Raw genomic sequence first — 123,203 nt, 5'->3', positions numbered from 1 at the left:
AGCAAGGCTTGAGTTGCCAATAAACAGTACACAGGACACGCTGGGCAGTGTCAGTTTCTAAAAATGGGTGCAGAAGCAAATGACAGCTGTTGGAGGGCAGGCAGGAACAGAGGAACACACCGATACAGGGGCTTGGCCCCAGTGATCTCTCAATAAGAGCTGTGGGCCTTGAAGTGAAGTGAGAATTAATCATGTAATTAATGCAAGGATTTCCTTTACTGCAATCAATATTGGAGCTGGTAGTTTAAAGGACAAGTACCTAGAGACTGCTATGTTGTCTGTAAAACAGATTTTATAATATAAGGAAATGAAATGAAAAGTCTACAACACCTACAAGATTGATAAAAGTATATTACATTAGTACTCTATAATTTCTAGATATGTTCTATCCAGAATTTAATCTAAAGTGTATAGAAAAGGCTTGTCTCAGCTCAGCTCATAGGGGTTATAGAATATTTTAAACCAGAAAAGACCCACAAGGATCACTGAGTCCAACTCAAGTGAATGGCTCATACTCCCTCTCTCTACTAAAGATTATTTCACCAAAAGCAAAGAAGATGAGCAGTGCACAAGTTAGAGACTGTGTTGACATAGGAAAGGAAAATGAAGAGACAGAAGCAAACAGGGAGATCTGTTTCTACTGAATAGGCTATCACACTCTTAGTCTTTTACATTCATATAAAGCTATAATCATTTGCCTTTTGATTTATGGTTTATATACACAGAGATTAAAGTCCAACTCATGTAATGAAGGCATTTTACAAACATTTACGGTGATCTTATTGTATTTATGCCCTACCACAGCTACCGAAACTTGAGTGTGTGCTTAAAATACTACAAATGCTTATTTGCTATATCGGTATCCAAACCTATGTAGCAAAAAGAAATGCGCTGACGTGCTCAAAACTTAGCGGTACGTGAATGGCCACAAGACACGGCATCCCGCGTGTCCAGCTCCGCACGGGGGCGGGGGAGCCGGGTACGGGAACGGGCCAGCGCAGGTCAGATCCTGATGCAGCCCGCGGCGCACACGCAGCCGTGGCTGTCACCGGCCCGGCTGCAGCCCGAGCCCCGCAGGCGGATCGCGCCCAGCAGCGGGACGGGCTCCCGGCTGCGCATCCAGCCCGGGAAGCTCGGGCAGCGCCGCCTCCAGCCGCTGCCGCGCTGCCAGCCAGGGAAAACACCGCGGCCGCGCCGACCGTCACACACCCGAGCCCAGCGGAGACCAAAGGAGACCTTAAAGCGCTGAGGCGTCGGGAGGGTGGGCGAAGGAACCAAAAATTCGGGAGCAGTGGGGACACGGCACGGAGATACGCTTGGGAGCGCAGCGCGCGCTGCCGCGGCTCCCGGCGCTCCCGGCGCTCCCGGCTCCCGGTCAAACACCCTCTCGGCGGTGTCCCCGTGAGCGGCACCGCCGGGCGCGGGACGCTCGCTGCGCCGCTCCCCCGCCCGCCGCGGGATTGGCCGGAGCGCGCCCCGCCCGCCATCCCGCCCCTTCCCCTTCCCCTTCCCCTTCCCTTTCCCCTTCCCTTTCCCTTTCCCTTTCCCTTCCCCCCGCCGGGAAGCCCCGCCCACCCCGCCTCCCCCGCTCCCGGCTGGAGGAGCCGGCTGTCAATCATCCGGTCCCCGGCGCGCGGCCCAACTCCCGCGTTCTCCCCAGGCCTCCGCGGGCGGAGCGGGGGGCGTTCCGCATTCCTCTCCTTCCATTGGTCGCTCCGGGCCGTCAATCACCCGTCGCCGCCAACCGCTGCCTCTGCCCCCGCCCTCGCCCCGCCCCTCCCTCCTCCCTCCGCTCAACTCCGCTCGCTCCGCCAAGTTGTGCGGCCGCTGCCCGGCGGCTCCGGGGTTGTGGCGGCGCCACGCGCGGCGGCCCCCGGCGGAGCGCGACGAGGCGGGATGACGGCGGAGGCGCGGGGAGCGCCCGGCGGCGGCTGAAGGCGGACAAGGGGCGTGTGGAAGCGAGCGGCTGAAGCCCGGGGGCGAGTTCGGCTGATGACAGCGGGCTCGACTGAAGGGGACGCAGAGCGAGCGAAGCGGGAGCGGGGCAGCGGCGCCGCCGAGCCCGTCCCGCAGCGGGTCGCGCCGCGCCTGCCCTGAGGACAGCGGGACCCCGGGAGGGAAAGTTTGGCGCTCGCCCGCCCCCGCCCCGCCGGGCAAAGTTGTCTTTGGGTTTGTTTGTTTGTTTTCCCTTTCCTCCTCCTCCTCCCCCCTTCCGCTCCCCCGCCGGCTCCGCGCGGGGAGGAAACGGCGAGGGAAGCAGGAACTGAGGAGCGACCCGGGAGCCTCCCCAGCGCCCGGCAGAGCCCGCTCCGCTCCTCTCCTCGTCGGTGCGGTGTGTGAGGGCAGCCAGGACTTCGTTTTTGGTGGTGTTTTTCGTTGTTGGTTTTTTTTTTTTTTTTTTAAGTCCCTTTGTTTTTTGCCCGCCCGCTTCTCCCTCCGGTACAATATATGCTCGTGGAGAGCCGCCCCGCCGCCCAGCCATGTCGGCGGCCATCTCTGCCGCGGAGAAGGTGGATGGCTTCACTCGGAAATCGGTGCGCAAGGCGCAGAGGCAGAAGCGCTCGCAGGGCTCCTCGCAGTTCCGCAGCCAGGGCAGCCCGGTGGAGCTCTCGCCGCTGCCCCAGCTCAAAGGTACGAGCCTGCCCTCCCCTCCGGCTGCAGGTGCCGCTGCCCACACCGCCTGCCCCGCGCCCTCTGCCCTTTAGCCGTGTCCTCCCCTGCCCCCGCTGCTTTCCAGGTAGGGACCCGCGGCAGGAATTGCTCCTCTGCTCGCACCACCCAGCGCCGCTGTCCCGGGCGCCGACTCCGCTAACTCGCCACCCCCCTATTCTGGCTGTTCGCGTGCGTTTTAAGGTCTTACTGAGGAAAATGTAGACGGTAAGTTGAGCTGGGGAGTGCAAGCAATTGAGCGCTAAAACCTGGGAGCGAGCGGTGGCTCCTCCCACGGGGGTTTTGCGGAGAGGAGCTGTGCCCGAGGCGTGACATCCCGAGTTAGCGGAGAGCTCGCCTTGGGCTGCCCCGGCTTTCGCACCGCTCTCGGACGGTGCTGGGACGGCGTTTTGCTGCTCTCCAGGAGTTGCCTCGGAGACTTCCTCCAGCACAGTCTGTGTGGCGACACTCTCACGCGAATGAAAACTCTGGATGAAGCGGAAAATAGACAGTGATGGTTTTATCCGCTGTGCTGGTTCTAAAATTTGAGAAGGCTCAGTTCATTAGGTCATAAAAATGAAGCGAAGTTCATTGCAAACTTCTACATCTTTGACCATCCGAATACGTTTCTGTATATTTTTAAAATTACGAAAGGATATGTTGAGAGAGTATAAAGCTTGTTATTAAAGCATTTATCAGGGACTTGAAAAATAAGGTAGAGCGACTACTTTAACGTGACTTAGCATGTTAATTTTACTTCCACTGGCTTTAAGGTCTTAAGGCTTTTGAAGCTGCATCATGTGATGGTGGAAAAAAAAAAATCTGATTTGCAGTGAATATCCAAAATCTGAATGAGATATAGTAAACATAAAAATATTCATAGGTACTAAGTTTGGATTTTTTTTTCAGTTTGATTTTTATGGCACTTACAGTCATGTCTAATATTTCAGGGCTGTCACGTTTTTTCTGCTCTTTGAGTGACAGATGTACATGAATCATAAATCTGGCTCTTAGCAGAAATGTTATTGACTAGAAATAAGCTTAGGCAAGGGAGTAACAAGGGCAGGGTTGTTTGGTTTTAAAATGTTTGTTGCAGTCGGTTTGGGTGTTAGTTTTAACAGCAACAGCAGGATTGTTCTTGCTCCTTGTTATGGGCTTTCCTTCCTCTATGAAGTTGTGTCCTGTCTTGGTCCGCTACTTTGATTTGAGGGATATATAACCTGGATATTTTGTTTGAAACTAAGATTCAGTTTCTGCTGTTTCCATGCAGTTTAGACAATACATTTTCCTCAGAGCTGAATTTGAGAAACCACACTTGGGACTTTGTAAAGGCCCTTGGTAAATACTGCATATAGGTGGCAGACTTCAGAAAGTTTGAGTCCTGGTCCAGCAAACAGTTAAACATACGTGTGTTATGCAGGGAGCAATTCCAGCTTCAATCAGCAAAATGTCCAAGTTTACATTCTTTGCTGAGCTGGGACTTTAATATTAAATTTTTAACTCTGCATTATTAAGTCTTGTAGTTTTTTGAGTGTGGTTTTATAACTTTTTATTTGTAATACAGAAAAATTTTGCATGCCATCAGCAGCTCACATGTTTGGAAATTTGAAGCCATAAACCAGCAAAGGAATTTCTTCAGTTATGCAGGGTTTTATAGTAGTTTGAATCGCCTTATTGCCTTAAGTTCTTAAAGGAAAATCCCTTCAGTCTTTATGCTTATGATTCAGATGTGAAGTCTTGCCTTGGAGACCTGCTTCAGAACAGAAATTGTGGGCAAAATATACTTTTATGAGCTGTAGTGTCCCAAGTAGGCAGTTTGCAGAAAGTCAAACAGCACTCCTTTTGCTTGCATTTTTCCCTTAGGTTTGTGATGTTAGATTTGTCCCGTAGCTGTGGACATGGGATAGTTTCTTTTCATAATGCTCCCTCTCTCCTTTTTCCTTTTAAACCTTCCTTGCCTCTGAAGCCAGAAAAGGTTCTAAAAAGAGTTTGCTCTCTCTGCAAATGGATCGTTTTATAAAACTATTTGTTCTAATCGCTTGTGTCTTGGGAAGATAAATCTTTGCTTTATTTGTTAAAGTTAGTATGGAATTTAGCAATAGTCTTGATGCTGCTAGTGTAATATCATCTACAGACTCATGAGCCAGAATTTACAGGGATGGGCTGGAAAAGGAAAGTACAGTCATTATAATGATGCCTGCGGGTGCTCAGCATACACTTAGTAATTAGAATAAGTTTTTACTTTTACAGACCTCTGCAAATAAATGTTAAACCTGAGGTATTTCAAACCTGTATTGGGAGAAAATGCAATATTTTTAGATGAAAAAGCTGTTTGGTATTGTGCTGCTGTAAAATATTTCATCTTGTTTATAGGAATTGTCTTGTTTTATCACTTTTAAGAGACAATATTCTAAAATAAGTATAAACAGTATTTTAAAACTCCCTAGTAGGTTTGTCAGACTGCCCTAAAGGACTTGCATCTATTTTACTGGAGGGAGAGATGTTCCAGAAGAAAACCAGAAATTACCCATCAGTTTAGAAAGTACCTTCTTGGGTAGTAAATGTTGTGGGATTTTTCCTTTTCTGTAGGGGTTGCTTTGTTTGCCACTGGAATGGCCAGCTCAGATGGTGAGACACGCTTTCAGAGTTGTACTGTTTTAAAGCCTTTAGACAGATAATCTTAAAAAGACATGTTTCTGCAGTTAATTGTACTGCTGCTCTGAATTGCCAAAATTCTGTGCTTTGGCTGTGCATTTCTTCTATCAGTGATACATCACATCTCTTACTAGTGAGTAACAGTCCCCAGTAGCAGGAGCTCTTCCCTTCAGAGGTGTTTTTTTTGGGGGGGGAGTGAGATGGAGAGGAGGGATGGTAAGGTTCTGTGTTGTGATTAACATTCAGCTTGGCTTTGTGTGTGATGATATCTATCCTGTGTAGGTGAAAGCTCAGCAAAACCTGACTGATGGCAGGATACTCAAAATAATTTAGTAATGTGTTCTTCAGTTAATTTAGGAGATTTCCTAAAGCACTGTTATTCAGGACAGTGTCCATCTTGCTATATTATTTAACAACTGAATAAGAAATACTGAAGACAGAGTGATGATATTTAAAAGAAAAAAAAAGATTGTTTAATCACCTCCCAATCTTCTTTTCATTTTGTTACCTAAAGTTTGCGTAATAACAGAATTTTGAAGAATCTTCAGCCAAAGTAATGTGCTGGAACACAGCATGATTTTGTCATTTCATGGGCAATTCTGAGAGTGTTGCTTTTAAAGAAATCTGGCAAAGGTAGTGTTATTTTTGTTATCTTTAGAAGTGGTAATTTTGTCCCAATAGGAGATTGTTTTAAGAGACTGCAATAGAACATGGCAGTTACCTTCATTTTTGACAAAGAGATGCAGCTTGACCTTGGAACCTGATCTGACTCTCTCCAGTATGCATGCTTGTCTCAGTCACTTTTGGTTGAAGCAGCATGTAGAAATACAGGTGGAAAGTGGTGAATAGAAAACCCAACTTGCTGCTTTTATTTAGTGCAGTTAATATGGTCTGTCAGGTTGTAAAGCAAATAGATTTTTTTTTTGTCTTCTGTGTACCAAACTTGTCAAGTGCAGCTGGAAAGAATAAACATTTCCTGATGCCTCTTACCCTCACAAGAGAAGAACTGGAAGGTGGTCTAGAAATCTTTCAGCCATGAACTAGCAATAGTTAGAGGGATCTCTGTGGGGCTGAGAGTTACAGAGGTGGAGTGTACTGGAATGAGAAGACATTTTTAAGAAGTGTGTAGTGTCAGCATTCAAATACAGGTGTAAAATAAGTGTTAACTCTGGTTATTTTCTTTACTTAAACCACTGAGAGAGAGCTTGGCTTTGGATCTAAACTGGTTACTGTGTTCAAGCTAAGCTTTTGTGGGAATGTTGCAGAGGGGCCTGGTAACCTTGCTGATAGTTAAAATTTTAATGTTATTAAATCTGAGGATCAGTTCAAGCTTCACACTTTGAATGGTTTTGAGTCGCACTGTGTGCTTCAGAGTAACATAAATTAAGTGGAATTAAAAACAGCTGAGAGGAATTTTCTTGTCATATTAAGTTGCCTTTGCTCCCCAAGGGAAAATGTGCTTCAAAGTTTTAGAATGGTTTACTTTTACTACAGCCTTAATAAATATTTATAAGTGAAAGGACAGTTTTCTCGCTCAGATTTGCACTTGGTTTTTTGTGTCCCTCATGATTAATTATTTCCTCTTCTGTAGTCTCCCATCCTCCACCTTTTGTATTCAACATCCCTTGCAACTGTGATATTCTTGGATGAGTTTTTCCTTAAAAGTGAAAACCTTTAACTCAGATGAAGAATGAGGATGTTCTGTGAGAAATTTATGTTTACCTTTTACTATAATCTCAGCAGGACAGACTATGAAGTAGTCAAAACTTCCTTTTTAGTGAAGTTACAGTCTTGAGAAATAAACAGCCTATAACAGATGAAAAAACTGTAGTAGTTCCATGAAAAACGAGCTGTTTGAATTTTTTTCTATATTAAGGAACTGTTCCTAGTTTATGGAGTGGAACATTTTGGTTCTTATTCTTAACAAATTGACCTTTTTATCCGTAGACTTGAATTTTTAGTCTTAGAATATACTTCCATCAAAAGCAACTCCTAAATATAGAGCCTATTGACTATCTTCACATGAACTTTTCTATTTCAATCTTTCACATCTTCCATGTGCCAGCTTAGTATCAGATTTCTTTTTCCATATTCATTGCTTTCTGGTTTAGTCAGATAGTACCTTTGCTGGTGCTGAATTTAATGTTAGTTGCTGTGGGAAATACAAATGGAATTAGTTATTTCTGCAGGCTATCTGATCAAAAGATTATTACTTCAGTCTATAGATTTGAGGTTTTTTTAAACATCTGTCTATCTTAAAATCATTCAGTGCTTTTCAAAAATGTCATACCAACAGTTCTGGACAGATGAATATTCTTCTAAAGCACAGAGGGGATATGTGTTGTATTCTGATGAAAAAAAAAAACCACTTCCATTGAGAAGGCTGTAAAATTTAGCTTCTATACCCTTGTTGTCCTGATTCCTGTTTTAATCTAGCAGGTTAAAATTATGGCTTTTAGCAGCATGTGGATTTGGAGGGTTGGAGTTGCAGCCTAATTGGATTAATAGGTAGTAAATAACACCTGTTTTAGAAGACTCCCTTGGCAAAATGCTCTGCTAGAAACTAGATAGTGACAGCTTCTTTTTAAAGTGTGAATCAGAGAATTACTGAACTAGTTTTTCTCAAGTTTTGCTGGATTTGTGACCAGTGAATAATGTTGTCTGCAAGATGCCTATTTCATGGTATGTTTCTGACTTGAGAGAAGAGTTCATCATAGTTAATTAAGGTTGCCTTTGGTTTGCCTCCATAAGACCTTATTCTCAGCTGCTCTTAACATTGCTGCATTGTTTGGACAGAAGTTTTCCATGCCAAGTATGGACAGTTTTATTTGCAATTCTTTCTCAAACTAATTTTCTTATTTTCAGCAAAACCAATTCAAACTACTTTGAACATTAGAGGAAAGCTAAATTATATAGTGTCAATATAAAAACAAAACAAAACAAACCATTAATTGTGTTGAGGTTTAATGCATGCAGATCTTTGGAGCTTAGCACAATGGTTTTAATGCAAATGAACCTCATGTGGTCCAAATTCTTGTTTGGTCCAATTGTAGCTTAGCAGTAGGACTGGTGAGTTGATATTTACCAAACTGGTTTGTAGAGCTCCTTCAGGATCTGCCGTGCAGCTCGTGTTTGGCATGGGAGCATTTTTTGGGCTTCTTGTTGCAGTACTGCTAGGACAGCACCCAAGTGTAGGCAAAACCTGTCATTTTCTACAAGCAAGAGTACATTACAGGTGGAGGCATTGTATGGAGGTATGGAACTGCTGAGATGATGGAAAAGCCAAAGTGCAAAGAGAGAGCAGAAGTCATCTCCTCTCCAGTGGCTGCAGGGAGCTCAGTGTTTGGAGTCTCAACACTCCTGTTGGCTGTGCAACTTTCTGGAAATATTTCTTACTGTATTCTCTTCTAATTTCTTTGTAACTTTCCATTGCAGCCGTGGATTTTGAACTTCCCGTGATCTTCCTGAAACTTCACAGGCTTAAGGTTTTTGTTCTGTACATCAGGAATTCTTTGCAGATTAGCTGATTCATCAAATGAGAGATTTTTTTTTCTTGAGAATTTAAAATTCAGGAGTGCACAACTGTACATTTGGGGGTGGGAAGTGAAGCTGGGAAAGGCTGCTGAAATATAAATGCAGGATACAAGGCCTCAGTATTTTAAGGGCATGGAGGGTATGGGAACAGTCTGATCAGAAGTCTGCAGGCCTCTATCCTGCCAAAAGTGTAGTATGTACTGCTGCAATGGGTACGGTGAAAAAAAGACTATAGATCAAAAAATAAAAATGGTGCTCTTGCACTGCCTTAACTATTGGGAAAAGATTTCTATCTCATTCTCATCCTAACTTTCTTCTCTTTGCCATTGTTTATCTTGATCTTACCAAGCAAAGCTTTGGTGAAATTGATGGGTTTTGTCAGTTTTGTTGATATGTTGGTATTCAGAAGAGAAATACAAGTTTTGCTGAGGAGTTGGAAGGTGGAGGTGAGAGTAACAGCAAAAATTATATTAGTGTATGTCTATTCAAGAGCAATGCTGCAAAAGGAAGATGTTCTATTTCTAGTAAATAATTTTTTAAAAAACTGAGAATTTAAAAGATGATAAAGTTATTCCCTACAATAGGAGAAAAGCTTTCCACTTTCCATATTTTATACAAGTTTCAAATGACTGATTAGAAATTTGTATCTGAGACCATCACATGCTTGGAGAGTTGGCAAGCTGTGGATGACAGACAGTGCAGTAGATCTCAGAACTGAAAGAAGAGGTGGGTTGAACAAGTTTAGAGGACGGCAGTATAGTGTGGGGCAGGAAGGCTGATCTGAAAACAATCAGGAATAAAAAGTCACAGCAATGTCTCTATATATGAAGGGGGAAACAGCTTCATTTCTGCTATAGTTGTATTAAAGGATTAGCAGAGTACACAACTGCATAAACAAGTGAGCTTTTAGAAGTTATTTAATAGGTTTATTTCTGTAGATGCTTGGTCCTTCAAAATACAGAGGCACGGTTTTTATTTTATTAATTTCATCTCAAGTAACATTGTACAGGAGAGTATAGGGCGGAAAAAAGTGGGCTTTCTAAAAAAAGTTCTAATTTAGTGTAATTGTGTAAAACTTTTGAAAAGCATGCCATATTTTCCATTTCAAATTCTATGCTTGAAATATGGCATACATGTAAGATTGAAGTCTTAAACAGCAAAATTTTCATTCCCTGTCCATATAAAAGCAAAAAATAGTGAGACTTGATCTTAGGTCTTGAATTATGTATGGGAAACAAGCTTGTGTATTTCAGCATAGTTGGATTCTGTAGGAAAGCAGTTCTTGTTTTGAGAAGAAAAATTAAAATACGAGTCTCAGCACCCTCTTGAGAGACATGGACTTGGTCCCACAGTAAAGTCAGGAAGGGCAAGGTTTAGTAATACTTAATTGTTCATTTTCCCTTAAGAGTAAGAAGCAGGATCAAAATAAACTAAATACCTCAAAATTATGTAAATTGAGTTTAAAAATATCCAAGATATTTCACCAAATGGGAGAGGACTTAAAGTGCAGGTTCCCTCATTACTGAACACTTCATATTTAGAGTTCTTGGTAGAAAGAGTGTAACTGTTTGAGTATGCTTAAAATTGATGAAAAAATATCTCAGCCTTTTATTTATGAGGCTAAATGTCTACTTCACTTAAATTAAGCAAAGAGATCCCACGAATGTTTGCTACTGCTCAGGATGATCTGTTCTTGTTGAGGTTGGTGGGAGTTGGGTCACTGAATGCAGTACAACCAGGATTTCACTTGTATTCCCTGTCTAACTTAATCATAGTTCTTTCCACTGCAACATAAGCATAAGATGTCTCCTTATTGATCTGTGAAGACTTTGAAAATTAAGAAACACCTGTTTAGCCAATTTGTGAACTTGGTATTTATTCAAGGAGTTAATCCAGTACTTGTAATTTGCATGCACATTTACACTGGAATCCAAAGGAAGAGGTGGGTTTTCCTTGTGTTTTGAAAAGTTAGATTGGCTGTTTCCTCTGGCACACATTTCCTATTAAATTACTCCTCTATGAGATGCCTCTTTAATGTTAAAAAGCTAAGTGCTAAATTAACTACAAGATAAGTTTCTCTACTTTTGTTAAATTGTGTTTAACAGCCACCCTTGGTTTCAATAAAGGGTGTTTTTATATTTCACTTATTACTAATATTGCCATGTGAAAATTACATGAGCGTTTCTTCAAGTTTCTGGAAAATAAACAAACAAACTTGATTTGTGTTGACTTGCATGTTCTTGTGTGATGTCAAACTGGAGCAACTTCATCATCTTACTCAAAATTAATTTTATACTTGGATATGGTGAGGAAATGATGGGAAAGTTAATGGATTTTTAATCTGTTAATAATATGCAACACAGATCCACTTATGGCATACTGCATAATTACCGCTCATTAATTATAAACTACCATAATGTCAGTCAGACAGGAGTTTTGCAGTTGACTTAAAGGGAACTTAAATTGCAAATACAGTTGCTGCCCCTTCAGACTTACAAGGTGAAAAATGATTGGTTTTGTTCAAGAAAAGTGATTAGGTCCCTGTGAATTGAAAATGTTATTAATGCAGTCCTAGATAATGGGTATTAAGCTGAAATTTCTGCTGAGGCTGTGTGGCACACAGCTTTGTCACCTGCTTTATGGCTGTCTGCATGCCCTGGTAAAATCTGTGCAGAGCACTACGGGTGTTGAGGGGTAAAATAAGGAGCAGAGTTGCTCAGATTATTATTTTAATTCTTAGCAGGGTACATGTGAAATGCTTCCTTGAGTCCACCTTGTCATACCCTCAAGGGCTTTATTGCATATTCAAATGCAAATGTGAATTTGAAGTGTAAAAGTGTAAATAACGTCATATTTTGGGAACATGGAGCATCATACCAATTGTCCCTTCTGATCTTTGTGATTTGACACTCTCAGAAGCTTGGTCTGTACCGTCCTTCCATTTCTGTAGTCCCTTGGGTTTTGTTGGTGGTTAACTTCCTTGGCACAAGAGTGAATTACCTGGAGTGACAAGTTGCTTGTGCAGCTTCTCTGAGTACTTTCACCTTGTGGCTCATTCAGTAACCTGACTTAGATTTTTTAAAGAAATTACCTGTTTACATACACAGGGCTTTACCTTTTTTTGCCCTCTTGTTAGGAGTACTTCTTGAAAGCATCTCTGTTTTACCATAACAAAAACCTCTGTTGCATTTCAGTATTTAGAAAGCTATTTAGGAGCTGTCTTTTCTGTTTGGGAAAGTAGTTTCAATTCTTGGGCCTGTGTATTAATTTCTGTAATTTTGAGTTAAAGTGCTATATATCCCATATTCATATCTTTTGAGAAAGAATTTCCCATTCAAAAAATCAATTGCTCTCTTTTCTTGCATGAGTGACCTGGCTATGCAGATGAATTCCATAATAGGATTTATCACCCTGAAATTTAGAGGTCTCTTCCTTAAAGAGGCAGGTTCCTGTTTTAAATTAATTTTTTAGAGGCTCTGGATATATTCAAAAAAGGCTTACCCTGCCATATGATCAGTCACTAAAACTGCTTTATGGATTTTAAATATGACAGCAAATACAGTAGCAGAGTGTGTCAAAACCATAAACTAATGCATTGGAGAGCATTATAGTTGGCTTATGGGTGGGATCAAGCTTGTTTCAAGTACAAGAGCAGTGAGGGAGTAATTGTGTTTTGAAAATATAACATTTCAGCTGTGTAAGAAGTGAAACTTCTTTAACTTTTCTAATAAATACAGTTTCACTCTGAACAAAACTTCATATGGTTAGCCATGTGCAAATTCCTTAAAACTCAGTACTTTCAAAAGCAGCACTGATTCAACTGTGTCAGTCTGTTGGACAATTTTTTTTTTTCCTTGCTTTTCCTTGTTGTTGCATGGAAGTGAATTTCAGCTTGATTCTGAACTGCTAGTGTGCTCTTGAGGTAACCTTTGTATTGTTAAACTTGTACATTTTGTAAAGGGTGACTTTAGGGTGTTTTTTGTTCCTGTTCCAGTGATTAGTATGCTTGGTGAGTTTTTATTTGTTTAAAGACCCAATGGTGCTTTAATTCTTCAATTTTTAGAAAGTGTGGTAGAAATAAGGTGAATTGTGGCTACAATTACTAGAGTCTAACTTTAAGGACCAAAAGGATAATGTGTATTACTTTTTGCATCTTAACTGCTTGTTGTCTTCTGTAACTAAACAGTAAGAAATAGGGCTATTAATACAAAAGCATTTCAGTACTTTCTTAATCTCTAAAGTGTCTTGGTTGACTCAAATCTTAATTAAAATCAAGGGATTTAACATGGTAGTAGCTGGAGACTCTTAACTGTGTGAGGTTATAAGAAAGCCTGGAAGATGGTAAAAACCATTAGGACTCTAGATAAGACACTTGCAATTCATTATCATTGCAAGAAGCCGTGTCACAGAATTTGTGACAGATGTTGTTAGATCAGCATAGGCTTTTCAGATTTTCTGGACTGATTTGTTGAGGTCAACTGCTGGCCACATGGAGCAGCAGCTGAGGCTCTGAACAATCACTATCTTACTGGGTGGGAGGCAGCTTTCCAGGAGTACTTCTTACTAAATGACTTAAAAATTACCTGTAGCCTACACTTGTAACTAACTCTCTAAATCACAGTGCTGTATGTGAATAAATGGAATTGTTGATTGTTATTCGCATCTAGTTTTACTTCTAATACATGATTTCCTTTTTTTCCCCCTTCCCTGTCATGTATCACAGAATTAATCTTAAATTCAGAATATTCCAATGAGCAAAATTTCTGATTTTCTTACTATTTCAAAAGAGACTGGAGATGTACCACGTGGAGGGTGCCACAGTGTGCAGATCTTGCTTGATGACCACCTACAGGATAGTTTACTTAAAAATGGAAATACAGGAGAAGCTCAGCTTGTCTTGATTGCCCCTTTGCAGTCCCGATTTCTGAAATGAAGAGGTTAAATATTAGTAGGAGCACCTGAGTCCTAGACAGGATTTACCAACTTGGCAGTTCTGTGTCAAGTCTTTTTTGTGGTTGTTTTGTTTTGGTTTTTGTGTATCTCCTACAGGTAGTATAAATTTATTTTCAGTAATGTTTGAAAATGCATTCTTATTTCATTGTCTTCCAAATCTCTTTCTAGTGAACAAACTTACTATTCAATAAGGAGCTGATTAACTTTTAGGATACATCAAGTTGTTCTGACTCTATCTGTCCTGGAAAGTCAGAGTTCTGTTTACTGACAACATGGAGAAAAATTCACTCAGCCCCTTCTGGAGTCTTAGCAACAGCTGTAGATTTTGGGGTAACAGGTAATTTGAAAACACATTCTTTGAACTCTTGATTGTAGGAGGCAGAGGGAAAACCTACAACCCTGGTCTACTAAAAAATACTGCTTATTCTTTAGGGTGGTGAAGATTTTTTAATGTGGAAAACCTGAAAATATTAATGAAAAGTACCTTGGATGCCTACAGTGCTGCACAGAGCTCATCTGAGTAGCCCTATCACTTTCAGTGGGGCTGTTGAGCTGCCAAAAGCTGGAATTGTGGGACCTTCTCCTATGGCTGTATGGAGTTACTGGGGAATGTTATATACTACCAGCCAAGTATACTGGGGCTGCATTTTTTCTTTAAAAAGAAGCTTAAAGTGATTTAAAGCAAAACAAAATCCCCAAAATAACGAAACCCCACAAGAAACACAAAATCCAAAATGTGTTATTCTCAAGTCTCTGACTTAAGTGAAAAATCTTACCTGCACATTATCTCATGCCTCAGTACTTGGGTGATACGGTTCCAGAGGACATGGTGAACGAATTTAGCAGCTCACAGGAGCTTCTGCTCCTGTCTCCAATCCTATGCCAGAGCTGATGCACATCAGGCCCCTCCAGAAGCCATTTAACCTCACTAATAGGACCATGTTATTGAGTTAAAGCAGCTTAGGAAGAGCCTGAGAAGTTCCAGAGCCAGTGCTGATGGATGGATGTGAGTGGAACAGAGAAGGGGAAGGGAGGAGTAAGTGGGAAAGGGAGAGAGACCTCTCTCAATCTCTGTCAGCAATGCCTTTGCTGCCTGTCAGGCTGCAGATGGAGACCTCTGAGAACCTGGAAACACTCCGTGCCCTGTTGTAAAATCAACTGCACCAAAACTGCACTTGATGCAAAACCAAATCTAACAATATTTTGCCATGCCTATAACATCAGCACCAACACTCAGAGGCTAGGAGAGGTCACAGTGATCATGTACACAAGAGCTCTCTGGGACAAAACCAAATAATAAATTTAGGTCAAATGGGGCTCCCCATGCTTGGTGTAAGTGGGGCAGAGTTTAGCACACTACCTCCTTTTCAAACTAATGGTGTCTCTGAAAGGAGCAAGGCTGTACAAAATTAAATGAAAAGCCCTAATTTTAAAATTAAATTAAAAGCCCCAAACCCAGAGATTTGATGTCGCAGTCCACATGCTCCTCTCTCCATGTCAGTGTTAAGGCTTTGTCCTGCTCCAGCAGATTCTTCCACCAAGTGCAGCTGAATACAGCACAGTAGGTGTAACCAGGCAGGAGAGACTAAATCCAAAACTTTGCACTGTGGAATGCTGCATAATTATGATATGATCATTTTTCATGTATTCAATTTGTCAGGGAATTATGTAGAAGTGTAGAATTGTCACCAGGTTCTAAGGAGATGGGTGTTTTTTCTGTAATATCATTGTCCTCTAGGTGCTTGAAAGGGCTGGGTATGAACTGCTTTAAGAGGCTGTCAGAAGCTTCTTGGTTGTTTCTCTGGCTTCTGCATCTTCTTGGGATAGCTCTTTCAGGAAAAAGTAGAAATATTTAATTAGTGAGACTTAAAAAAAAAAAAAAAGGAAAATGTTTGCAAATATATGAGGGCTTTTATTTTGTATTGGCAAGGAAACTATGAATTTTATTCTTGCTGTTGTGTAGTTGTGAGAGTTTTTGTGGATTTAGGGTCTGGTTTCTGCTGAGGAATTAAGGATTATGTTAGGTTCTCTGGCTTTGTACTGGAGGTCTTGGGTAAACAATTGTGTTGAGAAAGGAAAATTGTCTTTCTTTTCCTTCCAGGAGGAAGGCCTGTAAATGAAAGAGGTAAATATATTGTAGGAAGACATCATTGTAGTTTGTTTTTTTCTCCAGTTATGTACCAGTGAAGTAGCTCTTGTGAATTTTTTTTCTTCCCATGTTTTGCTTGGGCCTTCTCTAGAAAGATTAGTCTCTTAACTCAATATTCCATGCTTAGGTTTGCATTGATGACCTTATAAATCTGCAAGCATTTGATTTAGAGACAAATCTGTACAGTCATGTAGTTTCCACATTTTAAAATTTCTGCTCAGGAAGAACTTTCAAGTCAAATTGCTTGCTACTTTTTGTCCTTTATTATTGTGCCTACTGTCTGTAATGAGGGGGAGTTTGTAAACAGTAGAAATAGTCTGTGGATAACTTAAGTATTATGAAGTGCAGCAATCAAATTAAGTATTTTAATCAGGTACAAGCTGTCTACTATCTTTCATGGAAATGACCAGAGGCAAGTCATGATTAAAGTGGGTCATAATTTGCAATAATTCTTTTGGTGCTGGATGTTAAGTTTTTGTCTTCAGGATTTCCCATTATTATGCTTGATTCAGGGTTGTTTCATTGAGGCATCCACTGTCTACTTTGAACCCAATTTATCTTCTGTGGTCTTTATGGTATTTAGGGTATTTGAAGAATAACAGTTATCTTGAACTCCACATGTACGATTGAAATCTTTGTAGAATATTAGATTGAAGCTGGTTTAAAAACCATGCCGTGGGTTGTTCAACTACTAAAGCTAAAAGCTCCAGTATTTATGCGGTTATGGTGGCACAGTTTATTTTATTCCTAGAACTAGAATAATCTATTATGATATGATTTTATTGTGGCATAAAGTTGTCTAGCTTTCACCGTGCTGGGATAAAGGCAAGGCTTTGAAAAGTTAAGAGCCCTATGTGACAAACAACTTTTCCTCAATCACTTGGTGGTTCCCATGGTACCTTTCATAACATTCATGGGACAAATGTGCAATGTGTCAAGCAGGGATTGAGCACTTGAAAGCAAATCGTGCTGATAGAACAGAACTGGCTTTCTTCTTACCTTATTTTTGCCATAGCTGCACATAATTTTCATCTCTTGCAGATGACTAGAGATGGTAAGTTGATAAAATAATTGTGTTTCCCTTGCAAGTCCAAAAAAAGGATGTATGCTTAGGAAGGTACTTCCTTTTGTTTTACTTTAAATGTTTTAATAGTAACAAAATAGGTTAATGGGTGGGTTTTTAATTGAGAGAGATCAGGTTGCTAATGAAATAGACTGCTCATGCATGGCAGGGGAGAGAGACTCCTCTACTCTGGTGTCTAACCAGAAGTGACCAACGCAGAAATTTATTTGGTGTCCTAGGGAAGGTAATAAGTGATTTAATTATTTTGTATGAATTCCAGTTACTGGCTTTTAACCTGAGGTCTTTAGTCTCTTTGAACCGTGGTTAGAAGTATTCAGGTACTGCTGGTTTTTGAAACTTCTAAGTAAATTTTGCTTAGTGATACTTCATTTTTAATTTTTTGATTTTTTTTTATCATCAGCTACCTGTATTGTATTAGCTGTACCTCACTTGTGGACCTTTGTAAGTCAGACTGTAGTTGAGTTTGTAGTGAGGAAAAATAAGAGTAGGCTTGGTTCCTGTGTTAGTCTGGCTGTCAGCTTGGGGCTAGCAACCAAAAAAGCTGCCCTCTCTATGTCGGTTCCTTAAATTAGGCTTTTTTGGATTTTATCCTCAGCATGTCACTGTTACTGCTTTGTTGCTATGATACAATACTTACTCATGCAATCCGCTGTAGAATATTAGAAGATCTGAGCTGAAATGTTATGTAACTTACAAATGTTTTTACAGCTGATGTTCATTATTTTGCAGAGCGTAACAATTTGTGTCTTTGTAGTTACCTGAGTGAAATAAGCATCTTGCAAGGTTTTTTTCTTCAAAAGAAAAGTGGTTCAAATCTGAGGGAGTAGTAATTGGTGGCTCGTTCCAAAGCTCCCTGAAGTTGTTATGCTCTGCTGATGGGATCACAGCTGGGAAAGGGAGCACAATCCAGGATTCTGGTGCTGAGTTTCCAGGGCACAGTGAGCAGCGTGGGTTACGCCGGAGGCGTGTCAGTCCATTTCAGCAATTACTTCTTGCTTAGGGAAACGAAGCAATTCTATCAGATACCTACTGAATATTAAACCTGCTGTCGACTGTTGTTGTTCCAGCCTCCAAATGAAAGGTGCTTTGGTAGGAAACTTGAGAAACAGGCATTATCAGAGTGAACTGTTAAAGGTATAACAGGCTAATGATGATTGTTGAATTAGAATAATTCTAAAACATTAAAGAGAAGCATGAGATTTTTTGTGATTTGATCAGGTTTTAAAGTGAGAATTAAGATTTTCAATACTCAATTGCATTTTCTTGTCTTGATAATTTTTTTTGTGATGAAACAGCAGTGCTTATAGCAATAGTGCAGCGAATGAATGGTGCTAAGGGATGTAGTCAGGCTGTAAGCAGTCTTGAAAATCCTTCACGGGAGAGCATTCTCTATTTGGAGATAAAATTGGAGTACTATTTTTTCACCCAAGTGAGTGAAATGCCAACTGGCTGATAGATGAGGTGACACTGTATTGGTCCAGTGTCTTTGAACCCCTATAAACAGTTGAAAACAAGAAAACAAGATACATTAAACCAAATTTTCAGTTAAAACCATGATTGTTATGATCATGCAGCTTTCAAACAGTTACAACATATTAAGGATGTATTAAATTTTTGAAGTGTTGTGCTTGATAATCCGTCTCTTTTAGAGTAGATGTGAAATGCTAATGGAGGAATTCTGCTTATCAGATTACAGAGGTACTGAATGCCAAAATGAAAATGCTAAGTCACAGCCAAACATGTTGTCTTAATAGGCCAGAAAATCTGGAAAACCCTTATATGACCAAGATTGTCGTAAATTATTTAGACCAAGGCATTAAAATTCAGGATTAATCCTTTTGAAATACTGGATTTTTTTCTTCAGAGAAACATAGATCACATGATGTCGAAAGTATGTGAAGCATTTTGCATTGGGGTAAAAAGACAAGGTTCCTTCAAAGCAGATTTTACAGCTTTTAAGCAGGTTACATAATGAGGGATTAGAGAACAGAATGAGACAAATCGGATGAATGAAAGGTTAGTTTGATGTACTGCTTCTGGATATGACTTCTGGTTGTGGAGAGCTGAGACTTGTTAATGTTTATGTATTTAAAATAAAGTTATTTCAGTAACTCATTGCTGGTAGACAAATTTACTGCTATGTCTTTGTCTGTTATTTCTTTCATGTACCAAAAGTTGGAGATGGTAGATGTTTCATTCTGACATACAGATATTTTCAGTTTTGGCAAAATTGCTTAATAATTTGCTGTTAGTTTTCTGACTACAAAGGACAATTTTTCCCCATTAAAAAAACAAGTCATAGCTATGCAAATTCTTGTCAACAAAATAGATAGAAAAATCCTGTGTTTGCTTCTACAGATTTAAGTGTTTGGGGTTTTATTTTCTTTTATAGATGCCACCTTCAATGAACAGCAAGATCTTTTTTGTCAGAAGTTGCAACAGTGTTGTGTGCTCTTTGACTTCATGGACTCTGTTTCAGACCTGAAAAGCAAAGAAATCAAGAGAGCAACACTGAATGAACTGGTTGAATATGTTTCAACAAATCGTGGAGTGATTGTTGAATCAGCTTATGCTGACATAGTGAAAATGGTAAGTAGAGTGCTCTTATTATAGTTTGTATTTTAATAAAATATCTTAATCAGTTTATGACTCTAATGGTATTTGACTAAGAATTGTGGTTGGTTATTCTGCTTACACAATATAATATAATTTGTTAATGATAACTTGGCTCAGAAAGGCTTGTAAAAGCAAACAACTTTCAGGTTTTAATTATTAGCTGAAACATGATGCATTCAGGTTAATTAAAGTGAGAGAACTGGTACACTGCAGCTACTTGCAGTCTGGGTAAGCTTTAAAGTTGTTCTCTTTCAGAAAATGGCAATATTTCGGTGCTGCCTATCTTTATTTTTTAGTGGCAGTGGAGACAGGCTAAAGTTTTCTGGTAGTGATTGCTGCAGGTGCTGGTGACAGCAGAAAGGTTTATCAGTATAAGAAAGCAACTCTACTTTGTAAACACTTTTCATGGCTGTTTGTTATTATTTTGGCTTTTAGAGCTGTACTAGAGTAGCCTAAGTGGTTTGCTGAAGTTATAAACCATAGGATGACTTATCCCATGCAATTGCTGCTAATGGCTTGTTGAATAATGAACAAAATATTTGTGGTTATCTGCTGACTTTCCCAGGTATTTATGTACATTTTCAAATGCTACTTAAGTAATGTTTTTGATCTGCCTGTACCCCATGTACAGGGAATGCAATTGAAATACACATGAGAATAATCTGAATTTTTTTTTCCTAGAAGTGTGAAATGTAAAAACAATGGCTTTAGTGCCCATGCATTTACATCAATGGTTCTCTAAACTTTGGTGAAGTTTACATAGATAAAATACTGACTTTAAAAGAGCTCTCAGGAACATAAGCAGAACAGTTCAAATATACAACCTGAAACTTGTGTAGTTCTCTATACAGTACAAGTTTAGGGCTTTTTTAGGTTCATTTTGTTTGTTGTTTGGTTGGGGTTTTTTTCTGGGCAGCTGATAGGGAAGATCAGATCTTTAATGTAAATAAGTGTGGAAGTTTTGCTATTATACTGAAGGGCTAGGATTATTGAAACCCTTCTAATCGTTTTGGCTGTTTCATCAGATGCTTATTAAGTGTTACAAAAAAATCTAGGACACTGGGGGGTTTTGCATAGTTTCGTTTTTTAAAGGACCTGGTTTTCTGTCCTAAATGTTTTTTACATAAGAAAATAAGGGACAAAGTATGTTCATCTCTTTTTAGGCTTTTTTTTTTTCTTGCTGCTGATGGCAGCAAGCCTGAATCCTTGCAGTATTTTCTTATTCTGTGTGCCCTCTGCAGCCCCTTGTTAGAAGAAAGAATATCCTAACTAACCCATAGTACTTGTTGAAGGGAGGTTTTCTTTTATATTGGAGTTGTTTTCTTTTTTGGAGATAAGGTGGTGTTGAGCTGTTCTTTTGAGGTTTTTTTTGTTGTGCAAATGATTGGATTCTGTGGATGCTTGTTTTTCCTTCCATAACAAATTTCCATCTCCTTTACTCCCCTAAAATTACAGAAACTGAAGAAGCTCAGTGAGAGCTTTTTGAGAGCTTGAGACAAAAGATCCCTCCAAGCTTGAATGGTATTTCTGATCTCCCTGGCAACTGGCAGTAGAAAAGACCTTTGCTGTAAATTAGGACGAAGTACCAGCTTTCAGAAAAAAATCTGTATGGGTCTGTCTCTCCCTCCACATAACACCTGTGTCAGGCTCGAGGCCTCTTGGTAGCAAAACTTGTCTGAGATTGAAGAGTTACTGTTTCACTTCTGTTTTGTTTGGGTTTTAAATTTTTAGGCTGTTCAATGTTCCTGTGCTAGAAGAAAAAGAAAAAAATTTGAGTTTTACTGCAAAGTTTGAAGTGTGTTTTTGGGATGAAAAAATAGAAATGGTCTTAATGAAATCCAGCTATAATCTGGCTCGTAGTAAAGGACAGGCAGACTAAAAAATTCCCTGAAAAAAGCCAGAGTGGCAGCAGTGGTAGAAGCAGAAACAATTTCTTTCCAAAGCCCCTTGTCATTCCCTAGGCCTGGGACAACTTCTCTCGAGCTCACAGAGGAAACAGCCTCAGGTTTCAAACAGGTTTCTTGGAGTCACCTGGGCTGTGAGGAGGAGAAGTCAACAATGCCTTAAAGATAGCAGGAAGGGAAATAAAATGTTTTTTCTGGCTGGGGCATGGGCACGGTCTGTGCAGGTGAGGAGGTGTCTGGCATCCTTTGCTTCCCTGCTGAGCCAGGTATCCCACAGGCTCCTGTGGTTGTCTCTGCTCTGCTTGGATCCTGAGGCAGGGAGCTTGAAATGGTACCAGTGTCATTTCAAGCCACTGACAATGGAACAACATCATTCAAAAAGTCTTTGTTTAAACAGATGTGCACGACACACTGTAGATTATCTTCTTGGTGCCCTAGGCAAGCAGATTTTCCTTCAGCTGAGGGAGAATTTTGCTTACAAATAGTTTTGAAGGTGTAGCACAGCAGTCAGTGCACCTCTGTTCTGGGTCATCCAAATCAAGTGTCTTCTCTGTTTGGAAATTCTCAGTGAAAAGCATTCTGAGGCTAAAAGGAAATTAGGCTTTGGCATTGTGAATGTTTTAATTTTTAAAACTTCCTGGGTAATTAGAAAGTTCTACCTTGTATCAGTTTTGGGAACATGACAGAAGTGTCTCTTCAGTACACGTAACTCTTCATTTCCTTGTGCCTATCAACCTTGCCTTGTTCCCCAGTAGCATATAAAAATCTAATAAAATCTTCACATATATATATTGTCCTAACAGGCTGTATGAGTTGTGAATTCAGGATTTAAAAGAAATCAGCTATCCTCAATCTGTACTGAAAAAACCATTCAGAAATTGGAATTGAACCGAGTATCTTTCAAATGTTTAGATCAAATGTACAGACAATAAGAGGCTTTTCTTCTTTTTTGTTTTAATATAATTGCTGTATCTCAGTACACTAACTGGCACATTTTCTGATGCCATTTTTTGAAAACTTGGGGGTTTAATTTAGAAAGATGATGCTGGATTTATCTGGAAATTGTTCTAACCTTTTATGATTTATATTTCTGAAATCACAGTTTTGGGATAAGACATAACTTAGGAAAGAAAAAGAATGCTTTAAATAATATGAGATGTTATAGAGGAGGATTTACAAAAGTATTGCAAACATAATAAGGTAAATTAACTGGTTTTTTTTTTGGAAGACAGGCTAATATGTAAAAAGGGTGCAAGGTTTATTTGAAGTTTCATATATTCTTGAGAGATTAATAATGCTAGTGGAAGTATTGAATACTCCGAAAATCATACAATTGGTTTTCCAATTTCCAGTAAAGGCCTGGCTGAGAGGCTTGCTAATTGTTTCTGCTACAGAAGTGTATTTAGGAGGTTTGTTTTGGACATGAAACTTACTCACTACTCTGAGGTTCCGTGCTGAAGGCTGACCAGCTCAGTTCAGCAAGATGCATCTAGAAAGAAAAAGAAGTGTTCTCAGGAGATGTTACCAGAACACTTGAAAGCAGTGGTAGAACATTCTCTGTAGGAGACTGATTCATATGCTGGAGGGTTTTATTGAATACCTGGTAAGAGTGAACAAAGCAGATAAGAGAACCAGGATTGTAATGCTGGTTTTTGACCTTGATTAAAATGAATGTTCTCTGACTCCTATTTCTACCTCCTCTCCCCCCTAGTCTTTTGTTCTTGAGCTTTGGAATCCCAAGTCCCTTGTGTTTATAACATTAAAGGACACCTGTACTGCTTTTTATGGGGTTGTTTGTTTGGGTGGTTTTATTTGGTTTGGGTTTTTGTTTTGTTTTTTCATTGTTTTTCCTGTGCATTAAGCTTGGAGACAGCTGAGCCCATCCCCACAGAACTTCACTGCCCTTCCAACCTGGTGCTGTGGCTTTGCCATGTCCCAACAGGAGACAGTGGCACGACACAGAACAAAGGGCATAGGAGGAAATGAAAAGTCAGTTTATGCAATAACTGTGTATCTTGTTTAATGAAGCAGCTGATTCTTTAGTGCAGAGCCAGCTGGGTGACTTCAGGATCTTTCTGAAGTCCTTTTGCTAGATTCTTCAAACACCGTGGAGACTCCTTGGAATATGTGCAGGAGGATTTTCTGCAACCTGTCAAACAGCTTCTTTTGTGCTTAGTAGGCTTGGGTGATAAGCAGCTACTTAAAACAGATTTGATTAAAAAGTCGAAAAGAGTTAAAAAGGTGATTGGAAAAGTTGGGTTAAACTTGTTCCTGAAGGAATGGTAGAAAATGCAGAAATTAAATGAATTGCATATTCTTTTGTTTGTGTTAGAGATTTAAATCGAGTATGTGCTATCTGATGCAAGAGATGACATTTTCCCTTTGACATTTGAATGGTCTTCTATCCATACTTCAGCATACTTCAAAAATCCTTGAAGAAACATTTTTAAACTTGTCCTTTTGAAATTGATTTGATGTGACTGTGTCATACTAAAAGTAACCTAGAGTAACTTTAAGAAAAATAGCTACTATGTGAAATGGAAAAGCTAGAATAGTTAGGTGTTTCTAACTTTCCAAACCTTGAAACATCTTGAAATATTCAAAGGTGAAAAATATAAACAGAAATATCTTGAAATCTACGTAAAGAACTGTAGAAATAGATCCATTTTTGGGATTGTTTGCCTTACATGACAGACATGCTCTTTCTTACGTGGACAGAACTCTCCTTAAGTCATAATTGATTAGTTATGTTTTATTTGTGGTCTTATATAAAAACAGCTCTTGGTGTCATGTAGTTAAAAATTGTTCTGATAGGGAAGCTGATTTTTTCTTAAACTTCCATAGTTTCAGGGAAAATTTTGGAATGTGACCATGTTTAGATTCAAGCTTGTCAAGCAGTTGAGACAAAAGTTACTTTCTTATTTACTGATATCTTACTGACATCATACAGACTTCTGGCTGCTTGTATTTTGCAGTTTGGAAAAAATGAGATAGTGATTTCTTATGTTACTTTTTTAAGATGTGTTTGTTTAATTTTATTTCAGGATAAGTGCAGTACCTTAATGAGTGTGACCTGTGAAAGCATAAACAGTGATACAAGTAATTTTTTTTGCTTGCAGATTAGTTCTAATATTTTCAGAACACTTCCACCTAGTGATAACCCAGATTTTGATCCAGAAGAAGATGAACCAACACTTGAAGCCTCGTGGCCCCACATACAGGTGTGTAATTCCTTTACTTCCAAGCCTTCTTGTAAGACAAGAATCATGGATGCTTCAGTCATTTTGTGCCTTTGTTAATTACAAGAAAATTGCTTTTATAATACAATTGAGTTTTTATACTTGAGAGGGGAAAAAAAGTTTTTTAGCATGTATAAATATGGCTGAATGTAACTCTTCCAAGTGGTTTAAATACTATTTTTTTAAACAGAGGGATTGCACTGTTACATTGTGTTGTATGTATGTCTCAAAACTGTGGATATTTTAGGTAATTATGTTCTTCACCCAAGAGGTTTGTTTTCTGCAGCTGGGCAACCTTTTAGTGTTGCTTCAATAAAATATAAGTTAATATTAACAGTTCTGTTTCTCGTGGCAATAACAAAAAATGGAGTAATAGCCTTTGTCCTTTGAGGAAATAGAAATCCCCTCCTTCTTCCCCACCCTCTTCCCTCCCTCCAAAACTCGACAATATCAGCGTTGTTTGGTAACAGTTGCATGGTTATTCTATTGTTGCACTTCTCTGCTGTATCAGTCATGTGATTGACTTGAAACACTGCTGAATTTTATTTTCAATTAACTCTTAGAAGCTGTAAATGTCCAAGCACGTATCTTTGGTAGTTCATTGCTGAATTTATGTAAGTAGTGAAGTGACATGGCAACTCCTAGCAGTGGGTAGATAAGGCTGCTGCACATCTTTATACCATTTGTTCTCTCCTCTCAAGGGCTAAGATGCTACTCTGCCCCCATAATATTACAGTTCTAATGCATCCACAAATGCTTTTAATTTAAAACTGGCCTTTTAATATTGACTCTAAAAGGTACGTATTCAGCATAGTATTTCAGACTTAAAGAAGAATTAAGTTATCACAAAAAATAACTCTGCAGGTTAAAGGGTGTGATAATTGTTTTCTTATATATGGGCAATTCTAATTCATAGGAGAAATGGCTATAATTGAACTAGATAAGAGGCTTGTCTTTGTTGGGTGGGGGGGTGCAAGAGCTAAGCAAATGTCTCTTGTCAGCAGCAGCACCATCTGACTTCTAAATACCTGTGTCTCAGAGGTGAAATTTGTAAATACTAGCTCAGTTCACTTTAAGTCATAATTAAACTCTAGTCCTGTTCATAGAAAAAGGCCTGTGGATTTGTGATCAGTTCACACGTGCCTTAGGCTTGCCTGAGAGAAATTGAAAGAGGTATTATTTAAAATTCTATTTTCGGGTTTCTTCCTTGCTGTGTTCTAAGGGAATTTTTGTCAGGCTGTCTGGTCACTGGTTGTGGATTTCCCTCTCCTGTGTTTGTTGTTCATCCTGTCCTTGGAATCGATCACTTCTTGCAGCACAGTGGAAACAGTTTGTTTCCCACTCTGTCCTCTTACAGTTCATGTGCTGCTGGACCATAGAAGACTGAGTTGGATAAAGTGCTCATTGCCCTTCAGGAACACAAAGCTGCTGGAAATGTCAGATTTTGTGTGTGGAAGAAAGGCTGTACACAACCATTCTCCTCCCCACCAAAATACACCATTATTTTTGGCATAGTCTGAAGGACTGCTTAAGGAGGGAAGGTGTGGATGTTTTGCTGGCTGTGATTTGTGTTAGATAAATTACAAAGTCCAAATTCTATCCTGATCTATAGTTAGGTAACCAGTTTTCTGGGAGAATAAAAAAAAAATCCAACTGAACCTCTACTCTTCTCTGCTTGAATCTGTTGACATAATTGCTTAGTAAGTTACCAGTGTGTGTAGCCACAACAAAAGACTCCAGACCTTCAGTAAAATGAGTGGCACTTGAAAGATGTTGCTTTAAAGCAGTGCTCAAGATGGTTTGTAACAGCCAAAGTAGGTTGAATGTGTTGGCATTTAAAACCAACCATTTAAAGCATTTTGAAGCTTATGGAGTTGCAGAGTTGGTGGAATTGGTAGTTTAAAGCGATAATATTCTAGTGGTCCTTGCAAGACTGAATCACTAAAGCGTTAAGAGTTGTATTTCATAGCTCTTTGACCCAAGCAGACCAGTTTTGAGAACAAAAAATACTAAATCAAATATCTTTCCCCTGATTTAGTATTACCAAAAGTAATGTTTCTGTTAAGAAAGCTGAGTGTGCCTGTCTCTTTAGGTAGGATCTGTTGTGGTCAGAATCTGTTCTGGTACCCCTAGTTTGGTTGTTGTTGTGCTTTTAAGTTTGCAAACATTAGCATACATGAGAAGTGAGAGTTTGACTAATCCAGAAATGGCCACTGCAACTTGATTCCTGAAATGCCCTGGAAAAAGATGCTTTCATGTATCTCCCAAGGCTCACAAGGATTTCCAAGGTTATTTGATATCATACCCAGTTGATATCTTGAATTTAATCTTGGGCAGCTTGTGACAAGATGTTGCAGCATTGTTCTTTTCACTTAGTTCATCTGCTTGGTGTCTCTTGCAGTCATTATACCCTTTTATGGAAAGAAGCCATAATTGTCCTTCCTCCCCTGTCCTTTAGGGAAAACAAAATATGTCAATTTAGTGTTCACTCTTAGAAAGTGTTCTATACCATGACAGTTCTAGTGGCTCTTTCTCTGTATCCTTTCAGGTTTTAATAATTTTCCTCAAGCACATGTAGGTCTGTGCATCTCTGTCTGTGCTGTCAGTATCTTCCTGGAATATTCTGGATTTCATCTGTCACTTCCATAGCTTCATTGTGAGGATGGATCTGAGTCATCCTATGGCTAACCCTTTCTCAGCTTAAGGGCTTGCAAATGCTTAGCAAAGCTTTTCCTTGAAACTCCAGCTTTGCCTTTGAGTTTGCAAACTCCGAGTTTGCAAACTTGGAACTCCAGTTTTGTCTTTGAGTGACTTTGCAATCTTTGAGTTTCATCCTGTAATTTAGTTTTCTAGAGCTTCAGAGTCAACTTGTCCTTTCTTGTGGGTAACATACTTTTATTTTCTATTTTCCCCCCTGCTGGTAGCTACTTATATTAAGGCAATTATCACACATGGATGTTCTTTGTTGTTGTCACTGACAGAAATATTTCATACAGCAATTTGTTACTGAAATCTTGAATTAAATTAAGTTCCAAAATTAATCCCTATGAAGCTGTGCTATATAACCTCCCTTTGGCCATATGTTCCCCATTTCTATATGAGTTTATCCAGTTGCTAATTTGAAAAGATCAGTAGAATGTAGAACCACTAGAATGTTTTGGGTTGGAAGGGACCTGTGAAAATCACCTTAGTCTGAACCCCTGCCATGAGGAGGGACACCTTGCACAAGACCAGGTCGCTCAAGGCACCTGCTGAGTTTGGTGTCATCTGCAAACGTGCTGAGGGTGCTCTCAGTTCCACTGTGTGTGTCACTGATGGAGGTATTAAGCAGCCATGGTTGAGCTCTTTCTAAGGCAGAGGCTGGAATATAACATTTAAAATTCTACTATTGGATTGTCTATGATGGGGCCAAGAGGATGGGGACAGGGACAGGACAAGGAGAAATGGCCATCATTGGAGCAGATGAGGAACTTGACACTGAGGGTGGCAGAGCACTGGTTCAGGCTGCCCTGGAAGGTCATGGTCTCTTTCTCTGGAGACATTCAAACCCCACCTGTTCCTCTGTCACCTGCTCTAGGTAACCTTGCCTGGCCAGGGGGTTGGACTAGATGATTTCCAGAGATTCCCAATCCTAACAATCCTGTTATTCTATGTCAACTGCTGATATGAAAAGCTCTTCTTGCAGTCTGTCAGAGGGGGACAAACTGAAGGGTAGCTTGGGTTTCTGAGACTCTACAGATACAGCACACCCTCCTTGAGGCTATGCATAAGTAACTGTCAGCTCAAATGGTCTACATAAAAGTACTTACTGTCATGCATTTTTCTGAAGTGAGGTTCCTAATTATAATTATGAATTACTCAGGTTGGCTCTCAGTTTAGTTAAGTACTCAGAGTGGTAATAGTTGAAATTCATGCCTTTGAGTATGAGCAGAGCTCTGCATGGGTTTTATTTAGAAGCCCAGTCAGTGATGGCATTATGTACCTAAATTGCATTGTAGTGTTATTACTAATCAGTTGTTTAATTATATGGAGTTATGAAATAGGCATTGAGAACATGAACAGTTCTGAATGTAATCTAAACATAAGGCATCTTTCCTCCCAGTTCTGTCTTAGTGAAGAGATGCCTTCTGTGTACTTTATTAACCTGCCATTTTTATGCAAGTGCAGAGTTTTGTCTTGGACTTCTGATGAACCCCAAAATATGGGACTTGTGCTCTGGCCTCTTCATGCCACTCTCTGCTAGCCCAGGCTTTTGGTAGCTCTATCTCTTATCAGGAATTTTATCTCTGGACATTGTGGGATTGTAGCAAATAGGAGCTTGAACTAAATAGAAATAATATGCTACAAAGGAGTTTCCAGGCTATAGAAGCCTAATTTTAATCCAAATTCTTTCAGTTTCTTGAATTCATTCAGCTGTTTTAATACAACTTTTCATTTTTAGAGTTTGTGGTCAAAACTTCATTTCAGGAGCACTCAGTAGATTTTTCTTCATCTCTATAAGGACTTATGTAATGTTAGAGCACTTAATTTAACTCTCAGTGCTGCTCAGTGTTTGGTAACCTATTTCTGCATAGTAAATTCTTAACATGGAAGGAACTTAACATTTAGAACTCATTTTTTGTACACTATTGGTATTTTCAGTAGATTATTTATTAAGCTTTGACTTTTCTGGGAATTGAAGGGTTCTGTGTACTTAATGTTACTCTTTCAGTAAATTCCAGTAGGAGCCGTGGTTAAGCAGTGATGTGTTAGGCTTTGATTCCTCTTGTGATTTTTGTGTGTGTGAATAGTCCCACTGACTTTGGTGGTGGTGACAAGGCTGAGATCCGTGTTATGGTGTGCTTCCTAACTTCAGAATTTTCATTTCTATGTTTGTAGTTGGTGTATGAGTTTTTCCTGAGGTTTTTGGAGAGCCCAGATTTTCAGCCCAGCATTGCAAAGCGATACATTGACCAGAGATTTGTACAGCAGGTAAGAGGAGAGTGTTAAAATTGAAAGTGGGATTTAAGGATCACCTCTTGAGCTCATCTTATCAGATGGACTTAAAGCTTTCCTGTTGACACAGGGTAAATTTCTGTTGTTGCAGCAGTGGTTTCTGCCAAACACTAAATAAACAGCACATCATACCACAGAGGCTATATGTAATTAGTAACTTCAGGAACACTTTGTTTTCAGATATTAACCTCAGTGCTTTGCAATGAAAGATATTTGGAATTTATAAAGTTCTGTTTTTCATGATTTGTAACCTAATTCCAGCCGAATCAACAATGTGGTAATTATATTTTTGTAGTCCTTCTATGTTTGTTTTTTAATGGTTTTACCATGGGAAAACTTACAGCAAACTTATTTTCTTGTAAAACTTAATGTACTTATTGTACATGAAATGTGTTTCAACACCTTCTTACTTGTGCCTAGATAGTGTAATACTCTTTACTACTGTGTATTAACCACTGAAGGAAAGTCTAGTAAGAAATTACTTAGGAAAGTCATGCTTTACCATGCAAAGCAACTATGAGCAAGAAAATGAAGTGAGATTTCATATTAAACATAACTTCTCAGGGAATTACGGTGTAGAATGCAATAGCAATTTTTGGTTCAAGGTGAATTCAGTGGGGATTTTTTCACTGTGTTGAAATATTTGTTTGCCAGATTTTGTTTGTCAAAATACTTGTTTGCTCAGTATCTGAAGAGTGAGGAATGTCAGGCCATCACAATACAGCAGTGAAAAGTAAAACCACAGGATGGGTGCTTTCCCTCCCTAACTTCAGTGACTGCATTAATTTCCACTTAATTGGTTCTACTGTTCTTGTTTATAAGTGTTTCCTTCTTCTCAGTTTAATTCAACTTACACACAAAATTTAAGCCTGAGGCTGCTGGTGAGCCATTGGCTGTGGGTATCCACTTTACAAATTGACCTATGGTCCTTGAGAGCAGCATTGCAGAGTTTGTTCCTGACATTTCACTTGATCTTTCTCTAGAGTACAAGATAGAGACAATGCAACCAACAGCTAGCTATATATGGGAAAAAACGTGGAGTAGTGACCCTGAGAAATTCCTGCTAAATATAAAATTGAAATGAGCCTGAACCAAGTTCCTGAACAGCTGTTTCCAGTCCCTTGTGGTGCTTGGTAGACATACCTAAGCTCAGACCTGAGCAGGAGACTCTGCTGACTGCCCGAGCTGTTACTGACTTGCTCAAGGCAAGCTCACATTTCTGAATATGCTGTTGCTTGGCCATGCAGGGTTAAAAGAAAAAAAAACACCAAAAATTATGGTCTGTAATGTGATTGGACTATTTTTTATGTCTTTGAGTGAGCATGGTGTTTTCTGTATCTTTGGGAGACTTTCTACAAGAAAAAAGTACGTGGAAAATTTTCTTGCAGCATTAGTAGGGAATTGGTTAGTAATTACATATCTTGTTCTTATTCTGACTCCCTGCTTAATTGTAGAAATTCTTGTATAGGAATGCTTTTGCTTGGCCATCAAGACACAACTTTTGAGATAAGCAGTAAAGGATTTTAATTACAAAATTGTAAATATAGGATATGGATTTGATTCATTCTGATTTCTTAAATAGCAAATGTAAACCACTTATCTACAGTCTGATAATTTCATGTTTGCAATTGCATTTTTATTTTGATAGTATAATAGTTACTGGAATGACTTCGGTGTCTGTTGTATACAGGAAAGGAATGAAGTTGATAAGTTTATTAGAAAAAATCAACTTTATTAAAAATGTAATTTTGAAAACCTACTATTGACATCAAAACAAAATGTACAGTTAAACTGATCCTATTTTATTCCTAATGTAAACTTGTAAATTCAAGATAAAATTCAAATCAGGTAGTAGCAATACAAAACCTTAAGTCTTTAAAAAATAATACATTTCAATTTAATTTTTAAAGTTGTTGGAGCTCTTTGACAGTGAAGACCCACGAGAACGTGATTTCCTAAAGACAGTTCTTCATAGAATTTATGGAAAATTCCTCGGTTTAAGAGCATTCATCAGGAAACAGATAAACAACATTTTCCTCAGGTATGCTCTGTGTGTGTGACTAGGTTGAGGAAGATTTTATCTTGCCTTCACATTCTGGGTCTGCAGTGATTTATTCTTGAAATAAAAGACCTGTGTTTGGTCTTTGATCTTGCTTTCAAATATTTGAAGCTTAGTAAAGGTTGTTTATTTGGAATCTCTGGTTCTCTGTGGCAATTTTTGACGGTTGTCTTTTTTGGTAACAGGTTTATATATGAAACAGAGCACTTCAATGGTGTTGCTGAACTTCTTGAGATATTAGGAAGGTAAGTTTGATCTCACACAGAAAAAATATTAAACATTATTGTGAATGTTTGCTTCAGCTTTTCTGCTTTGGGAATGGAGGAGGGAAGAGAATTATTATAGTAACGAGTGATGAAGTGCAGTCACTGATAATCTAATACTGTCTGGGTTGCCACATGAATATCAGATTAGGACACAGAATAAATTATTCTTTTTTCAGTGCAACTTTTAAAGATGACAGGCAAAAAATGTTTCTCAAGGGTCCTTGTTTGTCAGACCTATCTACTCTTGGTTATCTTCTGCCTGATAGATGACTTGTTCTTTGATTCAGAAAATGAGTGTTGACTTTTGCCCTTGTGTTGGATGAAATTAATCTTCAGCAGGCTTGTTTTTTGTTTTCCTTCAGTTCTATTCAGGAAAGCCTTGTAAGTGCTAGGGTATTTTAGTTACTTTTTTTTTTTCTTTTTGGATGTTATTTCACTAACTTCAGTTTAACTTTGAAGTTTTTCTCTGGTTCTTTTACTGCCTTTCCAAAACTGTCACACATTTCACAGCAGAAAATTGTATTACTGGTCTGACTAAAAAGACAAATATGGTGAAGCTATTGTGGAGCAAATTTTTATGGAAAATCAAGTGATAGGGATCCCATTATTTTCTCAGATTTTGCCTAAAATGTAAGGGGCAAAAGAAACTAACCTTTTCCTGAAGGACTTTTTTCTTTTCTATAGCTCATCCACTCTTAAATATAAGAGGACTGAATCAATGAGACAACTTTAAAACTTTGTTTTTGAAGGGAAAAGTTGTTCAGCTATCTCAAAACAAATGTTTAAACTGCACTGTTAAAATTGTATAATCTTGTTTCTCTGCAAGTTGCTAGTGATGGTGAGTGAAATGGATCAGCTTCCTGATACATCTGTCTAAGCTTTACAATTAGACAGCAGGACTTCCTGTAGGTAATTTTATTTAATGGAGGTCATGATAAAAATACTTCAGCTCATCTCACAGGTATTATTTAGCTTCTAGTGTGGTTCTCTGGTATTCCTTACCAAGAATCTAAACTCTCATTATAATCAGCATTTTAAAGGTTGTGCACATGCACATGCATTTTATGGCTTCAAAATAATCAGGTTTAAAAACTGAATCAGAAATTGAATTTCAGTTGAACTTAGAGAAATTCTTGACTTGCTAGGAAACAAAATATTTTTTTAATAAAAATAAATCCTGCTTATTCATGTTTTCAGTATTATCAATGGTTTTGCACTGCCACTGAAAGCAGAACACAAACAGTTCCTTATGAAAGTTCTGATTCCCATGCATACTGCAAAGGGATTAGCTTTGTTTCATGCACAGGTAAGCTTTTGCCTATTTTTAAGAATGGTGGGGTTTTTGTATTTACATTTGAAACTAATGAAATTTAAAGCACTATGTGTTAGAATATCAATATTCCAAAATATTTGAAAATTCAGTCACTTTAAATAAAATCTTCCAGATTTTATATCTGTTAATTTTGAGATAATACTTGGCATATATTACAAGTGAAAGAATGTACCAATGAGTCAAAGACTTTACCAACTGAAGTTGGAAGCTTTTTTTGCTTGTAGTCTTGTCACACTTTAAGCTTCATTTAATCCCAGGGCCTTGTGCTATTGTCATTTCCTTTATCTAACTGAAATGCTGCGTGTAAAGGAACCTCGGGTATGGCCAGGTATTTATTTCAGAAGTGGTTTTTTCTTTCTAAAGCTACACCAGTGATGGGGTGGGAGGGAGAATGTTGTTGCCATTTATAAATGGCAGAAATGCACAGTAGCTCTCTGGATCAGACAGGAATTATGTAGATCCATGACACGCTGTCAGAATGCTGCAGTTCTTCAGCTGACTTTCATTCTTATACTTGCCACAGACATTCAGCATTTTATTTGAGGAATAATCTCTATGTTTTCCAGACATATGGCACTACAAGTATTGAATATGGTTGATGAAAACTTGGAAGTAATGCTGCTGTGGCTAATTAAAACATACTAATACAGCTCCATACAGACTGAAGATACAAGAAAATGAGTTTCTAATTAAAGTGAAATCATTGTGACTGTATAGCCTACAAACAGGATCAAGTGAAGAGCTCACTTTATTCCTAATTCTCATATAAAGTTTTAAATTAAGCACATCACTTGCCATTGTGGTTTATTGTCCTTCTGCTCCCTGAAATGAAAGGGCTCAGTCACCTCCCAGAGGTGTTCTCCCTGACAGATCAGTACAGCAACCTGCCCCTTTTTTCCTGGGATACATTTAATCCAGTTCATGGCTACTGAAAGGGCCCTGTTAATTCAGCTGTACCTGAAAGTCACATTTGTCCTGCTGACCAGGCCACTCCTCTGTCCCTTCATAAAACACTGGTGCCAGGTGCACACACAGCACTGCGTGTTTCATTTTATCCCAAAGGTCTAAGCCAGTGCTAAATCTGCTTTGCAATCCCAAGTGGCCAGGTTGCTTTGTTGGTGAGTAAAGTATAGCCTACCCTTAAAAATTAAAGCCTTAAAGATGAACTAAGCTTGAGTCTTTGTGTCTTTGAACTGTAAAGCATTACTGTACTGAATATTCACATCTAGTGGGATTTGTGAGATTAATGTGTGACATTTATTATTTTTTGAATCTATACAAATGCATTAGTAGCCTAAGGGCAAAAGAAATAAGTAAGACCTGTTGCAATTACATCATTTTAATTATCTGTTTTGGCATAAAAGATTAAAAAAAGAAAGGTGATGCTTAAATTCAAGCATCCTGAGTATTAAAATGTAATGCATATTACATAATTTTTGTCTTTATATTGTGAAATACAGTGACTTATTAAAATCAATCTTAATGGAATATAAGAAAGATTGTAACTAGTTCAGTAATAGCATTATTGTATGGTTTCTGCATGGGATGGTTGTTCACTTATCTCAACTATGTGCTCCTCAGTAACTAAACTCTAAGTAATTATGTAACATGAAATATCCCTGGCCTGAGCAGGCCCTGCACAGAAACCAGGAGAGGCTGGGAGAGCAGTGCTGGTCACTCAGTCACATTTGCTTCCCCACTCCTTCCACCTTCCCACAGGCACAATTGGCCCTTGCTGCACTGGGACAGGATGCTCAGCTGGCAACAGCTGCCTCATCTCTTGTGGCCTTGGAATATGTTCAGATTCTTTCACTTGTAATCTTGCCACTGGATGTTGTGTGCTGTAGGTTTCACCTGAGCAATGTGTGCTCAGTCAAACCTTTGTTACAATTTGGATTTTACTGGAAGTGTATGGCCTTTTTTACCCCAATATAGATGTTTGAAAGTGTAAGCTTTGTAATGTTAATACAGTTAACGTTAAGAAAAATCTGTCTGGATATGGGATCTGAGTTAGGGAAATATCTGCCAAGCTTAAAAATAACTTTCTAGGTTGAAAAGATGATTTTTGGTATGCAGGAAGTTTTTTTTAAGATAGAGCAGGCCTGTATATCTTGCTGCTTTAATTGCTGTTTTGTTTAGTTTGGACTAATATGAAATGGCTGTGTAGGGGTGTCTTGGGTTGGGTTTCCCCCCATGATCTGAAGTGCTTCCATTAGAAGATGTGATATTTAGTAGTGCTACAATGTCCAAACAGTGTCTGCTTAAACTCAATAACCATATGACTTGCATTCCAGCTTGCCTATTGTGTTGTACAGTTCCTGGAAAAAGATACAACTTTAACAGAGCCTGTAAGTGTTTTTCAGTTGGATGTCTTTCTATTTTTAATTTCAATTAAATATTTTAGTGTAACCTGTTGAATTGTGCAGCAGTTTTGTGTTATCCTGATTAAAGATAGAGAGGTAGGATTTTTTCGGGGGGAGGGGAAATGAAATCTAGAATAGTTAAGAAAATTCTGAGTTTGAAAGGGCACTTATCTCTTAACCTGTGGCCAAGATAGAACACAGGTTTAACTAAAAGTTTGAACTCCTGGTATCAAGCAACCTACCCCAAATAAGAAAGCATGTCATGACTGTATTGTCATAAAAACTAAAATTTCAATGGTTTTGGTACTGATTACTTGTCCTTAGCCACTGCATGAAATTAAAATATTTTGGGGAATAAAAAAAAAAAACAGAAATAAAAGTTGAAAAGAATAACAACATTTCATTTGGACAGAAAGAACCCTGAAATTCCAATGATGGTGTTTTTGTTCTGCCTCTCCAGTTCCTGGGGTGCCTCTTGGCAGTCAGAACTCAGGTGCTTCAGGCATCTGTGCCTTTTGCCAGACTGAGTCTCCCGTGATGCATATTGACAGCTCAGCTAAAAAGGGTTTATGCACAGGCTTTGGCAGGGCCCATGAAGAACAGAGGCTCAGGGCAGTGCAGCAGCTCGTGAGGACACAGAGTGATGTCAGGCCAGCTATAAAAGAAACTGGTTTTATTTAGGCAATCAGGAGTATCTCCATTAGGGCTACATTGATATTTAAATACTTTACTCATTTTGTGATGGAAAAATGAAGAGCTTATGCAAGACCTAAATTTTCTTCTATTAAAAAAAAAAAAAAGATAAACCGTTTTGGGGAAATAACATTGATCTTCACTGGATGCCCTTTCAGTGGAAGCTTGTTTTCTGCACAGCCATTTCAGCTGACCAGTTATTCTGTAGCTGATGGAGGGTGCCTATGGATTTGCCTTGTGTGCTTGGAAGCATTTTTCCCCCTGTGCTGCAGAGTTCCCAGCCACACTGGTCAATAAACTTATTTTTGTGGGACAGGGTGAGGAGAAAGGAATTGTGTAACCTGTATTCCTTAAGCCAAGTGAGGAAACAACCCAGGCATTTTGACAGTTAAAGCTGACATGTGAGCAGAAAATGTGTAGTGTTACATAAAAACCTGCAAGATTGAATGGAGTGACAACGTGACAAGGTCGGAACTTCCTGACACAAATTTACAGGAGTGTTGGTGCAGGATCCAAGCCTAAACTGCTGTGGAGTAGGCAGGGCTTTAGAGCAGTGCCCCAGTGCATTCTGAGGCTCATCTGGACTCTGGTCTCTACACTTGTGGTTGCTTCTTAATCAAGTTAAAGGTGAACTCAAGCTGGAGAAGACACAAGAACTCACTGCAGAGTCACTGCCTTGGTTGTTACTCTGGGCCTATAGTAAAAGTTGTTTTATAAAGGAATTAAAGTTAATAAGATAAGTGAAGCTTTTAAGAAACTTTTTGAAATGCTTGAAAAGTAAATGTTGAAATTTGGGTCAACTGATGAGATAGCATTGGAAATTTTTCTTGGCTTTAGGTCAAGTAATATTTTAAGAACTCCATCAGAAGGCTGTCTTCACACATACCTTACTGTTATTTTTCTGGCAGAAATTGTCACTCAGGGTCAATTTGGAGGACATTCAACCCGAGCTCTTGTAGCTATGGTAGTCTGCCTCAGGTCAGTCCTGATGTTTGCAGAGCTGACAAGAGGAGTTTGTTACCTAACCCTGCTGAATGCAATGGCCTTTGCATGGAAGAAATCAGACTAAAAGTGCAGTCCTTGTTACATGAGTTAAGTTTTCCAGCAGGTGCCTACAGTGGTAACCCACTTCATGAGAATCCTGTAGCTCAGGGAAGAGTATTGATCTTGTGTAGTAAAAGCAGAAATCCATGTACATAAATCTGCAGATATTAGCTTTTTAATATAAAGGCACAGTCAAGCCAGAAACTGATACTCCAAGGAGGAGCAAGGAATAGGTATCTTGTTGAGTTGTGCACTGTCATACTCAGAATGTTATTTCTTTATCAAGTTGAGAATATGGGTCTCTTCTCTAGCAAAATATATTTAAAAATTCTTGCAGTAATTTGTACTGCGAAGCGCACATTAGTCTTATTAACTTGTGTCTCTGGAAAGCCACTTTTGTTAATACATGCAGTTGTTAATAAAGCATCCATCTGGAAAGCTAAAGGAAAAAAATCACAAGACAAAAAGCAAATATGGAAGGTATTTAAATAATTGAGTAAGATTTCCCTTTGGATATGATCAGCTAGGTGCTGTTGTATCATAAAAAGTAGAGGTCCTTTCTTCAGAATGAAAGTTTATAAGGCTCTGAGAATGTTTCTGCTTCTGGAGCTTAGTTGCAGCTTTTTTTTTTCTCCCTTTTTTAAATCCAGAATTCATTTTGTAGTTTAGATGCTATGTGAGATGTTTATATCTAGGAAAAATACCTCCAGCCTTTCTTTGCTGTATTCCCTCCATTTGTCTTGGGGGCTGTACTTTCCAATTAATTTTCCCAGAAGTTTTGTTTTTCCAGTCTTGTGTAAGGTAGTCGATATCAAATGGTATTAGATACCAAATGTAGATAATAAAATACATTTTCTCTGTAAGTTCACATCTTTCTTACTTTAGTTTCCAGTCTAACATGTCAAATTGTAGCTGAGAAAAGGAAGAGTTGGAGGCCATGGCTTCTCTGTAGAGCCCTGTCAGCATTTATATATTATTATATATTATTATTATCAGGCTTCAAACCTTTGGTGCCAAGGCAGGTGCTTCCCAAAGTATGGATGAGTAGAAGACAAAAAATATTCTGTGAGATTTAGGTACAGGGAGTTTAACTTCACTTTGTCATGCTTTGATGTGATCAGCATCCTGTCAGTTAATGTGAGTACTGGGATGGGGCAGAGTGTGAATGGATAATCACAGGCACACAAAGCAATAGGGGGCTGAGTTATTCTGATAACCTAAACAAGACAAACATTTAAATGAATGTTTATTCGGTTTTCATTGAACCTCTGGACAAGGAAAAACAAACTTGTATTTTTTTTTCTTATCAAGTATGTAGTAGAAACTTGTCCTGCTTTAACTTGTTTGTATTTTTCATACAGGTAATCAGAGGACTGCTCAAATTTTGGCCAAAAACGTGCAGTCAGAAAGAGGTTGGTTTTCTGTCTCATTTCTGGTGTCTGCTGTGATGTAAAGTCTTGTGGGGCAGATTCACAAACCTCTCTGCTGTGCTCTTCAAGAGATTTTGCAGAAAACTTGCAGTTCTTGAAGCTTCTTGAGGCACTCACCTTTGTCATGTGATGCAGTCTGGTTTCTTGTGTAGTTAAAATGAGCTTAAAAACCAGGAGTTTGATTTATCTCACCAGATTCCATCCCCAACAACTCTTTAAAAGTGGGTCCCTTAACGCTGTTGTCTCTTTTTCTGCAAGTGGTGATATATTTTTCTGTGCCAGCTACACATTTTATATGGGAATTAACTACTATCACTTCAAAAGCTACTTTGGTGATCTCTGATAATCTCTGCAACCATTCTTAAAACAAGATGCCCCAATTTTTTTCTTTTGTAACTGTAAAACCCCATTTTCTGCAGAAGCAGTTTGACGAAGTATTCAGTATCTACACAAAAGGAGAGCTGCAACCTGTTAGCTGAGGGTGATGATTGATTTCTTTCAGGCTGCAGAACCTCTGTGAATGTCTAAATGCCTTGTAATGACAGGCAGTGTTCTTTGCAGGATTCATAATGTGTGAGCTGTATTTTGTTTGCTTCTGTTTACAGTGGTGATATGAAACATTCTCATCTTTTTTTCCTTTCTAAACAAACAGGTAATGTTTTTAGGTGAAATTGAAGAAATCTTAGATGTTATAGAACCAACACAATTCAAAAAAATAGAAGAGCCTTTATTTAAGCAAATATCCAAGAGTGTGTCAAGTTCACATTTTCAGGTAAATAAAATAAGTATAAAAAAACCCAAACAAATTTTGTGGTAACTTATTTTATGGTTGTTATGAACCCTTAACTTTGTGTTTCAGGTTGCAGAAAGAGCTTTGTACTTCTGGAATAATGAATATATTCTTAGCCTGATTGAGGAGAACATTGATAAAATTCTACCAATTATGTTTGGCAGTTTGTACAAGATCTCCAAAGAACACTGGAATCCGTATGTAACATTTCACTTTATCTGTAGCACCATAAATAAATTGTTCACTGTTCCAGGTTTGGATTGGGAGCTTGTAAATGTGACTTCATTTTTACTTAAATCAGATGAAACCCATGACATTCTGGGTGTTAAATGGAGTGTCACTTGCAGCAGTGTTGTTCTTTCACTGTTCTGCACTGTTACGAGGGAGACCTGGAATTTATTGAAAAAGTGTGAGGAAATTGGATGGTCTTTATATTGTAATCACGTCTGGTTCTTTGTGTTATTCAAAATGCAAATTAATGCTACTTAGACCAAAACAGTTTCCAAGGGTTGCTTCTGTTTATGCTTTGTTGTCCTTGATGAATACAGCTGTGTCTTCATAAGTGTTTATTGCTTACCAGTGAGATAAGAAGAGGAAAAGATCCTATCAGAGAATAGCAACCTTTATAAAAGATGGTAGGACTGAGAAATGAATGACTACTTCACTTTATAAAGTTAAATATTGGTGCAACAAGTTAAATATTGGTATTCCTGTGTTTGAAAAAAGCAGTAATGGTATTGAAATACTGAAAAGCAAAGGCTGCTGGTGCCAGCACCCTGAATTAGGCTGCAAGTTAGTATGCAGAATATAAGTTTGTACAGGCAAAAGCCAGGCTGAGCAGGACCCTCCCACAGCCCTGCAGTAAAACAGATGTCCTGCTTTAAGCCCTTGGAGGCTTTGCAATTATTCTGGGTTTATCTCGATGCTGTGTCTAGCTGCAAACATAGCAGCTGAGACTGGAAATAAACTTTGGGGAATAGTCCCTAGGCTATCACTGTATTTGGGACCTCAGCAAATTTGGAGGATGCCCCTTTTTCCCTATCTGCAGGCAGAAGTTGCCCTTGATGAAGGAAGCAAAAGACACAGGATAATTGCCTACTTGAAGACAAGGAAGTTTGGGGAAAAAAGTCTAATCCTTTGATTCTAATCTGTTTTGGAGGGCAGCAAAACATGCTTTTATCCATCTGGTTGTCTGATATGGACTCAATTTCTTGTTCAAAATCCAACTTTTCCTCTCAGAAAACCAAAACCTTAAATAAGCTTTTGCCCTCAAACCACATGAAAGCCAGGGTACAAAAAAACCCAAAATTCAAAAAAGAAGAGTATAAACAGGCAAAGGATACTGTGCATTTTGAATGGAATGAACACAAGGCTGTCATGAACAGCTGGGAGATTTCCTGGTGCCATGATAGACAGAGTGCACTGAAAAGGCAAACCTGGTTCTTAGGTTATTTCCTTAGGGGTTTCTTTGACTCCTTTTCCAAAATCACAGGGCTGCAGCTTTGCAGTCAGTGGGGAACTGCTGGTGAGGGAGAAGACAGTATACCTACTTTTTGCTTAGCGATTAAGCTTAATGACAGGCATTTTAATGTTTAATTTTACTGTTTTTAAAATTCTTTGTATAAATATGAGTGGGTTTAAAGGAGATAACACAACATTTAAGATGGTTTACTGAAATATGAATACTTTCACAAAAAGAAGGGTAGTGCAGGAATACAGGCAGCCAGGTAACACACGGCCAGTGGTGCTCATGCTGCTGAGTTTCTTAAGGAAAGTGAGGTACCCAAATCCATTATCTGATGTTCTTGATTCTGGTTCTCTAGCAAGACTCCTGCTGCCCAGAAATACTGCTAGGAGAGCTTTGCTGTGCTAAACCACACTAAGCCTGTGGTTTGTCTGCTGCCTTCCTGAAGCTACGAGCCAGAAGTTTGATTTTTCTAGACTCTCATATTTCATTGCTCAAATATTACAGAATTGTTGTTAAGACTTGGTTTATTAAAGGTTCACATAATTGAATAGCTTTAAAGTACAGCCATAGCATGAATAATTGTATCTTGTGCAATTACAGAAGTCAGGAATTTAAGATTAAATAGCCATTTCAAATATACTACAATTTCCTCTGTAAATTAATAAAAAGGAGAGGATTTTGTTTCAGAAACTCCCTGACCTTACAGTAGTATCTTAAATAAGAAGTTTCTAATCCAAAAAAGGAATCAAATGCTTGTTTTCTGAAGTTAATTTTGTCACTTATTAAATCTTATGGCTGTGCTCCTTCTGTTCCAGAACCATCGTGGCACTGGTGTACAACGTGCTGAAAACCCTGATGGAAATGAATGGCAAGCTCTTTGATGAACTCACAAGCTCATACAAAGCAGAAAGGCAAAGGTACTGAGCCTTTTTCCAAGTTTCCATTGATGAACAAGTCCAAGCTGTAATTTTGGCAGCTGCTTTGCTGTTGTGGGGCTCTGTAGTGGAGCTGTTTGATGCTGGGTGTCCCGTGAGTGAGGCTGTGCCATGGGAGAGCCAAGCCCAGGGAGGGGACAGGAGGGCCCCAGCTCTCCTCCTGCCTGGGCAGGGGATGTGCTCCCTCCTGGGTGGAAAATGGGTCTCAGCTGCTGCTGGCTGTGCTGCCCCAGGTGTCTGAAGGGCATGCAGCTGGAGAACGCTTCACAGCTCAGCAGAACCAGTGCTCACCCTACTCAGCAGCATTGCTGGAGTCAGGGAGGCAGGGCACAGGTGACCCTTGGCCAGCTGAGACCACTGCCAAGCCTCCCTGTGGTAGCTGTGTTCTTCCCTCACAAAGATTCTCAGTCCTTTAATTTGTGTGCATGTGATTAAAAAACCTCCTTAAAACAGCAGCCAGCTGTGCAAAGGCACCCTAAAGCGATGGCCTGCATTTGCTGGAGCAAAGGTACAGTTTCAGCACTCACATTACAAATTTGTTATGCTCTTTTTAACTGAGGAAAGTGTAATTGCCTCTAAAAATAGCTTTGGAGAAAAACTTTAAAGTGGAATTAGAAGATGCAAGTCACAGTTAAGGTACTGTGTCTCCAGATTGTGCTAAAAGCACATCTGAAATTGATTTTTCACTCTTTTCTTCAGAGAGAAAAAGAAAGAATTGGAACGTGAAGAGTTGTGGAGAAGGCTGGAGGAGTTAAAGCTTAAGAAGGTGATGGCAGAAAAGCAGAACAGCACTCACAACGTGCTCAATGCACACAATACAAGTGCCAAATAAAAGAAATGACCACCTCTACTCAGCAGACATTCTTTTTTTGTACCCTTTTGAAATATATAAGGATTTGTAAAAGAAACCTCATCAGTATAATAGAAACAGCCAATTTTTATCTCTGGCAAATGTAAAGATTTGAATTTAAATACAGCAGTTAAGTGATGTCATTACCACAACCTATTGTAAATTTGTCTAATTATTGATATACTGTCACTTCCAATGTTTCATAGAACTGAATTATCATCCTTAACGAGTGAAATAATTATGGGAGTGGTGAGAATTATGACTTGAATTTTTGATTGTGTTGCACATAGGTGGTATAGTTTGCTACGTACACATTTTTCCTTGTTTTATATGTGCTTTTCACATTGCTGCATACTTTGGTTAAGGTGATAGAAAAGGCTTCTAGTTGTGCTGTATTTTCTCAAATAAAACCAAGGTACGTTACCAGTAACTTGAGATATTCAGTATATGCCCCTTACAGCACCAAAAGCAACTTGGATCCAGAGCTGTCCTTGAATTCCTGATTGGATTCAGATTTAGATTTATACAATGCTCACATTAGAAAGGAGGCAAGGTAGGGAGAGAATGAGCTGCAACAGGTTGGGGTGGCCAGTGCCTCTGCCCTATTCCTGCTGCCTCTTGGGTCCTGGGCTAGTTAGGGATTTCCTCCTGCTACAGCTGAGGATGGAGCTTCCTCTGGAGAGCCCATCAATGATGCTCCTCATCAGCCCAAGGACCCTCTGGAGTGGTGCAGTCTCCAAGAGAGACTCATCTTGGATGTTTCTGCGCTAGTTTTAGCATCTCATGGACTGAAGAATGAGACCAAAATTGGCATTACTAATTTTTTTTTCAGTAAGGAGGGAAGAATGTTGAGAAATTATTCCTTGTTTTCTTTAAAGAAAATGCAGTCTGTTTTGTAAAGGTGGAAAGTTGACTATAGAAGTCTTGTCTGTTTACTTGATCAAGTATTTTTTCACATCTTTTATCAGAGTACCATTCCAATCTCTTAAATTGCAGTTGTGTGGAAAAATTTTGTAATGAAAGGTCTTTGGGGAACTGAGCAGCATTCAATAAAGTCTTTATGTTTGTATTTAGTGCTGTACCTCACATCTTTGTGTTTCTGAAGACCAGGAGAATTAGAATGGCTGTTACAAACCTTTTTAACTGCCCATTGTGGCTTTTCACTGAGTGGCTAAAGTGGGGAGGTCCCTGCTACACTGTTTGAGTCAACTGTATGACACTTACTTGTTGCTTCATTTTTGTCTCTTAAGTAGTTGTTTTACAGATGGTATGGGACTAGCAGAGCCTGAAGGGAAAGGACAGTCACACAGGCACAGCTCACCTTGCTTCAGTGCCTTTTTGCCTTTAGAAGAATAAAATTCCCAGTGTGTGGCAAACTTTGTTCAGCTGTCCTAGAGCCTAAATGAAAATAACTTACAGAAATGTTGGGGAACCAAACACCTTGCAGGGCTTCAAGGAATAAATCACTGCCATTTGTAATTGTTACAAGTTTTTCCCAAAGTTAAAAATAGGGACATCAGGCTTAAGTAATAGAAAAAAACAACACAGGAGCTGTAAGATAGCCTTCCAAATTGTGCAACACTTGCTGTCAGGATTGCTCCTATAAATAGGTTTGTAAAAGAAAGGTTTCTTGGCTGGGATCACTGGTCTGCTCTTGTAACATTTCCTTATAAAACAAAACATCTTGACAGCTGAGATGTAGTGACTGGACTGCTGTGGGAGTTTATTGAGAGGAAAAAATAGTGCATACTGCAAAAAGGAGTTTATCCTTTATTTAACTATGTTTTCTACTCACCCTACAGCTGCAGCTATGTTGTCTTACAACTTACCTTCTCTCACCTCATTAGCAAAAAAAGAAGAAAAAAATGCAGTAGGATCCATGAGAACCAGTTCCAATTGTTTATAATTTTTTTTTGTAAAATCCAAGAAATAGGTGCTGTTCAAGGAACAGTTGGGTGTTCCTTTGGCAGTGGGGCATCAAGAAAGCTCAGTTGTCATAGCATAGGCTCTTAGGTAGCAAAGTCAGTGGGGGTTTTCTTGATGTGGAAGGGTTCAGTGTGGGGGATTCCCCTTGCCTGGTTTCTGTCCTGTTCCCCATCACCCAGGGAAGCCTTTTTTGCTTCAACCATGCAGTGTTTGGCCTTTGCTGGTCTTGTCCAGTTTAATCTCATCCCTTTGCTGTGCACTAGGCTGAGCTGCTCAGGAGCCATCATGGCAAGGTACTGAAGATAAGGTGGGGACTGGACACCACCTTTCCCCTATATAACCATCTTTGGCCCCTGAGTAAACATTTTCCCCCAAACAGCCAGTGCTGCTATCCTGTTTATCTTGTTTTCTCCCCTGTTTACAACTGTGTCTGGTCAATGCAGTGCCTCAGTTTGCTCTGGAAGCCAGATGAAAGTAGGAAATTTTGTCCAAAAGGCTTCCTCAGATGCCAAAAACAAGGAAGGAAGGTGAGGGGGTACTTTTGATACACTTACTCCTCTGAGTACTCTGCCAGAAGAGGAAGGAAGAAGCAAACGCTGAGTTGGCATCCTTGCAGCAAAGACTTCAGAGCAAACACACAGTGGTGCCCTGCTCCCTGTAGAGCCCACAAGTCCAAGTCGGGCATCTCAACTAACAAGGGACTTATAAGGAAGAAAAAGACACCAGCACCCCAGCACAGCTGGTGAGCAGGCATTCCCACAGAACAGAGAATCACAGTTCCTTGCCCTGCTGATGAAAGACTGTTTTTCACTTCCTTAGGAAAGACTCCAGAAAGAGGGATAAACAACAGCCTGAGACACACTTCGAGATCAGCCACCAGCTCAGCCCCCCATGCTGTCCTGTTGCTTGAGTTTCTTTGAGCTGGACTGATCAGTGGTTTCCACCTTATCCTCATGCCATAACACTCCTGCCTCCTGCAAAGCTCCTCCCTGAGAGCAGGTATATTCAAAGAAGGCACACAATAGATTACTTGAAGTATTTTTTAATATTAAAGTCATTGTACTTTGATTTAAAGATGACATGTAATAGAATTCCAGTGTGTTTTGTTTTGAAACATACTTTGGAGAAGAGAGGCCAGGATGTTTTCAGAGCACTTTACCTTCCACTAAGCACTATCAAGGCAGTGACTGTGCTACGGGAGCAGCTCACAGCTGATGCAGAAACTAAAGGGTCTGTCTGAGAAACATTCAAACTCTGTCCACTTTTTCACAATTTCCTACAGTGATGACTTCCTGAACATTAGTGAGTTCCCTCTTTTCCCCTTGGTTCCCCCATACACAGAGGTAAACTTGTTAAACTTGGACTAGAAAAGCGTGAGTTTGTTAGACCTGTCCTAGAGTTAGCTCCTTCTGCAGTTCCAAGGCTGGTCCTCCAGCCAGCATCTCTCTGGAAGAAAACATACCTGATTTTCAGCTTTAATTGCTGATTGCAGATTATTCCAGTTATTTTCTATCCCTCTTGCTATGAACAGTTAAAAGGCAGTCTCAGTCTCAGCTTATGTGGTTCGTTACTTGACGAGTCCTCTTCAGATGCCTTCTTCGGATTTTGATCATCCACTTAACACTTAACTTAGCAAAGTCTGCTGCCTTAAACAGGGCCAGAAAGATACCACAAAGAAGAGCAATCATGTTCCAGGGATTTGCTGTGATAATCTGTAAGAGATGACAAATACTAGTCCCCTTATCTGCTTCCACATAGTAGAGAGGAGTGAGAGGTGTGAGAATGGGACTGGGCTCTAAAGGCCAAGGAGGAGCCTGGGTCCTGCAGGGACAGCAGGAGTGCAAAGGACCAACTCCTGTCCCACACAGTCTGCATTCACACTCTGGTTTTGGGCAAGAAAACACCAACACGCTAGATTTTGCTGCTGCTGGACCTTGGTTGTCAGGTAAATAACAGTACCACATTTTATTCTAATGAATTTATTCTAATAATAGATTTAAAAAAAAACACTAGGCTATTTTAATTCTAATTTTAGCCTATTCTAGGTTTCTTGTCAATTAATTAAAAAAAAAGTCAATAAACCAGATTATCCAGCAGACTTATTTAAGCAAAAAGTTCAGCCCTGCCTGAAGCTGCCCTTTGCTAGAACAGAGGGGGCCAGGTGCTTTTCTTAGCTATGTGGTACCTCTAGCTACAAGCAGGATGCTGAGTCTCACCAGCCCAAGGAACAGCATCACATGCTCCTGACCTCCACACAGAATGCATTACTGCACATAAGGAAGAGCCTACACTGAAATTTCAAAAGTATCCTCACTCTTCTCTGCATTTCTTCTTGGGGTGAGGTAACAGAAGCAAATGCAGGCACAGTCAGACAGTGATTGGAGAGGGGACTGGTGGGTTACTCACATCCTGAACAGTCTGTATGAAAGGATCTTTCCATTCAAACACCACAAAGAACAGCTGGTCACTCCTTGGTTTAGTTCTCTGGTCAATGTAGTTAACCACACTGGTCTGGGGAGAGGGAAAGAAAAGTGCAGGTTACTTTCTTCAGCGGTACAGTGAGGCTTTTGTGCAACAGAAAAAGGCCTCTAAGAAGGTGAAAATACCAGACTATTTAGGGACTTCCACCATAGCCTTTCTCTACCTAGAACAATGGGTTGCCAAAATATGGCAAGGGCAGTTTCCTCCCTCTGTCTCATGTTCACATTGTCTTCTTAATTCTCACTCAGTATCACACTACAATATCATTTCTACATTGCCTCTCAAGAGGGGACACAATTTCCAAAATTCATTTACTTGCAGTAATACAACATTTGGAAAGCTCTCATGAATTAATGTTAAATTTATTTGCCAGAGAACGACATAATGACGGCAGGAAGATTCCTTCTTCTTGAAAAATGGATTGTAGAATAAACTACAACATTCCAGCAAGTGCAGAATGAACATGGAAGGAAAGAAACCCAGGTATTAACAACCAAACCCATACCTCCTTGTAATGCCCATTAACTGGGTCACTACTTGAAACTAATGCTGCCCAGCAGAGCTGTAACACAATTCCAACAGGGAACTGGGTTAGGATACCAGACTATGTTACAGCCATATTAAGCCAGCGCCTCAAGAACCACAACCAGGAAAATATTAGGACATCAGGCCCCAGGAAAACACTTGTGTTGTAGCACCTGCCCCCAGCCTGGGGGGAGCTACACAGGGTTTGTACACAGGCAGCAACCAACACAGTTTGAACTGCCCCCTGCTCCTAGGACAACACAAACTGCCCAAGAGCCACACAGGGACCTCAGGAGAGCACAGTGGGGGAAGGACTTCTCCCTCCCCAGCCTCAAAGGAGTGTTTGCATCTTGGTGTGTTCAGAGGGGAGTACTGCTGCTCATTCTGTTTCATTCTGTACTGAATGAAGCAATGAATCCAGCAGCACTGTGATTTTCTATCAGGGTTGTGACATAAAGATGAGGCAGATGATGGAAGAACATGCCTTTTCCATGTTCTGTGAGCCCAGTTTTCCAGGCAGAGTTGGAAGTCTCTAAGCAGACCACTCTCTTCATCTCCTTAAAAGCCTTCCCATTGCATGAGGGATGACCTGCTACAAAAGCCTGTGACCTACCATGGTGCAATCTCTTAACAAATACCTCAGGGTTTCTCTCAGTCTTCTCCACAGCCCCAGCCCTGAACAGATTTTATGTTGCAGGCAAGAAGAAGCAGGAGCTAGAACACTGTTTGTGGCCACTCACAGCATGTGGAGCTTCCTCATCTCCTGGTGTCTGGTCAAACACCTTTGCTGCAGACTTATTTGTGAGGAATTTTGAATGAGTTACAGACAGGACCTCTGAGTTGCTTTAGATGATGCAATTTATTTTTCTTATCTTCTGCATAAGCAGGAGGCTCAGTTTGGCTCACATCTTTACCCCATGGCTCAGAAGGTCACAAAACCTCTGGTTACAAGACCTTGCAAGGATTTATTAACCAATAAAACACTGCCAACAAGGATATTTATGTTTTTCATCCAATCCTTAAATATTTCCATCTTATGGACTTATACTACAGTGTAAGCTTTCTTAGCCAGTCATGTTATGACATACAAACCTACAGTACTGTACTCTAAAACTCTAAACTTTCCTCTATCTAGCATAACATGTCTCTGCTTTAAACTATAAATTCACATTCTTGCTTCTAACACCTAAGTTTGGAAACCTTTTCCAACGTCTCAGATGAAATCCTGTGTTTAATTCTAAGCTTTGGCTTACAGGCCCAAAGTTGTGACAATTCCCTGCATTTCAGATTCCAACACTTGCCCCACACTTCCACAGCTGATTTCCTTATTGCAGGGTACCAGTGCCCCAACCACACTCAGCCAAGAAAACTGCACACCAGGAAGCAAGCATTACACAAGGCAAAACAAAGACAATGGGAAAGGAAGAAAATAGAAATTAATGACTGCTGGGCTAGTTAGCTAGAGTGACTGTTCTGTTTGACCTAGTATTTGTATCCATCTTTCCAGTATGCCAGCTCCCAGGTTTGGATTTGAAAGGATAATGGATTTCCTGGTGCAATTTGAGCAGATGTTGTACTGTCAAACAAAACAAGTGCAAATTATGTCTGAGCTGTTTCCATTTCTGCTGTATTATTAATAGGGATCTGATTCCTGGTTCCTTGGTTTTATTAAAAACAAACAAACCCACAAAGCAAAGAGAAAACCCAAACCAGCAACAGTGTTCACTTACTCAGATGATCAGTCCATAACTGCTGAACTAAATAGATGTTTATGGTCACAAACAGCTTTTTTCCCTGAATTTGAGCCAGCCTTTTGTTTCCACTTTGAGACACGTTAGACTTGGGCACACGAAGACTTTCAAAAATCCTGTACTTGGTAAGCACCAAATGGCAAATGATACAGAGCTGTAGGTGATGAAGGACAGACAGATGGCTGCTGTCAGTGCTTACATGGCAGCAGCAGACTGATGCACTCTTTCCTCTCCTCCAACCAAGTTATTAACTTGGGACTTGCATGACTCTGGGGTTTGCCTCCTGCCCTTCTCTAGTGGAGTAGGAGTGCACCCCCCTCACAGTCACAGCTCTGGGCTGCCCCTAAGGCTGTACCATGTAACACCTAACTGTGAGAACTAAGCATAGAACTGGAGATTCTGCTTCATTTTGCTCTCCCCAGAACACTCTTTCCAAGAGAACCGAGGACCAAGAGAAAGTATAATCTCTGAAAGGACAGTTCTTAGAATTTTCATTTCTCACCACTGGTGAGACACTTCCTTTCCAACCAACAATGGAAGCAAAACAAACTCAAAACATAATTATTTTCCCTTGAATTAATGTGAACAGAACAGGAATGAAAGGCTCATTTCCTGTCTAGATAAGCTTGCATCTTCCACCTGCATATCTTCTAGTTTTAAATGATGCAATAAGTAACTCCATGCTTCTAAGGACATTCAACAGCTAAAAATTCCAAACCCAAACAAAAAACAGACAAAAGAATGCTACAAAGGATACAAGGCTTACATTTACCTCTTCATCCTAACATCAGTGGCAACCGAAACAATAGCTTTTTCCAACAGTAGCTGTTATTTAGACAATTCCTTTGGCAATTGTTTTCCACCTTGAACTGTAGGTAGCTGTGTTAATATTTCTGTGTCAGTCTCTTGGGACTCTTACTTCAGACTACAGGTGTCATAACCCATGTTTCAGACTACAGGTGTCATAACCCATGTGAGGCCTGGATTTCTGGCCTCCTGTTAGGAGCTGTTTTCCTGAGCTCTCACAAGGCCATACCAAACTCCCAAAACTTTTTTTTTTTCAGTACTACTTTTTTTTTTTTTTTTTTTTTTACCTCTTGTTTGAATTCAACAGTCTCACTACCATCTTCTTCTTTTGTTTTGACCAAGGACATCTTGACCCAAGTTCGGAAGCCTCCAGAAAACTTCCAGCTGGAGTATGAGCTTTCACAGTCCTTCATGAATTTTGCTTTTTCTGGACTAAAGGGAAAAAAAATCATTACTTTATTTACCAAACTGAGCACTGTAGGCAGAAGGTCAGACCTAGGCATTTCAAACTTTGTTCCCAATTCCTTTTATTCTCCACCTGCTAAACTCAACACATCTAAAGCATTGTGTGTAGTGATGTTTTCATTAATGGTAGCACTTCACTGGTGCATCCTTAACTGCAGAGGACTTACCTGGTGCCCTACAGCCCTGGAGGTGCCTGTAGGGATTGTTCTGCCTCACAGGCAGTTTGGCTCTGCTCATCTGTCACCTATGGGACAGAAAGGAGCAGAGCCAGGACCTCAGGAAACAACTCATCACCATGTTGGGAAGCAAGAGACAGCAGGAAGAGCCTAGAGGAAGGACAGGGTGCTTCACCTCATTTCTGGTTGCCAAATAATCCAGTTGCAATGCATACGTGCTTAAAATGCTGTGAGATTGACATTCAGTATAATCCTATTATTTTGGAAGCACTGTAGCTTTGGCGTAAGGCTCCCACCTGCAAGAACTGTTATCCCAATATGCAGCCATAGCTATCTGCAGCCTCCAAAACAGTGGGATTGCATCTTTACAGCTTTAAAGATGATAAATCTTTAAGGCTTCCAACACCCCTCATGCTGCAAGTAGGAAAGGGGTAGCTTTAAGGCATATCTGGTCTCCATCTCTTCTCTACCAGCTGCACAGGACATAGTGAATTAACCATGCTATTTACTTGAGCTCTTCAGTACTGTGATTTTAGCCATTTTCATGTCATCCCTGTGAAATAAGCCCAGCCCTGCAGCTGCTTTTCCAATAAGGTTTAATTTGAGAAGAAGGGGTAAACCACAGTGAGAAGTCAGGCATCATTAAAGGCTATTTTTACTAAGATAGATTTCAGGTTGTAGAGATATGACAGAGTATGTTGGTCCTTAAAAGAAGGAAGAAGGTTTTTAAATCCATCTACCTAGAAGAAGGGGAAGAGTGTTCTTTGCTTTTATGGCAGAGGATGTGCATAACCAGGTCTTTTAGGAGATAAAGGTGTTTTCATCTTTCAGGAGAAAAGTGCAAAAAAGTAAAGAAGAAAAGCAGAGGTGAAGAAGCAAGCTCTTGTCCCAGAACAGGCCAATCAGGAAGATTTGTCCAGCACTGACCAGATTTGCATTTTTCCTGTCTTTTTTATTTAGTTTTCAAACTCAGAGCTTCTCTTCTTTCTACAAACCAAGGTGCCTTGTCTACAAGGACCAAAAGGACTGCATCAATGTAAGTATCAAATTGATGGCTACTCTGGGGCACACCACCTGCTCAGGCTTAATAGATGAATACACAGGTGTGCATGGGAGGGCAAAACCCAGCAAAGCCATTCTCTCAAGTCAGGGCTTCAGGCAGTGGACTCAAAAACACAGAATTCCACTGTGCACGAGCACAGAAAAGAGAAGGGTTCCTGGAAAGAAAAACTAACATGCTTTGCTACCTATCAAGGCAGTTGCTGTCCCCAGGGTGTCCTGGGAAGTTAGGAATATCTTTACTTTGACATGAGCTGCTTGTTTAGTGACCCCACCAGGATGGCACCCACAGGAAAGATGTGGGAAAAGCCTAAGGACAAAGCCCACAGCCTGCCTGCTCCTCACCAGAGCAAACCAGGGACACAGGAATACCCAATCCAACAACTGCTTCCCCTCCTGGGCTGTGGGCAGAGCAGCAGCTGAGGGGGATGGCACAGGGGAGCACTGCAATGCTTTGCCACTCAAGAGGAACATACATAATTAGCACTCTGCCAGCCAGTCAGATGCCTAATGGCTGGCTAAATACAGCATCCCAGAAAAGCTTTCCAAGCCAACATGGAAAAATGAGGCAGGAAGTTATGACACAGCTACAGCCACAACTTCCATGGTAGGCAGACAGCAGCAGTATGCTTTGCCTTTGACAGCAATTGCAGGATGGAAAAAGGAGGATTAATAGTATCTTAGGAGAAGCTGTGGAGAAGTGATCTGGGAGGCATCTCCATAATCCAGACCACTGCCACAGAATGAGGGGAAAAAAAGGGCAGTGGACAGGAGGAGCACAGCACAGAGGCACAAGCTTTGCACAAATTATAGCAGAGGGCAAATAACACAGCTTTAAAACCACACACAACCAAGTGAACACAAGACAGGAAAGGGATTTTAAGCAGAAAACAGTTCTCCAGGCAATTTCTTTTAATTCCCTCTTCACACCAAAGCCTACACAGGCTACACCTCTTTTTTTTTTTTTTTTGTTTGTTTTGTTTTGGTTTTTTTGGTTTTTTTTGTTGCTGTTTGGGGTTTTTTTTTCCTTTCTCTTTTATTTTTGATCTGTGGGAGTCACTAACCTATTTCTGAACTGGGCTGTAGTGCTGCAGTGGATCCTTTACCACCACTGTCCATGGACCACCCTATGAGAGCCAGAGAAGTTCAGGACAGAACACCAGCAGATTCCAATGCAGCAGCAAGAGCCAAACCCACTGATGGTTCAAGTCCAATCTGTGTTTATTGCTGTTGTGCTTCCCCAGAGCAAGAAACTCTCAAACAGCCGTGGCACCTAATAAAGGTTGGTATGGTAGCAAGTCTCAATCCTTCTATGTTGTATTTCTCTGCATGCAGCAATCCAGATCAGAGACATGAATATGGGGCTCTGTTTGGACCCTGAAATAATCTCTGATCTGTTCACACTGGTATCCATCATTTCACAAGACCATTAGTTATTTGACATGCTACACTAACAATCGTTTTGTCAGGAATATATTCAGAGGATTTTCTTCTAAACCCCACGTATTATCCTAATGGCAGTTCAGGGGAGGAACTTGCATTTCCAGCCACACATTTTGGGTAATTTGCAAGGGTTTTATTATTTCCCTCCCTCCAATTAATATGGTACAGACAGCAGCTGCCACTATCTTAAAAAAAAAAAAAAAAAAAAAAGAAAAAGAAGCCAGCAGCATCTCTCTCCAGCTCAGAGGCCAACAACAGCACACAGTGAAACAGTGTTCTGTGGAGACCAGAACAAAACCAGTGAGCAGTGCCAGTTTCATGGAGTCTGATCCAATTTTAACAGAAGGGCTGCAGAGAACAAAGCCCTTGACAGAAACAACTGGACTTTGCTCCAATCCTCAGCACTTACTGCACCACAAAAAATCTCTTAAGGGTACAAGTCTTTAGATGCCATTTTTCTATTGCTTGTGGCACCTCTGATAACACTGTACATGAACTGCTGGGCACAGTGTTATTCTGGGCTCTCATAACCAGTGAGACACTTTGTCAGGAAAAGTAGTTAACAGAGGCCAGTGATTGAAGTTTTCAGAGGCTGTATGGAAGGACACACAAGAGTTTTGCAGATATCTTATGCCAGACTTCTCATCAGCTAAATTTAGCATCTGCTGATGAACAAGAAATCATTTCTATTTTCTTTTCTGCTGGAAGCTGGACAGAATGAGTGCTCTCCACATACACAATGCAGCTTCACATGCACTTTCAGTAGTCAGGAGAAATGTAAACTCCCCATCTGCCCTGAGCCCAGCCAGTTCATGCCAGGACAGCAAACACAGCACTGAGCAAGACAAGCCACACCATTTGTATTAAGTTTGGAGGATGCTGCAGAAAAGACATCACTGGCCTCCTGCCCACAGCTGGTTCCTTTCCTGCATTCCATCTAGACATGCAGATCATTTAGCACTAAGGCCTTCATCCCCTTGCCCATGTGACCATTCACCTGGGTTAGTTCAAAACCAGTTTTAACTCCTAATACCTGCCTCAAGCAAGCACAGAGGATGCATCCCCAAACAAACTGGGCACAGACTGAACTGTTCACCAGGGCTGGCCCCAGGCAGTGCTGGTGTCTGGCAGTACAGAAAGAGCTGAGCACCTTGCTGCAAGTGGTCCCACTGTAAGCATTTCTTACCAGAGCACAAGCCATAAAACCAGAAAAAAAAACAGAATAAGGAACAAGCAGCACCTTCTACACCACTACTCTTCACTGGTGTTCTCTCACCCTAAAATATGACTGCCTAAATCTCCCAGAACATTTTATGAGGTGTTTCAGTGCAGTTACAGAAAACAGTTAAAGACTTAGCATGACTTCAATGAAGCAGAAATGCTTTGTAAAAGGCAAATCCAGCTAATTGGTCTTTGGCCACCCAGAGGTATCATGTCTGAACACTTCCAGTCTTTGATCCATCTGAAAAGCACCAGTATGACCATGTCCAAGCGTCTGAGAAGGCCTTGCTACAATAAAATCTGTTCTCTTCCCTCCTTCACCTAATTTTGTTCTGCATGGGTTCTCTATCCCCTGTCCCTTTTCCACTGAGCATCTATTATCAAATTAAGGTTGTCCATCAAGTGTCACTATGACTAATATTTCTTGGCTAACTTTTAACCTGGATCTCAGAAAGAGTAACAGAATTTGAATTTAAATTAAAGCAAAAATGAAACCGTAAAATATGTAATTTATTCTCAAAAAGTGGAAAAAGAGTGGGTCTTTCAAGAAAGTTCAATACAAGATTAGTTCCATTCTTGATTAAATTAGAAGGTTGATTAGATACTCCAATGATACCAATGTCAAACCAATAAAAAGCAATTTCAAAAATGAATTTACATCATTCTGCAGAATTTTAAATATAGCCAGTAATACAAAGAAACAGTCTGTTAATCTTTCAATGAAAACACAACAAAGCAACCTAGGGATCTGACCTTTACAGCAATTGCTTTAAAAACCCCCAAATGGCACAAAAGTATTTGTGTTCTTGGTGCACTTCCTGACACACTACCCAGGACAGCACACTTCCTGCGCACCCACAGCATCAGACAGCAGGAAGCCAGCACCAACTCCAAGCTTTTATAAAGTGCAGCAACAAATGGTTTAAGCACAGCTGAAGAACAGTTTTTGTCACTGAAAAAGCCCTCAATACATTTTCTAAAGGTCAGATTAGTAAACAAAGACATTAAAGAGCATCAACGTGCTCCAAACATTTTTTAAAAATCATAAAAGCCTGCCTGGATTTTTCTGAAAAAGCCCTGCCTTCACAAGTATTGTGACAGCAAGTTCAGTGCATCCACAGGCTCACCCCCGCCTTTACATACCTGCTGACAAACTCTTGGAATGAAGAGAACAGCAGGTAGTCAATGGCACTAAAATCTTGGTCTGTTTCATTTAAATAGAACTGCAAAAACACCAGTTCCCTTTTCTTCACATCACGAGGGCCTTGAACAACCAAAGCATACTTCTGTAAGCAAACAGAGATGGTGAGAGGAGCAAAGGAATCCTCATTTGCTGTTCATTAATTTGCCATCTGGCACTAATACTCTGTAGAAATCTAACACACACAGAGAGTTTCTTGGCTGCTACTAAGTACACATCTATTAAAATACCTAACAAGAATGCCACTTTGGTCCCTTCTTTTAGTTTAAAAAGGGGGTCTTTACATCAAGATTCAGTGTTTAAACATTAATATTTAAGTATTAGATATGGTCATTTGTGGGTTTTGGACATTTGTTTATACAGAAGCAAGCTTCCCTGCACTTCTAAAGGCAGTTTAAGTCAGACTATCACTCCTCAATGTACCCATCTTGCTGGCTCAAAGCATCTCAGTGTAATGAAACACTTGGTGCCCATTTAAGATTCTTCCAAGTGTGACAAACATGGTATGTAATTCCCAGCAGGAATTCATGTATGAATTCCCAGCAAACATAAAAAGAGAGATTAGCTATCCTCCTTTAATGTATACTGATACTGCTTTCAATCAAAGCTAGGTTTGCAATATCAAGGAAACTGCTTCCCAGTTCATTTAGGAGAAGAATGAAGTGAGAGCTTCACTGTGAAAAATTACTTATTTTAGCCCATTAAGGATTTTGTACTGCACACACCCACAGGACAACTGATCTTCCATAACACATATATACACTGACTGAGGTCTTTTACATTTCTGAAAACAAAATGACAGATGGCTTACAAAAAATCCAAACCAGAAGCAAGGATTTTTTTTACAGCACATAGTACATTTCCAACAAGATTATGAGCAGAAACCCCACAGTGAATAAACTTTGTTTATTATATTGTTATTACCATAGTTTGATTAGTAAAAGGATCTGTGTAGTTGATCCTCTGAGTGGTGCATTCAATGTCTCCTGGCTGACCTGGATTTATCAGAGGTGGAATGTGATCGTAGTAATGATGTTTGCAGCTAAGCAGCTGAGCCTTGCCTGGGTAAAAGGCAATACCTGTTTGGGGAGAAAAAAATTGGAGAGCACTGATTTCCTTTCTGATGACATAGATTTTCATTCTGGAATTAATCCCATGGGATACTGAGCTATCTTTAAGATGCCACAAAACAATCAAATTAAACCATGCACTTCCACATTTTTCTGAAGCAGGACAAAAACACCAACTGCATCAGGACAGAACCCCCACGATGCATTGAAAAAAATCAGGGTTCATATTCTGTTACAACAGTTCAAGGTTCATAGAAGCTACCAAGTTTCCCTAGTCTTCCCACAAGGCAGCAGCTAATCCATCAGTCCCTCTCAACCCCAGATGAATCTGTAAAATATGTTAGGGGTCATCAAATGGGACATGTAGTGCTTTAGTTTTCAGATATTAGCATTTAACACAGCAAGTGTTAATTGGAAAAAATGTACATACAATACCTGACAGATCAAAGATCACTGGCTGAGCTAAGAGAAGTGAAAAGATGCTCTTCAGAATACAGCATCTTCTGTTAACTGAATGTGACATCATCATAAAAATCAAAGCCATCAAACATGCATTAACTGCTACCATCCCTTATTATTTACAGCACTGGGTAGGGCAGACAACTACTCCACCTGGGTGGAAGCCCATATATACCATAAATCTCCTGTTTCAGTCCAACAGCACACTCAAGCAACCTCAGCCACCTCAGATTTGGAAGGCTAGCAAAATACAAGAGCCAAACCTCAAAATCTTTTTACACCACCTATGCCATATTTATTATTGGAAACAAGTCTGCTGGAAGACAATCTAGTCCAACTTAAAACAAAAAAAGAGTATGATTGATTAGATATAATTAACTCACAGCTGAGATGATCTGTCCACCAAAATGTGAGATGTCAAAGCACTGAGCATATATCAAATGCTTTATTTCTTCCTGCAGAGCTCCATGCTTGCAATGTGCTATCTCATCATTTTAACAGAGCAATAAAATAAAGGACTACATTGATTTAAGTTCTCTGATCTCCAGAGATCTCCAATAATACTTTTGGATTTATATGTATGCTGCTCTGCTTATTTAAAATCTGCTTAATTTCTTCCTGTTGCTGGATGTAAAGCTCACATAAAAAAAAAAAAAAAAAAAAAGAAAGAAAAAAAAAAAAAAAAGAGGAAAAGCCTGAGTTTTCTTTCTCTTAAAGTCAGATTCATATGGTCCACACATAAGGCACTACTTCCAGAGCTGGGCTAACTGGCCATAGAGAAAAACAACTACAGTAATATGGCAACAACTCAAAACACCTTTCAGCCACAACTACTGAAGTGGGCATGTGGAAAATGTGGTAACACTTCAGACAGAAGTGTTATTGTTAAACTGGAAACTCATTGATTACTGACTGAGCTGCATTTGTTACCATGGCTCTACTTAAGAATGGCTACTAGACAATTAAAATGAATAATGACAACAGAACTCACTATTCAAAAATGCTCCTGTGGAGCAATTCCTCCTGCAAACTGCAACAGTTTCTGCTGCCACGCTGCATTTTTGTGCCAACATTGCTCCCAGCAGTCACATCATATTTTCATTGCCTCCTGATGTAATACCATGTTGTAAACAAGGCAGGGTGGAAGTAGAAAGTGGCATTGTGGTTATTTTGTGGCTGGTTTGAGAAGTTCACCTTCTTTACTGTGAATGGCATCTCAGTGCCCAGTGCAGCACCAAGCTCCTGATACGCATGCTGTGTGCTACTCTGTTTGAATGATACAGATTGGGGAATATCTCCAAAAGGAATTATCTTTCTCCTCTAAAAGAGGACTCATTTTAGAGTCTGAAAACACTTCTCATCTGTGAAATGTTGCATAATTCTCCACAGCTTCTGCCATTCATGTTCTTGGCACGAGAGCTTCCAAAAATCTTCTGTACAATTTAACATTTCTGTGCAAAGTCAATACAACTTTTTAACCTAAAGTAAGGAAATGAAAGACCTGGGTCAAGTATTATATGCACTCTGGGATCTGAAGAATGAACACCAAAAATTTAAAACAATTCAAGAAAAACACGAACAAGAATTTAACCCATTTTACTTGTTACCACTCTTACCAGGTGCATCATACAAGGACACTTCCTTGTAAGTGACAGACATCACTGGGTGCTTGAGCTTCTCCCTGAAGTCACTGATGGTTTGGTAGACAAGGAACACAGCTACAGCCATGAGCAGCAGATAAATAAACAGGAGAATTACTGAAAAAACATTCTTTAGGCAGGTCTTGCTGAAACGCAAAGAAGGGGTAGTGGTACCCAGCTCACCATCTGGAACCAAACAGAATATGGATTAGGATTTTAACATGCAGATATTTGTGCTGAATTTTCATTTAAAGATCAATCATGTGAGAGGAAAATAAGCCTCAAACTCAGCTTGATTTTAAAAACCACAGCTAATTATAGGCAGGCAGATACTTCCTTTCAAGTATGAGGTGTAATCAACCTAAGATTGTGACTCCTTTTCACATGCCAGAATTTGGCACTCTGCTTAAGGCCACTGCAGGCAGGAAACATGGTTTATTTTCAAGGACAACTGAGAAACAAAGTATAAAGTTCACAAGAAAGTCTACTCATGGTCAGTCCTTGATTCTGGAAAAAAAAACAACTCCTTTTCCCCCATTTCCAGTCTGAAGTGATTCTTACACACACTCAGCATAGACATCAATGGAGTGATTTAATATTCTAATGCTATGCATTGCATCTCCACCATGGTAGAAGTTACTAGATATTTGTTACTCTCTAGTTCATAATTCCTTGTGCATGTTAAAAACTGTCATAGAAGGATTCTTCCAATTACAGCTAGAAAGAGATTGACCCAATTCTCCCAGAGACTCTTTTCCTTCAAATCTTGTTCTCTTTAGATCTTCACAGTAGTCTCACCCACACACAGACACTGCTTTCCCCATACCCCTTGCCTTTGCCATTTCTTTTGGTAATATTTCCAAGGCAAAGGCTCCTGTACTCTTGACTTCTACATCATGTTTTGTCATGAACGATATACAGCTGATCACACAAAATTTTGTGTTAAAACTCAATGCAAGGAAGGAGATGAGCAGCCATGCTTCCTGCTGACTGTTCTTGTGGTGTCATTAAATGAGTCAGCCCCTTTCAGGCCATGCCACATACTGCTCCCCAACTCTATGGTTTGGTGTTTGTGCCTTCCTATGGCAAACAGGAGCCTTTTAGTGAACCCCACTGCACACATAACCACTTACAAATGTCCATGGGCAAGTTACATGCCTGGAGATGGCAGCCAAGGCAATTAAGACATTAATATGCATAAAATTGCACTGCTGAAACAAACATGTCTTGGACAGCTGCAAGGCATTTAGGCCATGCTCCTTTCAGGCTGCCTAAGCTCAGTGCCCGCGCCTGAGCTGCAATAAGCCCATTTAACACTGCTCCATGCCCTCCAAAAGCAACCTGAACAAGGATCTATTCTAAAGCATCTATTCAATAGTGCATCTTGCTCATGTACATCTGGCACAGACTCTGCCTGCAACCCCACTGCCTCTCAGGTGAGACACAACATAAAGGAAGATGACATACTAAGTTATCTCAAGAGTCAGATGTGCCGAACCTGTTTTGATTGAGCACAGTTCCTGACAAAGAAATATTCTCCTATCAGTCCTTGGATAACCTCCTTGGTTTTCCATCAGTACTGATTCACATAAAATAAGTAAGGGAAATCAGTGAAGTAAGGGAATTAAGTAGTGAAACTAGCATTTTGTTTACCTTCAGAAGTGCAATAAAATAGCAAAAACAAAACCACACACACAACAGCAGCTAACAGGCCCTAACAATCAGCAATTTTTGGGTCAATAGTTCTTACCTGGTAAAATAACAGAGCTGGAATCTTCATGAACTTCCATATCTCCTTCTCTCTCCTCTGCTGGATTTTCAGATACTCGTTCCACATCTTCACTCAGCTGTGTAGTTAAAACAGTGGTTCAATTTCCAAACATGCTCTCAACTTGCAATTGTTGGAATTTCTATGGTACAAATAAAAGAGGCTCCAACTAACCAAACACACAAAAATACACCCCCAGTCCAAGAGCACCCAACATCTGTTCCACTTGTTCACAAGACAAAAGCCACATTTCTGTAGACTTAGAGCCGCAAATTAAGTGACTTGCACACTACAAATTTAACCTACTTCTACCCTGCTGCTTCAACAATAACATCACCTTCCCATTCAAGTTCAAAGTAATTGCTTCCCCAGCAGCTCCAACACACTTTAACCCCACAATTAGGACAGTGATCTCTGACAAGCAGGAACTTCATTCTGTCACTGAAGAATATATTTTTAGGCATAAAGAAACCACAGCACATACCAGCAAACAGAGCATTAGCACTTCTTAATAAAGAGGTACAAAAAGCACAAGATGCATTTTGACAGGTGTTAAGGCAAGGCACTGAAACACAGTCTCAGCCACAGGTCGCTGGGTCATTATGAGACAACAGTCAAGCATCTCTATATTTCTGCTCCTTATTTGATCTCTCTGTGCAGATTATTATATATTAGTGGTTATGCAACTAATTAGTCTTCCAGTGTTTCTGAAACACCAACAGAGACCAGATGTTTTCTTGTTTTGCTGTTCAGAGCTCTGGGCTCAAACTGCCAGGCCATTCCCTGAGAGTCAGAAGCTTGTCACAGCAGATATGCATCACACAACATTGTGAAGGACTACAGATTTTATACATCATAAATAGAAAGTATCTCTTGTATGTTTTCCAAACTTTCTTTCGTGGTGGGAATTTTCACAGAGATTACAACAATGCAAACCAAGGTGTGAGCTTCCAGCACATCACATTAGCCTTGTTCCTGTTTCAAGGAAAACAGGGGCACAGTTAATGCTGCAGCTGCACTGGATGCTATTAAACACTACACCCCTAACTTACACAACAGAAACATGCATGTATCCATAAGGGAGTGCTTTTATTTCACCCTACTTTAATTCAGTACTGAAATCATCATTATGCCATTACCAAATCATCACTAGCACCTATTAGGAAAGAGTCCACTCATTTTACATCTTCAAAGTCTCCTTCACCTCCTGCTGTATTTCTGTATTCATTTCCATCACACAAAGCAAGATGAAAGCAGTTTCCCAGCTGTTTTTAAATGCTTAAGTACATAAATAAAGTACGATTTCCCATAGCATGAGGCAAGAAGTGAAGAGATAACTTGTAGGCTAAAAACTCAGCTCATATGCAAGACTCTCACTGGGGTCCAACTGAAGGTACCTTTTTCAATTATCACAACAAAATAAAGGAAAATTAAAAGTCTGTTCCTTGTTGTAGAAATATGCTGGTTCTGTTTATCTGACCCAAAATAAGCTAGTCTGACCCAAGAAAAGTGCTCACTGAACCTCTCGTACTAGTTACACTAAATCAGCTAAGAAACCAGTTCCAATCATCCTCGTGCAAATTACTGATACCAGAGCTGATCCAACAAATGTAATGGAAGTGACAAATGTGACTCCCACACCTCTGATTCCCCAGCTACAGGCACCTCATTGACTGAGGTTATTGGGAGGGTAAATGAATTCTGTTCCTGATGGTAAGGAGACCCCAACACAAGTCTAAAAAATAACAAAATAAGCAACATTTCCTATCCTCTCAAGGGGACCTACAGCAATTTTTTTCAACAAGTGGAAGAAAAATTATCTTAGACGTAATTCCCAATCTAAATGATTCTGTGGTAAGCTCAGAAAACACAACATTTCAGCAGTCCTGAGAAACAAACCTAAAAATCCCAAACAACATGCAACTATGTTTTCTTATCACTGTTCGCAACGTTTCACAAGCTTTTCACAGACAAAGCCAGAGAAGGACAGCCAGGCAAGAGCAGGACTACTAACATTTCTTCAGAAACAGTAAGCAGGTTGAGCTGATGTGTAAGACCCTCTCCCTAAAAACAACTTTATTTTACTGCACATCCTGAACAGCTGAACTGAGGTCACCAAGATCCCAGTGCTGTGCATGGTGTAGCCACTGCGTTCTGAGCAGCACACAGCACCTTGACTCCATGAGGCAGGGCAGCACAGACCTACAAACCCAACACCTCATACACACCCACCCTGCTACAGCCTCCCAGTGGCTGGGAAGCCAGCACAGGACACTGCAGGACAGCTGATTCCAGTTCACACTTGCCACTCCCTTGGATTCAGGGGTTCTGCCAGCCTTCCCATGTGGTATTTCTGATACAGGGTGAAGCGTGGTGCCAACCAGGAGGAACACAGATTGCAGGGTGGTGGAGCTTGCAGTAGGATGCAGAGACAGGATCTCAAGGGCAGGAAGGGCATGAAGCAGAACTTCACTCAGCATTCCTCTGGGTTCAGCACATACAGCTGCGGGAGAAACAACCGCAGGAACCTGCCCATATCCCAGCAGCTTTTTTCAGTCCTGCACACAGAAAATCACTGAACAAAAAGAAGCTCAGAAACGGCAATTCCAGCCATCTGAGCATTCCGGCCAGGGGCAGAAGCAACAGACTGCTGCAGGTGCTGAAGAAGGAATGGACACACAGGTGCTGCACTTACACACACACCCTATCTTGGTTCCAGCCACAGTTTGGGATAAACCCAAACATATGGAGCAGTGTCAGTGGTGGCTGATACTTAAGGTGGAAACATAACATGCATAGTCCATGTCCACACTTCAGTCATCAATGCAGATTCATTAACTCTCACAAGTACCTTCCCTAGGTACAAGCACACAAGACAACCCTATCTTGATGGTCATGGGCTAAATCCTTCCTACTGGATAAAACTCCCTTAAATAAAAGGAGAACTTGCTCATACAGGCCTTTTGCTGATCCGCTGATTCATCACCTTCCAATGCCTTCTAGCCTGGCAAGAAAACCAGAAGCTGAAACTAAACAGACTGTACCACACTAAATTAGAATGTATTAAAAGTGAGCCTAAACTACCCGTCACGCGTAGAGGAAGGAAAATATCTACATCCCTTTTGCCTGCAAGATACAAACAAAAGCGCTCTGCTGTAAGTCTCCAGCGCTGCTGAACTTGGCACAAATTTCTTGTGTGTCTATTGGGAGAGATAGGAAGGAGCAAGGCAGCCGGGCTGCCGAGCCTGTACATCGATATGCAAACCAGGCGCTGCCTCGGGCTTTTGGCAGTGCGATAAAGCGTGCTTCAGTTTGGGATGCGGCAGCTCTGCTGCCCAAGCCGCTCCTCACGCCCGACAGCCCATCCATCCCCTCCTTACCAAACCCCGGCCACAGATCCGGCCGTGCCCACCCCACACGCCCGCACAGCCGCTCCCACGATTTCAGCCCCGCTCAAAGACAAGCTCGGAGCCGGGCGCCCCCCGCGCTTTCTGCGCCCAGCGCCGAGCCGGGCTCAGGGCGGCAGCGCCGGCCGGCCCCCGGCCCTGCCCGGCCCCGGTACCTCCTGGTAGGATGCGGACACCTCTGGATTTGGCATAGCATCGGCGGGAGCAGCGCCGCGGGGCTGGGCAGCGCCCGCCGGCACCGCACGGGCCGGGCCGCTCCGAGCCGGGCCGATCCGAGCCGCCCCGCCCGGGCCGGGCTACGCAGGCGCCGCCGGGACCCCCGGGCCGCCCGGGCCGGCCCTTCCCGTGCCGGCGGTGCCCGCCCCTCGCCGGGGCTGCCGGGAGGCGTAGGCCGGGCAGGGCGCTCCGCCCGCGCCTGAGGGGCGGTTTGCAGAACGTCCCTCCCTCCTGAGGGGCGCTGACCGGGGGATGAGACTCTCCTCCTTCGCAACGCAAACTGCTAACGCAAGCATGAGCCACGCTTGGAAAGCCGGCTCCCCCCCGAGCTGCACAAAATACTCCCCTTTTCATTTTTTTTTTAATTTTTATTTTTATTTTCCTTTGCTCGAGGCTGTTATCAGAACACCAGGCGAGCTTGACCAGCAGACAGAACTCCTGCAGGACTCCTGGGGTGACCCACCCACGCTGTGCCCGCAGCAATGGGGCACTGCAGGAAAATAAAAGCCAAAACCACGTAAGGGCTGATTCACGAGCCACATGGCCACAAATACCTACACAGCTATTTATTTTTTTTTTTTCTTCCCCAGCGTGGAAGTAATTGTTAATGTTGCATCATCAAGAAAAAGCATGTGCAACATTTTTTTGCATTGAGATGCAACACTGTAAGGGAGTCTCTGCTGAGTACATCATTCCCCTCTGCCTAAGGCCCACACCTAGCAAGTTAATAACCAAGTTTTTAAGTCCTTTGACAATAACAATCCTATTATACATTTGAATTACAGCACTGTAGTCAGGAAGAGTGGATGCTGCAGGATCAAACATCCAGGCTTTAATTCCTTCAGATCCTCACTTGTCAGTGCTGCAGCGAGGGATGTGATAGACGTATCTGAACTGCAAAAGTATTCTAATACTCTTGATTCTACATAGAATGATACCAAGCTTATTTTTATACCAGTCCTGAATGTTCCCCTGTGCCTTATTTACAGCATAGGGAAAACTGTAATCTGAAAATTTCCTGTTTAAACAGTCTGTTCCTAGGCTAAAAATGTCTGGGTTTTTTGTCACAAAGAGGAAGCCTGCGCTATGTGCGCTGATTTTGTGAATAACCATTGAAAACAGCTAGCAGAGAAACTTCAAGAGGGAAAGAAGGAGGAAAATTAAGAAATTTTTTATTGTTAGGTGTCTGTTAGGGTGCCAAGCCCATCTCTTTAGCACGTCCTTAGGTGCCACATCCACGGCTCTTTTACCTCTAGCGATGGTGACTCCACCACTGCCCGGGGCAGCCGGCTCCAGTGCTTTTCTGTGAAGAAGCTTTCCCGAACATCCAGTCTAAACCTCCTTGGCACACCCGAGGCTATTTCCCTTTGTCCTGTCGATTGCTCCTACCCGTGAGCAGCGGCAGCAGCTCGTCCCAGCGCCGCCGCTCCTTTAACCGCGGTCCCGCCCCGCTGCCGGGGCGGTGCGGCGGCGCGGCATGGCGGGCGCTGCGGCCCGGGGCCCGCCGCCGCCGCTGCTGCTGCTGCTGCTGCTGCTGCTGCCGCCGGCCGGCAGCACCCAGCCCGAGCTGCGCTTCAGGCCGCCGGCCGAGGCCCCCGTGCGGCTCTTCACCGAGCCCGAGCTGGCCAGATACGACGGGCAGCAGGTAGGGCCGGGCCCGCACAGCTCGGGTTTGTGCTGCTCTGCTGCCGCCCCGCCATCCTCCCCCGCTGTCGTTCTGGGCATCTCCTGCTTCTCGGGCAGCGGTTTGTGAAGGTGTGCCGGCAGCCCTGTGCTTCAGCCTCTCCCCGCAGTGCCGGGGCTGATGCTGCCACACACCATTAAACAACTGGGTGCCATGCGCCCGTTCTGCTCGCTCCCTGCTTGGCAAGGTGCTCCCGACAGAGAATTTCAGATTACCACAAGTTGGAGCCAACAACAACCCACCAAGATTATTAAAATAACAAGACAGTGTTAACTTAGGAGTGTTTAGCTTCCTGTGATTCAGAAGGCTGAGCAGAACTCCATGTTCAAAATTATAAAGTCCTGTATCCATACACATCTGCTTCTCTTTCGAATCACCTGCTGTCTGACCTTCTCTAGATACTTTGACGAGACTAACCAATGTCTGACTAAAATTACGTCTTATGTGTAAAACACAAAGCAGAAGCACTGGCTTATTTAGTAAAACAGATGTCAGCAAATCAGATTTACATGTGTTCATGTATTTATCTTTGTTTCTTAATCAAATAATGATGTTGGTCACACACCCTTTTATTTTGAGCAATATTCATCTGCATTAAGAATCGAAAGATGCAGTTGACAATCTTCAAGCCGACTAGTGTTTAGACAAGAGGTGACTTGCAGAAGGGACATGTCTTCTATGGTTGTGCTGTTTGGAGTAAAAAGATTCTCATTGCTTGTGGTTGAACCCTCAAAGAATATTAGGGGCAGTTTAAAGCACAAGCAAGAAATGTCAAGAGAGTGAATGTGTATGGTGGCATAACGAGTAAACATACAACAAAGAATTTGTGTCCTAAGAGCTTGTGGATTTCACAGCTGACAGGAACTGCTTTTTGCCTGTGCTTAAGTGCTGAGGATGTATTGATGGCTTTCCCTCCAGGAAGGACAGCCCATCTACCTGGCAGTGAAGGGAGTAGTGTTCGATGTCACCTCTGGAAAAGGTTAGTGTGCTCTTCCTCTGCTGTTTACTTTGCTTTCATGTTATTATTCAGTCTTTGTTTTAAAATATTCCAGGTGTATCAAAAGCCTGAAGTTCAATTGCAACAAAAAGATACACTTTTTCATCTTCTAAAAAACTTGATTTTCCTCTCTGACAGGGTCTTGGAAACTTGCCTTGATGTCATCATAAACTAATGGCTTGTTACTGTGTTTGTACTAACCTTGTCTGGGCATACACATTGGGTTGGCTGATCTTAAAATCCTAAATTAGACAAAGCTTGCAAATTCTGGGGTCTACAAACATCTCATGAGAATGTAAAGCACAACTCCCTAAATAGGTAAATTTTAAGAATGCAGTATAGGAAGTTCAAAAGCTGTATAACCCCAAAAAGTAGGAAATCCAACGTCAGTTCTGGAAAGAAGGCTCTTCGACTTGAGTTGTTGCTTTCAGTTCACTGACATTCTGTTCACAGTCTGGTGAAGGGTAGAGGCTGAACATACCCTGTACATTGTCAGTTCATCACTGGATTTTATTTATTTATTTCTTAATCTGACAGAATTTTATGGAAAAGGAGCCCCATACAATGCTTTGGTTGGAAAAGACTCAACAAGAGGAGTTGCAAAGATGTCTCTGGATCCAGCAGATCTTACACATGACACAGTAAGAAAATGGGCCATTGGTTTGATTCCACTTTGCAATTTTTTATTATTATTCAAGATGATGAGTGATGATTTTAAATTGTTTGTATTTATATAAGTTGACTCACATATTTAAAATCAAAATGCATTAGTTCTCTTTAGATACATAAAACATATTTATTAGTCATCAAAGATGCCAACAGCCTTCAAGAGGAAAGCTTTTCATTTGTGGAAACAATACAAGTTCTGTAAGCATATAGAAGGGAAATCACCTGCTGTTTAAGAAGATGCTCACAAACACAGTAAATCCCTTTCTTTTGGTTTGGTGTCTCCTGATGTGGCAGTGAATGCTGGCTGTGCTGGTGGGTTGTTGCTTGTTTGACCTGAATACCTTAAAGTTTTGTCAAGGCTGAATTTGAATGGAAAGAATACCATTACAGGCTGTACTACCAGTTTTGTTCATCATGCTTTGCAGTGTAAAAAGCTGACCCTAAGGTTTACAGTAATCATTAAAAAAACCACAAACAAGTAAATATATCTATTTTTATTTCTTTGAGGCAGAACTTTTTATTTCCCTGTTATCTTTAGACAGGACTCACAGAGGAGGAACTGAAGTCCCTGGATGACATCTTCAATAATGTTTATAAAGCCAAATATCCAATTGTTGGCTATACTTCTCGGCGAATTCTGAATGAGGATGGCAGCCCCAATCTGGACTTTAAACCTGAAGATCAGCCACATTTCAGCATTAAAGATGAGTTTTGAAGAACATTTTTGTACCCAGAGAATGCCTGGGCAGAGGCACAGCAGAATATTAAATTATTCCCTGTGTTGTGGAGTTCATTACTACAATTAGCTACCATGAGTAATTTCTCTGCTCAGAAAATAAGTGCGTGTGTACACACATGGCATAGAGGAAACAAACAGATCTGTAGTAGTGTCATCTACCTGGGCTGTTTGCTGGGAATTACAGGAATTATTTAACCTGCAAGTTCTTGCTGCCAGGATTTCTCTGTTAAGAAGCATATAATGTAAAATTACATTCCTTAAAAGAAAGAAGAAAGCTTTTAATAATTGAAATATGACTGGTCTTTTTGTAAATCCCAAGCTGTTTCCCACTCCTTGGTAAAGTGTAAATTAATTTTTTGGACAAACTAACATCAATTGTCTGTGCTTCATGTGAATTTAGGTAGCACACGAGTACAGACAAGTGCAATACATACACAGGCTTACATTTTCAAAGGCATTAAGGAGTTTAATATTTGATGGGTTTGAGAGAACTGGCTATAAAGCCACTCAGTCTCCTCAATGCAGTTACTGTGGAGTATTTCTGCAAAGCCTACAGCTGCAAACCGAGAAAAATAAATCTATTTTTCCCACATGAGGACTACTGTGACATTTGAAATAAGACTATTATGTTAGGTTTGGATAAATGACACTTTACTTTTTAGAAATAATTATCGAAGATGTTATCTATATTAGATTATGATGATTTTCTTCTGCCTTCCTCCAATCTTTCTCTGGCAAAAAGAGAAAATCCTAGCCCACTGTTTGCCACATACACTTACAACACAAGTTTATGATAGCAGCTTAGTGTCCTGTGGACATTGTTAGTATTTTTTATATTAACAATTTCAATTCTCATTTTTTATGTCTCTTAGATTTCCTTTGTTCTTACCCCGGTTCATTAAAACTTACTGCTGTTTTAATGAAGTGTGCAGTGCCATGTTTCTCTTCCTCTTAATCTGATACAAAACTGCAGACCCTGCAGTGTGAAAGCAGACCCCACTGATGGTGTTTCCCTGGCAGTCTTCCAGCAGCAAGAGGACTGTAAAAGCCTGAGCTGTATAAATTGCTGCTAACCCCCAACTTTAACTAAGGAGAAAGTGAATTGTCCCATATGTGGACTTATCTGTCACTGTCACCATTTTGATTGATATGTGAAAAATGAAACAGCTGCTCCCAATTCTGCATTAATAACACAGATATAATAAAAATATGATTCTGTATTGTTGTTCTATTTCTTAAGCATTTTGGTAACTTTGTATGAAGGGAAGATTTTATTAGATCATTCTCCACCTTCTAGTTTGCAGGGGACAGGTGCTGTCAGTTGAATAACTAGAAAAGCTGTTTCTATGTATTTGCCCATTCTTTCCCAATGTTACAGATTTTATTCTAGATTTGTTTTGTGTCTCACCATTAGACCACTTCATTTGCAGGAGGGACTCCATGGGCCCTCCCACTGTTTGATGGTGCTCTGAGTAGAAAAAATAAATCAGCATCTAAGAAATTACTATTGCTTCAGATAATTACTCTGTGTTACTATTATTATTATTACTGCTGCTGCCCTTTTGATTAGAAACCAACAGCAGCTGGGAGTTTGCTCCATGATGATAACCTGTTGTCTTTGTTGGAATGCATGTGGGTTTGGTGGTTATGGTGGTTGGTTGGTTGCCAACATTTCACAAATAATTTTTCAGTGCCTACTACTTTTATTGCCCTTCTCATCCTTTCCTTGCATGCTTCCTGATGGGGCAGCTTCAGTAGTTGTGCTGCTGTGGTTACTGTAAAGCCCTTGCTTCATCTGGGATCACAATATCCAGCTGCATTTCAAAAAAACCCCGTTGTAGCTCAATTGCAGCTCATCACCACTGAGTGGCTCAGTGTTCCTGTTCTCTCCCTGTTTTTCCTGTTCTCCCTATGAAATCACCTTTGCTGATGTCAAGGCAGGTAACTCAGCTTCTGCTTGGACTAAATTTCAGGTTCTTTTCAACGAGGAAGTGCTCCTGTTGCAACAGGAAAGGGTGATATAAAACCCCCTCTTGTATTGGAAGATCCTCACAAATTCAACCTGCTCTTACCCTTGTCTGTGAGGGAGATGCTTTAGTCCTTGTCTGTTATTAAAGACAAGGTTATCACAACTGAGTGCACTTTAGAAAGAAAAACATTTCCATTTGAAAACTGAAGGTTTCACATTTAATCACTTCCTAGGCTATTTCACTTGGGTTCCACTCAGCAGAAGTGTTACAACAATAAGGTTTTAAGTGGACACATCCTTGACACGTTTTCACTGACTGCTTTTTAAAAATGAATTCAGAGTACCATAGTATTTCTTTTACTGTTAATTCAACAACACTCTTTTATGTCTAAGGTTGTTTTACTTGCCAATGGCCTTAAATTGATTTTGCTTAAAAGTGAACTGTCAGCTATGGCTGCTTTGTTCATGCAGCTGCATTTCCGTGACCTCTGTATTATTCCAGTAAAACAGGTGCCCTCATGATCTATAAATTGCACTCAAAACAAGCAAGCTGTGCAAAGCCCTATTGTAGCCCTCCTACTCCACACCTCTTTTGGAGAGTCTAGAATTTCTTTTTAATTTGCTTGCAGCTTCCAGATAACATTGCAAATGTAATTGTTTTTGCTTTGTGCTTCCAGCATCCATCTTGCTATCTTAGGCCTAAGGTTTTAATGAATTGCTGCACCAAGAATTGCCTTCCTTTAGTACTGAATAATAGTTTACTCTTCAGCATGTTAAGAATTATCAGAATGTTAAGAATTATCACTTACCTAGATCCACAATCTGAGTTGGTGTTTCCCAGCTGGCACTCTTTTCATAGTCCCTCACTTTGACTCTAACACATTTGTGACAGGATAAACTCTATCATTCCTGTTTCAAGAAGGACTTCTCTTATTAGTGACTGAAGCATTAGGACTGCAAGTGTAAGCAACAAAAATTCAGTAGAGGGTTTATGAAATTCAAATCAAAGTATTCTCTTAACTTTTTTTGCAGTTGTAGAGAGTGCAGTGAAGAGAAATCCTCCTAAGAACGTGTTATTAGTTATTGTATCCTAATCTAAACAAGACCACCTGCTGGAATGCAGGAGCTCTGAATCCTGCAGATAGAGCAGCTGTTTCCAAGGATTTAGGATAAGACAAAGTTATTTCTTTTCTATCCATAATATGTATATGGACACCACTTTTTTTGTAGCTCTTTGCCAAAATATGAGTCAATATCTCAAACAAGGTTTTGTATTAGTTTTCTTCTGCAGAAAAGGCCTTGTGATCCTTTGAAAACTGCAGCTTAGGCTACTAACTTCGTTGTCTGATGGTATCACTGGCTGTGAATTCATCACATCAGTGCAGGAATCACAGTGGGATCACAGATCAGACTGCACTTGTCAGACCTGCCAGGCTTCCATGTTTCAGTAAAAATTAGAAGAGGATGTTTATCTGTTTAAGGATTGTGCTCTGGAACAGAGGAAGTATCAAAACAGTTTGTAAATCACCTCCTTTTACTGTTGTTTCAAAACCATTATCAGGGAATACATACAGGGAAATGTATTAAGTTGTTGTAGTTTTCCCTTGTAAGACTCCCAAGAACCTGTAGAACAAGACAAAATGGTTTAGATGATTTTCACATATGTATTCTGTCTCTTACAGATGAATATATTTATCTGAAATGCGCTCAATGTAATTTTCATTTGCTCAAGAGCAAATGGAAGAGATGTGGAAGGATGCACTTAGGAAACCCAATGCTAATTTTTCAGCTAGTCTGGTTGAACTGAAAGGGAAAAAAGTAAAAAAAAAAAAAAAATCTGCCTACTTCAGTGAGTGAAAAAGCTGCTATTCAGAAAGATTCAGCTGCACACCAGGAAGATGTGCTAAGCAGCTCTGATTAGTATTTGCATATTTTCAGATGAACACTGGATATCTTGAAATCCCAGAACTGACATAAGTGATGATAATCACACACTGTTACTCATCATCCATTTATTCCTTTACCTAATGTTTTCCTCTCAATAGAGGAGAAAATATACAAACCATGCAATTTATATGACAAATCTGTGCCCCATAAGTAATATTCATAAAAATGCACATGAATCTATAACCTGAAAGCTATTTAAATGGTATACAGAATGGCAAAGTACTAGTTTTCAAACAAACTAGTACTTGCCTGCGAATGCTTTGAAACAAATAAAAAAATCATTAAACTTTTAGATTTGTAGCACTTCATTCAGAGCTCTGTCTGTGAGTGCTAGTTCAGACAATTATAATGTACAACATATCTGTCTGCTTTTGTAGAAAAATCAGTGCTATATAAAAAGATGATTTGTTTTTCCACTCTGTAGTCAGTCAGAGTGTTAAAGACCTGTGTGTATGATAGGTGGGCATCACTACTAGAAGTACTGATAGGCATGATTTTGACCTTGGCATGACCAAAATAACCCTAACCCCCAAAAGAAAATAGGTGGGAAATGAGAATTTATCTTGGTGTGCTACTGGGACAATTGATACTGGAAAAGTAGATCTGGCAGAGCAGGTCTGATAGAGTATTTCCTATTTTTGCTTCTGTCAAATATGGCCAATGATAACAATGCAAACTTGCACCCTTATTCATCTGTAGGGCTTTACATAACACCTTCTGGTTTAGCTTTTTTCTTTCTGTTCAGTAGAAAGTGTGAGTCCTGATCTACTTGCTTACAAAACTTACCCTTAAATCTTGGCTTGGGTAATCTGTTGATGAGAAATCCAAACCAAGAGAAACAGAGATGAATGTTCTGTGAAAAATAGAGCTTGTGCACCTGGATGAACTGCAGAGCCACAGGAAGTACTCTTGAATAAACAATTTCTTTTAATGTTTCCTGTAAGTTATTTGTAGCTGTTGCCATCAGAAATTTTCTACTCTTGATGAATGTTCAGCTTACCATGTTCTGCAGTACTTCTTGACATGAGTCTTTATCATTCTGACATGAGCTATTATCCATCTGAAAAGTGAAAAGTTTAGTAGAAACTGGGTGCAGGCCATCTTGGAGATAAGCCAGCCAAGAGAAATCAAAATATGACCTAATTTTCCCTCTACTTAAAGAAACCTCTCTGAAAAATGAAATGATATCACTGTCCCAGGGTCTATATTTTACCTTCCAGATTTTGCTGAAAGTTTCCCATACTGTGCAAAGGCAGCAGATAAAGTCTTGAAAAAGACTTGAATCTAAAACCCTTGCATTGTGAAAATTTTAATCCACTTCTCCTGGGGCTTTAAAGATTACAACAACTCAGATAGTGGCATACAAAGTGCCAAACACATGAACTGAATCAAGCCAGGCCTAAGCTAGTAGGAATATCTGAAGGTAGAGCTGAAGCTTAGAGCTTTCACCCTTCTTTTGCAGACAACAAAAGCTTTGAATGGAAAACAAAGATCCTTAATGGTAGCACTTGTTTCAGCCAGTTTGAGCAGACAGAATTAGATGGTGACTGAAAACTTGTTCTGTGCTGCTTTGCAGGGATTCTAAATCATTTATGTTGGATACACAGAACTTAGTTACAAGCAATTCACTTCCTGGAGGGTAACTTTATAGATTAAACTGATAACTGGTTCACAATAGCCATGGCAGATCAAGAATATCTTAGGAAGGTTACTTGCCTCGTTGGGGGCTTTGGCTCCATAGCCTTTATTTTACACTGCAGATAAAAGTCCAGGTAAACTCAAAATTATTAATTCCATACATCCCTTTATTAATTGTTAAGTTTGAGCAAAGCTCCTAAAAATTTTACTAATAAGAATATCGTTCCACAAAAATCCAAAATGTTCATTCTGAACTGTGCAGCACACCTAAGTATACTTAAGGCAAAAGTGGTAATCAAAGGGATTACATGTTTAAATTGAGGTTACATGTCTTGGAAGTGCCTCAGGCATTTAAAGGATTTTTCCTTATTTATTATTTCACCATGCTCTGTACTTTAAAATAGATGCAAGACATTTTAAGAATAGAGCAGTAGGACTTTCAAGGCATTTCTGAAGTATTTTCATGTTACACAAAGATAAACATGCATGTTTGTCTTGATATACACAACAGACAGATACAGCAATTTGGACAAAGGCAGCAGCAGTCTTACAGTCTTTTACAATATGTTATATTCCATGTATTTCTTGAACTGGCCAGGTCACAAAAAACACCCTGACACAACAAAAATGATAGGCAGAAATGAGCTTGCAGGGATAGCTGAAAAACTCTCAGTATTAATGTGTGTAAAGACCCAACCTATCAATTTCAGTGAACTTGAAAGAATTTTAGGAACATGAGCTTAGCAGGGATGTTTGGTATGTGCTGAGACTCTGTGATTCTACACACTGAATATTATTATTGTCCCTAAATTCCTTCCTATTCCTCTGAGTGGTCTCCTTTGAGCTTAGCAGCTGGAAGAAAACAGGCTGCTGAAAGGTTCATATGTGAAGCAGCAGCATACCAGTGCAACACAATGATGTGAGGCAGAGCAAAGGAAGGGGAATGAAACTGCACTTACAAGAAGCAGCAGGAGATTATAAATAAATCACAGGAGAGTATTCCTTCAGAAGAGGTAAAACTTGCTGATGCTTTCAGAGATAAGGTTGAACTTGAGAACAGAAAAGTGTGACATCCTTCTTGGATACAGTTCTGAGGAAATTAGCATTAATTAAACAGTTCACTCTGCTGGCTCCTTGCTTGACAACCCCAGTCTCACTTTGCAAAAATATGATGCCTTTGGCTTTGATACCTTGCAGGTGCCTGGATTCATGGAAAATCACACTGCTGCTGTTCAGTCCACAACTTACCGATTTTTTCCATTTTGTCTTTAAATGATGCCCATTGCAGTTTGAGAAAGGAGGCTGGAGTTTAGCCAGTGAAGAGGTGACCTGGGACACAGAAATGAGGGTGCAGTTCTCAGCTTCACTACAGCTTTGCCATCCTTAATGACTTCCTAGCTGTTAAATAAGCTGGTGTGTTCCTTGAATTCCTTGTGACTTTTATCCCTGCTGTGACTTCCAGCCTCTTGAGGAAGGTAATGCTGGCTGTTCATTTGGCTGGTGGGACTCCAAGATGGCTGTAGTATCAAGAATGTGACTTTGTGGAACTCTAACTTTACTTTCCTCACTCCAAAGAGGTATAACTTTGTGGTGCCTCATCTTTCAGCTGAAGTGAGTGAGGTTTACCCCATGTTGATCCAAGTAATATGTATTTATGGGAAGCTTTAATACAAAGGAAAATAGTTACAAACCATTATTCTACAATACTGTAGGCTCAATTTATTGCAAGGCCTGTCAGAGGCAGTGTGTGTAAATTCCTCATGGTACTGTGAAAACATGAGCATAAGCTTGCCTAAGTCTTTGAAATGTATCTGGTTTATGTTCCCCTTTAAAAAAACCCTCCACTAGACTGATTTAAGAACAAGAAAAATAAATCAGGGGTTTTCCTTGTACTAGCTGAAAAATCATCTCACTGAACGTGTTTTCTTCACAGCTGGGAATCTGCTGGCCACTTGTATTTTCCATTGTGCACACTGCTGGTAGTCACAGAATAATCACTGGAATACCTGCATTAATTATTTATATAAACACTTTAAAAAATCTATTTTAAATATATATATATATATATATATATATATATATATATATATATATATATATATATATAAAAGAATTCTGGTTTTGATGAAATTGAACTAAAAGTAGACAGCTAGACCTGAGAGGTCTCCATGAGCTACTGGAAAGCACTTCTTAATTTATAGATAGAGTTTGGTAAGCCAAATGAATTCTGTAGAATGTTTATATAAAAGCATTACTCTCCATAACTTCCTCTAACTGGACTGTCCTTTCATTTGTATCTTTTTCCATCAACTCATTTAGACTGACTCATTGCACCTAAAACAGTTTAGATTTACTTTGTCTTTTTATACTGAGAATAACACCACAAAATGGATCATGCCAATGTGCAGTCTGAGGAAACCTACTCTGTTATTTCAGCTCATTCCTTTTGGAGTATGGAAATCACTGAACCACATATTAAGTTGGTATAAATTTAAATAACCATGAAAGTCAAGGAAGGTATGTGCAAGGATTTGATCCCCACCTAAAAATGTAACAAAGATTACTGTCTAGGCCCTAAAGAATGTCTCACCTTTGGATATCCTTTTAGAAGCATGACTACAGTGCTTCTAATGGAATCATCTCAGATCTCTACTGATATTACTTCAAATAAATCTAGGCTTCTTGAATTTTAATTCTTTTGCATTTTTTTCCATGTAGCAGGAGGTACAGGTAGCTTTACACCACAGGAGCCAAAGGAGGAACTCTGTGAATAACAAGTTCTTACCCTGTCTGGGACAAATCACAAAACAGAAACTCAAATGTAGTTCATTATTCTGTGCCCTGAATTTTGGTGGGGTTTTTTGAGAGAAAAAACCCAAACCAAAACAACAAAAAAAAACCCAAATGAAAACAAAAAAGGGATTAGAGGAACTTCAGAGGGAAAAGTGGGACTACACCTGCACCCCAGAGCTGGTATGAACTTTACCAGTAAGGCTGGTGCACATTTGTTTAGACACTTTCAGACAGCACAAAACTCAAAATATATTACAAAGCACTTAATCCAAGGGAGAACAGCATAGATATAATTTACCTGATATTTATCTACTTCAGAAAACAGATTTTTGCCTGAAGCTGTATATCATGAAGGCCTCTAACTTTCAACCAGTGCATCACAAATTTGCTTTCCGGTTTATAAAAATCATCTTAATACTCCTCAGCACTGTTTTCTTTCCAGAGAGCCTAGAGAGAGCCATCTGTCTGAGCTGCTTGTGTTGCTATGTAAGATTTGTGCAGAAGTGTCTCTCTGGGAGTTTTGTTTTGGTTCTACCATTTAATATTCATGACAATCACCATTAACCTGCCAGCTGAGCTGCCTTAGCATCCTGCCTCCAAAGTCAAAAGTTTACTCTTAGCCCACACAGCTCCTGGCAGACTAAATTTTCACATTACTGGCTATTTTGGTTTGCATTTCTTATATTTAAACTGACAGGATAAATAAAAAAAACAAACCAGAAGAACTGCTAGGGAAAAGATAAAGCAAGAGCATATTCAGTACTCCTAGTTAGCGATGAATGGTTAAGCAATTAATCTGATCATTCCAGCCAATACACCAAGGTTTTGGGAGAGCTGACAATTCAAATGTGTCCATGAATAATAAAATGTGATGGGGTAAAAGGGGAGTGGGGGAAATCCTTGCTTGTAAGCAGCATGGAATAAACTGTACCACCTTAAAATTAGTCATAGCCCACTGCATATCTGTCAAAACAATATATAAATATTGGGAGTAGTAAATAATTTCGGTGTCACTAAGAAGAAATATATTCATGCTAAAAGCAAATTCTGTAATTACATTATTATTTTAATGTACATATTTTTGCATCAAGAATGTCAGAATAATCCAATGATGATTAACACTCTAGACAATTCAATTACACACAGCAAATTGGAGAAGTCCAAGGGTTGCTAAGTTTCAGCTTCCCCAATCAGGCAGAACAAAATAAACAGTAGGACTCCATCCTGCCAGTGTGGGGCAAACTGAAAAGCTCTTGGAGAATCAAGAAAACAAAAGAGTGACAGCAGGAGGAGGGAGAAATCAGTGATAAAAAGAGAATAAGAGGAGAGAAGGACCCCCTCAATGAAGGGAGAGAGAGGTAATAGAAATTTTGATGCTGACAGCCACACCAGAGTAAGAAAAGTCCAGAGCCAGCAGGAATTATTTCAGGTTAGTGAAATGGGGAAAGAAGAAACATATGCTTTAGAATGAGCTGTTGGGAATTAAGTATTATTTTATATTGTACATAGTGATTAGAAGAAATAGATATTGGATTATATTTCTCCCCTTAAGTTCCTGTGATGTTTTTTGTTCAGCTGCAGCTGGATGGACAGAAAGAGGGAGGGAGGCTTACTTGGTGCCTGAAGGAGGAAAAATGTTTTCCCTTATTTTACTCTACACCCTGCAACAGAGAATCAGGGACGGATTTGCTAAAAAAACAGAGGTTGAGGGGATTAAGAGCTCACGCTTCAATCAAGACTACAACATCATCTTTGCTAGGGAAGCATACATTTATCTTCTAGAGGGAGACATTTCTCCAGGGGTGCTAATAGCAACAAAGTACTTCCAGAGATAGCTTTCAAAAATAAAGGCTTGTATAAAAGGTCCTGTGTAAAACTTCAGGTAACAGACTTCTGAAACTTGCCACAACTTTATGAATGTTTCTTGCCCAACAACAAAGTCTTTAGGAAATGTGAGGAATGTGAAATACAAATATCTAACATGATGAACAGCTGTCTAGACATAAAATGAAATTACCAGAACGTGGAACAGTAAAGAAGAATAGAGCAAGGCCCTCTTCATTTGTAATGACAAGGTTTTCCTGCACCTTTAAGGAAAGGAAAGAGTTCTTATTCCAAATATGACCATTATGAGGCATACACATATTATCCTGTTTGTGCAGAAAACAGTGATTTTATATTTTTAGTAAAAGTTATCAATTATGTGCCTTAACATCGAGAGGGATGGAAAAGCAGCAAAAATAAAGAAGCATCTCCTACTGCATTACCAAAAAGCAACTAAATACATGAAAAATTATTTCTCAGACTTCTTTCCGGAGGCCACTTTTTGAAAGATTTTTTTCTTCTTCAAATCCAGCCCTAACTATGGCTTTATGACAATGTGGCATAGCTGTTTCATTTTCAAAAAGTCAGTGTGTTCCCATTAGACTGCTTCAGATCTGCCTGTAGCCACAAGCTACTCTTAACATTGTTTATTTTCTGTAATTTGTGAGATCGTGTTTCACCCTCAAGTACATTTCATACAAGTATTGCTCTACCCACTGTTGATTCAAAACAGCTAAAGGAAGTAGGAACAGGACAGCACAGTAATAGGCAACAGGCCTGGAGAGAAAGTTTAGAGAAGATTGCAGTTCAGAGAAAAGCTGTTTCTGTATAAGTAGAAATCAACTACAGGCAATTTTCCTTGCTTCTAGGAACCTATTAACTTTGGTATTTATGAAACTCTTAAGCTGCTCCTTTGGAAACAATCATAGCAAATGCTCCTCCAGATGATTATGAAACATTTCTTTTTTCTTTAGAAATAATGAAAAAAATTTAAGAAATTCATTCTTGTAAATATACCATCAAGGCAGCTAAAAGAGCATTGACAGGAACTCCCTGCTAGGAAACTATTAAATGCAGTAGTAAATTTAGTGCTGTTTTCACTGTATTTTTCTCCCCCAAATGTATTCCTAGATGGATGCTTTCCTAGCAGTACTTTTTTGTTTGTTTGCTTTGTTTCTACGCAACTTAACATCATAAACCAATTTTCAACTAGTGTACATCAATAGAAAAACAGAGCTCCAACTGAGCTATGCTGAATTTCACTATTTTGGCATCCAGTCCCCCCTCTTTTCCCTAGACCACATATATTATCGACCTCATATATTATCAACTTTCATGTTTTCTATGCTGCTCAAAAACCTACATATTTTACATTATTTAAAGTACCAAAAAAGTACCTCTCTGATTATGAACCCAATTACATATCCACTTTTCTTCCATAATTCTAGACTTAAATGGACACTTGCTTTTGGTTAAAAAAAAAACTTTGGAACTTCAGAGCTCTGTACTTCACTGTACATCTGTGTACATTATTATCCCTTTCCTTCATTTCTCCTTTTGAAGAATATTAAGACATCCACACTACTGTGAGTTTTGACAAATATTGTGGTAAGATACATGAGATAACAACTTATGACCCTGAAGCAATTGCTAAATCTTGCTAAAAGCTATAGAAGCAAACCATATTTTTTGATGGTGCTTATTCTTGGTTTTGCAGGGGAAGAAAAACAAACATCCGCCCCAAAATTCAAAGTAAACATGATTTTCTAATTTCATGCTAATTTACATAATTAAATAGCTCTCGAGGGGTTTCACTGCCAGTCTAAGATAACAGCCATCCATTTTGACTCTTGCACAGAATAACCACTTCTGATTATTGTTTTTATACACAGTCCAAATTAGGCAAATATCTTTCTCAATACAACCCTGGAAAAGCTAAAATCCAGAAGGACTTAAGGGCTTTTAAATATTCAGTATAGCAAAATGCAGATTTGTCTTCAAGAGACTAAAAACATGGCAATGAGCACCTCCCCTGTTTAATGCTTCCTTTAGACTGCTAAACCACACTTCTGACATTCCTTAAATTTCACTGTCTGAGATAAGAGACACCAAAACTTCTTTTCCTGCCATATTTTCCTGAGTGGCCTCAGAGAAACCCAGCAGAAAATGGAGTGGAATGACATCAGTTTGTAGTCCTAGAGAAGCAAGTGGGTTTGAAACATAACTGAAGATGTAGACAAATAAGTATTTGCCTCCCAAGCACCAGCCACAAGACAAGCAAATAAAAAAACATCTGAGCCATGTGGATGCAAACACATAAAATTACATACATATGTATGTAATTTTAGCAAAATTGTGTGACCCAGTCAGGAATGTTACAAATGTAGGTAAGAAAACATCCCAAACCAGTGAAGCACTTTGTAGAATGATCCTGAATTACCACAAAGAGAGAAAAAAAGGGAGCAAGGATTTTCTGAGTGCAGCCCTGATTGAAGAGGGAGGCTTTGGGCTACTGCCAAAAGAGCTGTTTCCTATTGTCTTTTTTCCTGCTACATTCAGGAAAACAGGACCTCAGTTTAATCCTACTTTGATTACGAAGAATGTACACAAAGATACATCACTTTGTATAAACATTTCTGACATAAATAAACTAGAGGAGATAAAAATATTGGCTGACCACTAAAGTCAAAAGTTATGTAACTCCTTTCATATATACTGAGAAAAAAAAATGCACAGAAAAAAAATCCAGCAAAATCCTGAAATATATCAGAATTTTAGCATTCAGAATTTGTAAACTGTTTTCTAACTGAAAGAATTAAAGATATAATATGATATAAGGAAACATGCTATTTTACAATATACAGATGAAACTTTCTGAAAATAGTGTGGAGACTTGAGGACAGGAAAAAATGATCTAGTCATCACATTACCTCGAAACTTTGAGCTTTTTATTACATTCCAACCTAACCCCAACTTCTATATTAGCCTAGCTAGATCCCTGAAACACAAATTGCCTGCACTCACCTTCATGGGTCCTTCTGAAAGCTCTGCCTGAGGCACCACTCCATTCTCCTGTGCTCCCCATCCCTGAGGGCTCTGTGCTGGGCAGCAGTGCAGAACTCTTTGATTCCACACAAGTCAGACACCTTGAGGTTCTCAACCTCCACAGAGCTTCTGAGGAGTTTTGCTGCATTAATGTATTTTTGATGCCTCAGACAAGCAAGGGCTGACAATGTGCCTGCAGAAAGATTTCCACTGCCTTTCCAATGCAGCAGCTGAGCAAGACAAAGAGCCTGGTCCTGTACCCTTGACTCACACAGGCAACCAAAATTCTGTCCTAATGCCCACTTTTTCAGAGCAGGATTTCATTGGAAGTTCTGAAGGTGTCTCTCTCTCAATTCTGTTTCAGAACAGAGGAAGCAGAGAGTGCAGACTCTTCCAGAAAGGGGAAATCTAGTTCTTGTTTATATGAAGTTGCTCCCAGCTTCACCGATCTGGGCCAAAAACCGCTGGCATAAAAAAAGAACTTTTTACCTGGTGCATTTCTTCTATCCAGCCTAACGGAGTACTTGCGAAAGACATTATAAATTTTAACTTTTCTTTCCAAATAGTCTTCAGTTATCGGCACCGGGATTAGTACAGTGGCACAGAGCACAACTGAGAAGAATGGGTGGTGGTGGTGGGAAAGCGTTCTTTAATGCATTTCTCATCTGTGCTGCTGGTACCTCGCCATCTCCTGTGTCACATCACCGCAGTCAGCCGGCAGCGAGCGGCCGGCCTCCCGCGCTGGCCCGCTGGTCCTCCGCGGCTGCAGGCTCGTCCCTGGGGCAGGCTGCTCCTTGTCCACGAAAGCGGAGCAGGAGAGACATCCAGCGGCTGTGCCGTCTAACCACACGGTGCACCTCGGCGCGTGTTGTCTTCAGTCTAATTCCTTCCTTTCTGCGCTGTTCTGTTCTGTGTACGCTGCCCCGGAGCCTGGCGAGAGGCTGCATCATTGCGCTCCTCAGGGGATCCACAGCTTGGCACACTGCTGTGATTTCTGATCTTCATCACTATCTGCTGCAACGTTTTTCTTCTGTGATATCCAGATACATTTAAGAGCATGTGTGAGTCCTATACTCCTGGCAAACATAACGTTAACTGAAAAACACAGAGCAAGATTTTTTTTTTCTTTATGTCAACTGAGTTTTTCATTTATAAACCACGAAAGGGCCAGGCCCTGTCCAAGAGCAGAGCTGGGCTATTCTGTTGCACTGGCTGCAGTGCCCAACCACACACTTTACAATCCAGCCTGCTTCCTTTTCATTCCAGAAAAACCACACAGCCCTCAAAAGCCTGACTTTGTCACTGGGTGGTTTCTCCATAAATGCTGGCTTGGTTTGTGATGGTATAATACTGGATCATTTTGTCTGTGTTTCATATGAAGGGTTCATTTACGAATAACTGCTAAAAAGAGTGTAAATGCCTAAAGTCATGCATTTTATTACTATAAATATGGTTTATTATGAATGTGCACAGAGCTGGAGAGAAACTCCACTACGAAACTCCACTACCTTCTCAGCTTGGCCGGGACCCTAAGTGTGTAAGAAAACATTCATGAGCTAGCTACCAGACATACAGAAACAGATTAAAAATATTCCAGTGGCTGAAGCACTAATTTAATCTCTGCCGTGCATTTTTCATGCAACATACAGACTTCCTCACAGTGTTCCCAAAGTGCCACTCCTGGTTCTCGCTTTTTCTCTGAGGCTTAACTTTATTATTTTGTTTCTGAGCTCTACATGTGACTTACGATGGGTCTGTTAACTTCCATGAAGCTACAGTGTTCTGTCTTAACCCAGGGTCTCATTCCAGTGCTTTGCCATTTGGACATGTATTTTTCACATCTACTATCTTCTATTCAAATATTTCCTTTAGCTTTAACTCTATTTGTACTACTTATTTTTATCTACATAGTAAATAGAGCTCCAAGTTAATACTGATAAAAATTCCAGAGAATCAGTTGAAAATCCTAATATTAAGTAGTTTGATCTTCATATAAGAGCAAGAAGAAACACATTATTAACTTTATCAGAATAAATTAGTAGTATCTACAGTATTTGTCCTTAAAAATTGCATGTCTTTCCTGCCATATCTAAACTATTCCTTGCCCATAAAAATATAACTTATTTGGAAATTCAAATCACCACAAAAGGGCTTATAAACTCAAAAATCTGATCAAAAGATGAAGGGGGAAAAGGGAAACACAGGGTTAATTTCTTTTAGTAAATATTAGCAATAATAATTTAGAAGTAATTTATTTGGAAACATAAAATTTGTCACTGGTACATGTTAAGTAATTTTTTTTTTAAAAGGCTTGACCCTTACAAACTTGAAAGATCTATATGAAAAGAGTAGGAAATGGGTTAGGTCTTCAATATTTAGAGAGGAATTAAAGGCAGGCAATTGCTGACTTCAGTGACAACAATGCAGGATGAGGAGTTAGGAATACAGTTAAGGAATGTGTTTAAAGAGCTTTTAAAGAGAAAAGTGCACCAGTCAATGGGGTAAAACCAGCTAATATGATGGAATGAGTAAAAATTATTAGGATATGCTGCTTATGAAAAATAGATATTCCCAATAATTATTAGTAATTAATAGCAGTCAGGAGTCAATGCTGAAACCAGGACTGGTGATCTCTTTCTGTCTTCTTTTCTCTCTTTAATTAATCTCTTCCTTCCTGTCTTCCCTTTCATCCCACCCCTTTATCCTAAACCTACACCATTTGCTTATCCAGTAGATTAGGGACCAACTCACCAATTTCCCTGCCAAGTGTGCAATTCACTAATAAAACTTTCTGGTTGTTTGCAGACCCTGACTTTTATAGATCTTTCTGCCTACGAGCATTTACGAATCCTGGGTGCTCCCTTACTCCCAAGGGTGGGACATCCCAACCCCACAGGTGGGGCACCACATGTGTACTGAAATCTAAGCAACTCTTCAGTGATTCAAACTCCTGGTGCCAATTTTCAGCTTTTTTTTTTTTACCTCTGTTGAGGTCAGGATTGAAGAGACTTGAGATGGAATTTTGTGTTCAGGTTTAGATGTTTATTATTTCTTATCTATATTACAAGTCGTAGTTCTACAGCATTCTACAAAATGGCTATCTCTTATTACAAGGTCTTTTAAGGCTAAATTATCCAATTGAGAAATGACACCTAAATTATTTTCACTTTTAACCCAATGACTAATCACTTGAAGTCTGCAGTGAAGACTTTTCTGTCCAATTAAAAAATACTACCCAAACCCATGAAGAAGGTGAAGATCAACCAGCCGCCACCCTAAAACCTCCATCTTTCCCCATATATATTCCTACATTCTAAAACCTTAAACTCTAATTTTCTACCCTATGATAGTACACACTTCTAATCAAACTACACACCCGTAATCACAGTGCTATTAATCAATTTTGGATGCCCTTTCCACAGCCTCAGGTCAAATGCAGTGCTCTCCTGGGAGTCAGAGTCTGTCAGCACAGAAAGTCTAAAATTCTCAGCACCCAGAACTCCAACAGCCTGGATGTCAGGGAGCTGTCACACCCCAAGCAAGCCAGCCCTGTTTGCTATGGGCACAGCACAGAAGGATGTGCTTTGTCTGAGCATTGCATTCCTGCCACTTCCTCCACAGCAAATCCAGCACAGATGATTTTATAGCAATACTTTGCAACCTCCAGCCCATTCAGCATAAATCTGCCACCCCTCAAATTAGCTTTGATCAGTGCTGAATTTGCTGCCCAGCTGTTACACTCAAATGACCTAAGGTTGTCCATCTGCCGAATCCTGAACCGTGCCTCTGAAAAGAGACAAAACCAGAGACACCTCTTCATCTGTCTTTACTCATGAAAATCACTAAGTTCTCCCTAACTGCTGTACTCTGGAGATGTAAAGTCCCTCAGATTACTGCTCTGTTGCAGGAAAAAGGTGACACTGGCTGATGACAATACTCATTTCTTATGAACTTCTTTATTTCTATAGATACTCCTTTGGAGGACTGCAGGAAAAAAGCATATTTTCTATCAGAAGAGTTACTAATTATCAGGAGGGTAGTTGGTAGAATTTTCACCTGTACATCACTACAGGTGGATGGACACCAGACAGTAATGAAATTATTACTTTCTAGTTATTACAAAATACTTTTTTAATTTTAAGGTTAAATCAACAATTTATTAATAATCAATTAATTAATCACTTAGGTATAAACATATTGAAAAACATATTCTTATATGCCTATATGAAAAGTAAATTTTTTCCTTAGTTTTCTTCTGCTTTCCAGTAAGAATTTACCAAAAAAAACTTTAAAATGGTGATCTACATTTGGCATGAGGTCACCCTGATTTTGTTCAGGCCTTAAAAAAATACAACTCCTGAGACAGGATTCTCTGAAAGAACTTGGGTCCTATTCTATTGGGAAAGCTCCTACTGGTTTTTACACCACATAATCTTTGCACTGAGGACCTTGTTTCAATCAAGCCCCAGACCCTGTCATGAAGTAGCTGCTATTGTCACTCCATTCTCCATACAGAAAATGGCAGGGAAAAAAGCTACATCCAAAGTTTCATCAACACTTTACAGTTGAAACAGAGCAATAACTCAGATCTCTTGACCTAATGTATTATACTTTTCCAACAAATTTTCCTCCATTTGGAGGAATGGAACAACAAAAGGAACAACAAAATGATTGCTGAGACAGTGAAATAACTAAAACTGAATTATTTTAGCAAAGCCCCAGTATTTGTTTATGACAACTAAACCTGAAACTGAATTATTTTAGCAAAGTCCCAGTTCAAATCAACTTTGTTACAAAGTTCCTCTGTCAAGAACTTACCCTAGAATCATCAAGTCATTTGAGATGGGACCTTACAGGTCATCTAGCACCAAATCCCCTGTCACAGGCAGTGGTGCCGCCCACTATCCCAGGTTGCTCGGAGCCCCATCCATCCTGGCTTTGAGCACTTCCAAGGATGGAGCACCCACAGCTTCCCTGGGCAACCTGTGCCAGTGCCTCACTAGAGAATTCCATCCTAGTATCTAATCGGAGTCCCCCCTGTGTCAGTATAAAATTGTTCATCCTTGCCCTATCACTGTTTAAAGAGCTGCTCTCCCTGTTTCGTACAGGCTCCCTCTAAGCTCTGGGATGCACACTGGGGCTGCCCTGGAGCCTTCTCTTCCTCAGGCTGAACAGCCGCGTCTCCCTCAGCCTGTCCGCACGGGAACGGCGCTGCTCCGAGCAGCTTTGCGCCTCTCCTCTAGACTTTCTTCCTCAATGGTTTTGTCACTTCGGGCAACATTTCCAGAGCCGGGGCGGCAGCGCGGCGCTGCAGCGGGGCCGCGGGGCGGCGGCAGAGCTCGGGAACGCCGCCCGGAGCCCGCGGCCGCCCGGCGCAGGAGCCCGGCCAGCTCCGGGGACAGGCTGCGGGGAGCAGAGAAACACCGCACACTGCTGGTCGATCCACGCTAAGCACTGCCTTGGCCGGGCACAGCTGGTGGCGCGGGCTTGCTGCTTTGTCAGCGCACAGAGGAGTCCTGGAGGCTCCCGGCACCGACTCTGAAATGTTCTCTCCTGGTCCTCTTCTCAGGCCAAATCGTATCAATTCAAGCGGGAAAACTACTGAGAACTGAATAAAATCTCGAGAAAGGCTTCTGGCAATTCACCAGTTAACAGATCATACACAGAACTGAAGGGATCAAGGAATTTTTATAATAAAATTGCGACAGCGGGGCATAATTATTGCTCTTTATTCTTTAATACTATTAGCTTCTCATTGTGTCATACGACACAACCCTGATCCCACTTAGGTTTCTGAATCACATCACTGAGTGGGCAGGCTCCTCTTGATTTCTGACTCTGAGATGAGCCTGTTTCCTGAGATCCCAGGTGAAGGGAGCTCTACAGCATCACACGGGTTGAGCAGGTATCCATCTACCTTGCATAGGGACAGCACCGTGTGCTCGGGCAGCAACAGCACAGGAAGAACTTGGGACTGGAAAAATAAAAGTGATATGGGCAAGTGTGGTCTCAGGTATGCAGTGCAAGATGCCTGCAGCCATACAGCAGGATTTGGTTGGATTCACGTACCACATAAACATGATACATAAACACAAAAATAAGCAAAACAAGCTGCCAAAAGGAATGGTTAAAATGCAGATTACATGAGCAGTGGCATGAAGCCAGGACAGCTATTTAACTATTCCAGATCCTGATGGAGAGCAAGCTGTGATTGTATTCCACTGCTACCATCACCTATAGCTATTTTTCTGTGTAAGAAATGAGGAGGTGCACACTTAGTTGCGAGAACTCTTTGTAGAAAGTACTGGATAAAGAGTAAAACCTTACTATACTACACCTGGAAAAAGGAAGGCGAGGAACCTCTGTACCAGAGGGAACTAAAGTTCAGGGAAAGTTGTGAGATACTCAGGCTGTGCAGTGAAGAAGACAGTCCAGGAGGGCTGATTTACAGCACAGAGAGAGTCAGATTTGAGGCCAGTGCCTGGAAGGGACACACATCTGTACAGCAGCACAGGCCACTGGCACCCTCTCCTGTGGCAGTAGTGCCCAGTGGAGGAAAGGACATGAGATGGCTGCACCGAAGATCAACAGTACCATACAGAAAAATTCAGGTTGGTTATGGTTTTTTCCTCTCTACTAGTGAATAAACTCACATCCATTCCATTCTACCACAGCCTGCTCTTTCAGAATTTAGAAGCAAGGTGATTCCTGTTCAGTCTGTTACAGAAAAAGAGATCTGAATAGGGATTCACAGGCACTCTGAGCTGTCTGTTCTGAGCAAAATAACCACATGTAACCCAGAAATTCCCAGAAGAGTTGGTTACATCCTCTTTCCTGCTGCTCTGCACAAAACCAAGATGTATTTTCACAAACCTCTCAGTAATAGTGCTGGCTTTAACAACTTGGTCCCTCCAATTTACTCTTACCTTACACCACAACCTTACCTGTACCAGGACAACTGCTGGTACAGGCACATGTTGAACTGTATTAAGGAAAATTAACCTCTCATACCCTTTATCCTCCCCCCAAGAAAAGGTTTTTAGAAAGAATTAATTAGCTTCCCAGTCTAACTCACAGTGCAGCCACATCAGCTGTTGCACTGGCACAAGTGAATATGTAGGTGATGGTGGCAGCAGGCAGGAATGAGTGACACGCAGAAGACACTACTGTGAGAAATAAGGGCTTGTGAAACCACATTCTCATGGAGGCTGAGCCTGATCATTAATCACTGAGGAAACACATTTAGATTTGGCACCAGTCAAACTACTCAGCTGTTAACATGTTAACCTGAGTGCCTTGCCAAAACTCAGGTGGTTTTTCCAGTTAGAAGAAGATACTGGTATAGAATTTAACTCCAAAATAGTGCTGCTTTAATTAAGTTCACAAATAATAATTCGTTTTAACTGCTAGTTTTAATAACTGGTACTAATTTTTAATTTCAAAGCATTCCACCTCCACCTTGCTCACTGGGCTTTTCAGCCCATCACTCACAGCTGAAAGGCTGCTGGGTCAGCCTTTGCCACAGAGGAGGAATGGGAAGGAGTGGGACTCTTCTGTAGTAGCTCTGCTGCTGAAAGCACAGGGACTTTACTCAGAGCCAGACTGTTCTCAGGAGGCCTCTGACACTGTTTCCAGGTTGTGCTCCATGCCACAGTTTCAGCCTCTCAGCTGTGCCAGCTCCAGGTACTCAGCACTCCAGCTGAAGGGTGAGGAACCTCCCACACAGAGAAGGCAGAAACAACAACTGACTTTACTCTTTGCTTGTTTTTTTAGCCCACTCCCAATTTATTTATCAGCTCTACTTGCAAGATAAAACTAACAAGTCCTTTTACAGGGTCAGATCTTTCCCAGCTGTGCAAGAATCAAACAAACCAGACAGCTGAACGTGCCCCCAGCGGGTGAAGCAGGATGCTGCTCTGAGAGCTCTTGCTCAGCTTTTCTTTGCTCTTACCCAAGATAAGCTTCCTATTCACTCTGTGGTTTCTCTGTTTAAGTTCCCAAACCCAGCTCCTTCTGCATACGTGCCTCCCCCAGCAAGATGACTTAATATTGCCCATAGTACAATTTGTTCAAATATTCAAGTAGCCTCTACTAATTTTTCCCAGAACTGATGACATGCTTAAGTATCTTTTAAAACACAATACCATTTCTTTAACATAAATTACAAGAAATAAAGGGCAGCAGTAAAACCTCCTGATTTCAAGGAAAGCACCTCACTAATTAATAAGGGAATATTTAAGCACATACAAACACATCTCTTTAGCTCAGCTGCTTCTTTCCCTTGCATACAGTCACACATGAAACAGCTTAAAATGGTCATAGGAAAGGAGATTTTAAACAAATAATTCTTAGGGAGAATCGGCAGTTCTAGTTTTCCCCCTTGCATGTTGCACATTTTGATCTCAAAACAATATAAGCTCCATGCCTATCAAGAGGGGATAAAACATTTATGATCCTATTTTGCAGAATGCCTGCACATTTGAAGGTAAATAGTTACAGATATGTTACAGAGACATTCTCTCTCTTCCCGGTTTTGTCAATTCATATTTCAAATCAGGTTTTAAAACACAGTGGCTGCTAGAATGAAGCAATACTCAATACATATTGTAAAGTAATTCCAAAGATGTGCACTGTAAAACTTACAAAATTTGCTTAGTGCCACATAAATTAATCCTATATCACCTGAAGAGACTTTAAAATACATTTATTTAGGCTTATTTTTGTTTAAAAAAAAAAATCAGTCTTCAGGATGGCATTAGACAAATGAAGTCATATTGAACCCTCATGTGCCACAGTGTTTCTGCTTGCTCTGCTCAGTATTCATTTTCATTTCTGAGTGCATCAGACTGGCATTCCACTTGTAGGTGTAGTAATAGAAAACCAAACTCGAACTCCCTTTGTACAATGTACAACTTGCAAGCCTGGATGCCTACATAAAGCCAACTAAAGGTCAGAGCAGAGGAGCTGGAATTAAAGTTTTCATTTAGAAGAAACTCAGGCCTCACTCCAGAAATGTATCAATGAAATTGCTTAGCTTGCAATTGCTTGAGTCCTATACAGAAGATTAGAGGTACTTTCCTAGATTGGATCCTAAATGTGGATTTGGATTCCAAGTAGTTTACAGCAGATTCACCTGCCTTTCTAGCAGGACTGTGTCTCCCTTCACTTCACTCCATGCAGCAATACTCAGCCTTGGATTGCTTAATGCCCATTCAGCCCCCTGCCCATATCACAGCTGCATCTACAGCTGTATTAGGCAGCTTTAAAGCTTTGCACTACATGATTTGTGAGAATTATAATCTCAGTAGTTCATCTCAGTAAAAGGTAGTACCTCTAACAGATGGACCTTCACATTCCCACCAGTATTAATAAGATGAACTCTTGTCTGCTCTGGCTCAAATTATAGCGAATTCTCCAGTTTTAAAGTTTTGCCAATCTTGGCAAGAAGCTGCAGTAACAAAGGCCAAACACCTGAGCTGGCCTGATGTGCTTTTTCAGCCTTAGAAGTTGTTTTTCCATGTGGGAATGAGGCTGCTGTCCCATCAGGATGAGGGAAGCGTGCAGTGTCGCGGCACACATGGGATCAGCGCGCGCTGCGACCACGTGTGCGTGGTGCCTGCTCAGGAACAGCGTGTCACTTCCCAGAACTGCCAGCACAGCACCTACCCACAAGCATGAAGATGTCTTTGTTGGAGGGGGAATAAAGAAAGAAAGACAAGATACCCTAATTATCATATTATGTTCCTCATCCTGTCAAATGACCCACCAAGCTGTGGCAAAGCACGTGAGGCTGCCTCCATCCCACCACGTTATATAATTTGGTGGTAACAGAAGTAGGCACGTTTGCCAAATGACTGAGCAGATGTGGCATTTAAAAATGTGTCAACTTTGCCCCTGGACAATCTTAGAGAAAAAGCAAATAAAACTAACCCAGACCCTTCCATCATCCTGATTACAATCTTTGGTGAATATTTTTCTCCAAATTTTTGTCTGCAATGTGAGTTTTCCCCCTCTTTGGCCAACTTCAGCTGTTTGAATTTTCCCATCTCCGGTGCCAGTGATGGAAAAGCAAGAACAAAACTGCTGTTCTGGGTCACATGATCTGTCACACAAATCCTGACCCCAAACCCAACCCCAACTGGGGTTTTTTACTATGAATCTGGGGAGGCAACACATGTTTAAGCTACAGCCCTTGCATATGATCACAAAAGTCTGAAATGAGCACATTCTCCATCTCATGACCAAAGCACTGGGCATGATTGTGCATCCTACTTCTGCCTAGTAAATACCTGCTCATGTAACTTTTATCTCAAATATTCATGGGAGAATGCAGCCTAAATTTGCATCGAGTGTGTGATTTAAATGAACTATGAAATTTCCTGTTCAAGTCCATCAAGTTATATTGCAACACCATTTCTGTTTAAGTGATTTGCAGCCCTCTTCATCTCTAGTAATTTAGGTTTCCACAGAACAGATGGCAAACTAACAGAGGAATGCACAGTCACAAATACATGGAGCATTCACTGCCTGTACACAGTGACTCAGTAAATGATTCACCCACTTTCATGAAACAGTTGTGACCTTTCATCTGACTACTTCCTCAAACAAAATACAGAGGAATATTAATAACATATGGAAACCAGGAACTGACAAATTGGGGGAATAAGAATAGCTCATCTCATGATTTTTTTACTATTGTGCTAATCCTTACTCCATGCTCTGCATTTCTCAAATGTTTCTGTCACCTCTTGCTACCCTTTGACTACTTAACCAGATCTACTAAAGCAGAGGTTGCTCTTTATTGTGAAAGAAGTGAAGGCAGAGAATGCCTGAAGGCCTCACAAATGGTAAGTTTTTTGAAAAATATTATAAAAATAAACACTATCATATGAATAATATACCAATCTGCAGATAATCTTGTTCTATATATTAAAAGTAAAAATACATATATGTACAACTTCCCTTTCTTCCCCTTACAGTGTAAAGCTGATAACAAGCAAATCTGAGCACCAAATCAAACATTATCAGCAAACACAACTTATACTGAGAATTAGAGAAGGCAAAATTAATGTGCTACAGTATTGCAACACAGATGTTTTTGCCACCATATGTGAAAGATCTCAGGCATAAAATTAAACATGAGCAAAATCCTTTCAGGAAGCTACTGGCAATATCTCACTCTATTAGGTATTTTGAAATAATTCATTAAATAACAGAGGAAAAAGTCCTTACCTGGTCTCTAGAAACATGAGATGATACACACCAAGAGGAAAATGTATTTTAAATGTTATGTAAAATTTTGGCAGAAAGATTTAAATAGCACCATCCTCCAAACCCCAAACCAGAAAATTTGAGATAGAGGAGAAATATCAAAGCCCCACTGGATTCTGCCTGGACATCACACATGTGAAAGAAATATGTGGTAAATCTGAGAAGCAAAGACTAAATATATAATCAAGGGATGCCATCCTGCAAATATTCTGCAAACAGTGGAAAATTTGTGCGTTTTTCTCACAGTATGTAAGACTTTGTTACCTGGTGCTTCACTGATTTTCAATTTTTTTTTTTCTCCTAAATCAGATCAGTTATTTCTTAGTAGCTTGCTCTGGTCAGGGATCACAGTGTTCTAGGGACCACATAATTGATAACCCAAGCTCCAGAAGAGGTGGTTTCTTGCTGGTTGCTACCAGGTTTTGCTATCAGTTTCTCTCTGGGAGAGACAGCGGAGCCCAGGAAGTGTTAGGAAACCTCCAGGGAGTGGCAGAAGTGTGGAAATGGCTGACTCCTTATCAGGTGAAGTCACCACAAGGATAGTTTGCAGTGGTTAATGATCCAAATTTCCAAGGAAGTAGCTAGAAGCCTGTCTTGCAAGCCTCTGAGGGGTCACTTCAGAGCCACAGTGCAGCATCTCCCTTTTCCCATGGCAATGTGTTGGCAGTTTGCACCACACAGTGCCACAACACAGTGGGTCAAAACAAGCCAACCAGGGAACCAATAGTGGATATTGCATTTGTATTACAAAAAGTATTCTGAACACCATAAAAAATTGTCTCTTTATCCTTGGCACTGTACCAATAAGTAACAAAGAGCTCCCATCCCAAAAACCACACCACATCCACTGCTGACAAGCTGCCACAGGAGGATGAAACACAGGAACAAGATGGGGATGGATAAGCACAAAAATAGCTTGAAGAAAAGCAGAAGCCCAGAAGTTCCCCTTTTCCTAACTGCTGATCTACTTCTTCTGGCAGTGTGGCACAAATGCAGATGACTGAAAGCAACTGTGCTCACCCTTAATGAGAAATTTGCCTCTGCCTCACTTGGAACTCTGTTTCCCCATTGCTTTATCAACACAAGATTAGCACAGTTCAAGCAGCTCAGATGTTCAAACCCTGACGCAAATTCTGAAAGACAAGGAATGTTTGGCAGTAATTGGAATGCTGCAACATGTAGAAGATGCAATGTGGTGAAATACTCAGGCCTGCAGTGAAGTTTAACCACACTACCAAACACAGCTGTACCAGTCACATGCTGGGGATTTCCCAGCTGCAGACTCCCAAAGCACACGAGTTTCAAACAATTCAGTCACTATGTAATCAGCAACCATGTGACAAATTTCATTTTCTCTTTCAAAACATCCAAACAAGTCTGGATTCAGAAAGGCTCTGTGGCTCAGCCATTTTGACTCTTAGTACTTTTTCTGCATTTTTCATGTCAAACCTAAACACTGTTATTACAGTAGGACTGTACTGGTTTATCACAGAAAGTCCTTCTGTGATCTTCATTCAGAAGGAAGTAAGTGTCCTTATGTACTGTTGAGACCCTAAAGATTTCCTTAGCAACATTATCTGGACAAATCACATCCAGGTCACAAGTTAAACGTGTGACACTCAGGTATCATTAAGTTTTTTGTCTCTACCACTGGAAAACACAAGGTAAGTATGTGTGAGATGATCACTTTAACAGAGTATCAAATAGATAAGAATTAGAAAAATAAAACCCTGCATTTAAAAACCTTTGTACATCCTAATTCTGCTTGGTTATTGTTTCTCTCCTCCCTTAGTTAGAAACCAGACTGAAAGCCATAAAAGAAGAGGTATGGTTCAATTATGCCAACTGTCTTTTCCTCTGTTCATTATCTTTGAGTATTGTGGATAGGAAAACATACTGAAAGAAGTCATTATTTACTTCTAGTTTCCTCCTAGTCTGTGTTAATTGGCAGGTTTAATCAGGAATATTTCTAAAATAATTATTACTAAGATGGTGTTTAAGAAGTTTAATTGCAATGTGTATGCATTAAGGAAACAGTTTTTCCTGGGAGTACAGGAGACAGGAGAACCTACAGTGATGATTATATTTCAGGAAGGAAAGAGGAAACAAGAGGGGAGAACTGTGCTAAGGGCCCTGCCCTGAGAAAGCAATTGATTTAAAATACTAAAGTAAGGAGGCATGCCCAAGCCACGTTTTTGCTTTATCACCTCTGAAAAGCTATTGTTTCAGAATGCTGACTAAATGTGAATTCTCACTGTAAAACATGCAGTGTGCTCTACTCCTGGGAGCAGCCTTTAATATCACTTACAAACCAGCTGGATGCTATAGCTCCCTCAGCACCCTTTATATCACCCCTTTTAATTTACAACATGCTATTCTAAAAGAAGAAAAATATACACTGGTGTGTGGAACAAAATGCTGACACATCCTCCAGATATGTGGAACTCTGAGCCACAGAGGCAAAATGCACTAAACTGAGGGTGTGCTGTACAAGACTATAAGGGAAAAAAAATTATTAGTTTTGCCTTCTGCTGATAGAATCACAGATTCTACATTCATGGTGTACTACTGTGGGAGACATGCTGGAGAAAATTTTGCATAAAGGACATAATGCTGTGATGAAATGTATCTGAAATCTCACTTTTGCAGCATCACTTCTGGAACAGATGACATTATCCTCAGAGTAAATATGATCATATGGATAACAGACAAAGAACTGCATGACTTGGGGTTAAAGCCTCTTTTTGATGAAAATACATTCCCTGTGGTAACTTCACCTCTTAGAAAAACTCAAAAAGTGGACAGTGCAAGTGTTTACCTCTGTTTGACTGGAGATAAGTTGGAGTAGGCAGGAGGATGTTACAGCAGGAAGGATGTTACACCCGAGGAAGCTGGCAAGAAAGCAAACCCAGAACGTGCCCAGTCTCTGACAAATTTGAACTAGCATGACAGAGTGTTAAAATATGACTTTTTCAGTCCTTTACATACTGAGATTAGAAGAGGTAATGAACCAGAGATCATGAAATCACTATCAGTGCAAGAGAATTATGCCATTATTATTAGTGAACACTGCACAATGATGTAAAATGTGACCTAAATGCTAAAATGTGATTTAAGGTCTAAAAAAACCAACAAACAACACTAACAATGTATGAGTAGATGAGATGAGGGAGACACTTTTGCACAAAGACATGAGTGTGATATATGTGCTGCAGTTGTCAGTAATGTGCAAGTTCAGAATCCTATCACAGAAATCAAAATTATGGTTGAAATTTAATTGAAAGTCAGAAGTGAGAAGTTTTTTAAAGGAATCTAAGGATGGTCATGAATTTATAATTCCACAGTCAAGGGAATGATAATTTTGCCTAAAAAGTCTAGGTTTTTTTACAATTAAGTGCAAGCAGAAGTTCATAATAAAAAGTGCTATATAATAATGAAGATAAACAGTAATAATCCCTATGAGTTAAAAGTTAGAAACATCAGCAGGAAGTCCATAGCTGACATCAACAATGTAACATGAAGAAGTAAAAAACCCTCAAACTTATCAAGACTACAACACCCTAGCAGCTACAGAAACCCTTTGCCAGATGGAAATGATAAAACTTTTAATAGTGATGCAGAAGAGACAGACATATTTAAAAATACTTTTATTCCATATTTGGACAGCTGTTCTTACATCACATGATGAAACTGAACTATTTTCCAGTCCCCTGGTAACCAAGCAGGATGCAACATGCATTAGAAATCAACATTTTAAAGTCAGCCAATTCATCTACCTCACACCTAAGAAGTAAGACAGAGAAGACTTGAGAGCTAATCATGTTTATTTTACTAAATTAAGGCATTCCAGGGAAATCCCATTTGACTGAAAAAGTGCTAATGTTGTGCCAATAATAACAGAGGCCAGCAGGATGACTCAGAGCTAATGGACAGTGAGTCTGACCCTCCTTCCAGGTAATAAAGCTGTTACAAATTTAATGAAAAATGGAAGTGATGAAATATAATTAATATCATCCCGGTGAACCCAATTTTGTGGTAAACAGATATTGTAAAACAAGTCTTTGCATTGTTTGATGAGACAAGTATTTGGATGATGAAAGTAATTGTATATTTGTAATATATCTGTGGAGAGCACTTGATTTAATAGTGTATGACATTCTCATTATGAACACTGGCACAAAACGATCAGTAAAATATATTAAATGAACTGAAAACTGAAAGATCTAACAAAGTAATAATGAATTGAGACTTGCAACATAAACTTTAGGGCTTTCGTGAGAAAATAAATATATGCATCCATGATAACAAAGTTTGTGAGATCAGTAAGACTGTGAGGATGAAAGATGAAGATATTAATGCAGACCAATTTGAAGCACGTCATAAACTAAGCCAGTTCTAATTAAACATCTCTTAATACAGCAAACTGCAAGGGGAGTAGAAATAAAAGCTCCACCACTAGCCAAGTCTTCTCTCTGGAAAACACATGGTCTGAAAATACCAAGAATTACAGGTGACAAACAGCTGACACTGTAGCTAAAAAATCCAAACTAAAAACCAGTCTTAAAACATTCCTTGTGTGTATAGACAAAAAGCAATACCAGCTTTTTCACTGGTGAAATGTGCTGTGAATCACATCAAGTTGCACAGTTTAGAAAGAAAGAATGCCTTCAAAATTAAATTTAAACATAAAAAACAAACATAAAAAAACCCAGACAAAATTATTTGAAGAGGAAATACAGTGACATATTTGAAGAAAAGACTCATGTGTTAACATTATTAACTAGCTCAATTTAATAGAACAAAAAATGCTGGTTCCTAATGGTTACTTAGTGTAAACACAAAGCTCATGTAGAAACATGGCCTATTAGACAAGAAGTTATTTATAGCTGGCATTACCATGGGAAACCTCAATGGCCTCTTCAGTTCAAGGCTGGATACGTTTTTGGGTGTTGTAGGTCAGCGTGTATTTGCCTGCTTGCCACCACAGTTGAACATAAAATAATCTATACAGAGGTAACTGGGTAATAATGACCTGTGACACAGAGAGCAAACTAACTGACCTAGTAGTTTCTTCCAGCTTTTTTTTTTTTTCCCCATGCAGATACTGTAAATATGTTTTTCTCTCTTTGTCTAAAGAATTGAGCAGACACTAACATACTACTTCACTGATTTTAATTCGCTGAAAATTATCAGATCCTCAGGCTTCTTTCAAAAGAGATATTCACTGGAAAGGTAAGGGATCTGTTAAATGGGTGCAGGTAATGGGAAGTGGAAATCCTAAGCCTGATCCTGTTGACATGAGTATGTGATTTGCCATTGATTTGCAGCAGCAAGATCTGGAGCACAGTGTTCACAACTCTATGGAAATGGTTCTAATTTTGGGGTTCTTAATTCCACACACAATTTCTTCAGGAGCAACTGCTTGGCTCTGTACATGGTATAATAATAACAGTCAGACCTTCTGCTTTTCCAGAAATAACCATGTCATTAGGCTGCTGCTTCCTTGTTTTATGTATTTACAGATATCAAGAAGCCTATATAAAGCTTCTCCATGATTTGTTCATATACAGTAGCCTTCCTTTTGATATATTTTTAGATCAATTGCACTTAAACAACACTTCCTCATCTTACTGAACTTTGCTCTGAGATGATGATCAAGGGAAATGCAAACATTGTGCTGTTTAAAGGATGACAGCCAACATTTTCCACAGCGCTTGTTGAAAAGGTAGGGTACTATGAAGGACAAAGATTTTAGCATGACTCCAAAGTGCTGCAGCACCCAATTCATGTTCACAAACTCTGCACCTTTCTTTGGGAAGCCTCCAGAATATGACAGGTGTGAATTTATCAATGTGCAAGAAGCAGCAGCTTACATGACCTCTCACGTAAGATGTATATGCACAAGACAATATATGATCTTTCAGTTTTCTAATGGACAGTGCCACTGTGAAGAAAACAAGAGCTTTGAGCCTCTTTGCAAATAATTTTATCAAAGGGAGAATTGTAATAAAGAACATGATTCATCAAGGAAAAGCTGTGTCTGTGCACTCCTTTCCTCTTTTGCTACAAGTTTTGATAAAGCTCAAAAACACCTGGAGAGGCAATTTTCCTATGGCAAGGTTATTGTGTGCCTTCAAGCATATAATCTTAGAATCTCAGGAATGGCAAAACTACGCTTTTCTGAATTTTCCAGTGTAGAGGATATAAACAGGCCCAAAATCTGGTTACTCCAGTACAGAAGCCTTTCTATCAGATTCTACCATTTCCCCCAGAGTAAGAGGTGTGGTTAAGTACAGCCCTACCTGTAAGATAGTTTGTAAAGCCTGACTTCTAAAACAGCAGACTGGACAAGAGTAAAAAAAAAAAAAATTGTGCAGGATCATTGGTTAAACACAAACTAAATCAGTCCAAATTACAGTACTGAGCACTGTTGCATGAAGATTTCCCCTCACAGGGTGTAAAGTACACCAAGAAAAATTCATTGTGGTTTTGAAAAATAATTTTCAGCTCCCCTTGTGCACAGTGAAAACTCTCCTGTTCTGATTCTGTTCTGACCCCATGCAGCCAATGCATGTCTTTTACTGTACAGAGCACTGGTATACGGAGAGAACCTGCTAGCATGTCCTAATCAATAATTCTTTATGAAAAAATGTTGTTTTAAAATACAGTCACACAACAATCCAAATATTGATGAGAAAATCATTTGTGACAACTGCAGTTTGCAATGATTATACCTGACATGAGCATCTACTGTGCATTAGAATTTACACATGCACCTGTTGCTACATATCAGCAAGAAAAAAATGCTACAATTTCATCAGACCCCATTAAATAAAATCTTTACAATGTTGAAAAAACATTACAATGTTAATTTGCATACTTTCTAAACGGAAATTGTTGAGCTATTGCTATGGATCAAGTGAGAGCTTTAGACAATCCCTGCCTTAGGTTCAGATTTTTGGCAACAGTTTCACAGATCCAGAATGAGCATGGCGACAACAGAGAAAGCCAAATCCCACACATCAGTACAAGACTGATAATCAAGTTATGTCTGCTTTGTAGGAACAAGACATCCTTGTAGAACTGATTGTTTTGCAACTCTTGTCCTGCTGGCAGAAGCAGAGATACCTGCAGGTGAAACATTCTGCAGCTGGAAGTCCAAAGACACAGAATAGAGACAAGACACAAATGGACTTTGAGACAGCAAGTGGTGCACAATGTGAAATGAGACAGAAAATGATGACACAGAGACAGCAGGAGAGGGACCTAAACAGTACGAGAGAAGGCATGGGAGCCTGAAAAAGGAAGAAGCACATGACTACATCATGTGTAACTGAAGCCAGGAAGAGCTGACTCAAACTGGCAAAAAGTGAAAGATATACATAGAGGTAAAAGCATGGTGATGCACAGGCTGTGTTGGTGCAGATTTGACAAGAATCTGAAGCTAAGGAAGTTGAGGCTTATAGTGTGAATTTGGAAGGGGAAATGCTGGTACAGACAACCTTTTTCAGCTGTTAAACCTGTGTTAGCTGAAATTCCCTTACAATTGAAATGAATGCCTACTGTGAAAGCCTGAAGCCCCCACAAATTGTCTTTCAGGATCCTGCAAAGCCCTGTCTTACATGTGATCTGGATTTTAAAAGAAATAATTTGAAGAGAGTTATGTCCTGTGAAAGACGAGCAATTAACAGGGGAAAAAAAACCCTCTGGGAGTTTCTGCAGGAAAAATGGCCATTCCCCAATTGGTCTCTATTCTGACTGCCCCTTCAGAACCTTTGCAAATGGATAGGGCAGTTTTTCTAGTCACTCACAAGGAATAGGTCCCATCCCATGTCAGCCTGCTGGACACCAGTAGCATGGTTTGCATGAGTTAGGATCACAGAATCAAGCCTACACAGACTAACTGGGCTGTTCCTATCCATAAAACCATTTGCTGGCCTCCAGACTAATACTTTATATTCTTTCCTGACTCAGACTACCTTTCAGTCCTGGATCCCACTGAATCTCAATCCACTCCTCTGAGCTGTGGGCCACTGCTGAGCCTTCCCTTGCTCATCACAGTGCTGTGCTTTAACAAAAATGAAGAATGCAGCCTTTGTGGCAGCACTGAGTGAACACCACTTGTAAGGAAAATATCCCAAATGTCATTAAAAAGAGATAAAGCCATCTGGATCCTAAGACAGTCAGTTTGAAAAAAAACCCTACAAAATGATTCTGAAACCAATTTATGAAGAGAAAGAGATAGGAAAACAACTTTGCTGCCAACAAATGTTGTAGCCCTTGTCATCTATTACCACATGAACAAAGCACTCAGTTACTGCCTCCAGTACCATTGCCAATTATTATGACAACATACAGTATAACCATATTATGTTTACAATATAATATATGTGAGTATTCGATAGAGCCTGGCAGGACTTCAGTCACTGCCTCTTTTATGCTTTAAAAATCAATTTTTTAAACTGAGTTTGCTGTATAACATGTTCCCTAATTACATAGTTTACTGTATAGAGAACAAGAAAGGATATTGAAAGTGATTTCAGGCAATCCTTTGAACATTTAGTGAGATAAAACCTTTTTATTCATACACATTGTACCACTAACAACCAACATAATGCCTTTATTCTATAAACATGCCCCATCTCATTCCTATTGACATCAGAGACAAACTTCCCAAAAGTTTCAGCTTCAACTGAAATTCAAGAACAAAATGTTCAGGGACTAGTTTAAAATGGGCTCCTTCTTAACCTTTTACACTACAATTAAGGTAAACAGGATCATTTAAACATCTGCTTCATTTGCGAATGACATCAGAAAAACAGTTTGCCAAATTATTTGATTTATATTTCCCAAATCACATGCCAAATAGAAGCAGGAGGTTGCCTTGGGAAATATAAACTAAAGTTGTGCTCAGACTCAAATATCCACTTAGTAAAAGGCCCTAATGTCAGTCCACAGCCAATAACTTCGTCAAATTTCTGTGTGGGCTGCCTATTTTACATCTAAATCAGGACACAGGGGCACAGATACTTAAAATAACAATGTGTATGCTAGCTTAAGTACATCAGGCCCAAACAACAACAAAAAACAATTATAATGATTCTCAGGCACGCCTGAGTTCAGAATGAACTTGGTTCACCAGCCATGGAGCAGGTTGTCCAAAGAGGTTGCAGATGCTTCATCCTTGGCAGTACTCCAGACCTGACTAGATAAAGCTCAGAGTGCATATGGATGCCACAACCTGAACTTCAGTCAGTAACACTGGCTTGTTCAGCTCCTGAAAGGTGCTTAAAAACACATGTCAGCCCTGGCAGCTCCAAATCACAGCCCTGGTTACACAGGGAGCAGACTGGAAGCAAGAAGCAATTGCAGAGATGCTATTTTAAATGTGATGCCTGGCTTGGAAATCTTTGTGCTGGCACAGTGGACTGAGTGGAGCTGTTTTGCAAATACCTGACGAACATCTAGAACATCTCTGAGACTTCTCTGATTACTGTAGGGCAATCCATTGTTATGCTTCAGTATGATTTATAAAATCTGAGATACATGCATATACTTAACATGAAAATTTTGAATATATGCACTTATATTTCTACACTGTGGTTAAGGAGAAAGCCTTTCAAACAATTCCAGTATCAGACTAGAGAGAAACTGTAAGGGTAATTCTCAAGTAGCTGCCTTGAGATATATTTAATATTTTCCTTTGTGATCTTGGCAGAGAAACTAGCTTTGTGGTAAGCTAGAGAACTCTGTGATAACAGAAACAGAATAGATGAAGTGCATGGTCATCCACATAGGAGTAAGAATTCCTGTGACAAGCTGGAAATTACAAGTGAGGAGAAAGAAGAGGGCGCATTTAGTGCCTCAGAGGATGACTGTGAGCAATCACTGTGATGTGGCACAAAGAACAGTGGGATATTCTGGATGAGATGTTGCCAGGAAAGGCAGTGGCAGGATACAAAGTGCTAGTCAGAATGAAACCATGCAAGATCTTGCCACTCATATTCAAGAAAAATGAAGTATAAATAGTGCAATTACAGAGAAGTTTGACACAGTAATAAAAATAATATAAACACCAAGGATATAGATAAATCTACCCTAATAAAAGAAGTCAGACCTAACTATTAACAAGCTGACAAAATTCAATACTTTGACTATTTGTTTTACAATATCCTTTATGTGGAAATTATTACAATTTAAAATGAACAACATTATGTACTGCTTTGTTTCTCTAGACATCAGTTTTTGCATATTTTTCTTCTGGTTATTGTTATTTTCCATCTTCTGTTCCAGAACTATGGATAGCAACAAGTTTGAAATTCATTTCAACACAAATCCTCACAAAGACAGAGAAACTTATATTTTTCTCTAAGACTGACAGGAAATTTTAGAAAAAATACCAGTTACCAAGGTGAAACAGAAATTACTTTATTTCCTGAAGTATATGGACCTATGAATTTGTATGGCTGGAGTCAAGAATCCTATTGTCATTCTACAGGCAAGATCATTCAAAAAACCCCAAACCAAACAATTTCACCCACTAACCTCACAGACTTTGTTTTCAAGACTGGCACTAAATGTGCACTGATTGATAAAGTCAGACAATGTTAAGTACTACACAGCACTTTGTCTGCTCAATTAATCCTCACAGCTCTCCTGACAGGTATTTTAAAGACCTGCCTAAGGCCACAAAAGAAAATCAGCTGGGATAAAAACACAGCAAGGTCTGACTCTCAGGTTGTTCACCATTAGACCATACTCCTCTTGTAAGAAGGGATCCTGGCAAATTCCAGGGTTTATGGGAAAGAAGCTCTATTAAAACATTTAAAACTTTTAAGTACTTACTGGAATAGAAAAAAGGAAATGGGAATAGAGAAGATGAGAAATCCAAGTTAATCCAAGAAACACGATGGCAATTGATCATGTTGCAGTCTGGAAAGAAAATGTAATCAATACAGAGGGCAAGAAATCAAATAAAACAGATACAGCTCCAGTGACTGAGGCACAGATGCTCAGATTGCAGCTAGAGGTGACTAATTTGTGCTGTATGATGGAAACTAGAAAGCTAAACATTAAGAAATGCCATCTATTATCAATATATGTATGTATTTCTTACAACTGTGTAAGAGTGGCAAAATGCAAGTCTGAAATTTTTATTAGAATTGCTCTTCAGGTCTTAGGAGGTGCCTTACCAAAAACTGCTTAGTCACTGTAAGGGAGAGTTTCAGTGCATCCGTGCTCCTGGGAAATGATGTTAGCATCAAAATTCTATTTACATTTAATGTACTTTCTAGTACTGACATTTTGATGACAAATTGATATTTTTGGATACAATTTCAATTTGTTCCAGGTATTAGGAATGTAACATTGTTAATGATAATAAGGCTAACACTTACAAAGCTTATGATATTACCAATCTAGAATGAAAATACCACACAGGCAAGAATCCTAAGTACTAAGAAAATACTATTTTCATCTAGAAAATAAATTACCATGATTTTTGAGATTATTGTTTTGTACCTAAGAAGTAACTGAAGCCACATCAATATGGTTCTGTTCATACCTAAAGGACTGCAATTCTACTTTGCTATGAAAATCAGAATATTTCATTAGAGAATGTAAGCTTGAGTTTGGGGTTTTTTGTTTTTGGTCTTGTTTGTTTGGTTGGTTTGGTTTTTATTTGGGTTGTTTTTTTTTTTTTAAGACAGGTAAGGAATTCCTACTCTGCTCTTGGAAAGCTGAAGTATCATAATCAAGAGCTTAAAACTCAAGGTCCCTTATTCATATTTTACAGTATCTTACTACCAGCACTTTCACAGCACATTATTATTTAGACAAAAGCAAGAATGCAAAGTCTCCCTCAAAGGGCTTTGAAAAAGGTTCAGAGGTCTTAGAAAGTCTTCAAAGGGTTCAGAAAAAGGTTCAGGAAAAAATCTTGAAAATATTTTTACTCTTGAAATCTTGAAAAACTTTTTGAGTTTCCTCATTCTGCCTTCTAATTCGGAGATTGATCAGCTTCTCACAGGATTATCTTTGAGGGAATTACTTGAATACAGAGCCTCCTCTGTGGCCTAAACTTACCTTCTGGAATTAATATAGCTGGTATAATCTTTAAAAAAGTACTCAATAGGTTACATCTGTATTTATCAGGCCCTGAAGAAGGATGATATTCCCGTTTCTTTCCTTTTCTCCTCAGATGGGTCAATGTGACATAGAGGGGACTTGACCCCCTGCCTTTCATAGGCAAGTGAGTCACTCTAAGGATTAAGAACACACACATAAATGTACATCTGATCTTTAAACACCAAGGTCAAATCAAATTCTCTTCTCTTTCAGATACTATTAACTTTGAGAATATGAGATACTTTTCTTTCCAACTTAGGTTTCACTGAGTTTTAATTCTAATTTATTTTTAATATAGAAGATTCCCTTATTGAGTTCCATTTTTAATAAAAGTTTTCTTAACATTTCCTCCCAGAATTTGAACTTTCCTTTCTTCCCAAGGTTTAGATGATGTTATAAAAGGAATGCTGTTTCTTTAAAGCTGATACAGTGAGAAGGAGCAGGCTGTCTTAGATTGCAGGCCATTTCATTTCTCATAAGCATGCTATCATTAGCTACCTTTAGGAGAATGAACTTTATTGATTGGTTCAAATCAAACCTGTGACCTGGTGGCAGTATTAGATGTTTGTTACAGAGCATCATCTCGTCATTAATCTTTCATTAGGCAGCATGATCCGAGAAGCAGCAGCAGTCACACCACGCTTACTCTCTCCAGTGATGCCACCACAGAGCTCTCCCTTATTGGATCACAGCAATTACTGGCCTTACAACACAGATCCTGAAAGCCTTATCAAATTTCCTCCCAGGGATGGCAAGCTTACAAATAATCATGTGCTGCTTCTTGGGTGAGGACATCACCAAATTACACCAGAATGCAGTAAACCCGAGTCATTTGCAATTAAACATGTGACCCTCGTTTCTGAGATGATACATCTTAATTTACAGCATATGAAGTCTTTTACAGAAATCCCAAATACATCAAATTAAGGTGTCTTAAAAAGTTCCAGTCAGAGAATAGGTAGGTAAGTGCCAAATGACATTTCTGCCTGGGAGAAATGAAGCAGAACCTCTGGTATCTGGGTTGCTGGCATCTCAGTGCTGTGATTTAAAGAGCTGGGAAAGAACTGCAGCCAAACAGCAAGAGAAAGATGTGTCTGTTCCCAAGGACCTAAGAACTGCTGGAACAGAGCCCAAGAGGGAGTATCAGCTCTTATTTTCAGCTCAACAGCACATCATAACAAGGTTGGGAGGGGCAAAAGTTGGAAATTGTGCACCTCTAACAATATATGCAAATATTGAAAAGATTAAAATTTTAGTGCCTCTGAGTGAAGATCCTTTACATACTGCAACTGGCCTATAAGTCCACAGATCCTGTACTTCCTCAGGTTTACAAGTATAAGGGTTGTGTGTCTAAGCTATCTTCTGCAGCCATATAAAAGCAGCATTAAAATCTGAACACAAGACCCATTAACCTCAGCAGCCATTAAAATAAAAAGGCCTAGCAAAGGGCAAGATACTCCCTATTTGAAGAGAACTTAAAGACACATACTGCAGAAAGGTTCTTACTGATGCAGTTTAAAAAATTATTCTGGCTAAACCACATTGATTTGATCAGGAATATGGAAAAGTGGCATGCACAGCACATCTGGACATAATGCAACCACCTCTCTATTTCCTCAGGCAAGGTGGTGAACTCCTTCTTGTCCCACAGATGTTACACCTCCTACAAACACCACCCATGGCCATTCCCCTGGCAAGCCCAAGAGCTGCCCACCATCAGTATTGCTGTGAAAGGACTGGCAGCCTCCACAGAGTATCAAAATTAAGAATAACATATTTTCCCACATGAAAAAGACATCCAAGATAGGTAGATTCAGGTAAAATACAGGACAGGTAGGTGTGGCCAAATGCTCTAAGTTGTGGGTTCATCTCATCATGGGCAGTACAAAATGTCAGTGTCTCACTTGCTACACAAATTCCAGTGGTTCAGAGTTTGGAATTTGCTCTTTTGAGCTTTAGGAAACTGAAGTGCCTCCATTTTTATTATGCTGTTGACTTGGGCACTTAGTTTTTATCTTCACTTGTGTTCAGCAGGGAACGTCTATCAGTGCTCTCTCAAATCCCTCCAGCCAGGCACACAATTAGCAGAACCAAAATAACACTACTCTAATTCATATGACATACTCCATAAGATTTTGCATGATAAAGATCAGTCCCTAGTCTCATACACCTGGGTTGTGATAACTGCAAAAAATGGCAAAGGAACCTGACACAGATTTTTGTAAGAGGCAGATTCACTGTAAAAATCTGGACTTGGTATTAAAAAAAAAAAAATCTGCCTTCACTAACCTCAAAATATTTCTTCATGTTGAGGTTCTTCACTGAAGAACATGAACCTTGGAAAGATTTGAACTGTAATGGGTTGTTTTAGTTCATGCACTCCTGTTCTCTGGAGGTACCAAACAAATTTTGGTAAGATACAAGTACTGTGAATTAAAAAACAAAGTGCTGCTGAAAAACTTGTCAAATGTGAACATCCCATTCCAATGGAAAAATTAAGACTTCTGTGAGAGAAGGAAAATACATGAGCACTTCCAAGAGACAATGAAAAAAGACAAGATAGGATTACATAGCTTTAGCTGCACATAACACATACTAAATTTTTTAAATATTGAAATTTAGTTTTTTCTAATAGAAAACTATGCATCTTTCATAGCCTTCCTGTGCATTTACCTTACAGAATTTAACATTTTAACAGCAATAGTTGATTACAACAAATTCTCCAAATTCTAGCAATACAATAGTCATGTTAACATGCCTTAGGCACAATTGCAAGCCAACAGATAAAACTTCCTTGGTGACAACCTTGTCATGACAAAATGCAGTAATCATAACATTAATAAGCCCAAAAGCCTAATTAATATTGAAACACATGTGTATGAAGAATTTTAACCCAGTGCAGCTCTCTTAGAAGTTAGCCAGAGGTTACCTCAGTCCTAACTGAAAGGTGAGCATCCATGGGACAAATGGTAACTGCTGTGTCACACAAGTGTTTTGGTTGGGGAACATATTCCAGCTGAACCTGCAGAAATCCTTTAGGCAGCTATGTAAACACAATTCAGGGATACAGAGGTTAACAACCTTGAAAAGAACCTTTGCTGACCACAAATGGCTTCTTTCCAATACACCTCTGGTGCTTTCCCCTGCACCTTCCCCAAAGCATAAACCCCAAATACTGGATTTCTAACACCAATTCCTAAAACACAGACATGGTCAGTGGATGCTTCTAATCCAAGTTTTTAATGAATGTTGTTTAGTGAATGTTTATCTTTAAACCCAGAAGCTTCCTGCACGAGGAGGTCTTGAAAATAAACACATAATAGCTGCACTTTTGTAAATGAAATAACTGTGTACCTCCATATGTCCCTCAGGCTCTTGTTTGCTTGGCTGGAAAACAAAATTAAATGAAGCAGCTCATCTGCTTTGCAACAAGATAACAAGAATTCTTTTCATTCTAAGGAAACATTTTACATTTGAAATAGGATGTTTTCTGACATCAAAAAATCCTACCAGAATCCTCATTTCACCAGTTCTAATTTTATCAATCTCACCAACTGTTACATCTCTTGTCTTTATTATTCCTTACCCTCAAATCACAAGTCTCTGTCTGTTTGTTTTACATGGTGGCTTCTAACTTTCTTTGCTTGACCACCCTGAAAAGCTCCAAGGAGGAAAAGGAAAAAAGGAAAAAAGGAAAAGGAGAAAGGGAAAAACTAGATCTGTCATATATAAGACAATCAGTTGAAAAATTCTATATTATATTGAGGATATTCTTTGAAGTTTTGGAATAAACAGTGTGGCTTCATTAAAGTATTAAGTCAGAAATGCTCCTGTCTTGAATGTTAGACCTTACTCTGCTCAGAGAGTATCACTGATATCATTTTGTTGAATTAATAAATATAGCTGAGTACATTTCCTGAGTTTTGTCAGAAGCCTGGCAGCAAGTTCATTGCAAAAAGGAAATATTTTAGAAAGTGTGTGTAATGATACCCTTCCCAATACATAATCAGGGCAGAAAACAAAAAGTGTGACAAAAAACCCACTGGATTTCAGCTCAAAGACATGATCTATGCTTATATATGGATGACAGATTATCACATGAAGGAGACTGTAAGTTATTTCTCATTTGATAGAGTGAATTTAATCTCACAACTGTAACACAAAACCTCAAAAAGTAGTCCAATAAAATTTTTGCATTTGATTCTGTTCAGAACTCTTATTTACAGACTTTGTTCCTGCCTTCTTAATATTTATCAGAGAACAACTAGCTTCCATTTCTTTTCAGAAAATTCCAAACTCTCAAAGGCTCAAACCAGAAATTAAACAAGGAGGAAAATTAACTTGTCTGAGAGAACTGCCATTATTCTGATGAGAATTTTCACAGTTCTCATCAGATTGATACAGAAAGTGGGTTCCTAGACTTACCCAGCCTGGCTACTGGCTTTTTAAATCTTATATGGGTGATGCAATACTTAAGTGTTGTACAGGATTAAATTGTTAAGGACTGACAGAGCAGAGCATTTAAGCAAGTAAGCCTGATGAAGTAAGCAACTAAATATGAGATGTGACTTCCATGAAGAAAGCCACTCTGGGGAAGTTTAGCAGAGGTTTCTACAGCCACCTTTCAGACATACAGGATTAGAGGAGGAGGAATAACTCAGAGTAGACAAAAATATATTTAATGTGTTATGCAATTAGGTAAAGCAGGGTATAAAAACCTTAAAACTATTCAGTACAGTAACCTATGAAAACCTGAAAACAGTTCTGTCAAGAGCAGTGGCAACTTTATATGCTATTAACAGAGCAAAGCCTGATTTAAAACTCCCATATTGCATCTTAGAGGATGAAGTACTGTGCTGCAGCCAGAGTTACTGAAGGTAACAGGACCTGATCAATTCATAGACAGAACATTTTTCCACAGGCAGCACAGAGTTGTACAGAGGAAATAATTCACCAGTACTAAAGGATGATAAAGCAGTTGTTTGGACTGTAGACATTAGCAGTCATTTGGAATCTGGACTGTGTAGTTTAGAACACGTGGTATCTGAATGATTGGTAGTGAGAGGAAATACTGTGAACAAGTTTACATAGATCTCATTCCAAAAGCAGACCTTCTGCTTTGTGAAACTTCAAGTTAATGCCAAAACCCATCAAATAATTCACAACCCTGCATCTGAATAATCACATTTATGTTAATCTTGCCAAAAAATAATGCAATTTCATTAAGTGTACTATTTCAACATCAAAAAAACATAGCCTGCATGTTTGTATATGTTAGTTAGCACACATTTCCCAGACATCCACATCAGCAATTACAGTGACATCTTCTTAAAAGATTTGCAAGCATGGATGAGCACTGCTCACATACAGAGCGCATAACAAGACATGAAACTAAATTTATTTTGTGGGGGTTTTGGATTTTACCAAGAACTTCTGACACAGCATAACTCCATTCTCTGCTGTCATGCCAGATCACAGATTTGAGAAAAACAAAACATGCTCTGATTTACATTTCAGTCTATGGTATACCATACTATGGTATACCATACCTAGGATGGAATTTCTCATAAGCAACATTCACTCAGGTAGAGCATTATTTACTAATCAAGTGTTTGGGAATGCATTAAGCAATTCCTATATAATCAACAGTGTACTTTCCAAGGACTGTAGAATGTATATTCCTCAGAGATTAAGAATTACCTACCACAGTGAGTCACACCAAATCCCAATACTTGTTCTCTTTTCAAACAGCCTTACTAGAACACAAGACCAAAAACTAAATATTTACTGTAAATGACTGTTGTTTTTTATGCTTTGCCATTCTCTAAATCAATAATTTATAAAAAATGTTTCATTTGCACGTGACAATATGGGGCAACACCCACTACAAGGAAATAAATCCATTATCTGTACCAGGTAGTTTTTAATAACTTCCCTGTATTCTTTTCCTTTGTGATAGAACTTTTGATTAGAAAGTCACACAGAAAATGTTAAACTGGAAAATAAATCTAATTTACAATCAGTAGGAAATATCAAATCCATTGGAATAGCAGTAAGTTATAAACAAAAATGTTATTTTTTTATGTATTCATACATATGCATAAAATAACTTATTACTAAACTGTATGATTGGTACTTATCTAGAGCACCAGCCTGCTAAAGAATGGATATCAATATAGTGGTTTTTAAAAAATCCAAATAACTTGTCAAGCAAAATACAGTGATGTTGACATTAGTTTGTGAGAAACCTGGCAGAAGAGATAGGATTTTAGATTAGCATAGGCACACAAGGTGCATTACTGGATGGTTACTCTGAACAGTTCTATATATATATTGAGATGTATTTGACTCAGTAATTATACTTTATAATTATGAATAATGTATAACACATTTTGTTAAGAAAAATATTTAAATCCTGAACTGATACCATCAGTGAAACAGAACTGCCTGATTTCATGTGAAAAATTAACATTGTCAGCTAAAAGAGATGGCCATTTGAACAGCAACTAAGAGGAGAAGTGGAGAACTCTAGAAGGAAGATTTATGTGGGCAGGATTAATATTTGAAGAAAATGTCAGTTCAACATTCAAAGCAATAAAAGAAGTGGCACTGTACATCCAGCACAGGGAACAAAAAGAATCCATAAATCCAATTTTCCCAGGGCATAGTTGTACTCATGCCAACAGGACCTCCCAGTGCATGGAGCCAAGAGGTAAAGTAAGATTCTTGAGGATGGCCAAGGACATAGATACTCAGCAATGAAGGGAAGAGGGAGACCACTTTCACACAGGAAATTCTGCACTCCATTAGCTCCCAGAAGAGCATTCTCATGAAGCCAAATTGCTGTGTGCATTTGACTTTTTTTGAGCCATTGATAGGTAAATTTAGATTAAATGATACCTAGACTAGAAAACGTCAGGTCACTTCATATTCTAACAAGCCTCTTTTTTCTACTATAAATAGTGATGTTCAAATGTTTACCTGTTGAGAATGAGTAAATTTAAGAGTGTAACTAAATCCCTTATGAATTTAAGTCAAACAGTAAAGGTTAATTCAATATGGCCCATTTCTGTTTTGCATCCTATCCTGCTTGGTATGTCACTTCCCTACCAAAAAACGTGTACAGAGCTATCTATGGTTGATCCACACATAACAAAATCTGGGTATGTGCAAAAAAAAATTCTGTAATTAGAATGTTCAGAATTACACAAGATGTACGCATCATAAGGTCCTTCTGAAAGTTACTTTACAACCTCTTGTGTACATAATCGTTTCGAATTTTAAAAGCTTAGATTGCAACTGACTTACTTTCTGGTTTCATGTAAGATGTGTTCATACTGGCATACCATTTTTTTTCCATAAGAAAAAGCTTTTATATTCCTTTAGCCTGAGTGGCTTTTATCTTACACCAACAGAAACAATAAAACCAAAGAGAAACAGAAGTTTCTCCAAGAGCTGTCCTCATAAAGGAAAGAATTATGTTAACTCATGGTAATTATAAATGCAGTCATAACACTGGCTGCAATATAATTGAGACATGCCTGTTCTAGCTTTGGAATAATTTCCTGGGATACTTGCAGAGATCTAGGTGGGGCAGCACAGAGCTCAGAGATGACTGGCAAAATGGTCTATTTTGGGCAGTCAGAAGCTCAGTGGAATTGAAAGCTTTACAACAACAGTACTTTACAACAAAAATACTGTTTGAATCCTTACATAAGATTAACAAATCAAATGTACAACTACACTTCATCTTAGTCTTCAACATGCTTGGACAATCAGCCCTCACTTCCCTAGGTTTTGCTTTTATGTTTACTGGAACTAATACTTTCGTTCTTCAGAAGGCCCATACATGGATGAGACTGGAATTTCCAATCAACCATTACTATTTGATCTAAGATACACACTCTCCTTCAGGCTCCTTTGAAATTCAGTATTAGATTTGGTTTTGCTGTAATCTTAGCTCAAGCCACGAGTTAAATATTGACATTCATTTAAGTCCTATCTATGCATTAAAAAAACCCCACAACATAGCTTGATAAGGCACTGGAAAATTAAAGGACAAGTAAAGATCAATTTACACAACTTGTCATTTGCTCACACCACCAATTCCTAGTGTGCTACCTGCTTACAACACTCATATGCTATTAGAGTTTCACAGATATTCACAATTACTTGTACCTCTCCAAAATAAACAATCCTCTAATAATTCTAAGAATCCACTAATAATAACTAAGACAGCAGCGAAATCCACTGTAATAAAAAGAACCAGGAAATGTACACCCGAGTTTACCCTGCCACACAAAAATGAGTGGATTTCTTGTAAGGACACATTATCTCACCACCACCTTGCATTGGGTGACTCTTTGGGCTAATGGGAGGACATGAGTTACACAAGAGAGAAAAGCCCCAGCACCATGCTCTGGAGTCACAGTGGTTTTCCCTACTCTGATTTCTCTCAATACCCACCAACTGCCCACACCAACTCAGATCCACTGCTCTTCCATGCCAGCAGTGGTAGAGCAATGTAAGGGAAGTGGCCTGTGCCTCCTTCAGTGAGGGTCAGGGTCATGTACAACCATCAGCACAACTCAGAGCAGTCTTCCAAATTCCCCGATGTTGCTCCTGATGCAGTCCTTATAAATTATTCCAGGAGAGCTGACTGTCTGCACATAAAAGCATTCTGACTGCTCAAATGACTCCTGTGCTCAGGCCATATACAGGGGCCAGGAATGCAGAGATTCTGTAGTGGCTATGAAGAAAGGAGCTGGACGAACAGTGCACAGGGAGGAAGACAAAATCTTTTTGCTCTATTGCCTCACGTGCAGTTATCAGGGGACAAAGCACACAAAAAACAACCCCACTCCTAAACAATACAGGAATATGTTTCCATGTCAATAAAAACAAAAAGCCTAAAGAAACAAACAAAACAAAACATTTCCACCTCTGTTACAGTTATTACCTATTTCTTTTCTCCTCAGGAAGGAAATGAGACTTTAAGCAAGAAAAACACTGATGCTTAGGGTAAAAGAAGATCCATCACAAAATTTTCCTTCTAAAAACTTAATCTGTGAGCAGAGACATCAGTACAATATTCTAATATGCTTTGTTATCTAATTGCCTCTTACAAAGAATTAAAGTGCCATTAATGCACAGAATAAAAATGCACTCTACAATCTACTTTCATACATTTCTTTTCCTAGGCTTAAAGACAACAGCAACATTAATCAAAGAGATAGTAAGTAAATCTGCCACAGAAAAAGTAGCCCATCCTCCCTAAGAGATATAATGGCTCCTTATATTGGCTTTTATCTGTATACTATTCTGACCTGTTTTCTATTCCATCATGTGAAATTACTGAGAGATGCACACGGTGAAATTAAGAAAAGGCAGAAGACACAGAGGGAGAAACTCTAAAAAGGGAAAAATGGTACTCTGATCATGTTCATAATTCTTCTTTATATAACTTTCAAAACATATTTCATCTATCCTGAGAATCACAGGCTATTTAGGAGGTACAAACATTACCAAACCTGCACCAGCCCTCAAAGTGACAGTGCTTTGCAATGATACAAGTGGGTGACCAAGTAATTAGTTTGCAGAACTACCAAAAAGGATGACTTCCTGACTATATTGTGCATGTTATTAATAAATTTTAAGGTAATTTAGGCAATGTATTAGTAAGGTAGCCTAAAAATACATGACAAGCTGACACTTTTTCTCCTCAGTAAGACAATACTGTCCAGCAAATATATTAGACATTTTCAGCTTTGTCCAATGTTACATGACATTTATATACAAGAAGTGATAGACATTTTACTCCTAAAATAAGAAGTAACACTGTAGCATGGGTATTTCCCCCAGATCTCACAACTAAAAAAGGAACACCACAGATTACTACTTTGCTACAGTTCACTATTTCTAGTAGGTTTTGAAGGTGTTCTTTGAACAGGCAGTGCTCTCTTACAGCAGTGTTGTACGGCACTTCCTGATAAGCAGGAAGAAGAAGTGAAGTGAGTTACTTTCTGCAAAACCAGACTCACAGTTACAAAGCTTTAGGCAAGAAAGGCCCCGCCCTTTGTGCCCTCCCGCTTACAGGCTGCAGCAACTTTCAGCAGGCTGCAAGTCGAAAGTCATGTTGAGAAACCAAACAATGAAATCAGCAACTTTTGTAATAAGTCACATGAACCTGTGACCATGACTTTGAGAAAGTTCTAAGTTTAGCAAACGTTGCATCTACTATTCTAATAATGTGACAAGGAGGTCTTGTTTACAGGGTTTATTTATAACACTGTGTAGGATTGGGAGGTTCAGACTGAAAATAAAAATGAGGCATTACAGGGAACTGACTAACAGTGGCAATGGCCACTAATGGTTCTCCATTATTATGTGTGGGCTCACAGTAGGAACAGCAGGGAATTAATCAACACAGGCTTGTTATGTCATACAGTGACCAACTAATCCAAGTCAATGGAGAGATTTGTGCTGCTTTCAATAGCACTTGGATCAAACAAGCCACAATGCAAAAACAACCCAACCCCAAAACAATTGATATCAAGCACTTGGCTGCATGCTAAATTAGTACAACTGAAGTTCCCAGACTGACACATCGTCTGTGAACAGCCAGATACCCAGGCTTATGACCACTATAGTGCTCACTATACTAGCAATTAACAATAGAGTTAATTGCCAGTAAATCTGGCAGCTGTTTCAGCTTTATGTAGGTCAGAGTTTATAGAGCAGGCTTTGCAAACACTGCTAGAAACTCTTGTCACTGTTAGAGATCTGTTAGGGCATCTGCTAACACCCATGGTATATTCACCCAACAAACTGATGATGCTTAACACACTGTTGCTTTTCTGCAAAGGGTTAACACCACCAAATAGGGGGAAAAATGTATTAACAAACCTAAACAAGAAGCAGCCTGAACCCTTTGCTAAATGAACACACCCTCTGTGCAGCTGAACTGCACTGACAAAGCTATACAAGCACCTAAATGCCAAGTGCATTTTGAACTACTATACCTCTAGTTCAGTGTACAGGATCAAGCTATAATTACATTTTTATGGTCAGTTTATATTCTTACCAATTTAGCTAAATGCAATAGAGTGAGACTATTGTACATGTTTAGAAAAAGATGGAGGCAAAGAACCAGCACTTGACAGTTTAAAAAATGTTTACATTTATACAATGCAACATGACCTTTTATATTGTCTGTATATTCCACCTGTGCCTCAAAGACCCAAACTAGACACACTGTCATGACATATGGCTACCATGAACTTATTTATAACTTTGGGATCTCTCCATGTGCACAATGACATGGAATAGGCATCCACAGCACACTTCAGAAAAGGACTGATTGGATTTCCAGTGTCAGATGTAATAAGGGCTCTTCATAAACCACAAAGCTTTTAAGAAAAGCTATCTAAAGATACTCAAAAAGGGTATAGGTGGCTTTCAACATGCTCTCTGTATATTGTTTCATACAATGAAAACAAAAGGAGACCTGAAGAAGGGGTAGAATGTATTTCTTCCTCCGTGTGACTTCTCTACTTTTATTTACCTCGATTCTGAGAGAAATGCTCTTTGAGGAATCTAATTATTTAATGAAACCAGGAAAAGACCATGCGAGTCATCTTTCCAATCCTATAAACATCAAAACTCCTGTGACTGAATGATTCAAGAGTTAATGATAAAACACATTAAAGGGACAGTTTACAGGAATTAACTGTCCAAATTGCAGGTGTTACTAAGAATATCATCATAATAATATTAGTTTCAAAACACTAGAGAACACAATTAACCAGAAACTGCCAAGCCCATCTTTGAGAAACACTGACTCTGTGTGTGTGTGCATCTGTCCCTGGGTGTATGTGTCTGAAATAAAAAAGTAAAAACAACTCCAAATAGCATTCCTTGCTGCTGTTAATTAGAAATTATATAAATCTACACTTATGGCATTTAACACATTCCAATACCATTATGTTCCACCTCTGCCCTGGCCTTGTGTAGCACATTCACAAGGGGAGAAGAGACTGTAAGACTGAGGACTCAGGTTATCTCCACTTGGAGGGTTTGCAGGAAGAAATTAATGTGACAGTGAAAGTTTTATAACAATGAAGGTACTCCTGAATCAATGCAACTAAGTATGGAACACTTCCACAACAATTATGTGTTTTTCAGTTCTAGAATCACTGTTACACATCACCAGCTAGTTGCTGATGGCCTCTTGTGTGCTCAATGACAGTGGATATGAAAATCAAGATTTAACCAAGCCTTTAACACGATCGCTGAAAATAATTTTAAGAGTCCTTATTTGTGCGAAAGGTCTAAATCAAACATGACTATTTTCTTTTATACAGAGGGCCATTCTATTCTGCATCTAGATTTTCATTGCAGCACTTAATGCTGTACAAGATCGCAGATTCTTGTCCACTTAGAAATAGCAAAATAACACTTAGAACACACATTTCCTCAATGCACAATCAGGAATACTGATTAAAAAAATGTGTCACCTCGTTTTATGGTTCAAATGTACTATAAAAATGTTCCCAAGAAACATCTGGTTTGTATTCACACCAGTTTGGTTTAAATACATATGTCAACAGATAATTCTCATATTCCAAGTCAAGTGAAAACAGACCTTTTCAGCAAATTCAGCCTCACCCAAATTCATTCTGAAATAAGTGATAATTTTTACTTTATTTGGTGCAGAAAATTATCCACCAGTGCTAAAAGTCTCAATAAACTTCAAAATCTTACCTTGAATAATCAATTCTTACCTCATCCTCTTATCACTGATCTCAGCAACACAGGAGTATATATGCTAAGAGATCATTAAGTAAACAAGCCTGTGCCTTTTTAGATTTGAAATTGTATTTTTCAGAGAACTGACAACAAGCATAAAAATTAATCATAATAACCCTTATTACACATGCACTCTTACTTTCAACAGTTGAAAACTGTTTCTTCTCAGTGCAAAATAACTTAGCATTTAAACAGAACAGCAATCATGAAACAACAAAACTCTGCACCAGTTCTCAAGAAGCAAAAGAATAAAACCTGGCTTTCTTCATCTGCATTTTCAAGCCCTTACAAAGATTGCAGTAAAGACAGCCTAATTCCCCAGGAGGTAGGAAGGGTACTACACTGTAACCACAGCTATTTAAAAGCAAGCTGAATCAGAGAAATTAAAGCAAAATCAGGGTTAGTTTTAAGTATTCTGTTTAGTGTACTAGAAAGGTTTAAAAAATCAGGTGTTTTCCAGATTACAAAGGACTTTCAGAATATAAACTATGACAAGTTATTGTAATTAATCTTTCTAAAATGCTAATAAAACAATAGATTATATGAAAATTAAATCAAAGGAAGTTTTTTGTAGAGTTTTGAGCAACATGCAAGTGGTATGCAACTCAATCCTTTAAAATAATTTCATTTCTGTAACACAAATCAAATTCAAAAGACTAAAAAAATCAACTTATAATTAGGCATGTGGCAGCATTGAAATGCTTTTTCAAAAGTAATTTAGTGATTTTACTGGGATGAGGGAGGAACCAAGCTTTTGTAGGAAATCTCTCAGTTCCAGAAAGTATGCCAAATTAGACAGAAGCTAATTAGAAAGCCTTAGAACACCCTGTTTTTACAACAACACAGACATAACAATCAAACTGTGTGAAGAAAGGAAACCAGAAATGAACAAACTCTGCCACCCAAAAACCTCCACACCCAGTTGTGCATCATTTCAGTTAGCAAGAAATATCACTGAGCTCCACAGGGACATGGTCATGCCCAACTTGCAAAACAACTTTACCTTACCTTCATTGCTTTTAAATGAAGGGCAGAAAGAAGATACCATCTCAGAATCATTCAATTAAAAAAATATTTTAAGATCTAAACATGCAGAAAAGTCAACAAAATTGAAGATTAAACTCTCATAGGGCAGCTTCTGATAACATTAAAGTCTATTGCCACGACACATGTTTGGTTTTGTCTCTGCTGTGCTTTCAACTGAATGAGCAACAGATTTTGGATTTCTGCTAAGCATTGTGTTCACTAGAGAAATGTTCCACAGTGCCCTGTTGTTTATGGAAGTTTCAAAATGGTAGTCATGATCTACTGAGTTCATCTTCAACATTTCACATTTAGTTAGGCATTCCAAGGCAAAAGACAAATTCCAAAGAATTTACTAACCTAAACAGTTACAAAAACAGGAGCCTTTGGGGAAAACAATGAGGTTTTCACTTGTTTTAAACATTTTTACACAACTGTGCCTGCTTTGCAAAATGTATTTCTTATTGTGATTTACAGTATATCACAGATGTTTCTTTGTGAACTTAATAAATTTATCCACATTTTTTAAATAACAGTTGAACAACAGAGTTTCAGACCACTGACAGTCCTAGATAAAGGCAAGTAACACTGCACAGCAAAGAGGAAAAAAAAAAAAAAAACCAAAAAAGACCCAGTGGATACAGAGGAAGCAACAAGAAGTTTTGGAAGAAACAAACAGAAGAGAACAAAAGTTTCAAAGAGCCTGAGCTGCATCAAGGAGATTTACGTGAAACATTTTGACTTTACCCTTTTGGAAACTTTGATCTAAGGGTGGAGAGCGAGGTGGGTGAGGACAGGAAGGATTAGAAGGGAGACCAGAGAAAGAGGGCTTAATCTATTTCTGAATTTTGAAAGCCATATTTAATGTAAGTTTTCAAGTTGCACTGTTGGTATGCAGCAGGGGCAACAACAAAAAGTTCATAAATTCTGTAATTTCTCCTTGTCATTACAAACACTACCAGGTAATAATCCTGCACTAACCTTGAGCACAGGCTAGGTCAAGTGACAAAATGTCAATTAGAAATTAATAGACATATTAAATCATTTCAAATTACATGAAAAGCTAAGATGGACTTATTATAGGAATTAAACTTTGATTAATTCACAGGAAACCATCAGAAAATTTTATAGAGCTGAATGTCTTGAACTCTTACCAAGATTTAAGAAAGAAAGGTACCTTTTTGGCACCTTTTTTTGCTAAGTTATACAAATTTTCATGTAACAAACGCCACAAACAGAATAAATACATTTGTGAGGCTATTAGACCGCAGTAGAATCTGTGAAAAGCTACCTTGTTTCAGTTCATAAAGATGCTGCAATGGCTGTTCTGCAGAAAGCAGGCAACAATCAAAATAAACAGGTAACACCTTTAATGTGCAATTTCTAATTCTCTTAGGTACTTCCACGATTAACAGCCTTAACATTATGCTCATCATGTTGTCCTGGTGGGCATGACACACCTCCTTGTCTTTGTGGAAAGCATTGAACAATGTACCCAAAACATCCCATAGCAGACTGCACATATCCTAAATTTCTTGCTCATATCTTTACTCCTCTTTTCTACCTGAAAAGAGAAGTCATCATCATCACTGACAATTCTGCTTTCCTCACAGAAAGGAAGTTATCATCAAGGGAATGAGATAAAATCCTTCATTTCTCAAAAAGCCATGAATTCTTTACTTCAGTGCTGCTAGGAACACAGGAGACTGCCACTAAGAAAGTGACTGGGTACTGACTTAGTGCCCATTCCTGATCAAGGGCTGTTCATAAGTAACAGCAGAACTGCACACACTTTTAAAAACCTTTTTTTTAAAACATCAGTGTTCTCATATACCTGCACCATCCAGATTACCCCACTTCTACAAAAACTTCTTGTTTTTGTCATGTCCCTTCTTGACTCCCATCTTTCCTCATCAGCTCCAGAGGCACGAGTGTAATAAATAGCTCTAAGGGTAACTGCCATTCCCATCTTGCATAACGTAACCATCTAATGAGAAAATGGGATCTCAAGTACATTTCAAACGCATCGCATTTTCTCCAGAAGGAAAAAGCCAGACTGCAAGAACTGACTTGACATTCAGCCCTGAATCATACCACAAGGAAATCCTTAGGACTGAGAAGGAGAGTAGCATGTCCAAGTCACAGAAGAAACTCCCAATTAACTTTATGGAGAACTCCCACAAACCAGGAGTGTAACACTGCCAAATCTCTACAGCCACAGGAAAGGTAAAATTATCATTTAGCACCAAAACAGCAACTCCTCCGGGCAGAACTAAATCACAAACATCATACTGAGAAACAGAAATCACTCCTCCTTTCCCGCTGCCCTCAGGCTTATAATTAAAGGAAACTCAAAAGAGATCCTCTTTATTTCTATTCCTTGAAAACAAAGAGCCCCGTTGAGTCAGGGAATCCAGCTTCCACCAGAACTTCCTCTAGTCTGCCCTGAAAAATGGTTTCCAGACATAGAAAGCAACAGAAAATATAGGGTACCTTTTTTAAAATAAGATCAATAGATCTGTTAAATGTATGTGGACCTTTTTAAGTGTCATAAGAATTAGAATGCCTTGATTATGCTGAAAAGCTAGATGTTTTCAGATAAAAGGGTAACTGATACTTAAAAGTGAAGAAGGGCCATCCTGGGACTTGAACAGCTGTTAATTATTACCTGTAAGAAAGCAAAGGGCTGACAAGAGGACAAAATTAGGTGCCAAATCTATGTTTCTGCTGAAACCACAGTTTTTAAGTGTCCACCTGGGTTAAAAAAGTTAAGCTCTGAGCTTATGTTTTAGAGGTACTCTATTGGTCCACTTGGACTGTTTTGTGAAAATATTCTCCAGCTGCTAACAGGCCATTTCTGTCCTTCAGCCTGTGAGAGCCATCCCATGCCTGGTAGCTATTTGGGCTCATCCCAATAACTTCCATGAAGCCACTCAGTACATTGAGCAAATATCTCACATTCTGGGATGAGAACGAGTAGAATCCACAGCTCTGCAGTCGAGGGCATTTATTATGCAAGACTCACACACTGACTGATACTGCTCAGTGCTCACAGACTTCCTGGAAAGTTGTTTCTGATAGGAGGCACCACCTCAAAACCATGAAGGGCACATGGAAAATTCCAGGAAAGCTTCACTTCAAATCACAGGACTTTTTTTTTTTTTTTTTTACTAGGTTAAGAAGATTATATAACTATTTTGCAGGGAGGTTCTAGCATAGGCTAGAACACTACTGCAGAGATGTACACTCAATACTGGTTTTCTCTTCAGGTTCCAGTAAGTTTTGCAATGATATTCTGGTGCCTCACCCAGAAGCCTGTTTTATTGTCAGCATACAGTCATCCAGGTGACTAAATAGTGAAGTAAGCATTGCAAATTCCCTCTTCAGAGGAGATGCAGTGTAATCTCCTGACAACATATCCCAGGGCTGCTTTGCTGCACTTCAAGCACTTATCTGTGCAACTACACATTTATGGTTCCAAACACAGGTCTGTTTGACAGGTGTGTCCCTAGCAGCATGTAACCAGGAACACCTTAGTGGACAACTAGCAGCTATTACATTTCTAGAAGCTAATGAGTAATCCAGATTTTTGATGGAGAACACTATTTTAAGAACAGCACAATTTTACTGATATGGTTTTCCAGAATTTCTTTTTTATGGCAGCTGAAGGAGAAAGGTTTGTGCTCCTGAAAGTTTGCCCACTCTCTCCTCTCTTCCTCTGTATGACTCAGTCTAATAAAAGACACAGCCTCTCTCTAATAACCACACCATCCTCCCTTGGAATGCTCTGGGACAGCACAATTCAGCTCAGGTTTGCACTGCACCACAACACTGCACTGCACAACAAAGCCCTCTAAATGCCACATTCGACCTTCACAAACAGATGCCACTGTATTACAAAGAAAGGCTGAAAAAGAAGGACTGCTAACATTGAACAGTGTACTGACACACAAAAAGAGCCGAGCATCTACTTCCTTCAATTTTCCAGTTGAGACTTTGGCTAAGCCTATTCAAAACCACTTGGGAATGATCCCAAATTAACTATTTGAT

At 39.6% G+C, this 123,203-nt stretch overlaps 3 protein-coding genes across 8 annotated transcripts; 2 read left to right on the top strand and 1 right to left on the bottom strand.

The window, feature by feature from the left end:
• Positions 1-1,883: 1,883 nt before the first annotated feature.
• PPP2R5A (protein phosphatase 2 regulatory subunit B'alpha) lies at positions 1,884-44,078 on the top strand. 2 transcript variants are annotated; one of them, XM_077781890.1, is made up of 14 exons: positions 1,884-2,169; positions 2,405-2,631; positions 19,417-19,613; positions 24,664-24,765; positions 29,662-29,754; positions 31,689-31,819; positions 32,023-32,082; positions 33,301-33,409; positions 35,731-35,784; positions 38,898-38,948; positions 39,619-39,738; positions 39,826-39,953; positions 42,040-42,141; positions 42,859-44,078. In XM_077781890.1, the coding sequence occupies exons 2-14, from the start codon at positions 2,481-2,483 to the stop codon at positions 42,989-42,991; spliced, it is 1,431 nt and encodes a 476-aa protein (XP_077638016.1). In that variant the 5' UTR covers positions 1,884-2,169; positions 2,405-2,480; the 3' UTR covers positions 42,992-44,078. The 2 variants fall into 2 exon arrangements, with proteins under 2 accessions (XP_077638016.1, XP_077638017.1); XM_077781891.1 differs by lacking the exons at positions 1,884-2,169; positions 2,405-2,631 and adding an exon at positions 2,717-2,737.
• Positions 44,079-45,961: 1,883 nt separating this feature from the next.
• PACC1 (proton activated chloride channel 1) lies at positions 45,962-64,691 on the bottom strand. 5 transcript variants are annotated; one of them, XM_021547588.3, is made up of 9 exons: positions 64,564-64,639; positions 63,234-63,559; positions 60,984-61,143; positions 59,210-59,419; positions 56,989-57,143; positions 56,007-56,149; positions 50,787-50,931; positions 47,342-47,446; positions 45,962-46,647 (listed from the first exon to the last, which is right to left on the bottom strand). In XM_021547588.3, exons 3-9 carry the CDS (start codon positions 61,021-61,023, stop codon positions 46,486-46,488), a joined length of 960 nt encoding a protein of 319 aa, XP_021403263.1. In that variant the 5' UTR covers positions 61,024-61,143; positions 63,234-63,559; positions 64,564-64,639; the 3' UTR covers positions 45,962-46,485. The 5 variants fall into 5 exon arrangements, with proteins under 5 accessions (XP_021403263.1, XP_021403264.1, XP_077638018.1 ...); XM_021547589.2 differs by lacking the exon at positions 63,234-63,559 and having other exon boundaries at positions 60,984-61,080; positions 64,564-64,691; XM_077781892.1 differs by lacking the exon at positions 63,234-63,559 and having other exon boundaries at positions 60,984-61,080; positions 64,585-64,687.
• Positions 64,692-66,095: 1,404 nt separating this feature from the next.
• On the top strand, positions 66,096-69,931 carry NENF (neudesin neurotrophic factor). The gene is made up of 4 exons (XM_021547574.3): positions 66,096-66,269; positions 67,227-67,287; positions 67,843-67,946; positions 68,513-69,931. The coding sequence occupies exons 1-4, from the start codon at positions 66,102-66,104 to the stop codon at positions 68,687-68,689; spliced, it is 510 nt and encodes a 169-aa protein (XP_021403249.2). The 5' UTR covers positions 66,096-66,101; the 3' UTR covers positions 68,690-69,931.
• The last annotated feature ends 53,272 nt before the right edge of the window (positions 69,932-123,203 follow it).

Source organism: Lonchura striata, chromosome 3, assembly GCF_046129695.1.
Source record: "Lonchura striata isolate bLonStr1 chromosome 3, bLonStr1.mat, whole genome shotgun sequence".
NCBI classification, from domain to species: Eukaryota; Metazoa; Chordata; class Aves; order Passeriformes; family Estrildidae; genus Lonchura; species Lonchura striata.
The sequence above is the reverse complement of the archived record's forward strand: the minus strand, read 5'-3'. Positions and strand labels throughout refer to the sequence as shown.

Coding starts and splice junctions, on each gene's coding strand:
- PPP2R5A (XM_077781890.1), top strand. CDS start 2,481: ATGTCGGCGGCCATCTCTGCCGCGGAGAAGGTGGATGGCTTCACTCGG. Junction 29,755..31,688: donor ACCAGAGATTTGTACAGCAG/GTAAGAGGAGAG, acceptor TAATTTTTAAAG/TTGTTGGAGCTCTTTGACAG. Junction 42,142..42,858: donor TACAAAGCAGAAAGGCAAAG/GTACTGAGCCTT, acceptor TCTTTTCTTCAG/AGAGAAAAAGAAAGAATTGG.
- PACC1 (XM_021547589.2), bottom strand. CDS start 64,599: ATGCCAAATCCAGAGGTGTCCGCATCCTACCAGGAG. Junction 56,150..56,988: donor CTTTTACTAATCAAACTATG/GTAATAACAATA, acceptor GTTTGCTTACAG/AAGTATGCTTTGGTTGTTCA. Junction 47,447..50,786: donor CTGTTGAATTCAAACAAGAG/GTAAAAAAAAAA, acceptor CCCTCTCCCCAG/ACCAGTGTGGTTAACTACAT.
- NENF (XM_021547574.3), top strand. CDS start 66,102: ATGGCGGGCGCTGCGGCCCGGGGCCCGCCGCCGCCGCTGCTGCTGCTG. Junction 66,270..67,226: donor CCAGATACGACGGGCAGCAG/GTAGGGCCGGGC, acceptor CTTTCCCTCCAG/GAAGGACAGCCCATCTACCT. Junction 67,288..67,842: donor CGATGTCACCTCTGGAAAAG/GTTAGTGTGCTC, acceptor TTAATCTGACAG/AATTTTATGGAAAAGGAGCC.